Source organism: Podarcis muralis, chromosome 6 (genome assembly GCF_964188315.1).
Source record: "Podarcis muralis chromosome 6, rPodMur119.hap1.1, whole genome shotgun sequence".
NCBI lineage: Eukaryota > Metazoa > Chordata > Lepidosauria > Squamata > Lacertidae > Podarcis > Podarcis muralis.
In genome coordinates, this window is record NC_135660.1 from 87,717,551 (window position 1) to 87,860,478 (window position 142,928).

General features: G+C 45.5%; 3 protein-coding genes across 6 annotated transcripts; 2 read left to right on the forward strand and 1 right to left on the reverse strand.

The window, feature by feature from the left end:
* Nucleotides 1-13,542: 13,542 nt before the first annotated feature.
* On the forward strand, nucleotides 13,543-48,895 carry LOC114596996 (broad substrate specificity ATP-binding cassette transporter ABCG2-like). The gene is made up of 16 exons (XM_077930692.1): nucleotides 13,543-13,690; nucleotides 17,036-17,335; nucleotides 21,145-21,204; nucleotides 23,351-23,465; nucleotides 24,814-24,966; nucleotides 26,009-26,166; nucleotides 28,886-29,037; nucleotides 35,145-35,273; nucleotides 35,883-36,148; nucleotides 37,383-37,465; nucleotides 38,282-38,371; nucleotides 43,102-43,226; nucleotides 44,034-44,188; nucleotides 44,734-44,823; nucleotides 47,069-47,172; nucleotides 48,305-48,895. Exons 2-16 carry the CDS (start codon nucleotides 17,046-17,048, stop codon nucleotides 48,450-48,452), a joined length of 2,118 nt encoding a protein of 705 aa, XP_077786818.1. The 5' UTR covers nucleotides 13,543-13,690; nucleotides 17,036-17,045; the 3' UTR covers nucleotides 48,453-48,895.
* Nucleotides 48,896-59,765: 10,870 nt separating this feature from the next.
* Nucleotides 59,766-67,728, forward strand: BLOC1S2 (biogenesis of lysosomal organelles complex 1 subunit 2). Its single transcript, XM_028728952.2, has 5 exons — nucleotides 59,766-59,900; nucleotides 60,920-61,036; nucleotides 63,276-63,395; nucleotides 66,105-66,209; nucleotides 67,240-67,728. The coding sequence occupies exons 1-5, from the start codon at nucleotides 59,825-59,827 to the stop codon at nucleotides 67,269-67,271; spliced, it is 450 nt and encodes a 149-aa protein (XP_028584785.2). The 5' UTR covers nucleotides 59,766-59,824; the 3' UTR covers nucleotides 67,272-67,728.
* A 2,060-nt stretch (nucleotides 67,729-69,788) lies between these two features.
* On the reverse strand, nucleotides 69,789-100,798 carry LOC114596993 (uncharacterized). Of its 4 annotated transcripts, XM_028728948.2 has the most exons (9): nucleotides 99,826-100,794; nucleotides 93,110-93,894; nucleotides 88,270-88,431; nucleotides 81,076-81,259; nucleotides 79,307-79,458; nucleotides 78,918-78,944; nucleotides 77,474-77,592; nucleotides 72,691-72,797; nucleotides 69,789-72,211 (listed from the first exon to the last, which is right to left on the reverse strand). In XM_028728948.2, exons 1-8 carry the CDS (start codon nucleotides 99,938-99,940, stop codon nucleotides 72,701-72,703), a joined length of 1,641 nt encoding a protein of 546 aa, XP_028584781.2. In that variant the 5' UTR covers nucleotides 99,941-100,794; the 3' UTR covers nucleotides 69,789-72,211; nucleotides 72,691-72,700. The 4 variants fall into 4 exon arrangements, with proteins under 4 accessions (XP_028584781.2, XP_028584782.2, XP_028584783.2 ...); XM_028728949.2 differs by lacking the exon at nucleotides 78,918-78,944 and having other exon boundaries at nucleotides 99,826-100,797; XM_028728950.2 differs by lacking the exon at nucleotides 77,474-77,592 and having other exon boundaries at nucleotides 99,826-100,797.
* Between the last annotated feature and the right edge of the window lie 42,130 nt (nucleotides 100,799-142,928).

A 142,928-nucleotide genomic window follows, 5' to 3' on the forward strand; every position in this document is an offset into this window, starting at 1 on the left:
GTATTGGCTTAGGCATTGATTGGACCCGACTATTTCTGATTCCTGCCCTCTGCGCAGGAAGTCCAGTAAGGGTAAACCACTGATAGGGGGAGCCCTGTCGATGTGTACCAACTCAAGCTCCCCCTGGTGTTCCCATCAACGTCGTGTCAAGGCCCTAGCCCCCAACCGGGCTTCGAACAAGATCAAGACCCCCGGATTCCTTTAACGGAATACCCTTAAGCTTGGAGGGGCAGGTGATGGCCACACCTCCCCTCCCCCAAACAGGGTCAAACAATGCCTAACCGCAACCCTAACAAAGTTGTGACGATTGCTACGAGGTAGGCGAAAAACCATTTAAACTGCCCCGGCCAGACACCCCCCCCGGCCAGCGGATTGGCTGGCCGGGCTCTGACATGGCCGGCATCCCCCGGGCAATGGGGGACAAAGTCGCCCGCCCCCGGTGAGCAATGGGTGGCCACGCAGTCCACCGCAACTCCTCCCCACTGAGAAGTGGAGCAGATTTTGAGCTACAGCTTGTTTAATGTTAGGCTTGGATGCCATGAACCCAGTTGAAATCCTTGCTCAGCCACAAAGCTCCCCCCATGGCTTTGGGCAAGTCATTTTCTCTCAGCACAACCTACCCCACAAATATCTAAAACAATGCAATGGCCTTTGGGTGTTTTTTAACTTAGAGCCCACCTTCCCACTAAATGGCGCCAACAGAAATAACACAGTAAAATACAATAAATCGCAAAAATACAGCAATGAAATAATAAGAAAGCAGATAAAACATCCATCAAAACAACCAATTAAACTCTGGGCGGCTTCCAACAGAATATTAAAAACACAATAAAACATCAAACATTAAAAACTTCCCTAAACAGGGCTGCCTTCAGATGTCTTCTCAAAGTCAGATAGTTGTTTGTTTCATTGACATCTGATAGGAGGGCATTCCACAGGGCAGGTGCCACTACTGAGAAGGCCCTCTGCCTGGTTCCCTGTAACCTCACTTCTCGCAGTGAAGGAACTGCCAGAAGGCCCTTGGTGCTGGATATCAGTGTGCGGGCTGAAGGATGGGGGTGGAGACGCTCCTTCAGGTATACAGGGGTGAGGCCGTTTAGGACTTTAAAGGTCAGCACCAAGACTTTGAATTGTCACTTGAGCAACATTGATGAACTTTGAGGGAATAATCTGCTTTTAAGAATTTTGACCCAGCTGTAAGATAAAGGACCCCTGACCATTAGGTCCAGTCGTGACCGACTCTGGGGTTGCGGCACTCATCTCACTTTATTGGCCGAGGGAACCGGCGGTTTAACCCACAGCGCCACCCACGTCCCTGGGCCAGTCGCAAATCAGCCCACCAAGAGGTCAACAAGCTTTTGCAATCAAATGGGCCCTTCAAAGACAGAGAGCGCCTGCTTATGTAGGGCAGCCTTTCTCAACCTCGGGTCCCCCTAGATGTGGTTGGGCTACAACTCCCATCATCCCTGACTGCTGGCCCCCCTTTTTCACTAGGGACGATGGGAGTTGTAGTCCAACCACATCGGGGGACCCAAAGTTGGGAAAGGCTGGTGCAGAGGCTGGCTGGGACCATCAACGAACCCATGAATGGTTGAAGAAAACAACATTTCAGCCAGCAAAACATGGTGACTTTCCTTTGGTACGTCAACAATCCATTTGCCTACATAACCATTGGTCCCCAGTGGGCCTCTAGCCATTCTATGATAAGGGTTAAAGAAGTTCATCAGTGGCTACCATCACGTCCTTAGCAGGAGAAAACTGCAGGAGCTTCCTGCAGCTATTTCCTCAGGAAGGAAGGGGTGGCAGAGGTCGCTCCCGGCCTCCTTACACGTTACAGAGCAAGTGAGCTTGTTTACCGCACCTTTGAAAATAATCTTTGCTCCTTGATCTCAAAGGGTTTCTCCTCCATTGTTAGAGAGCTCGGGTGGGGTGGAAATGGTCACTGATCTCCACAGGCTACAGAGACATGCTGGCCCAAGATCAGCAAGGATATTCTTGCCCCCGCCGTCACTAGCCACACCACGGAAAGTCACTGCTTTCCTCCCCACCTCCAAGAATCCCAGCCTCCTCACTGAAAAATCCCTTATTATTCCACCTACTTTCAATTGTCCGTTGCCCCTTTTCTGACTCTCTTGCAAGGCTGGATTAAGGGAGTGAATTACGCAACACGTGAAATAAGATACCACAAAATGAGCCATGCCACATGTTTAAGACTAACCCATTTATTATGGCTGAAATATACTCGGAGTCAAGAGTGGATTTCATGCTCTTTATTCAGCTCATAGTGGTGAGGAGAAATGGAAGTTCCCCCACAATATCTGCTTTATATACAGTGGTGCCTTGCAAGACGAAATTAATTCGTTCCGCGAGTTTTTTCGTCTAGCGAATTTTTCGTCTTGCGAAGCACAGTTTCCCATAGGAATGCATTGAAAATCAATTAATGCGTTCCTATGGTCAAAAAAAGTCCAAACAAAGCCAAATTTGGTACAACAAGAGTTTATTAAGTGCTCTTTAAAGTCACACATACTGTAAAGAGCATTTCAAAATTCAAACCCAGAATTTTTTAAAAAAAACAGCAGAGTGGCCCAATGGTCACAGAAAATCATAAAAATGCAGAAAAAAACCACACAAGCTTCCAGATTCTTGCAAACCCCTCCCCAACTGTTCCCCCAGCCACCCACAACACAGAAATTCAAACCCAGAATTTTTTTCGTCTTGCGAAGCAAGCCCATAGGGAAATTGGTCTTGCGAAGCAGCTCGAAAAACGGAAAACCCTTTCGTCTAGCGAGTTTTTCGTCTTGCGAGGCATTCGTCTTGCGGGGCACCACTGTACATTATTTACACAATGGGCTGCACGTGATTGGCTAATTCCGGGATTCTCCTGTAGGCCAATCAGGTTGTGGATTCACTTCCATCTGGAGCTGGATTGGGTGGCTCCTGTGGACCAATCATACTGCTGCATTGTTCTAGGACCAATCAGACTGCTGCATTCTGGACCCTATTGTTCTAGGACCAATCAGACTGCTGCATTTTGGATCCTATTCAACTCAGTACATAATAATGGCGTAATCTGTCATGGGCTACAAAAACATACTCTGAGCACATTCTGTTTCAGGTTTTGAACTCACTTAGCTCATCATATTTGCTCACTTCCTGCTTTTAAGCCAGTCACCAACTCTCATCCTAATCTATCTCAGAGATGGGGCAAGGCCACCTCAGATACAGAAGGATGTGCAATATGGCTGCAAAGAGGAAGATTTCTTTTAGGGCTCCCATATTTCAATTTCAAAGTTGTTGAGCTTTTTTTAAAAAAAGTAAATTATTGTTAAGTAAATTATATTTTTTAGCTAATTTGTGGGGAATTCGCCAAAATCAACACGTCCAAGATGGGCTGCCATACGTCCAGGCTCTCCCAGGCAATTTGCCCGATTTTTGAAAATTCTGCCCGGACGCCATTTTCAACAGAATCCTGGCTATTTTCGGGAAATATCCGGACGTATGGCAGCCCTAACTTCCTTTAACTTATAAATAACCAGTTTTTTGCCCCCAGCCAAATTAGTACAGCTCCGAGGGGGCGACCAATCTTAATCTTGCTTTCTGGTTGCGTGCTTTTGGCTCCCGCGCAACACACATGCCGAAGATCCATCGGTTTTCACATTTTGTATGTGCCATTTGTGGGAGAGGGGAGATTCTTTAACATCCACCCATACCTGTTGGAGTAGTTGTAGAAAATAACGCTTAAGGAATCTCAGCTGAGTGATCCTGGTTGCTAGGAATAAAGGAAGGGCTGGGATAACTCCGTCAGTGGAGCATAAGACTCTTAAATTCAGGCTCGTGGGTTCAAGTAAAAAGTAAAGGGAAATGTGTGTGCATCTTATGGAGTGAATGCAGGCTGCGCAGCTATCCCAGAAGCCAGAACAGCAAGAGGGATTGCTGCTTTCACTGTGCAGCGATCCCTGTTGGTGTTCTGGCTTCTGAGATTCAGAATATTTTTTTTCTTGTTTTCCTCCTCCAAAAACTAGGTGCGTCTTGTGGTCTGGTGCGTCTTATAGAACAAAAAAATATGGTAAATAAATTTTTTTTTAATGCAGAATTACAACAAAAATTACAAACATTGAATCCAAAATAATACTATACAAACAAGAAAGAAAAACAGAACACACAAAAAAGAAAAGAAAAAAGAAGAAACAAAAGGAAAAGCACACATCTACAAATAAAACCGTATCTTCATTCTAATCTAGTCATTACATACATATACACATATTGACTTCCTTCCTTTGTTCTAAGACCTCGAAAATTTTACTCTTTCTCAATTGTTGTGTCTAATGTAGATTACTTCTATCTTTATACTTTTTTTACGCCAGAAAATAGCAGTTCTTTAGGATCTGAGGAATCTGACTTCACTAAGACCACTGAAAGGCGGGAATAGCCAGGCTGACTCATCTCATCACAGAAATCAATTAGAAGGATACCCACACATTTTGCCTCATACCTTTCTTTCTGAGGGGCATAAACACACACACACACACACATACACACACACAATGAAAGGTCAAGCTGGGGCCCGATGAAAGCATGGGCACTAATGGAATTGCTCTAATGGCACCGTTATAATGCGGCCAGTGCCGGATTTACGTGTAAGCTAAACAAGCTATAGCTTAGGGCCCCATTCTCTTGGGGGCCTCCCCCCAAACATACAGTGGTGCCTCGCAAGACGAAAAGAATCCGTTCCGCGATTCTCTTCGTCTTGCGGTTTTTTCGTCTTGCGAAGCAAGCCCATTAGCGGCTTAGCAGATTAGCGCTATTAGCGGCTTAGCAGGCTTAGCATTAGCGGCTTAGCAGATTAGCGCTATTAGCGGCTTAACCCTGCAGGAACTCGCAAGACATTTTCGTCTTGCGAAGCAAGCCCATAGGAAATTCATTTTGCGAAGCACCTCCAAAACGGAAAACCCTTTCGTCTAGCGGGTTTTCCGTCTTGCAAGGCATTCATCTTGTGGGGCACCACTGTAGTTGGTGGGGCGCAACTGGCAGGCATGCAGCGAAAGGGGAGGCTGCCGGCAAAGCCGTGCAGTTCCCCCACTTGCTAGGGCACCCCTGAGAGGCCGGCGCCCTGGCACAGCGAACCACTAAGACCAATGGGAAAGATGGCGCTGGCTACAGTCTCAGTGAACTGAAGGACCAGAACTCTCTTTAAACATGGCCACATTCAGGGCCGGATATAGGTTTGATCAGGCCCTAAGCTACTGAAGGTAATGGGGCCTTTTATATATCCGGCTGCCTTTGTCAACAACAAATTGGCGCTGTTGTTTTTTGTTGTTGTTGTTGAATATATGCTATATGGTAATTTATGGACCTAATAGGTATCTAAAGCCATCTGCACATGTTGCTATGCAACCAATCCGTGCAGAATGTAGGCACCCTATATATAGAAATGAGCAAACCAGTGATATTTTAGGGAGCAGGCTAGCAGGCGGGGCCCATAACTTACACCATAGGAGCCTACACAACACAAAACACTGTTGCTGTATGTAGGTTTTATATTATTTGTTTTTTTATCTTATATTTTGGAAATGTACATCCAGTTTCCCCCCCCTTTAATTTTTTTGGGAGCCCCAAGAGAGTGGGGCCCTAAGCTATAGCTTGTTTAGCTTATACGTAAATCCGGCACAGGTGGTATGCAATACGCGAAGCAGCTGACTATGTTAAGATTGCAATCTCACCTTTGCAGAAATTATATGTGTTTCTCGACTAATTAGCAGGCGACAAGAGAAAATGCCTTGCCCCAATAGTCTTCCTTCCAAAATGCACTTCTACCTAATGAACCTTATATTTTTATCTTATACCATATTTTTCGCCCTATAGGACGCACTTTTTCCCCCTCCAAAAATGAAGGGGAAATGTGTGTGCGTCCTATGGGGCGAATGCAGGCTTTCGCTGAAGCCTGGAGAGCAAGAGGGGTCGGTGCGCACTGACCCCTCTCGCTCTCCAGGCTTCAGGAAGATATCCGCAAGCCTTGCAAGCCCGGCGGGAGTTGCAGCCGGGCTCGCAAGGCTTGCGGATAGCAACCTGTTCTGGGGTTGGGGGAAGCTCGGGCTTCACCCGCCCCAGCCCCGCGGCTGGGGGGGGGAATAATTTTTTTTTATTCATTTCCCCCCAAAAAAGGAGGTGCGTCCTAAGGGCCAGTGCACCCTATAGGGCGAAAAATACGGTATTTTGGAAATGTACATCCAGTTTTTCCCCCTTTAATTTTTTGGGGGGCCATCAAGCGAGTGGGGTCCTAAACTATAACTTGTTTAGCTTATATGTATATGCAGCACTATTGGGACGCGGGTGGCGCTGTGGGTAAAAGCCTCAGCGCCTAGGGCTTGCCGATCGAAAGGTCGGCGGTTTGAATCCCCGCAGCGGGGTGCGCTCCCGTTGTTCGGTCCCAGCGCCTGCCAACCTAGCAGTTCGAAAGCACTCCCGGGTGCAAGTAGATAAATAGGGACCGCTTACTAGCGGGAAGGTAAACGGCGTTTCCGTGTGCGGCTCTGGCTCGCCAGATGCAGCTTTGTCACGCTGGCCACGTGACCCGGAAGTGTCTCCGGACAGCGCTGGCCCTCGGCCTCTTGAGTGAGATGGGCGCACAACCCTAGAGTCTGTCAAGACTGGCCCGTACGGGCAGGGGTACCTTTACCTTTACTTATATGCAGCACTGTCCAGCAATGACATACTGGAGGGTTCTGCAGGACGTTTCACCATGTGTCTGCTTTTGGTGGTTTTGCTCCAGTCCTGTGCGGCTCATGAGAGTGCTGACAAGGTTTCAATGTGGTTGAGTCATGTTGTTATAAAAGGGTGCAGGCAGGAGTGGCTAGAAACATCCAGGAGGTCGCTCTGACTGTTCCTTCGAAGACATCGGAGCAACGAACTCCGGAGCGAACCAGTTTCGGTGAAACGAGAATGTTAAGATGTAGATAGATGGAAAACCTGGTCTCTGCAACATCAGCACCCTTGCTCAGTACTTCTCCAAAGTCTGTGCATTTCCTGGCTTGTGTAACAGCATTAAATATCTGCAGTTACAGACTTCCACTTTTGCTGAGTCACACAAGTCAGCAAAAAAAAAAAAGTGCCATGTTCTTTCTTTTACTGGTCACACATTCTGTTTGTTAGTATTTTCGACAGGGGTGGGGAACTGTAAGTTAAAGGGTTGAATTAGAATTGTAGAGTAAAATAGCTGTTTTACCATGAAATATTAAAATGCAAGATTTAAATCTGTAGATACTAGAATGTTTGCTATCAGTGTTAGGAATGAGGGTTTTTTACAAAAATAAATAAATACATTTACTGGTCACACATTCCGTTTGTTAGTATTTTCGACAGGGCTGGGGAACTGTAAGTCAAAGGGTTGAATTGCAATTGTAGAGTAAAATAGCTGTTTTACCATGAAATATTAAAATGCAAAATTTAAATCCATAGATACTAGAATGTTTGCTATCAGTGTTATGAATGAGGGGTTTTTTACAGTAAAAAATACATTTACCCATCATGTTTTTTAATATAACTTCTGTATTTGGAGGTAACTTTCCGGAGTAGACTGTATTTGAGATTTGAGTGTTTGGCTATTTTTCGTTATGGAAAAAAAAAATAATTTTTCACCCTGTGAAATAACAACAGATTACACTTTTCCATCCTCATGCTTCTGATGTTGGAAAGTTTGATAAAGCAACTTCCCTAAAAGGGTTTTAAGAAGCTGCCCAAATGTAAAATGGCAAACACAGGCACAGAAGTTGTTCCTGGTCGCAGAAACCAACATCCCGAACATCTCAGTTTTCCTTTTTGCAAAGCCAAGTTTATAGCTTTTAGATTTGTTAAGACAGAGTGGAAATTGTAAAATCTAGGGAGTAGATGGAGTAGATAGAGAATGGACAGCTCAGTTGCTTAGAGGGTGGTGTTGATAATGCAAAGCTCACAGGTTTGATCCCCGTATGGGGGACATTTCAGCTTTTCTTGGCACAGAATTTGGATTGCCAAGAGACAGCACATGTCTTCTGCTCTTCTGAGAAAGTTGGACTGCTAGCTAAGAAAAGGCAGAAGAGCCACAAGGAAAATACAGAATGATGACGACTGCAAGATGGCATCGTCTGAGCATCCTGTGAAAAGTTAGTAAACAAAGCAATGAAGGATCTCTGGAGAGCAAAGACTTGGCTCAAAGTCAGGAAGCCAAATCACCCACTACAGCTGTGTTGTCTACAGGAAATTGTCTTGTCAGTCTGGGTGGGAATTGAAGAGTTCAGCTACAGTTGTGTTGCGTTACGAGCAAGGGGAGTTGTGAAGGCTTCAGGGATACCTATCCCACCCACGGTGGGATGCCAAGAAGCAGATAAAGAAGAAGAGTTCTTACCAAGTAGTTTGTTCAATATACACACAGAGAGACGAAGGAATGCGGTCTGTCTCAGATAATGGCGTTGCTCCAAGTGAAGTCCCACCCCCTCCGTCCCTCCTATTCTACGATATACCTGCGCTGGCTGATCTGTGCCTTCTGCCTCCGAGCTTTCTGTTCTACTACTCTCAAGGCACTCCTGTTCCTGGGGGAGGTGGGGTCAGGAAGGCTTTCTAGGGACACAGAGTCTGTTAGCTGTCTCTCCCCTGGTGGTGCTTCTTCTTCTTCCTGCTGCTCTCCCAATATTTCCCAGCTTCTCCCCTCTGCAGCCTCTGAACTATGCCCTTCTGCAAACCAGGGTTCTAAATATATACTGTCCTCCTCTTCTCAGGAAGGTGCAAAAAGGGTGGGGCGGTTCCCACCATTCATCTTCAGTCCAGCCCCTGACAGCAGTAGAGTTTTCTCATAATAATAAGTAATGACACATTTACTGCCGCATGTTTAGTGCATTACGGAACGGAGGGGGGGGGATAACTTTTGTCAGTTGGAGGGTTTCATACTCCTTCCAAACCACCAATCTTAGCCGCGTTGTGCAAAAATGTGGACCTTGAAAGTACATCAGATATATGACAAAGGGGCATGTTGAAATTTCCTTGCCCTCTTGCAACACACACCATAAATTCGAGTCCATAGTGTCGTCCCATCTTTTCCATTTTTGCAAACACACAGGGAAGCAATTTCTGCTCCGTCTCCTGTTTTTTTATCTGTTTGCGCGGAGTTGACTTTACAGTGCAAAAGCCATCTGCCAAAGGGAGGGGGGAGCCTGTTTGGGGGAGACGATCGGCTGTTTACTGACGCTGTGGCTCCTTCCAGATGGAAGAAGACAACATCTGCTACAGTTCCGATTAGTCCTTGTGCCACATCACCAAAAAAAAGGTTGAATCCTTACCATATGTGAAGAATAAAGCTAAAATATGTGGTGGGCCTATAGCGGACACACAGTTTTGTGGGAAATCACAATTTCAATAAATGTTACCGCTAGGGGAAGTGACCTATGCAATGAGCTTTCGTCCTATTCTGTTTGAACAATGCTCACATGGAGGTCAGACAATGTCCAGTCTTTACTGAGCTTTCATTCTGATTTGTTGATAGGGTGGTTATAGGACATTGAGGAATTCCCCCTAATTTACTCTGCTCGTCTCCCTGTTAATCATTTGTTCACCCAACACTTTTCAGTGAATTGCCCACTGCAAGAAGGCCAGCTGTTTTAAAAGAGGACTCGTTGCGCTGGAGCAGGGGTAGGCAACCTAAGGCCCATGGGCCACAAGCAGCCCACAGGGGTCATTTATTAAAAAAAAAAAAGATATTTATTAAGATTTTCAAAATATTACAAAAATGAAAAATGAAAAAAGAAAAAAGAAAAATACAAAATAAAAATAGTTAAAAACAATTCCATCTTTCCATTACTTATCTTTCATTTGCTTGTTTCCCGGACCTCCTCACACCTCCCTTTTTTGTATTCCAGTTCAATTTGTTAGTTCAGCAAATCCTTTCCCTCTTTGTTTGTCCTAGTCTTTAATCTTAAAGTATTATAACATTAAATTTTTACCTGTTAATAATCCATTTTTTCATATTCCTTTATAGCATTACAGCTAAAAACCACTTAACTTCTTTTCCAACATCATTCTAACATTCATTAATTTTACAGTATTTCTGTAAGTAGACTTTAAACTTTTTCCAATCTTCTTCCACTGACTCTTCTCCCTGGTCTCGGATTCTGCCAGTCATTTCCGCCAGTTCCATATAGTCCATCACCTTCATCTGCCATTCTTCCCGGGTGGGTAGATCTTGTGTCTTCCAATACTTTGCAATAAGTATTCTTGCTGCTGTTGTGGCGTACAAAAAGAAGGTTCTGTCCTTCTTTGGCACCAATTGGCCGACCATGCCCAGGAGAAAGGCCTCTGGTTTCTTCAGGAAGGTATATTTAAATACCTTTTTCATTTCATTATATATCATCTCCCAGAAAGCCTTAATCCTTGGGCACGTCCACCAAAGGTGAAAGAATGTACCTTCCGTTTCTTTACACTTCCAACATTTATTATCGGGCAAATGATAGATTTTTGCAAGCTTGACTGGTGTCATGTACCACCTGTATATCATTTTCATAATATTCTCTCTTACCACAGGGGTCATTTAACCAGCCGACAAGCTGCCCCCAAACTGAGCCACCCGCTTAGCAAGCCCCCATGCGCTGCACTAAACCGGCACGGCGCAGGGACTCACTTCTGCGGTGCCAGAAATCGGATCTGTGCAGACGTAGGCACTGTAAATAGCATCTGCGCAGATGCAGACGGCAGAAAGCGCAGGCTCGCACGCTCACACACATGTGCAATTCGGCCCATGGAGAGATCTTCGCCAGAGTGAACCAGCCCAGGCAAGGCAAACCTTGCTGACCCCTGCACTAGAGGGCAACAGAGCTGCTTAGTCCATTTCATAGCTTACCCTCCCAGGGCCCCTATTTTCCAGCGACAGTCCTGGAATGACAGAAGCCGTCCCAGTTTCTGATTTGATCCTGAAATATCCTGGTTTTCATTTTTCCTCCTCTCCACGTCTCAGAGAACAATTTAAAGTGGTGTGGGTGGGTGCAAAAACAGAGTCCTGTTTATCCTAAAATAAAATCCCTGCACCAAATACAGTGGTACCTCGGGTTACATACACTTGAGGTTACATACGCTTCAGGTTACAGACTCCGCTAACCCAGAAATAGTACCTCGGGTTAAGAACTTTGCTTCAGGATGAGAACAGAAATTGTGTGGCGGCAATGCGGCAGCAGGAGGCCCCATTATCTAAAGTGGTGCTTCAGGTTAAGAACAGTTTCAGGTTAAGAACAGACCTCCGGAATGAATTAAGTACTTAACCTGAGGTACCACTGTAAAGGAAATGGTGAAGCTGGCATACAAAGCACTTCCTATATTTTCAAAGGAAAAGGTCACCAATGCGCTTTAAATTTTTCATTGCAATGCTTCCACAGTCAGCCATTTCATAGGAAACATATGGAGTGTTTATTCCTTTATTGTAAATGGCGCTTGACACTGCCTACTCAGAAGTAAGACGTTTCCAGGCTCTGTTGTATAGCCGTACCTCAGAAGTCGAACACCTTGCGAGTCGAATGTTTTGGCTCCTGAACGCCGCAAACCTGGAAGTGAGTGTCCCAGTTTGCGAACGTTCTTTGGAACCCACACATCTGATGCTGCTTTTGTGGCTTCTGATTGGCTGCAGGAGCTTCCTGCAGCCAATGAGAAGCTGCACTTTGGTTTCCAAAAGTTTTGGAAGTCGAACGGACTTCCGGAACAGATTCCATTCGACTTCCGAGGTACGACTGTACTTAAACTGCAAGACAGTATTCTGGAACTACATGCACAACAGCAAATAAAGGACAGTGGGATACATATGGGCTAGGTGTTCATCACTATGCAGATGACACCCAGCTCTCCCTCTCCTTTAAATCAGAACCAGCGAAAGCGGTGAAGGTCCTGTGTAGGTGCCTGGAGGCAGTTGGAGGATGGATGGCAGCTAACAGATTGAGGTTGAATCCTGACAAGACAGAAGTACTGTTTTTGAGGGATAGGGTTAGGATTAGGGGTAGGGTGTGGGGGATTCCCTGGTCCTGAATGGGGTAACTGTGCCCCTGATGGACCAGGTGTGCAGCCTGGGAGTGATTCTGGACTCACAGCTGTCCATGGAGGCGCAAGTTAATTCTGTGTCCAGGGCGGCTGTCGACCAGCTCCACCTGGTAAGCAGGCTGAGACCCTACCTACCCGCAGACTGTCTTGCCAGAGTGGTGCATGCTCTAGTTATCTCCCGCTTGGACTACTGCAGCACACTCTACGTGGGGCTACCTTTGAAGGTGACCCGGAAACTGGAATTAATCCAGAATGTGGCAGCCAGACTGGTGACTGGGAGTGGCCGCCGGGACCACATACCACCAGTCCTGAAAGACCTGCATTGGCTCCCAGTATGTTTCTGAGCACAATTCAAAGTGTTGGTGCTGACCTTTAAAGCCCTAAACGGCCTCGGTCCTGTATACCTGAAGGAGCATCTCCACCCCCATTGTTCTGCCTGGACACTGAGGTCCAGCGCCGAAGGCCTTCTGGCGGTTCCCTCATTGCGAGAAGTGAGGTTACAGGGAACCAGGCAGAGGGACTTCTCGGTAGTGGCGCCTGACCTGTGGAACTCCCTCCCTGCAGATGTGAAGGAAATAATCAGCTATCCTGTCTTTAAAAGACATCTGAAGGCAGCCCTGTTCAGGGAAGTTTTTAATATTTGATGCTGTACTGTTTTTAACATTTGATTGAGAGCCGCCCAGAGTGGCTGGGGAAACTCAGCCGGATGGGTGGGGTATAAATAAATTATTATTATTATTATTATTATTATTATTATTATTATTATTATTATTAAATACATTTAGGGTGGGAAACTTTTGTTTCTTTGATTGTTTGATGTCCCTATTATAAGGTTACCAGACGTCCCCGTTTTCTGGGGACAGCCCCCGGATTTACAAATCAGTCCCCATACAAAATCCATTGAAGTGTCCCCGGATTCATTGAAAAAAATCTGGTAACCTTACGGCCTATTATGGAATAGGACATCCAGAGAGGAGGGTATGTTATTCTAGGGAGAGTGTGTAAAAACCTACTTGTACTTCACCACTGGTTGCGAAGCAACACAAAAAGAGATTGCAAGGGGAAAGGATTTTTTATTTCTGTCCAATTTATAAATTGAGGCAAGAACAGGGCACAGGTTCAAACAGCAACCTGGAAAAACAGGAGGAATTCCGGCAGTCATGTTTGCAACCTGCATGCAGTTTCTTACACGGCTTTTCAGGAATAAGGCTTTTCAGGGATAAACGTGGAATCATCAGTGGGAGAAAGGGGACGTCTCCAAATTCAAAACCGGAAGATTCTTTTTCCTACATCTCCGACGATCTTCCGAAACCCCCCTATCTGCCAAAAGAAAAAGACAAAAAACCAACCACAAGAAAAATACAGTTAAAATTCTCTTTACAAAGGCACTCTGACTCTCTGCTTGTGACTTCTCCTCCAGTGACCTCAGGGGAGATTGCGTGACAGCAGTAATTTGACACTCCCATCAGCATCAGAAGCTGCTAATGAGTGAGAGTTCCTCAAACAAAAGTTTATGTAAGTTGCCTTGAACTGAGTCAGCAGCAACCAGGGAATAGCGGTTTTCACCTTCAGTTCTGCTGGGGAGAGACCTGTAGGCAGCTGAGCTGAATCGGACCGGGAGCTTTTGGGCAGCAACAGAACCAAAGAGGTACTGAATCGCTTGGGCAGTGGAAGTAGAGAGGATGCTGTGTAATGGCTAGTTTGCCTGTCACTCTTTTCGCCTCACTGCTATCTGCAATTTGTGTTACTTACTTGGGGCTAAGTTTTCAGAGGGCTGGGAGTCTGCCGGGCTGCTCTGCAGAGAAGGCAGTTTGTTGTTGTTGTTTAGTCGTTTCCGACTCTTCGTAACCCCATGGACCTGAGCACGCCAGGCACTCCTGTCTTCCACTGCCTCCCGCAGATTGGTCAAACTCAAAGCTGGTAGCTTTGAGAACACTATCCAACCATCTCGTCCTCTGTCGCCCCCTTCTCCTTGTGCCCTCCATCTTTCCCAACATCAGGGTCTTTTCCAGGGAGTCTTCTCTTCTCATGAGGTGGCCAAAGTATTGGAGCCTCAGCTTCAGGATCTGTCCTTCCAGTGAGCACTCAGGGCTAATTTCCTTAAGAATGGATAGGTTTGATCTTGCAAAAGCAGTACTCAACACTAATGTCTCACAACAAATGTAGCCGATTTGTAAGAAAGACTGTACAGCCTGAAAAAAGAGAAAAGGCATGTGGTTTTGCAAACCAAGAAAATCTTTAATGATTTTTTAAAAGCCCTTTTTGCCACCCCCCTTGGAATGGGCTAATGCAGAAGACATGGCTGATCATGAGTTCTTTGTAACTTGAATTTGCACTCGCATCAGTTCGCAGAGGATGATCCAGTTAAAGGTCTCCTTTTACTCCAGCATCTTGGCTTCTGAAAGCCTGTCTGTGCTCCTCTCTGCTCTCTGAGTTTTCTTCATAAGTAAAGAAACAGAACGAGGGCAAAATAATATTCAGAATTAATAACAATTTGCAGATTTGTTGTTCCGTTAGCTCAGTCAGTAGAGCAGGAGACACTTAATCTCAAGGTTGTGGGTTTGAGCAAAAGATTCCTGGTTCGGACGAGATAATCTTTTTGGTCCCTTCCAACTCTACAATTCTATAATTCCCCAAAGAGTTGCATCGGGCACCTTCATTGTCCAGCTTCCAGAAAATACTTAAGATGCTCCTTATTACCCTGGCTTTTGTTTTAAGACTCACCTTAATTTTTTGATTGTAAGTTTTCAGTATTGTGTTTTAATGCTGTAACCTGCCCTGGGAACTCAGGGTGAAAGGCAGGTAATAATAAGAATGTAGTTCACCTGTATTTTAGGGCAAGGGCCATGGCTCAGTGCTAGAGCATCTTCTTTCTATACGTGAGGGTCCAGGTTCGATCCCTGCTGTTTCCAGGTAGAGCCAGGACAGAAAGAACTCCTGCCTAAAATTCTGGAGAGCTCCGGCCAGTTATAGTGTGTAGTGTGCCTTTGGTCCCCAGGTGTTGTTGTACTACGACTCCCATCGTTCCAAGCCAGCATGCCTAGTGGTCAGGGGTGGTGGGAGTTTTAGTTCAAGAACATGGGATGGGGCAAGGTTGAGAAAGGCAATATTCAGCTAGGTGGACCAATGAGCCAACTCAATATAAGGCAGCTTCCAGTAAAGTAGGCTGATATTATCGCTAGACTGCGGTGTGGGATTGTGGCCACAGTGGCAGGATCTGAGGCGGATAGTGGCTTGTGTGAATTCGTATTGGAAGAATGAGTTGATCTGGGGACCTTCTGGCTTGCAGTAAAATTCTATACATGTCTGCTGAAAGGAAAGTCTCATTGAGTTCCGCAAACCTTATTATGAATTCAGTGGGGCTTCTGGATAGACATATATGGTTTTTATTATTATTATTATTATTATTATTATTATTATTATTATATAACAAATCCATTGAGCATTAAAACATCCCTAGTTAATTAGACAATTAAAAATGTGTAACAATTAAAAGAGTGAAAAAACAGCTGAAACAGCAAAAGTTCAGTTCAGGGGAATCCGTGCTTTAACAGGTATGTCTACAGGAGCCCGCAGAATGCCAATACTGATGGGACTCTTGTATCTATCTTATAGGATTGCACTGTCAGAAATGTAAACACTGACCACCGTTGTATTTCTTCCATTGTCTATCGTGCGATGAATGGGAACTGCACAGAAGACTGTGCCCGTTGTTTCATTCCTGTTTCAGTGCTTATAACAAGCTCTTGAATTGCTAAATGAACACCTAGCTCCTATTAGAATACTGCATACTGAGCAAAAATGAGATCAGCTGGTTTGCTTATACAGTGGAATGAAGCTTGATTAGAATTATTCATAAATTTATATCTATACAACCATATCATAAAATATAGATGGCTCAGGTCCAGTTGTCTAGGGCAAAGAATTAGCTCTTATCTTCATGATCCCTGGTCTGTGAAACAGGAAGTGTAATCTCAGTTACAAAACTGCTGTAAGAGAGTACAGGTAACGCAAGCACATCTAACTTGAGCACATTCAGCTTTCCGCCATGCTCAACGCTCATGGGGCATGGCAGCTGCCACTTGGGTAGGTCGCAGAGCTATTGCCCCTTCATTCCAGCCTATCCAGGCAGGTGGTACTAAGGATACATGCCTTGCCCTGGGCACTGGCAACCCACGCTATGCCACTGGTTTTACGTGCTTAGCAAAAAACAAAACAAAACAAATTTAAAAAAGGAAGGCATCTGGGAAAAAAGACTTTGGCAATCGCACCCAAAATTGAACCCAATGTATTTTGACTATACAGTGGTACCTCAGGTTAAGTACTTAATTTGTTCCGGAGGTCCGTTCTTCACCTGAAACTGTTCTCAACCTGAAGCACCACTTTAGCTAATGGGGCCTCCTGCTGCTGCCACACAGCCAGAGCACGATTTCTGTTCTTATCCTGAAGCAAAGTTCTTAACCTGAAGCACTATTTCTGGGTTAGCAGAGTCTGTAACCTGAAGCGTATGCAACCCGAGGTACCACTGTACACAATTTTGGCTTTACACGCTTTCTCCAGAGCGTAACCCCTTCGTAGGTCGAGAGCTGCCTGTATCTCAGTGGGATAACGGGGCCCAATCAACCAGCAGAGAAAGAACCCAGCTGCCATTGGACTCCTCTCCTCCCTGAATGGTCTCCATCCAAGCGATAATTATAATAACTATGTCACCTTAAGAAATTGTGCCTGTGCTTGTTTATTTTCTTCTTCCCTCCCACTCCCTTTTCCCTTTTGTGCTGTGTCTGTTATATTTGCAGAAAACCCTTAAGTAATCTTTCCGTAAAGCCTAGTAGATTTTAGGCATGTTATTTTGGGGGTGACGATAATATGTGCCTTGAAAGTGCTGTAGAAATGACGGGATTCTTAACATTTTTCAGAATCCTCAAAGGGAGTGCTTCAAATCCGCTGCAAGAGTTCCGTTCAAAAGCGAATTCAATGCATTTTAATATTTCAGGCAGTGACAGATGGGCACCTTGGAGAAAATCGAAGACTCTGTCAGCGTTGGGCCGATAGAGTTCGACGCATGCAGCAACGGTTCAGGAACAACCGCTGTGTCCAACCCTAGGCATGTATCTGCTGGGAATGAACCAGAACGAGGGGGTCCGTTCCTACGTTCAGTCCCAACCAGAGAATCTCTCCGATCCCCTCGGGGGTCAGTGGTGAGCTTCCACGGCATCCAGTATTCCATCAAGCAGTCCCGGGGACCCCCGTGCAAACGGAAAGTGGTGGAAAAGAAAATCCTTCATAACGTCTAGTAAGTGCATGCAATATGCGTCTTAACAGAAAATTTTGGGGGAAGTAATAATAATAATAATAATAATAATAATAATAATAATAATAATAATATTTTTTATGTATACCCCACCCATCTGGCTGGGTTTCCCCAGCCACTCTGGGCGGCTTCCAACACAATATTAAAATACAGTAATGTATCAAGGAGGAAGGCTTCAGGTTTTTTAACAAAGGTGTATTTAAGTATCTTTTTCAATTCATTGCATATGGCTTCCCAAATTTTTTTTATTTCTTCACACTTCCACCACATATGATAGGTATGATCGGAGACGAGATTAAAAAAGAAGACTACATAATGTTTCAATATGCAACTGTAGCTGCTAGGATTCTACTAGCACAAAATTGGAAAACCCCTAATATCCTGACCGTTAAAGATTGGCAAATTAAACTATTTGAATACTTAGAACTGGCAAACATGACGCAGAATATCAGACAGCAAAAAGATACAAAGTTTAATGACGATTGGACCAAATTTATAACATATATGGAAACAAATTCTAGGAATCTAAAAATCACAGTAGGTTTAACATAATTCTTGCGATGCATAGATGATATAAAATGAAAACTGCAGAATGGAATTACAATCTTATATAATCCAAAACCGAGATGGAGGGAAGTCAATTTGTGTGTTTCTTTTTTGGTCCGTTTAGGTTTTCTGTTGTTTGTTCTTGTTTTTGTTTTGTTTTTTTTCCTCTTTTTTATGTACGGTTGTTTTGTTTTTCTGTTTGCTTATGAAAATTAATAAAAAGAATTAAAAAAAATACAGTAATGTATCAAACATTACCGTACTTTTTGCTCTATAAGGCTCACTTTTTCCCTCCTAAAAAGTAAGCGGAAATGCGTGTGCGTCTTATGGAGCGAATGCAGACTGCGCAGCTATCCCAGAAGCCAGAACAGCAAGAGGGATTGCTGCTTTCGCTGCGCAGCGATCCCTCTTGCTGTTCTGGCTTCTGGAATTCAGAATATTTTTTTTCTTGTTTTCCTCCTCCAAAAACTAGGTGCATCTTATGGTCTGGTGCGTCTTATAGAGCGAAAAATACGGTACTTAAGGAGCTCATCTTCCTGATTCATTGAGAGCTCAAGACAATAAATGTTTTCAGATAGTAAATGGAATGGGTGAGCTGATGTTTTAGGTGTCATTTTTCTTTGGGGGTGGGGAGTTCCCAATATCAATTGCTTAGCTAATGGCAGAATTCTGAAAGGATCACTGCGAATATCTTTACCGAGATTTTGTGTGTGGAGAGAAAAGCCCAGCCTTAAAGTGCTGGATGTGCCTTTGGGAGGCCCAGGTCTACAGCTGGGAAGCAGGGCGAAGAGGCAGTATGACATAAAGATGGGGAGAATACGTTATTGAAGCAGGACCCTCATGTGTGACAGAAACAGGCACCTTGAATAGGTCAAAAAGGAGCATCCAAACCCATTCTTCAGCTCGGCCTCAGTATGAGACACAAGCCCATCCTCCTCTGCCTATAAACCTGCTGTGATTTAATTCTGTTGTTTTATTTGCTGGAGGAATGTGTACCACATGTTAGATGTGACATTTCCCTTGGGGAGACTTGAGCTTCCCATCAAGAGAATGGGTTTCTCCCTTCAGGATGCTTGTGCTGGTCCTGGGGGCTAACCGAGAGGCGAAGTCCGAGTCTAGTCCGAGGTCAATGGTGCGGTATGGAGGCTGTCCATCAAAGCTGAAGCGGGGTCCAAGGCAGGGAGTCGGGTGGGGTCAGGAACTCTGGCAGGAGAGCAGGGCAGGAGAGCAGGCAGGAACTGGCTACCAACAACGTTGCTCCCGCAACCAGCGACTGGGCTGACTGGCTTTTATCTGCCCTGAGGCATAGGGCAGCCCTGGTCCACAGGTGATTCGCCTCGCCTGGCCTGGAGGTGAGCACTCCTCCTGCAGGAACTTAGTTCCCTCTGCCTCTCTGCCCTAAGCTTTTGCAGCTCAGGAGAAGCTGGAGGGTTACCGGACCCAGAGGCAACCTCAGCTTCCCCTGACGGGGCTGAGAGTGGAGCACCTGCAGGCAATGGGTCCTCCATCACCTCAGGGGCCAGAGCAGACTCAGCTGGTGCCTGCACCTGAGGATCCAGCACAGATGAGGACCCTTCAGGCTCAGACCCCAGCTCCGGCTCAGCTGGTTCTGGAGGCGGGGACTGTGCAGGCTGGGATTCCTCAGGTTCAGCCTCTGAGTCTGAATCCCAAGCCATCACAATGCTGCTGCTGCTACTGCTGCTGCTCAGAGCCACTAAATTACTCTGCAAGGTCCACATTATGCAAGTGCCAATCTGATAGCTCAAACAATTACATGGGCAGGCACATGAAAGAGCATCCAAATTTGGAAAACAATAGAGTGTTATGTGCACAAACTTCCTCAAGCCTTGAGAAATTCTAGGGGGATAGCTTTCCTTTCATTTGACTTCCTTTTTAAAGTGAGAAGATTGGAAACCAATAATAATAATAATAATTTATTACTTATACCCCACCCATCTGGCCAGGTTTCCCCAGCCACTCTGGGCGGCTCCCAACAGAGTATTAAAAACACAATAAAACATCAAACATTAAAAACTTCCCTAAACAGGGCTGCCTTCAGATATCTTCTAAAAGTCAGATACCGTATTTTTCACTCCATAAGACGCACTTTTTTCCTCCTAAAAAGTAAGGGGAAATGTCTGTATGTCTTATGGAGCGAATGCGTGGTCCCTGGAGCCGAATTGCCCAGGGGCGAAAATCAGCTCGTGCTTTTTTCTTTTTCTTTTTAGAAAGAGGTGAGGGGGTGTTGAAACGAAGCCACTGAGCAGCTGATCAGCAAGCGATTGGGAGGGAGATAAGGCTGCTGGTAAAGGAGGCTGCCTGGGAGGGGGGAGGTAAAGACAGCAAACTTGCAAGGAGAGGAGACAGGAAGAGTAAAGCAATGAGGAGAGAAATTAGAAGAAGAAGAGGAGCAAAAAACTGCTCCAGCTAAGGAAAAGACACTAAGGTAAACAAGAGGAAAGGGGATGTTGAAAGGAAGCAGCTGAGCAGCTGATCATCAAGCGATCAGGAGGGAGATAAGGGACGCTAGCGATAAAGGAGGCTGCCTGGGAGGGGGGAGGTAAAAGCACATGGATCCTCAGGATTTTTGCATTGAGTCACCCCAAATTCACAATCAGATCACATAGCATGTCCATGGCTACAGCCTGCACCAAAAAAATCACGTATCCATTGTTTTGTGGGGCTGCAACAGCGCAAAAACGTGGTTACAAAGCACGGATCCACATTGATCCTCGGGATTTTTGCATTGGGCTACCCCAACTCACCGTCAAATCACATATCATGTCTGTGGCCACAGCATGAACCACAAAAATCATACACCCACTGTTTCGTTCAGAATATTTTTTTTCTTGTTTTCCTCCTCAAAAAACTAGGGTGCATCTTATGGAGTGAAAAATATGGTAAATCCGGCCATGGGCAGGGCATAGGTTTCTTTGTATATTTCCATACATACGGGCCAGAAACTTGGTATTTTAAAATGGAAGAGGAGGTATTGAAGAATCCAGATTCAACACCAAATATAGGATTTCACAAACACCTGTGGGCAGGTGGAGGAATAAAATTATGAGCAGAATAATAGCAGGTGAACCATTTATATCACCAACAATTCCAGAACGGAAATTTATGTAACAAAATGTTGGTGTGGCAGAAGACATGGGGAAAGGATCTGATGTCATTATGCCACATAGATCACGCAGAAAACAATTGATAAACTGAACCTCCTTTTTATTCATTTTTACTTCTAGTGGCATCATGAGGCCAGGCATGAATGCTATCCTGGGACCAACAGGAAGCGGCAAATCTTCGTGAGTATATCTTAAGGCCAAATTCCAAGTGGTGTGGGAAATCTATTATCAGAAAGTTTTGATTTTTGGAATTATAGTTATTTAATCAGAAGCTACTGGCACATGCTTTGAAGATGGGTGAGGATTTTCCTTTCTCTGTCGAAACCGCTTGCCCAGAAGCCTGTCCCCACCCCCTGCTTATGGAACGGAGAGCAGTTTTGGGGAAGAGGATTAAGAAAGAAGAAAGGTCCAGGAAAGAAAGGATTACAAATCTCCCTTCCAGATACACTTCCTCAGGTTTCAAAGCAAGCCTGTGAAGTTGTGAATTGGCTTTAAAATCCTAATTGCATATAAATTGTGCTTGAAGAATGCTATTTGAAGTTGCATGTAATGGTGGGTGCTATTTGAAAGGGGGATCAGGGTGCCTGTTCTTTAAACCACTCCAACATTTCTCCAATGAAAAAAGAGATGCCCTATTCCATCATCATCATCATCATCATCATCATCATCATCATCATCATTACTCCCCGCCCATCTGACTGGGTTGCCCCAACCTCTCTGGGCAGCTTCCAATATATATAAAAAATTAATAAAACATTTAACATTAAAAAAAAGCTTCCCTATACAACGCTGCCTTCAAATGGCTTGGGGGTTGGATAACCCCATACCCTCCAACATTTCTCTGATGAAAATAGGGGTGTCCACAGCCTAGGACTTGCCGATCAGAAGGTCGGTGGTTTGAATCCCTGTGACGGGGTGAGCTCCCGTTGCTCGGTCCCTGCTCCTGTCAACCTAGCAGTTCGAAAGCACACCAGTGCAAGTAGATAAATAGGTACCACTCCGGCGGGAAGGTAAATGGCATTTCCGTGCACTGCTCTGGTTCGCCAGAAGCGGCTTCATCATGCTGGCCACATGACCCGGAAGCTGTACGCCGGCTCCCTCGGCCAATAAAGCGAGATGAGCGCCACAACCCCAGAGTCGGCCACGACTGGACCTAATGGTCAGGGGTCCCTTTACCTTAAGGAAAAGTGGGACATTTCAGGATCAAATCAGAAACTGGGACGGCTTCTGTAAATCCAGAACTGTCCCTGAAAAATAGGGACAGCGGACAAAAAAGAAAATGAGGCTTTTCTCAGCCTGCAGATACAGTGATGGCAGCACCAACACAGCTGCTGAATTTCTTCTTGTCGTGCAGTAATGGCGCAAAAGGAGCCCTGCCAGACCAAAGTATTGGCACCACTACTTATTCATAGCAACAATCCACTACAGTGGTACCTTGGTTTACAACCATAATCCATTCCAGAGGTCCATTTGTAAACCAAAACAAGTTGTAACCCAAGGCGCGCTTTCTCCAGTGGGGCCTCCAAAAAAATTGTTCGTAATCAGAAAAAATAGGTTGGAATGCAAAAAAAGGTTGCAAACCGGGGCATGCACTTCCGGGTTTGACGTGTTTGTAATCCAAAACGTATGCAAACCAAGACGTATGCAAACCAAGGTACCACTGTAATAACCTGTTTCTCCAATGTTCCATTTAAGAGCATCATTTGCTTGCTTTCCAGTGGGCTTCCTTAGCACAAGATTTGAATTCCTCTTTGGTTCGTTTTATAAGAATTTTTTATTTTATTTTATTTTGCTTATCAGTGTTTTTAGAGTGAGAATGTCTCTTCCAGAGCTGGTTAGGAATAACAGTCCTCAGAGTTTGGGTCCAGAAAAAGACCTCGCTGTGTTGTTCATTATTATCCCTGTTGGAAATCGTAGTCTCAAAAGCAGGAGGACTTGACAGAACATTTTACCATCTCTAGCCTCCTAGAGACACGGGTGGCGCTGTGGTCTAAACCACTGAGCCTTGGGCTTCCCGATCAGAAGGTTGGCGGTTCGAATCCCCGCGACGGGGTGAGCTCCCGTTGCTCAGTCCCAGCTCCTGCCAACCTAGCAGTTCGAAAGCACGCCAGTGCAAGTAGATAAATAGGTACCGCTGTGGCGGGAAGGTAAATGGCGTTTCCGTGCATTGCTCTGGTTCGCCAGAAGCGGCTTAGTCATGCTGGCCACATGACCTGGAAAAACAGTCTGTGGACAAACGCCGGCTCCCTTGGCCTGTAAAGTGAGATGAGCGTCGCAACCCCAGAGTCGTCTGCAACTGAACAACTGTTGCATCCTTTACTTTTAGCCTCCTAGATGTTTTGGCTGCTCGAAAAGATCCTGCCGGCTTGTCAGGGGATGTTCTCATAGATGGTGTCCCACAACCTCCCAATTTCAAGTGCATCTCAGGATATGTAGTTCAGGTGAGTGTCTCAGCTGTTTGGATTTTGATTCTGCTATATCTATTTCCCCTGCCACCCCAGTTCTTGGGGCGATAAGCACCCATCTGCACGACACAGTCAAAGCACTATCATACCACTTCAGATAGCCGTGGCTTCCCCCCAAAGAATCCTGGGAACTAGAGTTGCCGAGAGCTGTGAGACTCCTCTTCCCCCTCACAGAACTACAATTCCCAGAGTTCCCTTGGAAGAAGGACTGACTGTTAAACCACTTTGAGAACTGTTGCTCTGTGAGGGGAATAAGGGCCTCCTAACTGTCATGACTAAAGTCTTTGTGGGCAGAAACTGGAAAGTGCTAGAAAATTCTGGAAGATTCTAGAAGGTTCATTTCCGATGCAAATATTGTTTTGACTATCTCAAGGTCACACTGAGCCGGGAGAGAGAAATTCCTGCACTCAGCGAGCTGCTCTCTATCACTCTCTCTTACTTTCATTTGTACCTTGTGTGTCTGAAGTTTTTTGTAACAAACCTTTGGCTTTTAGGACAGTGGTACCTTGGTTCTCAAGCTTAATCTGTTCTGGAAGTCCGTTCCAAAACCAAAGCGTTCCAAAACCAAGGCATGCTTTCCCATAGAAAGTAATGCAAAATGGATTAATCCGTTCCAGACTTTTAAAAAGCACCCCTAAAACAGCAATTTAAGATGGATTTTACTATCTAACGAGACCATTGATCCATAAAATGAAAGCAATAAACAATGTACTGCAGTCACACACACAATCAATCAATCAATCAGTAGCTGAACTGGGTCCCACACAGTCACCAAAACAAAACAAAATGAGTCGCAAAAACGCAAAATAAATAGCAAAAACAGACAGACCTCGCGTAACACTGAAAACGGAAGTGTGGCACTCAAAACCGAGCATGTTCGGCTTTCAAAAAAAGTTTGCAAACCAGAACACTTACTTCCGGGTTTGCAGTGTTTGGGTTCCAAGTTGTTTGAGTACCAAGGCGTTTGAGAGCCAAGGTACCACTGTAAAAGTTTTTTCTTTTGGACCTTCGACTCTGCGTGGTCTTTTTTAATTTACTGCAAGACTCTGTCCACCAATAACACCTCTCAGCATCCTTAACAAACAACAGCTTCCAGGATTCTTAGGGGGGAAGCCATGACTGTTTAAAATGGTATGATGATGCTTTGAATTTATAGGGCAGATGGGGCCTAAACAGAGAGTAGACCCATTAAAATTAATGGGCTTTCTTCAAGTAAGAGTCAGCTGCTAGTCCATTCAGTTTCTGCACCTGGAATGGCAGGGCGGAGGGAAGAAGGATATTCCTTTGCATGTGCTTTCTTACAGTCAAAATATTCTGCTTTCAGGATGATGTTGTCATGGGAACAATGACAGTGAGGGAGAATCTGCTCTTCTCAGCAGCCTTGCGGCTTCCAAACACTATCAGCTTTCAGGAGAAGGAAGAGCGGGTAGTCCAGATTATCAATGAGCTGGGGCTGAGCAAAGTGGCTGATACTAAGGTGAGCACATCTTGGGGGTAATTTAAAAGGCTTTGCTGATGTTCCCATAGCTGTTAGCACAAGCTTAGTGTTAATAGTGTGACCCTACCCACCCCATGGGACGTGGGTGGCGCTGTGGGTTAAACCACAGAGCCTAGGACTTGCCAATCAGAAGGTTGGTGATTCGAATCCCCATGACGGGGTGAGCTCCCGTTGCTCGGTCCCTGCTCCTGCCAACCTAGTAGTTCGAAAGCACATCAAAGTGCAAGTAGATAAATAGGTACCGCTCCGGAGGGAAGGTAAACGGTGTTTCTGTGCGCTGCTCTGGTTCGCCAGAAGCGGCTTAGTCATGCTGGCCACATGACCCGGAAGCTGTACACTGGCTCCCTCGGCCAATAAAGCGAGATGAGCGCCGCAACCCCAGAGTCGGTCACGACTGGACCTAATGGTCAGGCGTCCCTTTACCTTTACCTTTACCCACCCCATGTTAGAAAGAGAGGTTTGGAAGAAATATCTTTACTCCCTTGTAGCAGATTGCTCAATGCACCTTAAAACTTGGTTAGATTTACTTATGCCTTCATCCACCTTTAAACAACTGTTACCCACAAAATACTTAGGTTAGAATAAATCACAGACACTTAGCTTTCCATATAAGTGAAGCTATCTATTCACAGAGTTTTTGCAGAAGTTACATCCAACAAGTCTCTTATCTGCTGTTAGCAAAACAAAGATGAACAAATAACTTGAAAAGAAAATGATTTGGTTTCCTTACAGAAAGGATCATGCAATCTTTGGGTTGGAAAAGATGCAGGCTGTAAAATCTCCCTTTTAGAGAGATTTTATACGCTTGAGCTGGGAGCCATTCCACAGGGCTTCTTGCTTGTTCCAGGAAACACAAAGAAAAAGGGGTTGGGACAGAGGCTGCTTTCATGCACACAGGTGTCTGTCAGTCAGTAACTGTATAGCTTTCTAACTTCCCAGCTTGAATACCATAAGAACCACTTAGAGGTGTTTTTCCAGTGTCTGATACACGCTTGGTATGCCTAAATTAAATTTTTTGCAGGTAGGAACTGAACTGATCCGAGGCGTGTCTGGGGGAGAACGGAAGAGAACTAATATAGCAATGGAACTGATCACTGAACCACCAGTGCTGTTCCTAGATGAACCCACCACAGGCCTCGATGCCAGCACTGCCAACGCTGTTCTCCTCCTGCTGAAGAGGTAAGACACCCTATCCCTTCTGGAAACCCTTGAAAGTGCTTAAGGATAATAATAATAATACAGTGGTACCTCGGGTTAAGTACTTAATGCGTTCCGGAGGTCCGTACTTAACCTGAAACTGTTCTTAACCTGAAGCACCACTTTAGCTAATGGGGCCTCCTGCTGCTGCCGCGCTGCTGTAGCATGATTTCTGTTCTCATCCTGAAGCAAAGTTCTTAACCTGAAGCACTATTTCTGGGTTAGCGGAGTCTGTAACCTGAAGCGTATGTAACCTGAAGCGTATGTAACCCGAGGTACCACTGTAATAATTCTACAGTCATACCTCAGGTTACAGATGCTTCAGGTTGTGCTTTTTCGGGTTACAGACCCGCCGAAACCCGGAAGTACCAGAACGGGTTACTTCCGGGTTTGGGCGGTCGCACATGTGCAGAATTGCTAAATCGTGCTTTGCGCATGCGCAAAAGCACAACCCGTGTGTGCACGGACGTGGTGCTGCAGGTTGTGAACATGCCTCCCGCACAGATCACGTTTGCAACCCGAGCGTCCACCGTAGTTTTGATTATGAAACAATTTTTCAAAATTGTTTTTGCGGGTCTTTGGGCAATAATAAAGAATGTGTGTGTGATAATAATAATAATAATAATAATAATAATAATAATAGCAATGCCATATATATATATATGTGTGTGTGTGTGTGTGTGTGTGTGTGTGTGTGTGTGTGTGTCCTACCATACCCTACAAAATTTTTCCAATGAAAATAGGGACTCCCAGTGCTGTTTTTCTAGAAAAAGAGGTGCCGGAACTGTTCTCTTAGAGTGTTCTCTTAGAGTGGCAATGGCGCTCACCTGAGAGGTGCCGGAACTGTGTTCCGGTGACTCCCAGCTGGGGAAAAAATCCCTGGGGAATCATACTCCATACCCTCCGACATTTCTCCAATGAAAATAGGAACATCCTAAGGAAAAGAGGGCATTCCGGGATCAAATCGGACACCAGGACGGCTTCTGCAAATCTGTGACTGTCTCTGGGAAATAGGGACACCTGGAGGGTCTGCAATGATGGACCAATATATAGATATATTGTTTCCTGCTTGGCAGATATATTGTTTCCTGCTTGGCAGGGGGTTGGACTCGATGGCCCTTGTGGTCTATTCCAACTCTATGATTCTATGATTCTATGATATATTTATTTCTACCCTGCCTTTCTGCCATCATTGTCCTCAGATTCACAGAGGATAAAGGCCATCTGTGGCTACTAGCCATGATGCATATTTTCTACCTCCACTGTCAGAATACCAGCTGCTGGAGAAGAGAAAGCGATTGTGCTCAGGTCCTGGTCATGGACTCCCCATAGACACCTGGTTGCCCACAGTAAGAACAGGATTCTGGACCAGATGGGTGTCTTGTCTCATGCAGCAGGGATTTCCTTGTGATCTTAAGGGGCTGTACATAGGGTCCTCTAGGTTAGGCATCCCTGAACTCGGCCTTCAAAATGTTTTGGGACAACAATTCCCACCATCCCTGACCACTGGCCCTGTTATCATAATAATAATAATAATTTATTTTTTATACCCCGCACATCTGGCTGAGTTTCCCCAGCCACTCTGGGCGGCTTCCAATCAAGTGTTAAAAACAATACAGCATCAAATATTAAAAACTTCCCTAAACAGGGCTGCCTTCAGATGTCTTTTAAAAAGAAGATAGCTGCTTATTTCCTTCACATCTGAAGGGAGGGCGTTCCACAGGGCGGGCACCACTATGGAGAAGGCCTTCTGTCTGGTTCCTGTAACCTCACTTCTCGCAATGAGGGAACCACCAGAAGGCCCTCGGTGCTGGATCTCAGTGTCCGGGCTGAACAATGGGGGTGGAGACGCTCCTTCAGGTATACAGGACCAAGGCCGTTTAGGGCTTTAAAGGTCAGCACCAACACTTTGAATTGTGCTCAGAAACGTACTGGGAGCCAATGCAGATCTCTCAGGACCGGTGTTATGTGGTCCCGGCAGCCGCTCCCAGTCACCAGTCTAGCTGCCGCATTCTGGATTAATTGCAATTTCCGGGTCACCTTCAAAGGTAGCCCCACGTAGAGCGCATTGCAGTAGTCCAAGCGGGAGATAACTAGAGCATGCACCACTCTGGCAAGACAGTCCGCAGGCAGGTAGGGTCTCAGCCTGCGTACCAGATGGAGCTGGTAGGCAGCCGCCCTGGACACAGAATTAACCTGTGCCTCCATGGACAGCTGTGAGTCCAAAATGACTCCCAGGCTGCGCACCTGGTCCTTCAGGGGCACAGTTACCCCATTCAAGAACCAGGGAGTCCCCCACACCCACCCGCCTCCTGTCCCCCAAAAACAGTACTTCTGTCTTGTCAGGATTCAACCTCAATCTGTTAGCCGCCATCCATCCTCCAACCCGCCTCCAGGCACTCACACAGGACCTTCACCGCCTTCACTGGTTCTGATTTAAAAGAGAGGTAGAGCTGGGTATCTAGGGATGATGGGAGTTGTAGTCCCAAAACAGCTGGAGGGTCGAGTGTGGGGATGCTGCCCTAGGTGGTTGGCCATCCAGGCATTGAGAAACCCAACCTTGCTTAGCTTCAGAAAGGCGGCAGCATCCTGTTTGTAAATTTAAGGCCTGGGGGCAGACTTGTGTGGTTTTTTGCATTTTTGCCATCGTCCTTCCTCACTGAGAGGGCTAAAACTTAAAAGGTGCGGCTTTTCATCCTAGGCTCTCCAGAAGAGGCAGAACCATCATTTTCTCCATCCACCAACCTCGCTATTCCATCTTCAAGCTGTTCGATAGCTTGACGTTGCTGGCTTTGGGGAAGGTACTCTATCATGGACCCGCAAAGGAAGCCCTGGGGTATTTCCAGTCTATTGGTAAGTTTGCTCTTGTTATTGTTAGTTTCTGTTTCTCACTGGGCAGCTGCTGGGAGTCACAGGACTCTGTTTACATTCCAGAGACCTTGCAGTCTCACGGGAAAGGGAGACGGGATGTGACGTTAGTGGTTTCCTGGTTCCTTTGTTCCTTTGCTCAATTGCTCTCTGCTTTCGAAGAGAGAGGATGTACAGTGGTGCCTCGCAAGACGAAATTAATCCGTTCCGCGAGTCTCTTCGTCTTGCGGTTTTTTCGTCTTGCGAAGCACGGCTATTAGCGGCTTAGCGGCTATTAGCGGCTTAGCGGCTTAGCAGCTATTAACGGCTTAGCGGCTTTAAGAAAAAGGAAACAAACTCGCAAGAACTCACAAGACGTTTCGTCTTGTGAAGCAAGCCCATAGGGAAATTTGTCTTGCGGAACGACTCAAAAAACGGAAAACTCTTTCGTCTAGCGAGTTTTTCGTCTTGCTAGACATTCATCTTGCGGGGCACCACTGTATATTTCTTAGCTGTCTGCATAGTAAGAAATAAAACTCTATACAATGTAGCCAAAGCTCTCGTCTCTTCCCTGTGCTGCGAACCCTGCTGGATAGAATGTCCTTGAGGCCTTATCAAAGGCTCAGGCCATTAAACGTGTCGGAGGCGATTTCAAAGGCTCAGCTCGGAGGAAGATGAGGCCTTATCGGCTTGGCCGAGTGGCGATTCCGACAGTTATTATAAGAGTTTGTAGGCGCGGGAATGTCAGCAAAACTCACCATAGCAGGGATTAGAAAACTCAAGGGGTTCACTGAAGCTTTTGAAGACAACCGAGAGCTGCCAATGGCACGCAGATTTCATGTCAAGATCAAGATTCACCTCGGAGACCCTAGCAGAGAGACTTCTAAGACTGTCTCTGTCTCTCTCTTTTCTTTTCTTTTTAAATAATTTTTATTGATTTTAACATATAAATTATAAAATGTACCACAAAACTTATCACTAATACAATCTTTTTAGACTTCCATCAGCACCTCTGATGATCCACCATTTTAACCACTTCTTATGCATTTCTTAACTTTATATTGCCTTTACATCTCTTAACAAATCATCCTTCCCCTTCTCCATTTTTGCAATACTCCCCATAATACTCCTCACAAAACTCCTTGCAAACCTACAAACGTCGTCTGATCTTCACAAATACTTTTCAAATAGTCCGTAAATTTACTCCAGTCTTCCGTGAATTTCTGGTCCCGCCGGTTTCGAATCCTTCCTGTTAGTTTATCTAGTTCTGCATAGTCCATTAACTTCATCCTCCATTCTTCAATCGTCGGTAATACTTCTTGCTTCCATTTTTGGGCCAGTAATATTCTTGCTGCTGTTATTGCATATAAAAAGAGCTTACATTCCTTTCTATTTATATCACTCCCCACAATGCCCAGTAAAAATGCTTCTGGTTTCTTTATAAATGTATATTTCAACATTTTCTTCATCTCATTATATACTAGGAACTGTGGGCACTTCCAGACAAGCCTTTTAATGGCCAATTGCCATGTCTCCTTTACATAATTGTATGGGGATTCCAGGAAATAGCACGAGCCAATTGGAATTCTTCCATTCTCTCCCTTCCCGCCACTGCTTCCTCCGTCTTTCTTCTTGCTACGAAAAAACCCTGAAGGAGGGAAAGAGCATGATAGCTGTTCCATCTCTTTGCAGGTGTGAACAGGATAAATTATGATGAAGGCATAGTGAGAGTTGCCCCCAGGGAAGGAGGCTGTTGTGTTGGGGATTGCCGTCTCTGTTGTTAGTACAGTGGTACCTCAGGTTAAGTACTTAATTCGTTCTGGAGGTCTGTTCTTAACCTGAAACTGTTCTTAACCTGAAGCACCAGTTTAGCTAATGGGGCCTCCTGCTGCTGATGCACCGCCACTGCACGATTTCTGTTCTTATCCTGAAGCAAAGTTCTTAACCTGAAGCACTATTTCTGGGTTAGCGGAGTCTGTAACCTGAAGCGTATGTAACCTGAGGTACCATTGTACAGTCATACCTCGGGTTACAGATGCTTCAGGTTGCGCTTTTTTGAGTTACGGACCGCCGAAAACCGGAAGTACTGGAATGGGTTACTGTGGCTGCGCATGTGCAGAAGCGCTAAATCACGCTTTGTGCATGCGCAGACATGCTGAATCACAACCCACATGTGCGCAGACGCGCGGCTCTGGGTTGCGAACACTGTGGGTTGCGAACGTGCATCCCACACGGATCACGTTCACAACCCAAGCATCCACTGTAGCGCTGAACACACACACACAAAATTTGAATCCAAATGTACAGGATTGTTTCACCTTGCTTTTGTTCCTCTGGTGTCAAAATTAAGCATAGAATCATAGAGTTGTAGCATTGGAAGGGACCCCTAGGGCATTGATGGCGAACCTTTTAGAGACTGAGTGCCCAAGTTGCAACCCAAAACCCACTTATTTATTGCAAAGTGCCAATTTCACCTGAATTGGGGCATAATCTGCAGTAGCTTCCACTTCTCTGACTCCTATTTAGCTCTTAAGAAAGAAGGACCTGGTTAACATATTGCATTGTATCTGGGGAATTTGTGTGAAGTCTAGGCAAGCTCTCTGCATTGAAAGAGAAGATGCATATAGATCTTTTTGCCGTTCATTAACCCAACAATTAGAGGGACGCGAGTGGTGCTGTGGTCTAAACCACAGAGCCTAGGACTTGCCGATCAGAAGGTCGCCGGTTTGAATCCCCGCGACGGGGTGAGCTCCCGTTGCTCGGTCCCTGCTCCTGCCAAAGTATTGGAGTCTCAGCTTCAGGATCTGTCCTTCCAGTGAGCACTCAGGGCTGATTTCCATCAGAATGGATTGGTTTGATCTTCTTGCAGTCCATGGGACTCTCAAGAGCCTCCTCCATCAACCCTTATATAGACATTTTTAATTCCCTGCCCTGGAGCTCAAGACCACCCCTCCATACATCATACCTACATCACAGAAAGAAAGTTGTTTATCTACAGCAGAAATCTGTTTATCTCGTCTGACAGGTTACCTGTTTAATGGTCACTTGATTGGATTGCCTGGGGAGCCTGGCCAGTCTTTTGTAATGATAAATACTTAGTTCCTGAGCCAGGTCACAGGTTCACACCCTATTCATATCTTAAATGTGCCCTTGAGACAGGATTTGTGGGGAGACAAATGGAGAGGCTTTTCCATTTTCCTTTGACCTTGCATAGAAAACATTTGGTCAGTTTGGGAATCAAAAATGGTTTCAGGTCGGTCTTCCTGTGCTGATCTATGTACGTGCTTGGTTGGTACACTTATGAACATTTAACATATATCTAAGACCTCAAAAATCCTATCACAGGATAAATAATCATGGGAAAAGAGGCATACACACGCCAGCTTCCATAGCACACTTAGATATCGAGCCTCACTTGTGTGTTAAGGTGTGGTTTATATGGGTTGAAGACAACTCCCTATTCCAGTCTTAAGTAAAGAAGTTGTGTTTCCAGGATACAGGTCTGGGGCTTAAGAGTTGTGGCATTGTTTCTCAGCTCTGAGTAACAGTTTTTATTTATTCATTCATTATTAGAACTACAATTTATTACCTGTCGTTTACTCCAAGGTTCCGGGGCAGGTAACAAGGGAAACATTTGGTGTTAGTCTCGTTCATACCTGTGTTTAAAACCAATTTGCTTAGACATCTCATTTGTTACATAAATGTGCTCTGGAACGCAGCTGTGGTGACTCACGTCGTCACCTGTGTTGTTGGGGAAAGACCACTCCCATCGAGGTAAAACACCATATTTTTTGCTCTATAAGACGCACCAGACCACAAGACGGACCTAGTTTTTGGAGGAGGAAAACAAGAAAAAAAATATTCTGAATCTCAGAAGCCAGAACAGCAAGAGGGATCACTGCGCAGTGAAAGCAGCAATCCCTCTTGCTGTTCTGGCTTCTGGGATAGCTGCGCAACCTGCATTCGCTCCATAAGACGCACACACATTTCCCCTTACTTTTTAGGAGGGAAAAAGTGAGTCTTATAGAGCAAAAATATGGTAGGTGCTAGCAGTGGGGAAGTACAAATTCCACAAAAGGTTTTATTTGACATAACTGACTTGATTGATTGATTGATTGATTGATTGATTGATTGATTTCTTGTTTTCCACTGCTGCTTTTCCTTCAAATGAATCTCAAAGCAGCTTATCCACAATAAATAACAACATAATAGGTAGAGCATGAGACTCTTAATCTCAGGATTGTGGGTTCCATGTCCCATGTTGGGTGAAGGATTCCTTCATTGCAGAGGGTTGGACTAGATCAGGGGTCAGCAAACTTTCCCTGTCCCTCAGACCTTGGGGGGGGGGGCGGACTGTATTTTGAAGAAGAAGAAAATGAACGAAGTCCTATGCCCCACGAATAACCCAGAGAGCATTTTAAATAAAAGCACACCTTCTACTCATGTAAAAACACCAGGCAGGCCCCACAAATAACCCAGAGATGCATTTTAAATAAAAGGACACATTCTACTCATGTAAAAACACGCTGATTCCCGGACCGTCCACAGGACTGATTTAGAAGGCGATTGGGTCAGATCCAGCCCCTGGGCCTTAGTTTGCCTACCAATGGACTAGATGATCCTCGTGGTCCCATCCAACTCTATCATTCTATGATTCCATGATCACAAATGCAGGATAAATCATATAAAATAATTAGCAAATCATCAATAAAACCATCTATCAGACACTATTAACAAAACAGCAACTGAAAAAAATAAGCTAAACATCACAACTACAGCAAAACAAATCAACATGGCATTTATAATCTGTAAAACAATAACAACAACATTAACAAAATAGCAACTAAAAGAAAATAAGCTAAGTACTGCTAAGTTCATACAAACAATCTCCATGCCTCCCTCCCATGACTCATAAACTTAAAATTTAAAAGTTAATTAAAAATGTTCAGCCATTTGGATGTCCACTTTGCGTATGTTCGGATTTTGTCACTGAAGTTTAAATATTGCCATACATTACGCCCAATCAAAGGAAGATTTTTTTTTTAACCCACTACCACCCCTAAAAATTAAAATTTGATTACTACTCCAAAGAGACAAAATACCCTCTGGAAATGCCTGGGGATGAGCAGCAATTAATAAACTATGATATTTTTAGAACATTTAACTATTTGAGCTAGTTAGACATCTTAAAACAGTTCTCTCCCTGCCTCGCTCTCTTTTTTGAGTCTAATTTTTAAATTAAATTTCTGTTTTACATTTTAGAATGTTCACTTAAACAACCTTAAAATATCAATGACTTGCCTCCCTCTCTTTCCATGGTTCATTTTGCACAACATAAATCCATGCATATTTAACATAAACTAAAACATCCAGTATTCCATTATTACATCCATCAAAACTTATTTACACTGTTGAATTCATCTTAATGCTGCCTACGTTTTCAGATAAACACAATTTTCCTCCCTATATTCAATAAACATTTTCCTTTAAACGTATGTTGTTCTTGTTCTCTTATTCTATATGTTAGGTCCGCAAGCTGCGCATATTCCACCAGTTTAAGTTGCCAATCTTCCTTAGTTGGGACTTCACTCGTTTTCCATTTTAGGGCTAACAAAACACGAGCCGTGATAGTGGCATACATAAACTACCTTTTCTGACACATGGGAATTTCCATCTGAGTTATTCCCAACAAAAAGAACTCTGGTTTGTTTGTTTTTTAAAGTACTTTAAATCATTTCCCCCCATTCATTATGAATTATTTCCCAATATAGTCTTACCTTGGTTTTCAAACAGCTTAGCTCTCGAACGTTCTGGCTCCCAATCGCCGCAAACCCGGAAGTCACTGTCCCGGTTTGCAAACCGTTTTTGGAAGCCGAACGTCCAAAGGGCCTTCCGCGGCTTCCGATTGGCTGCAGGAGCTTCCTGCAGCCAATCAGAAGCTGCGCTTTGGTTTCCAGATGTTTTGGAAGTCGAACGGACTTCCAGAACGGATTCTGTTCGACTTCCGAGGTACGACTGTACTCCTTTAACCTTTTACAGGTCCACCACATATGAAGGAACGTACCCTCAGTCTCATTACATCTCCAACACTTACTCTCTTTCTCTCTTTACAGGATATGAGTGTGAGCCTTTTAATAACCCAGCTGACTTCTTCCTGGACGTGATCAATGGTGACTCCACAGCTGTAGCTGCAAGCAAATGCGGTCAGAAAGTGAAGAAGACCGACGATCAGGAGCACATGGGTAAGAAGCTGACATCGGGGAAGGTTCTTGATCACCACTGGGGATCTAGTACAGTGGTACCTCCGGTTGTGAACGAGATCTGTTCTGGTGGGTTTGCTGCTTTCGCAACCCGAAGTTTACATTACCCGAGACTAAAGTAAACAGAGGGTCCACTGTACTATATTTCTGAAAAGCATTCTATTATATAGTCCTAAAAAACGAGGGAGACGCAGGTGGCGCTGTGGTTTAAACCACAGAGCCTAGGGCTTGCCGATCAGAAGGTCAGTGGCTCAAATTCCCATGACGGAGTGAGCTCCCGTTGTTTGGTCCCTGCTCCTGCCTACCTAGCAGTTCGAAAGCACATCAAAGTGCAAGTAGATAAATAGGTACCACTGTGGCGGGAAGGTAAACAGCGTTTCCTTGCGCTGCTCTGGTTCACCAGAAACGGCTTAGTCATGCAGGCCACATGACCCGGAAGCTGTTTGCGGACAAACACTGGCTCCCTCGGCCTATAGAGCGAGATGAGCGCGCAGCCCCAGAGTCGTCCGCAACTGGACCTAACGGTCATGGGTCCCTTTACCTTTACCTTTAAAAAACGGGTCGTGGGGTCCCTTTTTGGTTTTCCCCCAGAAACCAGTAATGAAAATGGCATGGAAGAGGAAGGCGTGGAGAAGACACTGGTGGATTCCTTGCACGAGAAATACCTCAGCTCCTCCCAGTACGAGAGCATGATGGAGCAGCTGAAGAAATATGAAAATCTCCACGGAATCCCTCAGAAGAAGCCGAGGCTCATGAATCAAGTGACCTATGCCAACGGCTTCCTCACTCAGCTCTACTGGGTATCTCAGCGCTCCCTCAAAAACCTCATCCGAAACCCCCAAGCTTCTGTGGCGCAAGTAAGGAGCAGAACCGTCTGCTATTGTGGACCCTCAAGTGAGAATGTCTGGTGCATCCAGAAGCATATCGTAGCAGGGTGCTTTTGGCTGGAGGTCCTAGTCTAAAAACCATAAACCTTCACTGGGCTCAGCTGGCTTCACAGTCCCTCCAAGTGTCCCTATTTTCCAGGGATAGTCCCGGATTTGCAGAAGCCCTCACGGTTTCTGATTTGATCCCGGAATGTCCCGCTTTTCCTTAGGACGTCCCTATTTTCACCAGAGGAATGTTGGAGGGTATGGTAGGACGTTCTTATTTTTATTGGAGAGTATGGAGTTATGCGACCCCCAAGCCAAGGAGATAAGTAACTCTACAGCCTTCAGAAGACATCTGAAGGCAGCCCTGTAGAGAGAAGTTTTTAAATGTTTAATGTTTTATTATATATATAAAAAATCCTTCCAGTAGCACCTTAGAGACCAACTACAGTGGTGCCCCGCAAGACGAATGCCTCGCAAGACGAAAAACTCGCTAGACGAAAGGGTTTTCCGTTTTTTTGAGTCGTTCCGCAAGAAGAATTTCCCTATGGGCTTGCTTCGCAAGACGAAACGTCTTGCGAGTTCTTGCAAGTTTGTTTCGTTTTTCTTAAAGCCGCTAAGCCGTTAATAGCCGCTAAGCCACTAAGCCGTTAATAGCCGCTAAGCCGCTAATAGCCGCTAAGCCGCTAATAGCCGTGCTTCGCAAGACGAAAAAACCGCAAGACGAAGAGATTCGCGGAACGGATTAATTTCGTCTTGTGAGGCACTACTGTAAGTTTGTTATTGGTATGAGCTTTCGTGTGCATGCACACTTCTTCACATATATAAAAACACTATTATGTTTTTATATACAGTATGTTGGAAGCTGCTCAGAGTCGCTGGGGCAAGCCAGCCAGATAGGCAGGGTAAATAATAATAATAATAATAATAATAATAATAATAATAATAATAATAATAATGATGATGCATGCGTCGTACGTAGCAACGCCTCACATGCTCCCTACGTAGCGACGCCTCGCCCCCAGTGTCACGACGCCTTCGTTCACCCCTGTAAATGTGTTATCTGAAAGCACCCTGAACTAATTCCGAGCCTGTGGATATCTTTGCCTTCCTTGTTTGTTTGTTCAGGATGGTCAGATACCCTTTGACCATTGCATTCTGTTGCTGTGCCAGTGGACGGGTACAGAATTAATCTCTTTCTTTTTCCTTTCCCACATTCCAGGTCCTTGTGACAGTTGTCCTGGCACTGATCGTGGGGGCCATTTTCTTTGGTGTAAAACTTGATCAAAGCGGCATTCAAAACCGGTAATCCCTGATGCTTTTCTCGAGGTTTATTTTCCATCATATCATTATTATTTTTTAAATAACTTTTGTTAGTTTTACATATAATCGCATTGGCTCATATATAACGTATTTTTTGCTCTGTAGGACTCACTTTTTCCCTCCTAAAAAGTAAGGGGAAATGTGTGTGCATCTTATGGAGCGAATGCAGGCTGCGCAGCTATCCCAGAAGCCAGAACAGCAAGAGGGATTGTTGCTTTCACTGCGCAGTGATCCCTCTTGCTGTTCTGGCTTCTGAGATTCAGAATATTTTTTTTCTTGTTTTCCTCCTCCAAAAACTAGGTGCGTCTTGTGGTCTGGTGCATCTTATAGAGAGAAAAATACGGTAATTGGCTCATATATAATTGGCTCATATATAATCACTTTGGCTCAACTGAGCCATTTTAGGTAATGGCATAACAAGAATATGAAAGGAAGTAAAATGCAAAGATGCAAAAATTAATTTTGTAAACCTTTAGCCAGGAGAAAGGGAAGTCGTTCCCTCCCTCCCGGCTAATGGTTTGCAAAATTAATTTCCTTTTTTAAATTATTTTTGGAGTTGAAACAAACACAGCCATATGACCTATGAGCAGTTCTTGAAAAGATGCTCTAACGTACCCTAATCTAAGGTCAAGAGCCATGTCAGTTTAACAGCAGAAAACCATGGTGTCTTGCCTGCATAAGAAACAATATGTGTTCCTACCATAGACAGGGTACAGTGATCCTGAAAGAAAGATCCGGAAGAAAGCTTCCGAAGCGGTTAATGAAGGTAGTTGCTTGACTTTTGGTTCCTTCTTTCAGAGTTGGATCTTTGTTTTTCGTAACCACAAACCAGTGCTTCTCCAGTGTGTCGGCCATCGAGCTGTTTATCAGGGATAAGAAGTTGTTTGTGTAAGTATCAAACCTCCTCTAAGGAAATGGGGAGGTACGGAAGGGCAGATGGATTTGTTAGTGGAAAAGAGGGGCTGGTTGATACGATACGATAATCTTTATTGTCGTTGTCCCATACAGAACAACGAAATGGAAAAAAATCTACATCAGACATTCAAAAACCCACAAGCCTGCTATCCCAACTATCCCAGCCTGGTTAACCCCATAATTAAAAACTCTGATACCCCATAATGAAATACAATATACTCCCACAGAGACTACCTTACACTGCGTTTAAAACCAAAATCACATTTGGATAAAAACTTTCTCAGACGGCTAGTCCTAGTCTTTATAACCCTGTACCTTCTTCCAGAAGGCAGAAGCTGAAATAGATCATTTCCAGGGTGCCTACTATCCTGCACTATTTCTGCAGCTTTCTTATGACACCTGGAAGCATAGATTTGATAGAATTGTAACGTTGGAAGGGACCCTGGGGATCGTCTAGTCTGACCCCCTGAATCCAGCTGTCCCATATGGGGATTGAACCTGCAGCTTTGGCACTATCAGCACCGTGCTCTAACCAACTGAGCTATCCCGTTTCCTTGAAATAAGTTCCTTTTTTATTATTTCTAGTGCCTGGGATAATGCAAAACCCTAGGCCAGGGATCGGCAAAGTTTTTGTGGCTTGGGGTAGCTCATGGTCCCGCAGACGCCGCTGTGGGCAGTAGTGTGTGTGTGAGTGCGCAAACGCTATTTCTGGCGCTCCTTCCAGCACAGAGGAGGCGTGCGCAGCTTCCCATTGGCTGCAGGAGCTTCCTGCAGCCAATGGGAAGCCAGCCAGCATTGCGGAAGGCGGTCCCTGCTCTGCTCCGGGCCGGTTTAGCACGATGCACGGGAGCCGGCCAAGCGGGCCGCGGGGGTCCATGGGCCGGTTAAACGACCCCATGGGTTGCTGACTCCTGCCCTAGGCCTAGTTCGCAATGAGGTGGTAAATCTGTGGGCTGTATCCCTTCAGAGTGTGCTCCTTCCCAGTGCTTTTTTTCCTTTAAAAAATGTTTAGGGGTACAGGGGACGCTCGGGTTGCGAACGTGATCTGTGCGGGATGCGTGTTTGCAACCCAGAGCGTCCACAACCCCCAGTGGCACATCTGCACATGTGCAGGTTGCGATTTGGCGCTTCTGCGCATGCGCAAAGCACAACTTAGCACTTCTGCGTATGCGTGACCCCCGAAACCCGGAAGTAACCCATTCTGGTACTTCCAGGTTTTGGCGGTCCATAACCCAAAAAAACGCAACCTGAAGCAGCTGTAACCCAAGGTATGACTGTACAGTGGTACCTCGGGTTACATACACTTCAGGTTGCATACGCTTCAGGTTACAGACTCCGCTAACCCAGAAATAGTGCTTCAGGTTAGGAACTTTGCTTCAGGATGAGAACAGAAATTGTGCTCCGGCGGTGCGGCAGCAGGAGGAGGCCCCATTAGCTAAAGTGGTGCTTCAGGTTAAGAACAGTTTCAGGTTAAGTACGGACCTCCGGAACGAATTAAGTACTTAACCCGAGGTACCACTGTACTACACTCTGTATTCATTCAATACAGCATGTTGTTTGCCCTGTATTTCCGCTCTGCCGTGTGCCTCCGACGTGACTTTTGGTGTTTCACGAGGCACCAGAAGTTGCGTTGGGGGCCATGCGGCATGGGTGCTGGGCACCCTGGGAGGGCAGGGGAGAAGATGAGGGTGAAGGAGACTGAGCGGAGATATGATAGACATCTTCAAGTATCTGAAGGGCTGTCACATGGAGAAGGGAACAAGCTTGTTTTCTCCTGCCCTGGAGAGTGGGACCAGAACCCATGGCTTCAAGTTACAAGAAAGGAGATCCCAACTAAACATCAGGAAGAACTTCCTGACAATAAGAGTTGTTCAATAGTGGAATGGTCTCTCTCCCTCGGGAGGTTGTGAACTCTCCTTCCTTGGAGGTTTAGAAGCAGAGGCTGGATAGCCATCTATCACAGATGCATGCGTGACCCCCGAAACCCGGAAGTAACCCATTCCGGTACTTCCAGGTTTCAGCGCTCCATAGCCCAAAAAAACGCAACCTGAAGCAGCTGTAACCCGAGGTATGACTGTACTCTCATTTCGCCTGAGACTCAGGAAACACCAGGACAGGAAACAAGGCTTCTGTTGGGGGTAGCAACGGAAGTGACAATTCACCATGCTATTCAACAGAACTGGTGATTCACCCCTTTCCCTGACATCTAATGCTTTATGTTGAGATGCCTGCATTTGCAGGGGCTTGGATGAGATGACCCTCAGGGTCCCTTTCAACTCTCTTTTACTCTCACAAGATTGAATGTAATAATAATATAATAATAATAATTTATTATTTATACCCCGCCCATCTCGCTGGGCTTCCCCAGCCACTTTGTATTGCCCTCGGCTGTATTTGAGGGATGATTCCAACAGATTCCACACGAAAAACGCTTATGTCCCTGTGGAGATGGCAGCACCGAATCGGTGGCGCATGCCCTTCCGGCTTGCCCTCTTTATAAAGACTTGAGGAATGAGATTATCACCCTTCTTTTATTGTCCATTCCGGGTCGCCCAACCACTGCCACAGTGTCCTTTCTCTTGGCACATCAAGATGAGGAGGTAACAGCAAAGGTTGCAAGGTTTTTAGCTGGGGCAATCAGAGTACGATCCGCTATTTGACTTGATTCAAAACCCTAACATGTATTTTATATAATTGACTTTTTATTTCTATTCTTTGTATATTGTATTGTTGTTTTTTTGCTATGGCCGATGGCTGACGCAAATAAAGATTCATTCGTTCATTCATTCATTTCCTTCCAACTCTATACTCTATGATTCTATGCTTTAGTAGGAAGTTTCAAAGCACAGGAGTGGCTAACCTTATTTCGGCTGAGGGCTGCACTCACCCATGGCCAATCCTCCAGAAATTGCATATCAAAATGGGTGTGGTTGAAGTTTATAAGCAGGCATGACCATTTTTTTATATAAAAAAGGGGGTGTAAAAAAACCAACCTTTTGGGAGTACAGTATAGTGGTACCTCGGGTTAAGAACTTAATTCGTTCCGGAGGTCCGTTCTTAACCTGAAACTGTTCTTAACCTGAGGTACCACTTTAGCTAATGGGGCCTCCCGCTGCCGCCACACCGCTGCCACGCGATTTCTGTTCTCATCCTGAAGTAAAGTTCTTAACCCGAGGTGATATTTCTGGGTTAGTGGAGTCTGTAACCTGAAGCGTCTGTAACCCGAGGTACCACTGTACAGTGGTACCTTGGTTGTCAAACCTAATCCATTCCAGGAGTCGTTCAACTCCCAGAACAGTTCGAAAACCAAGGCGCGGCTTCCGATTGGCTGCAGGAGCTTCCTGCACTCAATCAGAAGCCGCGTCAGACGTTCGGCTTCCAAAAAACGTTCGCAAACTGGAACACTCACTTTCAGGTTTGTGGCGTTCAGGAACCGATTTGTTCGGGAGCCAAGCCGTTCAACAACCGAGGTACCACTGTATTGCAGCTGGAGACATATGGGAGCAGTGAACAGTTCTAAGTATGTGAACTACATACTCTCAGTTCACATCCCATGTGGACCACTGCAGTGTGAGAACAGTGCAAGTAGAATACCCTTCACTGATAAAGCATGGAAATCCGTCAAAGAGCCGAGCCGCATCTGGTAAAGCCTGATGTGATAATTGGCCCTTGACTTCTTGGAAGCAAATCCCATTAGCTCATGAAAATGGAATTTCTGTAGCTCTGGGCAGTATTTCAACACTAGCGTGAGTTTGAGAAAACTATCTGGAAGATCAGAACGCAAACTTACCAAAGCTGAGCAGGTCTAGTGGTGAGGTTTCCATGAGGGAGATTGCTTGGGAATGCTGAGAATGTCTCCTTGAGCTCCAAGTCAGGAATGAAACCTTAGAAGTGATCGAGTCCTGACCGTGTATTTATAAACACGCACATTTTGTAATTAATATTGCTAGAGGGATTGCAACTCCAGCTGAAGAGAAGAGAATCATTTTTTTCTTAGAAGTGAGCTGGAGATATATTTCATTAATATTTCATTAATAATGTTTTTATTATTGCTTGTTAGCTGCCCTGAACCCGGCCTTGGCTGGGGAGGGCGGGGTTAAATAAAAAATTATTATTATTATTATTATTAAGCAAGAGAGAGCATCAGTGGCAGATGTGAAACTCTGAGTCTGATAAAATTTTGACAGTGGAACAGACTCCCTTCACTGGAGGTTTTTAAGTAGATGTTGGATGTCCATCTTTAGTTTAGGCTTTAGTTGAGATTCCTGCATTGCAGGCGGTTGGACTCAATGACCCTTGGTCGGATTCAATGATCCAACTCTGTTGGACCTCCGTTCCAACTTCTATGATTCTATGAAATGGTTCCTTTCTCTTCTCCTAATTTTGCTGTTGTTTAGTCGTTTAGTCGTGTCCGACTCTTCGTGAACCCCTGGGCCAGAGCACGCCAGGCCCTCCTGTCTTTCACTGCCTCCCGCAGTTTGGTCAAACTCATGCTGGTAGCTTCAAGAACACTGTCCAACCACCTCGTCCTCTGTCGTCCCCTTCTCCTTGTGCCCTCCATCTTTCCCAACATCAGGGTCTTTTCCAGGCAGTCTTCTCTTCTCATGAGGTGGCCAAAGTATTTTCCTAATTAGCAAGTCCTTAAATTTCTCTTATCATGTGTGTGCCTTTCCAGTAAGCCATATTCTTTCCTGTCCTCACAGCCACCAGTATACCAGCGGTTATTACAGAGTCTCTGCATATTTCCTTGCCCTGATGCTTGGAGACCTGCTACCCATGAGGACCATGCCTGCAATCATATTTTCATGTATAAGCTACTGGATGATTGGTAAATAATAATCTGTATTTTTGTACGCTGTCATACCAACGAACATGTCAACCTCATCCTTCCTTGGTGGGACTCTTCATATGCCTCAGAGGCCTTACCCCAGGCCTGCGCTGTTAACCAGTTCCATTCTTTTATAAAAAGTTTGTTATCTTAATTTCTTATTTTTCCAGTAACTTTCGCCATTTCCCCATATTCCATCAGTTTTTGTATCCATTCTTCTTTTGCTGGGACTTCTTCTTCTTCTTTCCATTTTTGGACAAGTAACATTCTTGCCGCTGTAGTAAAAAAGGTAAAGGGACCCCTGACCATTAGGTCCAGTCGTGACCGACTCTGGGGTTGCGGCACTCATCTCGCTTTATTGGCCGAGGGAGCCGGCGTACAGCTTCCGGGTCATGTGGCCAGCATGACTAAGCCGCTTCTGGTGAACCAGAGCAGTGCACGGAAATGCTGTTTACCTTCCCACCGGAGCGTACCTATTTATCTACTTGCACTTTGAGGTGCTTTTGAACTGCTAGGTTGGCAGGAGCAGGGACCGAGCAATGGGTGCTCACCCCGTCGCCGGGATTCGAACCGCCGATCTTCTGATCGGCAAGTCCGAGGCTCTGTGGTTTAACCCACAGCGCCACCCACATCCCACTGGCCGCTGTAGTAGCATACATTAATAAGTTTCTGTACAGTTTGGGTAGTTCTGTCCCTATAATTCCCAAAATGAAAGCTTCTGGGTTTGTTTGTTTTTAGAAATGTCCTTTCCAGTTTTCTACTTCGTGATTTGATTGTTCATTGCACCTATCCTCTTCCTGTTTTCAGGCTACCAGGCTGATGCGGGCCGATTCTTCTTCTTCATGCTGACTCTTGTGCTGTTGTGCTACACATCCACCTCAATGGCCCTCGCAATCTCCGCAGGGATGGATGTAGTAGCCATTGCCAACTTACTTATCACCATCTGCTTTGTCTTCATGCTGGTGAGTCTTGCATGTGTCATGCTGCAGGAATGGGTTTCCCAAACCCAAAACTGACTGTGCAGGTAGTTTGAAACTGCACCAAAATCCCTATTTTTCCTTAGCTAAAATGCTTTAACTTGAGCTCTTGAGCCAAAACCCAGCTGTATAAACAAGTGCTCAGAGCCCTCTCCTTTATCAGTTTGTGACAGCAAGGATGGCCTTGACTGTACCAGTAGAACAGGGAAGACACGTCTGTGCCTTATCTTATATCCTGACCACAAACACGCACAGACCTAGTCCGGGAACAGCGCCAGAGTGTGTTCCTGGAGTTGGTGACCTCTTGCTCCAATTAGATCAGCTCTACTACAACCATGGCTGCCTTTTTTGCAGTTCCATATTTTGGAAAGTTCAATCCCAAATCCTGACCTCCCGCAATCCCGCCGCAGTTCATGCAATAAAAGGAGTTGTTGCTGAATGGGCGGGAGTGTTACGATGGGTAGTTGCCTCGGGCCTAATTCTTTAAATAGTGAATTTATCTGCACTGTTTCTCTCTCTCCACATTCCAGATATTTTCTGGCTTACTGGTGAACCTTCCCACCGTCATGGGTTGGCTGAACTGGTTGAAATATTTCAGCATTCCCAGATACGGCCTCACGGTGAGTATGCTACAGTTAACATAGATCCTTGTGGTACATTTTATAATTTATGTGTTAAAATCAATAAAAATTATTTTTTTTAAAAAAGACAAAGTTGCACAGATTGACCATGGCTGTATTAAAATCAGCAAATATTCTGTTGATACATAGATTGGGGAGGACCCCTCTAAACCCTAGAAATTAATAAATGGTAAGATTTTGATTGGTTGGGATATTGATGGAAGTACAAGCTGCAGGACTGCGCCAGACAAGGAATCCTTGGGCTGGCTTCTGCAAACCAGCCTGGCTTGTCTTCTGTTAACATGACAAAAGGGGTTGATGGGGAGACAGATGTTGGCAAGGTGATGGGGTATGCGTTTGAAGTGACAGGAAGAGAGAGTTTTTAGCAGGGGGTTCTGGGAAGAAGAAGGAAGAAGAAAGACTGGGCTCCATCTTGGGCAGGCTGGCTGAAGGCTGGCTGGGTGTGCTGGTCCCGTGGGCTAACCAAGAGGCGAGGTCCGAGTCCAGTCCAAGGTCGAAGGTGCAGTATGGAGACAGTCCGTAAAGGTTGAAGCTGGATGCAGGGCAAGTAGTCGGGTGAGGTCAGGAGCTCTGGCAGGAGAGCAGGACAGGGTTCAGGCAGGAACTGACAACCAACAATGTTTCTCCCGCAACCTGGGACTGAGGCTGGCTGGCTTTTATCTGCCCCGAGGCACAGGGCGGCCCCAATCCTCAGGTGACTCACCTCTCCTGGCCTGGAGGCGAGCACTCCTCCTGCAGGAACTTAGTTCCCTCCGCCTCTCTGCCCTGAGCCTCTGCAGCTCAGGAGAAGCTGGAGGGTTACCGGACCCAGAGGCAACCTCAGCTTCCCCTGACGGGGCTGAGAGTGGAGCACCTGCAGGGAATGGGTCCTCCATCACCTCAGGAGCCAGAGCAGACTCAGCTGGTGCCTGCACCTGAGGATCCAGCACAGGTGAGGACCCTTCAGGCTCAAGCCCCAGCCCCGGCTCAGCTGGTTCTGGAGGTGGGGACTCCTGTGCAGGCTGGGATTCCTCAGGTTCAGCCTCTGAGTCCGAATCCCAGGCTATCACACTGGGAGAGATGCCTTAGATTCTAGGGATGCATGGCTACATTGGGCAGCTTCTATGCATCAGATGAGCCTCAAGTTAAATATCAGATGCACTTAAATATAAACAGTTGTTGAGAAAGCCACTCCTTCTCAAGCAGGATTTTCAGAAGAGAATCGCGATTGTTACGGCCCTTGATTAAAAGCGTGTTTTTCCCCACAAAATAAGGGCACGTCTGTTTTTAAAGCTGTTTCCAATGGAGCAACCTGAACAATAAATAAAATGTTGATACTTGTAAGCTGTGAAGTCATGAAACTCTGTGTAGGCATATTTGCTGTTGACAAAGTTGCACAGATTATGAAGTTAACGGACTATGCAGAACTAGATAAACTCACAGGAAGGATTCAAAACCAGAGGGACCAGAAATTCACGGAAGACTGGAGTAAATTTACTGTCTATTTGAAAAGTATTTGTGAAGATCAGACGGCGTTTGTAGGTTTGCAAGAAGTTTTGTGAGGAGTATTATTGGGAGTATTGCAAAAATGGAGAAGGGGAAGGATGATTTGTTAAGAGATGTAAAGGCAATATAAAGTTAAGAAATGCATAAGAAGTGGATAAAACGGTGGATCATCAGAGGTGCTGATGGAAGTCTAAAAAGATTGTATAAGTCAGTGTTTTTCAACCACTGTTCCGCTGCACACTAGTGTGCCGCGAGATGTTGCCTGGTGTGCCGTGGGAAAAATTGAAAAATTCGAAAGATTTTAAAATAAAGTATTTTATAATTTTTCATATTTCTGTTTACTTACTATTTCATAATAAAGTAATTATAAAATACTTTCTTTGTGTTTATTTTATTCCTATTCAAGAGAATTACTTTATATATAGTCAATATAGGCACAGAGTTAATTTTTTTAACATTTTCTAATGGTGGTGTGCCGCGTGATTTTTTTCATGAAACAAGTGTGCCTTTGCCCAAAAAAGGATGAAAAACACTGGTATAAGTGATAAGTTCTGTGGTACATTTTATAATTTATATGTTAAAACCAATAAAAATTATTTTTTAAAAAAAGACAAAGTTGCACAGATTGACCATGGCTGTATTAAAATCAGCAAATATTCTGTTGGTACAACAGGCTGGTTTGGAGATTCTCTTTTTGGTATTATTGTGGCTCTATTTTGCTCTCTGGCTTCCTACACAGGCCCTTGAAGTCAACGAGTTTAGAGACCTGCGATTCTGTGCAAACGCCACAGAACCCTTTCCATTGCAAAGCTGTCCCCCAAGTTCTCCTCAGACCAGAGAAATGTGAGTATCCCAGCTGGAGGTGGGTGGAGCACATACATTCTCTTCCAGAAGAATTACTATCCTCGTCAGTTTGAGGATATGCATGTCATGGTGTGTTCTTCACAATTCTGTTGAAAACTAGTCATTTATTTCCAGTAACGGAAGAACAGTCCCTCTCATCAAGGTCCCATATAAAGAACCCAGAAACCAAACTCACAAAGACTATTGATAAAGACTGTCTCCTGATTTAAAGAAAGAGTACCTGATTGAAACTGCAGCCCTATATTACTTACCAGGGAGTAAGATCCATTGTGTTGAACTGGACTTATTTTTGAGAAGACATTAAATTGTTTAAAACTCATAGGATTAATGGGTTGGCTAAACCTTTGGGTCAAAAGCCTTGGGTTTCTGGGAAATACTTATCCATATCTACCCCCTGGACTGTGCCCCACTCAAGAATTTCCCTCCTAAAGCCATTGTGTTCTTGTACAAAATATTTCAGTTCCCCTAAGCCACATCCTTGTGTGTTGATTACTACATTTTGGCTACAGAAGGCTCCTCAACATTCAACATGCGGGTGGCGAAGTGGTCTAAACCACAGAGCCTAGGACTTGCTGATCAGAAGGTCGGCGGTTCGAATCCCCGCAACGGGGTGAGCTCCCGTTGCTCAGTCCCTGCTCCTGCCAACCTAGCAGTTCGAAAGCACGTCAGAGTGCAAGTAGATAAATAGGTATCGCTCTGGCAGGAAGGTAAACGGCGTTTCTGTGCGCTGCTCTGGTTCGCCAGAAGCAGTTAATCTTAATACATAACAATACAGAACTGCAGCTAATCTTAATACATAACACCATGATTCTATGAATTCAATGAAAAAGGGTCTAACTCTTCTCCCGGTGCTCATTTCCCACAAATTATTTGCAGAGGGCATTGTCAGAGCTGCATAAAGGGGTAGGAAAATACCCAGTAAAAATGAAATGAAGAATGCAGCAAGAGTTGGCCTTTGGGGGAAATTGTGTGTATTCACAATGGCAACCTTGGATCAGCAAACATTTGTTTTCCGTGCTTGGGAATAGTGAAAGGGTTGTATTCCTAGCGCTGCAGCATTGCTTCAGTTAATGAATAACATTCTGAATGTGTGTACTATCCTTTTTGACAGGTGCTATGGCGAACAATACCTCTGCGGACAGGGAATAGAGGCTACCAACTGGGCAATGTGGGAGAACATTGTGGCTCTTAGCTGTATGACAGTCATCTTCCTCCTGATAGCATATGCCAAACTGCGGTTCATGAAGAAGTTCACCTAATGCGGAAAAGATGACCTACAAGACGGACATTTAAATCTTCCTAGGTCCAACCAGAAAAAGTCATTGTTTCAATTAACTGGGAGGACCATACTGCACTAACCACATTTTTTTACATTGCTGATATTTAATCTTTTTTGTAAAGGAAGCGATTTGTTTTAACTGATTCGGTTTTTTTATATGGAATTCTGTCATTCACTTTGACGTTGAGATTAACCTTGTATATTTCTCAGGAAATTTGTTTAGATCTGTAATTAGTTTTCTTTGGGGAAGGGGGAGCACTTTGTAAACTGAGTCTGGGGACTCAGCTGCAATGAAAACGTTTTAAGTGTGTGGTAAAGTGCATTATGCAAAGGTGACACTAGATGGCATCGTGAGCTATGGCAAAATCTGTATATTTTTCAAAATGTGTGGGTTTTTTAAAAGCATTTTCGCAGCGTTTTTTTTAATATGTTTCTAGATTCCACCTGGGTAAAAAGGGCAGCAGCGGTTAAATCTAAAGAATATATATGTTATAAATATAACATAAAGAATAAATATGTTAAGATATAAAGTCAAGGCAAATGAAAGAGGTTAAGGATTTGCTGAACTGATTATGTAAATGGGAATACAAAAATGGGAGGCGGGTGGAAGTCAAGGAAATTAGCAAACGAACCAAAAGATATAAAAATTGGATTTGTTTTTTTAATTTTTCTTTTTTTCTTTTTCTTTTTTTCTTTTTCTTTTAACTATGTGCTTTTATCTTTTTTTAGATTTTTGTATTACTGTATTCTTTGTTTATGTATTATTCTTTTTACTTTTCTTTGTAAATCTTTGTTTATTTTTTGCCTTTTGTAAAATCTTAATAAATATCTTATAAAAAATAATAAATCTAAAGAAAACAGAGGGCAAGGGGAAATCAATAAAGGAGGTGAACCTAAAACGGTGCTTAAGAAAATGTATGTTTTTATTTGAGAAAGCACTCCCGGTTGAAAGTCCTAGTGCGTTCCAAGCGTAAGCTAGCTGCCTTCCTCAGGAGCGCTATGGGAAGTGACCTCCCAAAAGGTGAAGGGCAAGATTCAAGCACCCAGATCTGCTCGTGGGAAGACTCCTGCTTGTGCAATGGGGCTTCCTCGCTCCCCTCATGCACCCCATCAATCTGCTTTGGAGGGTCAGGAGGAAACCCCCCACCCCTGCCCCAAACAGAACACAGACGGAGCAGAGGGAAGGCTGTTCCATCAGGCCAGCAGAAATCCCGTATTTTTCGCTCTATAAGACGCACCAGACCACAAGACGCGCCTAGTTTTTGGAGGAGGAAAACAAGAAAAACAATATTCTGAATCCCAGAAGCCAGAACAGCAAGAGGGATCGCTGCGCAGCGAAAGCAGCAATCCCTCTTTCTGTTCTGGCTTCTGGGATAGCTGCGCAGCCTGCATTCACTCCATAAGACGCACACACATTTCCCCTTACTTTTAAGGAGGGGAAAAGTGAGTCTTATAGAGCAAAAAAGACGGTACTTATGCTGACAGAATGATCTCCTTAGCGCTGTGCTGAATTCCCCCTAAATAAACTTATCGTTCAAAAATTATTGTACGTCCAACTGGCAAGTGGATAGCTGGAAGTAACTTTTATCTGTTCTTGAGCTATCCCTTTTTCTTCTCTTTATCTTTTTCTTCTATGATTATTTCCTTTAATATTCTCTCTTACTGTATTATGGTAAGATTGGAGGCAGGTGAAGATATTGCAGAGTAGGTGAAAGACGCTGTGTGCTAGGCAGGGAAAGGAGGAGGTCGGCTTGCGAAAGAAAGAGATGGGAGGGTGCATCCTTCTCCGTACGGGATAAAAGTTAGGATATATCGTTGAGAGAGGATTCTTCCACAGTGGTACCTTGGTTCTCAAATGCCTTGGTACTTGAACAACTTGGAAGTAAGTGTTCAGGTTTGCAAATTTTTATTGGAAGCTGAACATGCTCCATTTTGAGTGTTACACTTCCGATTTGAGTGTGACGCTGAGGTCTGTCTGTTTTTGCTATTTATTTTGCGTTTTTGTGGCTTTTTCATTTTGTTTTGGTGACTGTGTGGAACCCAGTTCAGCTACTGATTGATTGATTGATTGATTGATTGTGGGACTGCAGTACATTGTTTATTGCTTTCATTTTATGGATCAATGGTCTTGTTAGATAGTAAAATTAATGTTAAATGGCTGTTTTAGGGGTTGTTTTTAAAAGTCTAGAACAGATTAATCCGTTTTGCATTACTTTCTATGGGAAAACGTGTCTTGGTTTTGGAATGCTTTGGTTTTGGAATGGACTTCTGGAACAGATTAAGTTTGAGAACCAAGGTACCACTGTAGTTCTTTTCTCTTTCTTTCTTTCTTTCTTTCTTTCTCTCTCTCTTTTAATTATTCTTTATTTAGATTGGTTTTTTTATTTTTACTGTATTGTGAAAAATAAAATTTTATTTTAAAAAAAGAAATGTATCATTCAGTGAATAAATTGGGGACTATATTGTCTCAGAGGCCCTAAACTTGAGGCCCTAAACTACTGAAGGTAATGGGGCACTTTATATGTCCAGCTGTCCTTTGTCAACAACAAATTGTCGCTGTTTTGTGTGTTGAATATATGCTATATGGTAATTTATGGGCCTAATAGGTATCTAAAGCCATTTGCACATGCAGAATATAGGCACCCTATATAGAGAAATGAGCAAACCAGTGATATTTTAGGGAGCAGGCTAGCAGGCAGGGCCCATTACCTACACAACACAAAACACTGTTGCTGAATGTAGGTTTTATTTTAATTGTTTTTTTATCTTATATTTTGGAAATGTACATCCAGGTTTTTTTTCCTTTAAATTCCCCCCCCCCCCCAGAGAGTGGAGCCCTAAGTTATAGCTTGTTTAGCTTATACGTAAATCCGGCGCTGCTAGCACCCACTATAATTCCACAGAACAATGGAAATTCTTAATGGCTCCAGTTGTACTGGGTTACATTTCTGCAAGCTGGCAACCCCAAACCACCCAGCACCTAGGAATTCTCACCCCCCCCCCCTTTCTAAATAACTTTGCCAGCCGAATCTCACAGCTGCCTTCCTGACACCAGTGTTGCCGTAGCTTTCCTGGATTGGCTCCCCTGCAGCCCAAACCAGGTAAGCTACGGTAATACTAGTGTTGGAAGGACTGCTCCACCAAACCACACCAGCCACTTGTGCCAGAGATGGGTTAGGAAAAGACTCCTGTAAAAAATCCTGGAGAAGCTGTGATAGGAATTTTGAGGTCTTAGATATATGGTAATGTTCATAACTGCACGTACATAGATCAGCACAGGAAGACCGACCTGAAGCCATTTTGATTCCTAAACTGAGCAAATGTTTCTCTGCAAGGTCAAAGTGGGAAAGCCTCCCCATTGTCTTTTCCTTCACAAATCCTGTCTTAAGGTATGTCTGTGTTTGAATAAGGTGTGAGCCTGTGACCTGACCCAGGAACTAAGTATTTATCACTACAAAAGAATGGCCGGGCTCCCCAGGCAATCCAATCAAGTAACCTGCCAGACAGGAGATAAACAACAACAGGAGAAAAACAACATTAAAATTTCTGTTTTAGACTGCCTTTTCTGTGATGTAGGTGTGATGTATCTGAGGGGTGGTCTTAGGTTACACCCCTTCTGTGATGTATGTATGATGTTTCTGGGGGTGGTCTTGATCTACAGGGGGGGCAATTTCAAAAGTCTTTATAAGGCCTTGCACACCATTTTTTTTTTTATTCCTCCTCCTCTCCTGCGGTTGAGGGGAGCACCCTGTTGCAATAGATCAATAAAGATCAAGCTTACTAGCTGCTTTGCTTCTCAGTATTCTCTGGTTGGCCTCTGTTATTCTCTCCTACCAATAGGGAACCTATGTAAGGACTCTATATGGGCTCTTGGATACCCCATAAGGGAAAAGGGCAATTTTGTTTACAACAAAGCCCTACCAGTCAGTGAGAGCAACACCAACCTAAACCAGCCAGTGATCTGACTCTCTGTAGGCCAGCTTCCCGTGTGCCTATTGACAAAGGCATTGGTGTCTGTGTGAGATAAGCCCAGGAGATCATTAACCTGTGTGTTTACTGAAGGCTTATCCACACTTAACCTTTCCTACACTCCTCCCAGACACCATCTCATGCCCTTCAAGATTTCTCTAATGAAAACAGAAACGTTCTACTCCATCCCCTCCAACATTTCTCCCATGGAAATAGGGACGTCCTAAGGGAAAACAGAGCATTCCGGGATCAAATCAGAAACTGAGATAGCTTCTGTAAATCCAGAATCGTCCCTGGTAAATAGGGACGCTTGGAGGGTCTAAAAGCTTCATATTCGAGCACCCTCCCACCCTCCCCGTTCCTAAGCTTTCCCCTCAAAAATTCACTCTTTAAAACTCATTTGGAGCAAATGTCAACACACGTAAAACCCAAATTGACATTTGCTCCAATTCAGCTTTAAAGAGCAGCTTTCTTTGGGGGAAGCTTGGGACAAAACAACAACAACAATGCTTGGACAGGGAGTGTTAAGGTGCAGATTTCTGTCTGGAAAGAGTGGGGCAAAATTTAAGTGTGGATAATCCCTTTATGCGTGTGGTTAATATAAGTTTACTTAACCCAAAGGTTAGGTTTTATTATTTAAAACACACAGGTGAGAGACAGTTGTCATAAAAAAACAACAACTGAGATATACTCAGAGTCCTGTAGTGATTTCATGCTCTTTATTGCAGCTTGTAAAACAGTGATTGAATTGCCCCCCAAACCTCAGGCTTTTATATACATTATTTACACAATGAGTCCTGTTTGATTGGCTGATTCTGCTTCCCTCCTGGAGCATGATTGGTCTTCTCCTGCAAACCAATCAGTTGTTGCATTCTATGATCCTACCAGCCTAATAGGCTGATTAACTTCCTCCTGGAGCCTGACTGGTCTTTTCCTGCCAGCCAATCAGTTGTTACATTCTAGGATCCTGACGGTGGTTAAGAAGGTGAAATATTTAGGGGTTCATATGACATCTAAGAATTTGAATTTATTTAAAGATAATTATGAGAAATGTTGGTCGGAAATTAAAAAGGATTTGGAAATATGGTCGAATTTGAAGCTTTCAATGTTAGGCCGAATTGCAGCTATAAAGATGAATGTATTGCCTAGAATGTTATTTTTGTTTCAAACATTGCAAATTCTTGACAAGATGGACTGTTTCAAGAGGTGGCAGAAGGATATTTCGAAATTTGTCTGGCAGGGCAAAAAGCCCAGAATAAAATTTAAGATATTAACGGATGCAAAGGAAAGAGGGGGATTTGCCCTGCCAGACTTAAAACTGTACTATGAATCAGCAGCGTTCTGCTGGATGAAAGAGTGGATGCTCCTCGAGAATACAGATATCTTGGATTTAGAAGGTTTTAATAACGTACTCGGTTGGCATGCATATCTATGGTATGATAAGGTTAAAGCGCATAAGGCCTTTAAAAACCATATTGTCAGAAAAGCATTGTATAATGTTTGGACTAGATATAAAGATCTGTTGGAAAATAAAACTCCAAGGTGGTTGTCACCTTTGGAGGCTAAAGCGGTGAAAAAACTTAATATGGAGGCCAGGTGGCCAAAGTATTGGGAAATTTTGGAACAAGAAGGGGATAAATTGAAATTACAGAGCCATGAGAAACTAAAAACAAAAGTACGAGATTGGCTCCATTATTATCAAATAATGGAGGTTTATAAACAAGACAGGAAAATTGGCTTCCAGGTGGAGAAATCAAAATTAGAAACAGAACTGCTAGAACCCAATGTTAAGAATATGTCAAGAATGTATAACTTATTGCTGAAATGGAATACACAAGATGAAACAGTTAAATCAGTTATGATTAAGTGGGCACAGGATATTGGTCATAATATTATGTTTGCTGACTGGGAATGGTTGTGGACCACCGGTATAAAATTTACGGCATGCAATGCCTTAAAGGAAAATATTATGAAAATGATTTATAGGTGGTACATGACCCCAGTCAAGCTAGCAAAAATATATCACTTGCCTGACAATAAGTGTTGGAAGTGTAAAGAAACTGAAGGTACTTTCTACCACCTTTGGTGGACGTGCCCGAAGATTAAGGCTTTCTGGGAAATGATATATAATGAAATAAAAAAGGTACTCAAATGTGACCTTTCTTAAGAAACCAGAGGCCTTTCTTTTGGGCATCGTTGGCCAATTGGTGTCGAGGAAAGACAGAACTTTTTTTATGTACGCTACTACAGCAGCAAGAATACTCATCGCAAAGTATTGGAAGACCCAAGATTTACCCACTCTGGAAGAATGGCAGATGAAAGTGATAGACTATATGACACTGGCTGAAATGACCGACAGAATCCGTGAACAGGGGAAAGAGACGGCGGAGGAGGATTGGAAGAAATTTAAAGCTTATCTCAAGAAATACTACAAATTGGATGAATGTTAAAATGTTGAGGTTTTTGTAAGAAAAGGAGATTACAGCGACAAAAGATTAAGTAAAAGAAAAGAACAATAAGAGATAAATTTGTTAAAATTAAATTTAGGGTTTGCTGAAACAAGTTTGGAAATTGGGATGTAGAAAGGGGAGGTTTGGGGAAGTCAGAGAAGTGAGGTCTATGAAAAAAAGGAGAGGAAATTATACATGTTTGTTTGTTTCTTTATTTGTTTGTATTGTCTATAAAAATGTTGTAAAACTAATAAAAAATATTTTAAAAAAAATACATTCTAGGATCCTACTTGCCTATTGTTATAGGATCCTAGCTTAGTACAGTGGTACCTCGGGTTACATACGTTTCAGGTTACAGACTCTGCTAACCCAGAAATAGTACCTCGGCTTAAGAACTTTGCTTCAGGATGAGAACAGAAATCGTGCTCTGGCGGTGCAGCAGCAGCAGCAGGAGGCGCCATTAGCTAAAGTGGTGCTTCAGGTTAAGAACAGCTTCAGGTTAAGAGGTACTGTACATAACAGCAACAGATTACCAAACCGGGTGTGCACCCTAGATGACATTATAGGTAAGTAGTTGCTTAGTTCAGAGAATCATAGAGATGGAAGGGACCCTGAGGTTTCCTCTAGTCCAGTGACGTCCAACTCCCAAGAGACTGCGATCTACTCCTGGGGGGCGGGGGGTTGGCAGTGATCAGGGGTGGGTGGCAGGGGGCAGACCAAAGTTGTTGATCTTTCTTTAGGGGAGCAGGTCTTTATAGGTTCAGCTAAAACTCCTGAAGTAGAAATCAAATCAAAGGCCCTCTCCTTGGTTGGAAGTGCAGTGTGAAAATCATTTTACTACCTGCCAAGTGAGGACAACATACAACAGCCTAAGTATCCTTGCAAGAGAACCTTATATAAAAACTAGCCCCAGGGCACAACATTGCTCAGGAAGACAAACTCGCACGCTATTCTACGTAAGGACCTCCCATAATACCTTACATTAATATGGGTTATGGTTTAAACCAAAAGAAAGGATGAAACAACTCATTCTAAAGCCGAGCAGTTCTCCTAAGGAATATATAACACCTATAACATAGTCTCCACTTGTTCTAGCATGCTGAGACACACGTGAGATGAATCTGAGGAATCTGAGCAACCATGCAGTAAGAGAGGACTAGAGGAAGCCTGAGAGACACATCCACAACCCGAACTGAGGATCATATTTAGCTCTGATAACGGAATGCAGTGTATTCCTGACTTTTATGGGACACCATTGCACAGCCAACTTTCACAAATCCAAACCATATGAGGTTCCTAGCGCCGTGCTGAAATCTTCAGTTACTCAAAGGTTTTCTTCCCTTCCAAATGAGCCTTCCATTTTTTCTACCTCGTTCTCAGGGGCACTCGAGAATATCCTCGATCATTTTCTGGTGCGTTTTCTTTCTTGTGAATTCGCGAACAACGATCAGAAATAATGTGGGATCCATTTTAAGCCACAGCACTAGCAGAATATCGCCATAGAAGATCGCTGAGAAAGAGGGGAGGCCGGAAGGATTTTAGAGAGCATGTAATATGAAACCCTACAGTCAACCTCTGGTTACAGGAGCTCAGGTAGCAATTAGGTTTCAAAGGACGAAACCAGGCTTCTCCAACCTTGGCCCTCCAGATGTTTTTGGTCTACAACTCCCATGATCCCTAGCTAGCAGGAGCAGTGGTCAGGGATGATGGGAATTGTAATCTCAAAACATCTGGAGGGCCGAGCTTGAGGAAGCCTGGACTAAACAGACCATTTGTCTATCTGTATTAGGTTCACTGAGAGATGTGCATAAAAGGAGCCTTCTGGGGCACATGGGAAATAGATACAGATGTGCATCTAGACACACATCTGCCATCATGATGCTCCTCCAACCTCCACTGAGCTGGCTGGCTGGAATTAAACACCCTCATCTGAGACCACTAGTCTCAGGACTAGGTATAGGCATATAGGGTTGGATCATAGTCTTCAAACCAACATTTAATTAATGTTGGATTGCGATCCAGGGTTCAATATTTTAGTGGGTTAAAAATTAAGTCTTTTTCCGATTGGTGGAACGTAAATAATCATATTCATTCCAGGGTTAAACCCACATGCACATTTGTGTTGCCGGTGTAAATATTCTTTCATTACGTTGTTGTGTTTCAAAACTCGGGAAAGTATCTATTGTTTCATAATGTGCAATGTTTGTCTATTGTTTTGACGTTGAAAAATATATATCGCCTTAAAGAATAAAGGCTGCTGAATATAATACATCTACACTGCTTATTTATTGGTGACGGCGAAGGAGAGGTTGACTTTGGGATAACAGACACAAATATAGGGCACTGGAAATAAGCAGTCAGTTTGGAAACAGACAGTAAACCAAAAGAGAGCCAACACACACACAAACTCCATCGCAGGCTGTAATCTAGTTAAATTTCTGCCACCATTCTCCCCTCATTCCAGAACTCATCTAAATGCAGACATGTTATAATCTATTATTGCATGCTGCTTTGCAAAGATGAGAGGTCAGGTCTGTGCTGTGAGGAGGGAACTACAGGGGAAGGTCAAACAGGGGAAGAGCGGGCAACTGTTGCAGGTATTTGTACTTAGTTGCTAAAGGATTGCGCAATGTGGCTAAAAAGGCTATTGGCGGGGGGGGGGGGGGAAGCCCCGTGCATCGTTTCTGACAGCCAAGTGGTCGCTGCTTGGCAATGCTGGTCTGCATGGCACATGTTTTTTAGTATGTGTTTGTGTGTGTGTGTGTGTGTGTGTGTGTGTGTGTGTGTGTGTATACACACACACATATAATATTTTTATATATATAAAGTTTTACATAACAAATTTAAATTCAAACATTAAACATCAGCATAATCATTTAGGATTCTCTGAATCCTTTGACTTCCCTCTGCCCTCCCTTCCGAACTTAAAAATGGAAAGTGTAATGCTGGTGGTCAACAAAAGAGGTTTAAAGACTGTCTCAAGGCAAATCTAAACACTGACAACTGGGAAACACTGGGCTGCGAGAGCTCCAGTTGGAGAACAGCCTTTACCAAAGGTGTCATGGGCTTTGAAGACACTCAAACTCAGGACGCAAGGGAGAAACGTGCCAAGAGGAAGGCATGCTTGGCAAATCCACACCGTGATCAACTCCCGCCCAGAAACCAATGTCCCCACTGTGGAAGGACGTGTGGATCCAGAATTGTCCTCCACCGTCACTTATGGACTCATTGTTAAAACCGTGTTTATGGAAGACAATCTTACTCGGCTACGAGTGATCGCCAAAGAAGAAGAAGAAGACCATTATTAATCTATTTTCAACTGCTTCCCTTATTTTCTCTATTATTATTTTTAAAAATCCATTTTTACCATTGTTTTTTGTGCATTACAAGCATTACTCAAACCTGCCAAAGTTTTTAGTTGTTTACAATGTTCTCTTAAATACATTGTAAATTTCCCCCATTCCTTCTTAAAGTTCTTCGCTTCCTGGTTTCTGATTTTCCCGGTCCATTTCGCCATAGTCCATCATCTTCATCAGCCATTCGTCTCTGGTCAGAACTTTGTCTTCTTTCCGTCTCTAGGCCAGTAGCATTTGTGCTGCTGTCACTTCGGAATCTCTGCATCTCAAATGCCTAGTAAAAAAAGCCTCTGGTTTTTTCACAAACAAACCACATGTGGTGGACATGCAAAATAACAAAAGCATTCTGGGAAATGATTTGCAATGAGTTGAAAAAAATGTTTAAAATAATGTTTGTGAAAAAGGTCTGCCTGGCACTTGTAGTCATCTCTGACATGGCTTAATGACTGAGCTAATCCTGCCTGGACCTCATGCAAGGATGGTAGCTGAAAGGGGTTCCGAGCCGGATTTAGGTTTTATGAGGCCCTAAGCTATTTAAGGTAATGGGGCCCCTTATATGTCCAGCTGTCCTTTGTCAACAACAATTTGTCACTGTTTTTTTGTGTTGAATATATGCTATATGGTGATTTATGGACGTAATAGGTATCTAAAGCCATTTGCCCATAACAAAATATGTATTTTATCAAAGTAATTGTTGAACTGAAATACAATTAAGAAGTTTAGTAATAGTGAAATAGTTAAGCTCTAACTTAAAATGATTTTTTCTTCATAATAAACTTAATGCAAACACGTTGGCATTTGGCAATAACAAAGTTCCTTTAGAAATACAATTTACAAAGATTCTTAATTTGGTCTCTAGAAACTTGCTATAACATGAAATTATAATAGCAAACCAGTGATATTTTAGGGAGCAGGCTAGCAGGCGGGGCCCATGACTTACATCACAGGAGCCTACAAAACACAAAACACACTTGCTGTATGTAGGTTTTATTTATTTTATTTGTTTTTTATTTTGGAAATGTACATCCAGTTGTTTTTTTCCCTTTACATTTTTTGGGGGCCCCAAGAGAGTGGGGCCCTAAGCTAGAGTGTGTTTAGCTCATATGTAAATGCGGCACTGGTTCCGAGGGTCATGTAGTCCAACCCCAACTTTTTTGCCTAAGGTAGGACTCGAACCCACGACCCTTAGGTTAAGAGTCTCTCCCTCAAGGGCTGGCGGGAGATTCGTGAGATGACGTCCCTCATTTGAGAACTTCTTCAACCCGCTTCAGGTGATGGGGAGTGAAATGGCACCAAGCATACCCGGAAGCCCGCTCCGAAGATAAAGGAGCTCCCTCTACCCAAATAACCATTATGTCGTCTGCGGACGAAACCTCACCCAATCCGTGGACAGGGAAGAGACCACATGACGCACGCACGCGCACACACTAACCTCTTTCCCGAACCGCCCGACGCGATTGCTCCTGACGCATGCGCAGCGAGCGGCGGAAGCGGTGCATAAGGCGGAAACCGGAAGTAACCTGTGGTGTGTTTTTTTCCCAAGCGGCGGAAGTGGGGGAGGGGGAGGTGGGTTTGGGATGGCTGCCGCCGCCGCCGCCGCCGCCGCTGTCCCGCCTGAGGAGGCCTCGGAGGCCCGGCGACAAGGCCCCAAGCGTAAGATGGAGTGGGTGGGGCCTCTGGTCACGTGGTTCCAAGGAGGAGGGGCTTTCCCAACTGTCACCCCAGCAAGGGGTGTGTGAGGGGACTCCATGTACCGAGACGGACCCATTGGGCCCACCTACCTCAGTACTGCCTACACGGGCTGGCAGCAGCGGTGCTGATAACGCCCAGGTCGCGGGTTCAGTCCTGTGACCTATTAAAATGTGTGGTTTTTTTTTTGGGGGGGGGCTATTGGGTTGTTTTTATTTATATTATTATTGATTTTATTCTGTCAACTGCCTTGAGACCCCCTGGTATAGGGCGGTATATAAATTCAATTAATAATAATAATCCCTGCAAATTCCTGCGTTGTAAGGAGTTGGACTAGATGATCCTTAGCGGGCTATTGGGTTGTTTTTGTTTTTATTATGAGTTTTGTGGTTTTATATACAACAAAATCTTGATTTTATTCTGTCAACCGCGCTGAGACCCCGGGTATAGGGCAGTATATAAATTCAATTAATAATAATAATCCCTGCAAATTCCTGCATAGCAAGGAGTTGGACTAGATGATCCTTAGGGTCCCTTCCAATGCCACAACACACACACACACACACACATATACACATATATATATACACACACACAGAGAGAGAGAATCTCTCCCAGCCTTGCCTGGATCATGCAATATGTTTTTTAAAAAATGCCACCTTTCCCCCCCCTCCACAGGACACAAAGTGGTGTTTGTTGTTCTCTCGTCTCTTCATTTAACCCCCCCCCCCCACACAACAACCACCCTGTGAGGGGTAGGGCAGTGTATTGATACATCACTTATACCAGTATGAGTGCCTCCCCGCAGTGATATATCCTGTGCAGCTTTCAGGCTGTTGCCCAGATGGAGGCTGCAAACTAAACAAGTCTGCTGTTGTTGGTATTGTGCTACATGTCAAAGATTTTGCGTCAGCGGATACAGCTGGTAAGCAGCTAAACTCTTGTTTCCCTGTTTTCTTTTATATATAAAAAAATCTGAACAGAGGATCCTGCTGTTGAAACAGCAGAAGAAGCAACAGAACCAGCCGAAGCAGATATCAATGAACTTTGCAAGGATATGTTCAACAAAATGGCCATTTACCTAACAGGTGAACTGACAGGTAAGTTTATATTAAATATAACACATTGCAGTATCATTGGGGAGTTTCCATGCCAGAGAGGCCTGCTGAGTCCTGTGGGGCTTGCTTCCAAGTGAGAACGCCCAGAACATGGGTAGGCAAACGAAGGCCTGGGGCTGGATGCGGCCCAATCGCCTTCTAAATCCTGCCCGCAGATGATCTGGGAATCAGCATGTTTTTACACGAGTAGAATGTGTCCTTTTATTTAAAATGCACCTCTGGGTTATTTGTGGGGCCTGCCTGGTGTTTTTACATGAGCAGAATGTGTGCTTTTATTTAAAATGCATCTCTGGGTTATTTGTGGGGCATAGGAATTCGTTCATTTCCTCCTCAAAAAAATATAGTCCGGTCCCCCACAAGGTCTGAGGGACTGTGGACCAGCCCCCTGCTGAAAAAGTTTGCTGACCCCTGCTCCAGAGTCTTGTGTCTTCTACCTCCCCCAAGTAGAATTAGCATTTCATAAAAAAATTCTCAAACCAGCCACATATATCAGCTCAGCTCTAAGATTCCCATGTTTTCCAGGAATGTCACTATATCACACAAAGGAGTAGAGTTGATCCATGTAGCATGGCTTTGCTAGGAAACTCCCAGAAAGTTGCTGTTCTGCTTGTGCAACAGACTTCTGCTTGCACAATGGAACTTTCCCCTCCTCTCCCCTAAGGCCCCTCATACCCTCAAAATACGTTCCAGAGGTTGAGTGTCCTTTCCTTGAGCAGATTGGGGATGTGCAGAGAGAGGAGCAAAGGGTGAAGTCCCATTGCATGAGCAGAGTACAGTACTACTTGCACAGTGCTGGATGCAACACACTTTTAATTTTCTTCTGGCTCCCCATGATTCATGAATGCATGTCTGGGGGATTGCAGTGAAAAAAGAGGCCTTTACTATCGTTCCTAAATCATAAATGTGCTGAAATATGCATGGGTGCCAGGCATCCATATAGAGTTCTTTTGCTCATACCTTTGCTTGTGCGGTGAAACAAGGTAGGCAGCCACGGTTTACATATCTGGTTACATTTCAGCTGAGACCCTTTACTCAATGGCTTCCAAACTGAAAATAAAACCAATTAGTTTCTGGATTTTGTCTTGTTTGGAAGCCATTCACTATAAGCGGAAGTTGTAATTAACTGTGGCTTCCTGACTTGTTCTCTCAATTGCACAAAGGGAGGGATGAAGCAGAAGCAAAGGGTGTATAAAGCTTGTTATCATCGTGGTTTATTAAGCTGAAATTTGATTGAGCATGGTCGTAGAGTAGGAATCCAGCTCCCTGCTGATGCTACTCTTGCGCTGTACAGTTCCCTGATAGAGGCAGAGGTTAGATAACCACCAGACAAAGGAGCCTTCACCTTCTTTTGAGGCAGTCTGTTAACAGCTGGTGCCACCAAGAAGCTCTTCTTGGTGTTTAATCTAAACTCCCCCCCCCCCTTCTTATAACTTGAATCCACTGGTTTAGGTCCTACTTTTGTCCTTTAAAGCCCTTCACGGCCTAGGACCCTCGTACCTATGGGACCGCCTCTCCCGGTATGCCCCACGGAGAGCCTCAAGGTCCATAAATAGCAACACCCTAGTGGTCCCGGGCCCTAAGGAAGTTAGATTAGCTTCAACCAGAGCCAGGGTCTTTTCAACACTGGCTCCGGCCTGGTGGAACGCTCTGCCTCATGAGACCAGGGCCCTGCAGGATCTGATTTCTTTCCGCAGGGCCTGTAAGACAGAGTTGTTCCACCTGGCCTTTGGCTTGGAGCCAATTTGATTCCCTCCCTCTCTTTCTTTTTTCCTTTCCTTCTCCTCCTGCGATGAGGCTACATTTTAATATTTTAATGTTTCAGTATTTTAATGTTGTATTTTAATCTTGTTTTTAAGTTGTATTAATTCAACTTGTTTTTATTATTGCTTGTAAGCCGCTCTGAGCCTGACCTTGGCTGGCTGGGGAGGGTGGGGTATAAATAAAAATTATTATTATTATTATTATTATTATTATTATTATTACTACTACTACTACTACTGTCCCAAGCAGCAGACAACTAATTTGCTCAATCAAATTTGATCTGGCGTTTAAATTCCATGTTTAAAATAGTAAGAGGAGTGGTCAACTTGAGAGAGGGGTGAGCCTATTGTGCTATTCCATTGAATTTTAACTGAGGTTAAAATGGCATCTTGTAAATAATTTATATTTTTAAAGCTGTCTCTCCCCCCCCTCCTTTCTTTTTTTCTCTTTCATTTTAAAGCCACTAGTGAAGATTACAAACTCCTGGAAAACATGAACAAACTGACTAGTTTGAAGTACCTGGAAATGAAAGATATTGCAATAAACATAAGTCGAAACCTGAAAGATTTGAATCAGAAATGTAAGTAGAGAGATACTTTCATTTGTGTCTTGTAATATGTTTGGATTATAGGTTGGATCTATGTCCAGTCACAGGGCGTGGTATAAAAATACGATAAAAAATAATAATTCAGATAAGACCGTGCGCCACCAGAGAACTTTTGCAGAGGGGAAACTTGCAGCAGTTAATTAGTGAAATGTTTGCACAGGCAGTCCTCTCTGAATGCAAAATGTGCAGTGTGAAGTTGCTAAGTATTGTCCTGAATGGGTGGGCACGATGGATGTTGGAGTCATATTGGGGTGGGAAGCAGGTAAGAATTTATTTAAAAGTCTTTCGGCAGAAGCAAAAGTTAAGAGTGGGCTTAGGTATTAGTGGCATGTAAGGGTTATGGGGGAGGGGACTGTACTTGGCAATAACATCCCAATAATCCCAATGTTATTAGGATGGTTGGCGAGTCTAGGAAGCTGGAGCAATATCAGAAAGGGTCTGTTGAGAAGGGGAGGTATTTGGGGATTAAACTTCCTTTCTTGAACTTGTGCTTTCCAAAAAAAAATCCTTTTTTTATTTTAAACCCAACATGTTTGGGTTAGATTTTTGTTGCCTTGTGTGATGTACTTGTAATGTATGATATGCTTTTAATTTGAAATACAGTGGTACCTCAGCTTAAGTACCGTATTTTTCGCCCTATAGGACACACTTTCCCCCCTCCAAAAATGAAGGGGAAATGTGTGTGCGTCCTATGGGGCGAATGCAGGCTTTTGCTGAAGCCTGGAGAGCAAGAGGCGTCGGTGCACACCGACCCCTCTCGCTCTCCAGGCTTCAGGAAGCTATCCGCAAGCCTTACGAGCCCGGCGGGAGTGCCCGCCGGGCTCACAAGGCTTGCAGGCAGCAGCCTGCAGCCCGAAGCACGGAGCGTGCCCCGTGCTTCGCGCAGATGCGAGCAGCAGCCTGCAGCCCGAAGCAGGATAGCAGCCTTGCGAATAGCAGCCTGTTCTGAGGGCTGGGGTCGGGGGAAGCTCGGGCTTCCCCCGCCCCAGCCCCGCGGCTGGGGGGGGGAATAATTTTTTTTAACTCCCCCCCCCAAAAAAACGAGGTGCGCCCTATGGGCCAGTGCACCCTATAGGGCGAAAAATACGGTACTTAATTCGTTCCGGAGGTCCCTTCTTAACCTGAAACTTAACCTGAAGCACCACTTTAGCTAATGGGGCCTCCTGCTGCTGCCGTGCCGCCAGAGCACAATTTCTGTTCTCATCCTGAAGCAAAATTCTTACCCTGAGGTACTATTTCTGGGTTAGCAGAGTCTGTAACCTGAAGCATATATAACCTGAAGCGTATGTAACCCGAGGTACCACTGTATACTAGACGGCAGTGGCTTGCAAGGGCAATGTGGGGGGCGTCCTTGGCTTTGGGAAGGAGGTGGCTGGCCCTGTTGCCTCCTTCCCAAAGCCTGCCTGCCTGGCTTTGGGAAGGTGGCAGAAGGGCTCTTGGACCCGTCTGAGCATCCTCCCTCCCTAAGCCAGCCAGCTCCTTCCCAAAGCCTGGCAGACTTTGGTTAGTTTATGGTGGTTTAAGTAAGGCATTTTAAAGTGTTATCTACTTCAGACTCTTACAGTGGCACTTAAAATCTAAACAAATTTTGTAGTGGGATCATTGAGTGACAGGTTGTGTAGACCTGTATTATGTGTTGTTGTGCTGTAAAATTATATGTAATATGAAGGAAAGGGGGTACAGGGAAAATTGTCTGCGGAGTGGAAGGAAAGGAGGACCTTTCTCTGCCTTCCCACTTCCAGCAACTCTCTGAAGACTGGAGAATTGGCCCACAGAAGAATATTAGGAGGGCGGGCAGGGGAAGTGTGGCTTAATTTTTTTCAGTCTTCAGATGAGGATGAGACCATGTGAAAAATGAACATAAGATTTTAGCTTCAGTTCGTTCATTTTCAGCTTTGTAATCTTGTTATAAAGAGTCCAAATTGTTGTAATGAGTGCACTTTTTGCCGATGAGCATTGCATTCAGCGCCAGTGAATCCTTTTTTCTTTTGTTTCAAGGTTTTGAAAATTGAGGTGCGCATTAGATTTGATGGCGCATTAGGTAAAGGTAAAGGTACCCCTGCCCGTACGGGCCAGTCTTGACAGACTCTAGGGTTGTGCGCCCATCTCACTCAAGAGTCCGGGGGCCAGCGCTGTCCGGAGACACTTCCAGGTCACATGGCCAGCGTGACATCGCTGCTCTGGCAAGCCAGAGCCGCACACGGAAACGCTGTTTACCTTCCCGCCAGTAAGCGGTCCCTATTTATCTACTTGCACCCGGGGGTGCTTTCGAACTGCTAGGTTGGCAGGCGCTGGGACCAAGCAGCGGGAGCGCACCCTGCTGCGGGGATTCGAACCGCCGACCTTTCGATTGGCAAGCCCTAGGCGCTGAGGCTTTTACCCACAGCGCCACCCGCGTCCCTTTGATGGCGCATTAGACTCGAGTAAATACAGCATTGAAAAGGATTTTGGATGACTATACTGGGGAGGCCTGGAGAGCCTTTTCCCGTCAGAGTAGACAATACTCGGCTACCTGGGCTCAGCTGCGTAATCATTCCATTCTTATTTTTATTTTGCAGTTTGACAGTTTTGCAAATATACAAATCTAGTGACCGAAGAGGTGACACAAGTGGTACGCCTTCAGTGAGTCAGCAACTAATCCTTATTGTTTTTTCCCTGCCCTCACCTCTCACTTCCTCCAAGATGCCGGACTTCAGCCGTATCTGGAGCAAATCAATCTGATTGAAGAGCAGGTGGCAGCATTGGAACAGGCCGCATACAAGCTAGATGCATATTCAAAGAAACTTGGTAAGTACTTGTGACATTGCTCGAAAGTATACAGAAACGGTGCCTATTTTACCCCTTTTCCACAAGGAGGGGGGTTGCATCGCCTCCATGAACCCTGACAAGTTTTTTTTACCCTTTTGGAACGTGATATACCGTATTTTTCACCCTATAGGGCGCACCCGAGCAAAGGACGCACCTAGTTTTTAGAGGAGGAAGACAAGTAAAAAATATTCTGAATCAAATCAGTGTCGGGGCTGAAGGGGGAAGCCCAGGGTTTCCCCATAAAGCCCCGGCATCCTCAAGCTAGAACAGCGAGACGCTGCACAGCGCTCCGTCTCTCTGTTCTGGCTTCGGGGACAGCCTTTCAAGCCTCCACAGGGCAGCAGGGTGCCTTCACCCCGCTGCCCTGCGGAGGCTTTGCGCAGCTAACCCCGAAGCCTTTGGAGCGCAGCGCAAGGTCCCGCTGCGCTCCAAAGGCTTCAGGCGGCTATCCCTGAAGCCTGAAGAGTGAGAGGGGTGCACCGACCCCTCTCGCTCTCCAGGCTTCAGTGAAAGCAACGCGTAGCCTCCAGAGCGCGGAGGGATTGCTCCCTCTGCGCTTTGGAGGTTTCATGTTGCTTTCGCTGAAGCCAAGGAGCCTGCATTCGTTCCATAGGACGCACAAATATTTCCCCTTCATTTTTGGAGGAGAAAAGGTGCGTCCTATAGAGCGAAAAAGGCGGTATCTGTGGAGGTTGCTGTTGTGCACTAATGGATTTCCAGAGCGTCCCACTCAGGTTTCTTAAATAGTACAGGGCATGACTGACACTACAAAGTGGTAAAATGTACCCTGAATCATATTATCGCAATAGCCAGAATACTCCATCTGTGGAGAACTTTTTGAAATTGAAAGAGGTGAGCGGAACCCGGGCAATGTGCTAGCCACTGAAAACAGCTTCTGGATGTTCAGTCTCTGTCGAAGTGTCACTACACGAGGCTGTGACATAGGTCCTGGGTTCATAACTGAAAGGGAGTTTGCTCTCCCTAATGGCTGTGTGTTTGTCTTCCGCAGAAGCAAAGTACAAAAAGCTGGAGAAACGGTGAAAGAAGTGTGTTGCGTGAAAGGACTTTTCTTCGAGAATACATGACTTTCTTCTCTGAAGAAAACTGGACTTTACAAAATACTACAAAACTACCATTGGAGAGAGTCATGTGGGCACTCTAAGGAACAGTGGTCCCTCCCCCCCCCTTTGTTTGAGGCTGAGACATCTTCCCCTTCTTGTAGAATCTGTTGCTCTTTACTATTTTTGTCCCTCGTTTTACAGAAAACTATCAGTAGAAGCTGCTGTTAATGGCTTCAGCCAGGGCCCTGCAGTTGCTTAACTGGGCAGTTCTGTACCTCCTTCCCTATTGAGCAAGTCCCTTCTGTGCTCTGAAAATTGCTTCATTTGTGAACGTGGAAGTTTCCAATATGCCGTGTTGGCAGGTGACGTGGTGTGGCCTTGCAGCAAAGCATCTTCTCTCGCCGTGCTTTTTTGAGAAATAAACACCTGGAAATTAAGGCGGCCCTTTTCTTACTCTTTCTCGGGGGGACAGAATTCTCTTCCGCTTCATCCAGTGTGGCCTGAGGGCTGACTCTCAGAACTACGCATGGGGCTCCTCCAGACTGCTGTTTCTTTGGAGCCTGGTTAGATACAGTTTGCATGGAGAGAACTGGCTGTAGCTTGAGTCTGCCTGACTCAACAATTTTTCGACATGGACAACTGGGACAGGAGTAGGTTGCAATCCGTAGCTTCCGCATGTGGGTACCAGCTTGATACAGAAGTGGAGAATATGTTATGAAGAACTGGATGGGAAGATGGGGCAATGGGTCAGTAGGGGTCATGTGATCAGGAGAGGAAAGAGTGATGACATGAATTAATTAAATTAACACTATGCTTTCATTGTGCCAAGGCTATATATGTCTAGAATTTTGTGTTTGAAATCTACATTGGTACACTCAACATAATTCTGAGTTTAGAAGAACTCTAGATTTTGTCATACATCAAGACTAGTATCCTAGCATGATTTCTCAGGTCTGGATACCATCTAGTAATATGAGCCCCTCTCCTCGTTCACAGTCCCACGCTTGCTTTGGAAAATTGGTGTAGTTTTTTTCTAATCATGTCTCGTAGCTTCCTCTGTGGTTGTCACAGCTATGTTTATTGGCAGAAGTGGCACTGTGGCATCAATGAATGCTGATTATATAGGAATGCACTGGCAAATACCTTCCCTGGAATCTCAATTGCCAGTTCTTCTACAAAGGCTGGAGTCTAGAAGTCTAACTCAAGGTCTTCCCCTATATCAGGGATGTCCAACAGGTCGATCGTGATCTACTGGTAGATCCCCACGAGGTTTTGGTAGATCGCAGTCGATCTCCAGCTCCCTTTCCTTAGCGTCACTAAAACTGACTCCTACCATGCCCCCCGGCCCGCCCTCTATTGTTGGATGAGTCTCAGTTATGGCACATGTCTCCTGAGAATACGCCAAGCCTGTGCAACAAATATTTTTGGGAGAGACATGGTTGATAACTCTCTAGTTTGAGAGGGCCTCTTACTATGAAGAGGCAGCTATACATAACTTACATAACTACTCATAAGTAGCCTCATTACCTTAATGAGGGCTGTGAGGGTTTTTCAGCTGGTCTACAAATTTCCAGTGGTTAAAGATTTCTATCTGCAACATGCAGCTAAAAGATTTTGAGACCCTCCTGCTAAGCTCCTGCATTAACAATCTCAACACTTTGGGAGTGGACGGCTCTTAAGAACAGTTTGGGGGGAGGATTTGCTGCCTCGACTAGTTTCCAACCCAGTTGTTGTTGTTTAGTTGTGTCCGACTCTTCGTGACCCCATGGACCAGAGCACGCCAGGCACTCCTGTCTTCCACTGCTTCCCCGCAGTTTGGTCAAACTCATGCTGGTAGCTTCAAGAACACTGTCCAACCATCTCCTCCTCTTCGTCCCCTTCTCCTTGTGCCCTCCATCTTTCCCAACATCAGGGTCTTTTCCAGGGAGTCTTCTCTTCTCATGAGGTGGCCAAAGTATTGGAGCCTCAGCTTCACAATCTGTCCTTCCAGTGAGCACTCGGGGCTGATTTCCTTAAGAATTGAGAGGTTTGATCTTCTTGCAGTCCATGGGACTCTCAAGAGTCTCCTCCAGCACCATAATTCAAAGGCATCAATTCTTCGGCGATCAGCCTTCTTTATGGTCCAGCTCTCACTTCCATACATCACTACTTGGAAAACCATAGCTTTAACTATACAGACTTTTGTCCGACCCAGTTAGCATAAAGCAATTTCCTGTTTTCCTAATGATTGGTCCACCTGGCTCTGCAATGCTGACGTTCCATGGCACCAGCTTTCCATTGTTTCAGACAGGATTCACCCACCCACTCACAAGGTACCAGGAACTGAATGCAAAAGAAAGGTTCTCCCTACTTCATGCCAGTCTGCCTCAGGGTAGCATCCGACTTCTCCATTTTTTGTATTAATTTTGCTTAACAACAACGTAACAATTTGGTATAATGTGAAAATTCTGGTGATAACAGTAATTTCCCATAGTAAGTGAAATAACGCACAAGGATCTTTAATTTTTAAACAACTCTTTATATAAAAAGCCAAAACTTGATATTTCCAGTATTACAGTCATTGTTCCACAAGATACAAAAATGTTAAATGGAGGAACACTCCCAGAAATGTTATTTTGTAAAAAAACAAGTCCTAATTTTTAAATGGTGGTGACTCAAATGTACACTGGTGAATTTCAGCTTAGCCCCTTAGCAATACTGAATAGTGATGTGATCCAGACTGAGCTTTCCTTTGAAGTGTACTTCCAATTGTCCCCCAATTCTTATAGACATTTTCTTATACCCACCTAGGGCTGTCTGGGTGGCTTTCTGATATAGGAGCCCCACAGAATTTCAGCTTTGTGAGTTATTTATATCGACAACCTATCGATGCTATGGGTGGTAATATTCGTCACTAGCTAGGACCACTTGTAGAAATAATTCAATTTGCCCTGCTCTGTGGTAACCAGTTACTACCAGGTAACATTCATGGATCACAGAGATTGCTGACCAAGTGCCTGTGATTCGGACGTTCCTCGCAATCAGGATGTCATGTTTTATTTGTACACCGATTTTCAACTTTCTGGACAATATCTTAACAGCCATTTCCCTAATTCAAATACCTGTCTTTTTATCCCTTAGAGGTTAATCTCAACTTTTTCCAGGGAGTGAAGATTCAGTTAGAAGAAATGGTGCAAATGGAAAACAGTAATCCTTCTCCTCTGAGCACCATTCCGAACTGCTGTGGCTCCTTTAAAGCAGAGTAAAAGATGTCGGAATCTTAATGTGAATGTGCAGTCTGCATATGTGAGAGCACGTCTTGTGCCTCCCAAGGAATGGCGAACCTCGAATGCAGAACTTGGGTCAAGAAAGGTTAGCTGCCCCCTGATATATAGTTTGGCCAACTGCACATTATATAGTCTAGCTTAGCAATTTCTCTGCAGGCTTTTCTGTACATGTAGTCAACGTCAATCTTTTACAGGGAAATCTTTCCCTGATTTTTTTGGTGAAGCACCTTGTATTACAGGGTGTGGAATACAGGCTAGGCACCTTTTCACTCCTCAAGTCGCATCTAGTTTGATCCTCAAAATTAAACATACTATATATCATTCTTTAAATATATTTATGAAAATGTATAATCTTCCATGCAATATACAGTGGTGCCTCGCAAGACGAAAAACTCGCTAGACGAAAGGGTTTTCCGTTTTTTGAGTCGTTCCGCAAGACAAATTTCCCTATGGGCTTGCGAGTTCTTGCGAGTTTGTTTCCTTTTTCTTAAAGCCGCTAAGCCGTTAATAGCCGCTAAGCTGCTAATAGCCGTGCTTCGCAAGACGAAAAAACGGCAAGGCGAAGAGACTCACGGAACGGATTAATTTCGTCTTGCGAGGCACCACTGTAAAAAGAAGAGGAGGCTGGCTTGTTTTATAAAAAAAAATTGTGCATATAAAAGCTAAGGACTGTTTTACCATCTAAGGACATTTTTACAAGTCAAATGGTGATGCCCAACATGCCATCTTAATCGTTCCAAGTTGTGCTACCAATGCTGAAACCCCCGTCCCATCCTGGCCACTGGTGCAATGGGATTCTCTGTTTGCTGTAAGCCTCTGCGCTGTTGAGCTCTTGCATGTAAATGGTTTCATGGACTCTCAATGGGCACCACCTAGATACTGCTTTTCATTTCACCCTGCTGTCAAATGCCCATGCAGGTTTTGGCCTTTAAGGGGGGTGGGGGACCTTCCCAGAACACTTCTCCGTTCTCCTGCTTAACCACTAACTTCTCATTTAAGTTGGTTTGTCTTTTAGCGGCGATATCGGGCAAAGCCACATTTTCTCCTGTAACAATGCCCACCGTTTCACGACATTCTCTTGCCACTTTCTCTCCTCTCTTAATCACAGCCAAAAAAACCGAGCACAGTTTTGCTTAAAGGAATAAACCGGCTCCTGTTTCCTTGCAAAATTCCTTTCCCCACCATTACTTTTAAACTACTCTTACGCTGTTGCTGCGTGATCTGGCCAATGCGAAATTAGAACTAAGATGGAGCCCACTTTCCTTGCTCCTAAAAAAACAAACGAGTCTGAAGAAGTTAACGCCAGAGAACTGGCAGCCATTGGCTGCTTAGAACAAAGGATATACCAAGTCCAGGTATTAAGAGTACGTATGTAGGATGAAATTGGCTCTGTTCCACAGCGCGTAGTACATTTGTTTTCTTTGTTTGATTTTGGTACAACAGTAATGTAGGCTACCCCTCTGGAATTCCCCAGAAAGTAACTTAATACAGTTACTGCGGCCAACTGTATCTGGATACGTAAGTTTAAATTACACAGGAACCAACTTGCTTCTCAGAAAGAATCTGTTTACCCAGTCATTCTGGAGGGTTATAAACCAAGCAATTTCTGACAAGTCTCAGCATCGCAACCTTCGGAGCTCAAACGCTTTTCTTTCTGAAACAAAGACGCAGTAAGCAAAAGTAAGTGTAATTGGTCGGTAGAATCAAATGTTCTCACCTCCAGCATTTTTACCAGATCGCAGAAGGCAATGCTATGCCTGCATAACCAACCATGCTACTTATTATCTGACAAATAACTACAAAATAACTTGTCTTTAAAGTTGGGGGCCTGCGGCAGAGGTAATAACCTTTTGAGAAGCAATTGCTTCCTTCCTTTTTCCTCAGTGCTCTCTCCCTCCTTCACCCGATCATTTAGATTGGTTTCCCCAACTTCTCCAACACCTTGTTCCGTACATCTGAACAAGGAGTCCTTGAAAGATCAGGTCTTGCACTTGAACAACGACAGCAGGGTCTGCTAGCGCCAGCTCCCTTCCTTCATTTTGGACGTTGAAAATGACCACAAAGGCTTAGTTATATATCATCACTGTGTCATGGTGGGGAGAAGTCTTCTCAGCCACTTTCTGGCTCTCTTACCTCTGTCCAGTCAGAAAGGCCAAAGGCTTTCATTCCTTGAACTTTGTCCCAAGGCAATCATCGAGTTCCTCTCTGTTTTCCTCAAATCCAAACACGCAGAATCTGGCCTGAACAGACAGGTAAAAGTTACCGTTAATACAGAGCACTGGGAATAACGGCTGTAATTTTCCGCATGTTGTGGGATGATAAAACAGACACACCTGGCACCAGATATTTTCCACCCATACTCCAAAACAGCTGCTCTTCAAAACATTTGTGTAAGCTTTCAAAAATAGTTATTGAGGGTAAAAGCAACCTACTGCCCAATCCCTCGCTGCACTGAGAAACAAGCAAACCGGCATGGGGAAAACAGATAAACACGAACGTTACATCCATCCTGCTATAAGGAGGTACTGTCACTCTTCAAGGACCAAGAACCAGTTCAGGATAGGAGCTGGGCCAAGATGCCTTCAAATTCAAATGTGGCTCAAAATGTGATTCATCCCACCTTTGCTGCTGGCCAACTCTCCTTGCCAATCTCTCCCCACCACCACCCCATTTTACAAGTGAAACACTTGGAGAAAGCAAAGGGCTTCTTGACATCTCTTTGGAAACGATGTTCCAGAGTCTGTCAAGAGGTACATAAAAAGAATAAATATTTTCTACAGTGGATCATGGGATTTCTAGGGGTTTTTTTATCAGGGCTACGAGGGAGTTAAGGCAGGCTATTTAAACGTACAAATCCAACCCGGCAGTCTAATATTATTTTAGTTTTAAGACTTTTGTAACTAAGCTCTTAAGGCAGCTTATACATGATGAGATCCAGCGCCAAGGGCCTTCTGGCAGTTCCCTCCCTGCAGGAAGCGAGGTTACAGGGAACCAGGCAGAGGGCCTTCTTGGTAGTGGCGCCCGCCCTGTGGAACGCCCTCCCATTAGATATCAAGGAAACAAACAACTATCTGACTTTTAGAAGACATCTGAAGGCAGCCCTGTTTAGGGAGGTTTTTAATGTTTAATGCTGTATTGTGTTTTTAATATTCGATTGGTAGCTGCCCAGAGTGGCTGGGGAAACTCAGCCAGATGGGCAGGGTATAAATAATAAATTATGATTATTATGAAAGCAAACGAATGATGTCAAAATTACAAATCTCAGCATGGGAGAGCTAAGGATTTTTGCCACTCAGTTCTGCTGAACGTATAATATGGTTCTTCCACTGAGGTGAAGGGATAATGTATAGCAGCAGATGTTTAGGCACTCTGCTCTTCTTTTGCTGAAGATCAACAATATTTTCTGTTGCATGTAGTACACAAGTGAGAGCAGTTTGGGGCGCAGAAGGTGAAACTGCTGCTCATAAATGAAATTAGGAGCTGCTCTTTCTCAAAAGGAAGGTAAGCTGGGCTTCCAGTCCATATTTCAAGAAATGTCCACATCTGCTCGTTTGATCCCCAGCTGTTTTTACTCACAGCACCCATTTTGATCTCTTCCACCTCTGTATTTGTTTCAGCTGCTCAAACAATAGCAGGACGCCTGTCTGTCCCAACCCAGTTTTCTGTTCCAGCTGTGAAGCTGCTCTGGGGTTGGGGGGGCTAATAAAGGACTACACAGCTGCAACTGGAGTGTAAATACCAGGTGCATTTGATATTCAAGTGCACACGACAGGAGAATCCCAGGCGGAATGATTAAACAGCTGCTCATCCCACTGGAAATCAAAAGACACCGACAGTCATTTCAGGAAAGACCCTGGGCTCTGGCAGAATCCCCAGCTAAAGGGACATGGGGGGTTCGCAGCGTTGCATAACACATCTGCGTACGCAAACAAGATAATCCGTTTCCTCTGTCCATGGCCAAAAAACCCCAAGAAAAGGAAAAACAAACAAGAACTTGGAAAATTTGGGTGGTTGCAGCTCCCAGCCTATATGGACTAGCATAAACTCAGATGTATGCTACAGGCAAAAGTATTGTCAACCTCATCATTGCCATTTCTATGGTTCATATTTTACATATTGATTTAAAGTATTCCTAGGACACCATTCCGGGCTGTGCCTTTGCAAAATGGAGGAGATACATAGCTTAATAGACACCTCAAACAACAGCAGAAAGCCTGTCAAGATAGATAACAGCAAATCAATGTAAGTTATTAGAAGAAATCAGTGCATGGATAGCTCAGCTGGTTAGAGCGTGGTGCTGATAATGGCAAGGTAGCAGGTTCAATGCTCATATGGGATAAAGGTAAAGGTAAAGGGACCCCTGACCATTAGGTCCAGTCGTGACCGACTCTGGGGTCATGGCGCTTATCTCGCTTTATTGGCCGAGGGAGCCAGCGTACAGCTTCCAGGTCATGTGGCCAGCATGACTAAGCCGTTTCTGGTGAACCAGAGCAGCGCACGGAAACGCCGTTTACCTTCCCACCGGAGTGGTACCTATTTATCTACTTGCACTTGGACGTGCTTTCGAACTGCTAGGTGGGCAGGAGCAGGGACCAAGCAACAGGAGCTCACCCCGTGGCGGGGAATCGAACCGCCGACCTTCTGATCGACAAGTCCTAGGCTCTGTGGTTTAACCCACAGCGCCACAGCTGCATGTTATTGCATTGCAGCGATTGGGCCAGATGAGGTCCCTTCCGGTTCTGTAATTCTATGAAAACACTTATGCATTGTAAACTTAGGCGAAACCACAAGATTTCAGTATTGGAGGGAGGGAAGAAGTAGTTCACAGTCACGTAGTCTATAACACATTAAGGAAGTCGGCCTGGAAGAGGTAACATTTAAGGCCCATTTGAAACCCTGCACTGAAGCAGACAAATGCAATTCCTCTGGAGAAGACTTCAGTGGCCTCTCCCTCATCTCAGCCAGCCTGATGAGAATGGCAAAGAGGATTCCAAACCTGACCTTCATGTTCAGGAAGAATGCTTAATAACCCTCCACTTTTATTGGTGAGCTGCCCAATGCAGAATTAGCAGCTTGTCCAGGCTCTGCCCCGTTGTATATCGGGGGGGGGGGGGCTGTGTGGAGAGAGTCTCCTCCTTTAAATTCCTGGGAGTTTAGTGAGGACCTCACTTGGAAAGTCAACACAACTCAGGTGGTCAGAAAGGCCCAACAGAGACTCCATTTCCTCCGGGTCTTGCAAAAGAATAATGTTAAACAACAACTGATGAACCCCTTTTACCAGTCCACAGTAGAAAGTGTCCTTTCATATTGTATCACAGTGTGGTATGCTGGCCTGACAGCCACGGACAGAAAGTCTCTACAGAGGGTAGATGATATCATGGGCTGTCCCTTGAGTCCGCTAGATGACACCGCAAGGGATCACTGCCTTAGGGGAGTGAGAAAAATTCTCAGGGATGACTCACACCCCGGCCATCACCTCTTTAATCTTCTACCCTCGGGCAGGAGATATAGAAGTATAATCAGCCGTACCAACAGGCTAAAAAATAGCTTCTATCCGTGGGCTGTTAGGCTGTTGAACGGGAAATAACATAGCAAAATTGACTTGCGAGGTGGTGTGTTGTTCGGTAAGAGATTGAGTGTTGGGGGAAAGGCTTGTTTAATTTCATTGTACACAGGTTGTACAATGACAATAAAGTTGTTGTTGTTGTTGTTGTTGTTGTTATCATCTCTGATTTCATAGAACCATAGAGTTGTAGAGTTGGAAGGGTCCCCAAGGGCTATCTCATCCAACCCCCTGCAATGCAGAAATCTCAACTAATCCATGACAGGTGGCCACCCAGCCTCTGCTTAAAAATGTCCAAAGGAGAGTCCACAACTCACAGTGGAGACCAGTCCACTGTCGAACAGCTCTTACTGTCAGAAAGTTCTTCCTGATGTTTAGTTGGAATCTCCTCTCTCGTAATTTAAAGCCATTGGTCCCACCCTCCAGAGCAGAACAGAACAAGCTCGCTCCATCATATACAGACAGGACTTGGAAGCCAACTCTCCTGAATCGGTCCAAGTTTAGGAGTCCAGTTACTAAACCACAGTAGTTCTACAATGTGCCGTAAATAGCATGCGGTCCAGAACAGGACCGGCCTCCCAGAATCTTTGCCGCCCCCCATCAGCCTTGCATCCTCAAATGAATGCTCAGATCCTAGGTCTCAGCCACACCGGAGTTTACTGCAGACGTGAAGCTGTTCTGTATCGACAGAAGATCTACCCACCATGGAAGAATGGCAGATGAAGGTTATAGACTATATGGGACTGGCAGAAATGACCGGCAGAATCCGAGACCAGGGAAGAGAGATGGCGGAAGAAGATTGGAAGAAATTTAAGGACTATCTTAAGAAACATTGTAAAATTATTGAATGTTAGAACGATGTTGGTTTAGAAATTAAGTGGTTTCTAGCTGTAATGATTATGCAATTAAGAAAAGAATGGTTAAACATTAAATAGAAATTAGGGGAGGGATTTGCTGAATTAAATAATTAGAAATTGGAATACAGAAAGGGGAGTTATGAGGAGGTCAGGAAAGTTAGTTATAAGAAAATAAGGGATTGAAATTATACTTGTTGTTGTATGTGTTTTGTTTGTATTTTTGTTTTTTATTTTATATAACTTTTTGGAAACTTTAATAAATATCTTTTTTTTAAAAAAGAAGCTGTTCTGTATCTCTATTTTTTATCTTTTTCACAATATTCAACAGCCTCCCTTATCCTAGTGGCAACCACACTTTCTCAAGCGCAGGAAACACCGAGACAGGTATCGGAGGCCTCAAACTGAGAGCGTTCATGAGAGTATGGATGAAAGTTGACAAACATGGAAACAGTGACCCGTTAACACCTGAGTGTAGCCACAAACCTAGGAAGCTTACCTATAGAGCTGAGGGCATGACCTTTTCAAGGCAGCTGACGACAAGCCCAGCCTGCTCTGGTTCCTTCCCCTACTCTTTCTCAGGAGGTCTCTCATTCTTCCCCAGGCCAGATTGTCACCCTGCGGAATATGCGAAGCCGTTTTAGCACAAGGCGAGTGGACATGAAAACGGTTCCTAAGCTCACACATGGTCCCCACGAAACTGGTAAACACAAGGCGCATGCTTGAAAGGTGAAATCTCTTTCTCAAAAAAGGTTCAGAGTAGCCTCTTTACAGTCAGTTATTTTGAGACGTAGGATATAATTTGCAACGACAGCAGCTTCCGGTATACTGTAAAAGGATGATCCGTGATAATATGCTGGCGTCGTGAGAAAAACAGCCCAGGAAAAAAGCCTGCAATAGCCGCAGGTGCCTCTGGGTTGTCAGCATTTAACAGGTTGGCTCACATAGTGGAACTTTAGGTTTGTGCGATTAAAACACAATGTCACCCTAGCGCAGCAGTCACACCTTCTTTTTTTAAAGCAGGCTTTTGTGGTTTTTGTGGTAGGGATGTGGGTGGCGCTGTGGGTTAAATCACAGAGCCTAGGACTTGCCGATCAGAAGGTCAGCAGTTCGAATCCCCGCGACGGGGTGAGCTCCCGTTGCTCGGTCCCTGCTCCTGCCAACCTAGCAGTTCAAAAGCACGTCAAAGTGCAAGTAGATAAATAGGTACTGCTCCAGCGGGAAGGTAAACGGCATTTCTGTGCACTGCTCTGGTTTGCCAGAAGTGGCTTAGTCATGCTGGCCACATGACCTGGAAGCTGTATGCTGGCTCCCTCGGCCAGTAAAGCGAGATGAGCACTGCAACCCCAGAGTCGTTTGCGACTACACCTAATGGTCAGGGGTCCCTTTACCCTTTACCTATTTTATATTGTATTATGCTGTTTTTAAGTTGCATTTTTAATCATCGTTTTATATTTGCTGTTAGCTGCCCTGAGCCCAGTTTTTAAACCGGGAAGGGTGGGGTATAAATAAAAAATTATAATAATTATTATTATTCTTCCCTATCTGAGAAATGGAGTGGTGTCATACATGAGTTCCATTCTGCCTTCAGAAGCAAGAGCCACTTGCCAGATGGCATAATCCCCATGACAGCACCACCACCACACAGCAGGAATATGCCGTGTTTTTTGTGTGATACACAAGGAATTTGCCCTCCTAGTCTACTTAACAGGATATTCATTATGCTATTAGCGCTTAATGAATATCGGTGCATCATTGCATGTCACTCTCTAAAGTAATATATATATATATATATATATATATGACAAAGGAACGCTCCTGCTCTGAGCCAGGCGCAATCTTCATTTCAGTAGAGGGAGGAGAAAGTAGGGAAACAATGAATGGTAGCAGCAGCATCCAAGGGGAAATTTGGTATGAATTGCTTTCCCAAAGTGATTACTTACCGAGGCATTTCTGCTAATGTCAAAGCCCTAGAAATAAAAAGAAGAAAGCATAGAATTAATATTGGGAGTACGCCTTAGAATCAGCTCTAAAGCCTTCCAGCCACCGTATGAACAGCGCAAAGCTGTTTAAGGGAAGCAGGTCGAGGGTGCAGTATAACCCCCGCTCTGCCCACCCCACCCAGCGCAAAGTATTGCATTGTCCTGTTAGGATGCAATCAAAATTTATCTTGATATCATCCAGTATTATGATGAGAGCTGCTCCTCTGCAGACAGGTTGAGAAGATGTGCAGGAATGTGCAATAGCAGCTGCTGCAGAACCAGCTTCCACTGTAAAAGTGCGTCCGACAAAGTCCACAAAAACCTATGCCACATGAACATATATCGCTCACCCTTTTCATGGCTGACTCCTTTAGGAGATGAGCTTGGCCGGCCGTCGCACAGTATCCATCCCCGCACTCATTCTCTCCACTTTTCTTTCCATTCGACAGCTGTAAGTCCATTATCAGCTGGTTATTTTCCGGATCCAGGCGAACATCTCTCCCTGCAGTCAGAAAATTGACCGATATAAACAGGTAGCTGTTACACCCGTTCAGAGTTAGAAAAGCGAGCGCCTAGTGTACGTTTTCTGCCGTTGTCTTCTTGTGTAGTGGCGAAGGGAGATTTGGAATGGTTCAAGACATCTCGCCGCCTGAGGCAAAGGATAAGATGATGTCTCCCCCCCTTTCCACTCCATGTGCAAATGCCAACCGGACTTGAAGTATTGAATCTTACTTCAATCCTTGTGATGAAAAAGCACTCTCCACTGCAACTGAGAGCCGCAGGATAGTTTAGGGCAGTGATGGCCAAACTTGGGCCTCCAGCTGTTTTTGGACTACAACTCCCATCATCCCTCGCTAGCAAGACCAGTGGTTAAGGATGATGGGAATTGTAGTCCAAAAACAGCTGGAGGCCCAAGGTTGGGGAACACTGGTTTAGGGCAGTGATGGCCAAACTTGGTCCTCCAGCTGTTTTGGGACTACAACTCCCATCACCCCTAGCTAACAGGTCAGGGATGATGGGAATTGTAGTCCCAAAACAGCTGGAGGGCCAAATTTGGCCATCACTGGTTTAGGGAGCACAGGGCAGGCCTCCTGGCACATTCAGCACTGTGCTGTTAACACCTTGCTGCCACTTCCTAGCCAACTCATTCTGTCTAACGGCAGGGCCGGCCCTGAAGGAGATACACAGCATATGCAAAGACTAAGCTAGAGAATGCCATGATGTGTTGGTCACTCAGAGATCCAAGCCAAAGTTACTGCCTCCCCTCTGACCTTTCTCTGATGAAAACAGGGACATGAATAAGAATAATAGTTATCATTTATACCCTGTCCATCTGACTGGGTTGCTCCAACCACTCTGGGCAGCTTCCAACATATATAAAATATAATGAAAGAGTAATCATTTTTTAAAAAACCTTCCCTATACAGGGTTGCCTTCAGATGACTTCTAAAGGTTGTACAGTTAGAGTGGTACCTCGTGTTACATACACTTCAGGTTACAGACTCCGCTAACCCAGAAATAGTGCTTCAGGTTAAGAACTTTGCTTCAGGATGAGAACAGAAATCGTGCTCCGGCGGAGCGGCAGCATCAGGAGTCCCCATTAGCTAAAGCGGTGCTTCAGGTTAAGAACAGTTTCAGGTTAAGTACAGACCTCCGGAATGAATTAAATACTTAACCCGTGGTACCACTGTAATTATCTCCTTGGCTCGGGGGTTGCAGAACTCCATACCCTCCAACATTTCGCCAATAAAAATCGAGACATCCCTACCATACCCTCCAACATTTCTCCGATAAAAATAGGGACATCCTAAGGAAAAGCGGGACATTCTGGGATCAAACCAGAAACTGAGACAGCGTCTGTAAATCTGGGACTGTCCCTGGAGAACAGGGACACTTGGAGGGTCTGTTACTGCCCCTGTTAAAGTGATGGCTGTGTTAGAAAGGAATTATCTGGGAGCAGATCTGGTGAAAAGCATGTGCTTTGTGTAATGTTGCCCATGTCTACTCAGAAATGTCCTATTGCATTCACCCACTGAGAGACTGTGGCCGCCGATTAAGACCTATTCCATAATAAGTGCATTATACTTTAAGGTCAGTGGGCCAGAAGACAGAAACCTACCTTTGCTTGTTTTGTCACTGCTTCCTCCTCCTCCTTCTGGAATGATTGAGAGGTCGGACATGTTTCCGTTCTGCACCAATAGGCTGTGCGGTCTGCTCTTCGGAGGAAAAAAAATCTTCCCTTCTTGGTGTGAGCTCAACAAAATGCTGGCAGCTCCGCAGGAGCAATGCTGTAGAAAACACTCCTACGCCAGGTGAAAGAGGAGATATGCCTGAGTTTAATTTGCAGCTAGTCAGGAGTATGCAACGTGGCGCCACAAGATAGCACGAACAAATTGCTGGAATTCCATGAGAGAGATGGCCAGCTTCTCCCCTAGGAACTGTTTGGCCAAATAAACGTGCCTAACATAATCTAGGAATACTGTATAGTGAAACTTCACCCCAGAACACCAAGACCCTTTGGAGACCCTACTTGCAGTTCTTCAGGTGTATGTTCCATTCTACAAACATAAAATACGATTTTGACATTCCTAAGTATCTAAATTCTGCTCCAGATACCAGTTTCTTTGTGAAGTTATCCCTAGTAAGCATTTCAGAGAGGTAAAATCCCTTCAATATTTTCATATGCACCGTTATGCATATGTTATATTACCACTTACAATACGGAACATTATACAGTGGTACCTCGGGTTACATACGCTTCAGGTTACAGAGTCTGATAACCCAGAAATAGTGCTTCAGGTTAAGAACTTTGCTTCAGGATAAGAACAGAAATCGTGTGGCAGTGGCGTGGTGGCCCCATTAGCTAAAGTGATGCTTCAGGTTAAGAACAGTTTCAGGTTAAGAACGGACCTCCAGAACGAATTACGTACGTAACCAGAGGTACCACTGTATGTCTGGTTTAATAAGAAGCTCAACAAATGGAAAGTAAGATGACAATAAACCGATTAATATCACATTTAAAATTAATAACAATCTATCTTCGTATGTGTGGGACGCGGGTGGCGCTGTGGGTAAAACCTCAGCGCCTAGGACTTGCCAATCGTATGGTCGGCGGTTCGAATCCCCGCGGCGGGGTGCGCTCCCGTTGTTCGGTCCCAGCGCCTGCCAACCTAGCAGTTCGAAAGCACCCCCGGGTGCAAGTAGATAAATAGGGACCGCTTACCAGCGGGAAGGTAAACGGCGTTCCGTGTGCTGCGCTGGCTCACCAGATGCAGCTTGTCACGCTGGCCACGTGACCTGGAAGTGTCTCCGGACAGCGCTGGCCCCTGGCCTATAGAGTGAGATGGGCGCACAACCCTAGAGTCTGGCAAGACTGGCCCGTACGGGCAGGGGTACCTTTACCTTTACCTTATCTTCGTATGTAATGTCTGGATACTGATGGAATATAGAATTCTAGTTGCTGTCAGCATATAAGAAACCAATCCTTTATGCTCCCACCTCACTGAACCTTCCACATAACTTAAAATACTTTTTCGGTTGACTTTTTATCCCCCCCCCCCCCAATATTTATTTAGCATATGACATTCCCATCACATGTGGAAAAAAGTCCCTGCTCTATTTCCGACACTTCCAACAAGTGGCCGGGTTGTTTTTATTGACTGTGTGTATCTTTACTGGGGCAATACAGTGGTACCTCGGGTTAAGTATTTAATTCATTCCGGAGGTCTGTTCTTAACCTGAAACTGTTCTTAACCTGAAGCACCACTTTAGCTAATGGGGCCTCCTGCTGCTGCTGCGCCACCACTGCACGATTTCTGTTCTCATCCTGAAGCAAAGTTCTTAACCTGAGGCAATATTTCTGGGTTAGTGGAGTCTGTAACCTGAAGCATATGTAACCTGAAGCGTATGTAACCCGAGGTACGACTGTACAGTGGTACCTCTGGTTACGTACTTAATTCGTTCCAGAGGTCCGATCTTAACCTGAAACTGTTCTTAACCTGAAGCACCACTTTAGCTAATGGGGCCACCACGCCACCACCGCGCGATTTCTGTTCTTATCCTTAAGCAAAGTCCTTAACCCGAGGTAATATTTCTGGGTTAGTGGAGTCTGCAACCTGAAGCGTATGTAACCCGAGGTACCACTGTATACTATTTGCTCATTGTTTTAAAACAATTTTCTCTTGTTGCCATGTTTAAACAAAATCTGTATGTGCTTTTACAAATATATATATATATATATATATATATCCCCAGATAGCCACTGGGACATTGTCCTGAGCCCTTTCTCACCATGTATTACATTCCTTAACTTGTTCTGACTGTATCATATTTACAAATTAGTGCGTAGATTTTATTTTTCTTTATTTACGGCTAATACATGCCTGTTGGTCTTGGCTTTTGCCTCTCTTATCTCACACACAAAGAGAGATACCCTGATGACAACAGAGAGAGGTGCAGCTGATTCTCAAATGGCTCTCACATTCCAGGAGAGCCCTTCCACAGAGAGGCATCTCCTTCAGAGAAGCAAAGTCCTTGGCCACTCAGCCAGAGCCATCAAGATAATCTCCAGATGCCCTGCTTCTTTCATTAACCTTCTCCTGGCCAAACTTCAGGCTTACAACCAAGAATTGCAGGGCTGCAATTGGCAATTGTTAGCAATTGCTAAAAATTGGAAAAAAGAAATTGTGCCAACAAAAAAGGAATGGCAAGACAAACTGTCAGAGTATATTGAACTGGCTAGATTAACAGGCAATTAGACAAGAGTTTCAAAAAGCAAGGGGGAAAAGCAGAGAATACTTCACAAAACAGTGCCCTAAAATACAGACCTGGACTTGTTTTGATTAATATCTGCAGGAGACTTTGTGGATACCGTATTTTTCGCTCTATAACACGCACCTGACCATAACACGGACATTGTTTTTAGAGGAGGAAAACAAGGGGGAAAACATTCTGAATGAAACAGTGGATGTATCATTTTTGTGCTTCATGCTGTGGCCACAGACATGTGATCTGATGGTGAATTTGGGGTGACCCAATGCAAAGATCCTGAGAATTCCTGTGGATCCATGCTTTGTAACCACGTTTTTGCACCATTGCAGCCCCAGGCAACAGTGGGTGCGTGATTTTTTTGGTGCAGGCTGTAGCCATGGACATGCTATGTGATCTGATGGTGAATTTGGGGTGACCCAATGCAAAGATCCTGAGGATCCATGTGGATCCATGCTTTTTAACCACGTTTTTGCACCATTGCAGCCCCAGGCAACAGTGGGTGCGTGATTTTTTTGGTGCAGGCTGTAGCCATGGACATGCTATGTGATCTGATGGTGAATTTGGGGTGACCCAATGCAAAGATCCTGAGGATCCATGTTGATCTATGCTTTGTAACCACATTTTAAGTGGGGAGCGAAGGAAAAATAAAGAAGGGACATGAGAGGGGTGTGCAGAGAAGCAGCTGGCTAAGAATGCTGGAGAGGGATAACGGGTGGGAGGAAAGAAAGGCAAAAGTTCCCCCCCAAGCCAGCCATCTCTCTCTCTCTCCCTCCCCCCTCCCTCCCCCCCTCTCTCCCTCCCCCCCTCTCTCTCCCTCTCCCTCCCCCCCTCTCCCTCTCCCTCCCCCACTCTCTCTCCCTCTCCCCCAGCAGCACCGGAGCACAGAGAGGAATTAGAAAGAACGACACTCTGCTTGCCTGGAGGGGAGGGGTTTTCCCTGCTCTTTGTTCTGTTTGAGCAATCACAGCAACGAAACAGAGGAGGGTGGGCAGTAAGACCCTGAGGCAGAATGCAGGAAAGCAGCCACTTCCTCTTTTCAGGTTTCCCTTCTCCGTGACTCGCGATTTGACTTTTGCTTGATTTTTTGGCTCCAGGGACCACACATTCGCTCTATAACACGCACAGACATTTCCCCTTCCTTTTTAGGAGAAAAAATCTGCGTGTTATAGAGGGGAAAATACGGTATTTAAGTTATAATTAGGAAAATCTATAAGAAGTAAATAAGGAGGCCAGATACAGGATAAAGGAAGTCTTTTATTTGGTTGTTTGTATTGTTGCATGCTATGCTCATTATGGGACACGGGTGGCGCTGTGGGTAAAACCTCAGTGCCTAGGGCTTGCCGATCGCATGGTCGGCGGTTCGAATCCCCGCGGCGGAGTGAGCTCCCGTCTTTCGGTCCCAGCTCCTGCCCACCTAGCAGTTCGAAAGCACCCCCAAGGGCAAGTAGATAAATAGGTACCGCTTTAGAGCGGGAAGGTAAACGGCGTTTCCGTGTGCTGCGCTGGTGCTGGCTCGCCAGCTGCAGCTTCGTCACGCTGGCCACGTGACCCGGAAGTGTCTCCGGACAGCACTGGCCCCCGGCCTCTTAAGTGAGATGGGCGCACAACCCTAGAGTCGGACACGACTGGCCCGTTGTATGTTATGTTCACGTTTAATGAGGGTGGATTTCTGTATTGGGGGGGTGGGGGTTTTTGTTATGTTGAAAATAAAATTTCCAATAGATAAAAAAATAAAATAAATAAGAATTGCAGGGCTGTAAGGGAGCCATACTTATAACAATAAGCAGTGCTATTTTCCAAGAAAAATAGGTGCCAGAGCTCGCCATGAACTTCTCCCTTGTTCTCTTAGAATGGCAATGGCACCCACCTGAAAGATGCTGAAAAAAACACCTGACAAGAAGATATCTGGAACTAACAAGTATAGCCTGTTATGTACTGAAGTTCTCATCCTGGGCCAGCAGGGGGATACTGTAGATAGTTATGCAAATAAGGGATCGAAAGTGACGTTCAGTGATTGGATAGTTTTAGAAAGTTGTTACAGTAACGTTGTATTGGAGCTCTATATAAGCAGGCTGATTGAACCCTTCAGTTCAGTTCTGTCCTGGCCTGTGAATAAACAAGAGCTGTTTGAAGAATCGCTGTGTCATCTGATATGTTCACCCACAACTTAACATAGCCTTGACTTTTGGAAGAGAGGTCCTATCTTTTAAGCCTAAGCAAAAGAGGCTAGTGTGTACAGCCATGAGATGAAAGTCAAAACCTGTCCATTTCAGTTTCTCTCCTGTTTCCATCCTTATGTTCAGATTGCCCATCAGTTGTGCATTAATTTGCAAATTTTTATTTAAAAAAATCAGCAGGTAAAAATCTGCATGCGTTTTCATGTGCGTTTCTCCTCATACATGGAATTTTTTTCATGCAATATCTCATCATCTAATGCATACGTTATTTTAATCAGTATGTGCATTTTTCTGCACATGTTTGGGTCAAAGAACTGCATCATAAAGCTGAGAGAAGTGATCACGTCAAAACTCTGTTACATTCAGTTACTGGTTAGGTAGGTTTGCCCTTTGTGAACAATATAGAGGTAAAAGGTACCTTTTTACCTTTACAATATAGATCATTCAGGTCATGCACTTGGTCAGTGGCGTAGCGTGGGGGGTGCAGGGGGGCCGGCCGCACCGGGCGCAACATCTGGGGGGGGGCGCTCGCACTCGCAGCTCTCTGCCCCTACCACGGGTTAAGGGACGCAAATTACTTGCCTTGCCCCGGGTGCTGACAACCCACGCTACACCACTGCACTTGGTCAGAGAAGTTCAAGAACTACGCAACTCTTTTGTACCTCTGCCCTCCCCACTTTTGGCTCCAGAGATTCCCTGGGCTTGCCCCATAGCTTGCAGGGGCATTTAAATCAGTGCTTAAAGATGTTTGCTTAACTCAGTCTGAGCTGTGATTAGTGTATTGCGCAAAAAGTACTTCAGCTAAGAGCACGTTCTGTTCATTTTGCATTTTTCTAAGTGGAAAAGAACTTCTGTATGATTCATAATGCATGCATGCATTATGAGCTGGACAAAATCATATTCTAAACCAGGTAATTATGGACTTTGGCAATGCCACTCAAATTAATCAACATAGTGCTACACTCTCTGCAGAACAAAATCGCTATAGGCACTATGCACAATATCATGCCATCTGAAAACTTGTGAGAATAGACGTGACCGTAAAACCAGGTCCCATGTGGGGAGCACAGGTAAAAATCGCTGGATTTTGCAGCTGAAGATGACATCAGAAGGATGAGAAAAAGAATAGATTAGATACAGAGCTGTCCAAATTTGATGAAGTGAACATGCGTGAGGGCCGACCAAAGTTGTTGGCCTTTTTATAGGATTTTAACCCAGAAAATAAACTGCCACAGAGGCCGGATTAAACCGACTGGCGGGCCGGATTGAGGTCCCTGGCTGGACTTTGGACGTGCCTGGGTTAGAAGAATACAAAAGAGATGATTTGGGAGATGGCAGGAGACAATCTAAGCACAAAACCAGCTGCATGGACATCAAAAGGACAAAACTGAGGAAGGAGATAATGATATGACTAATCAAGAGGAAGCTGAGAGATTACATTCTTTTCTCAGCTCCAACACTGTCCTGATCTGTGACCTTGACAGAGACGCATAATCTCGCTTGTGTAGACTGAGCCGGTGAACTGCGGGATGACTCTTCCTGACAGCAGGAACCTTCCAACTTGATTCTATGGTAACTTTCCAATACTACAAAGCAGCAACAGGCTCATCACAGCTATCTGCCAATCACCCATTCCCCACCACCCTTCCCACCACCCATTCCCACCACCCTTCTGAGTAATACCCCTCCCCACCTTCTCACTATGTAGAAGGATCTGGCAACTTCTGTTTCAGTGTATCTGAAGAAGTGTGCATGCACACGAAAGCTCATACCAAGAACTAACTTAGTTGGTCTTTAAGGTGCTACTGGAAGGATTTTTTTTTGTTTGTACAAAGCAGAAGAAAGCAGCAAACTGATTTGATGCTCAGATTAAATTTGGGAGTCTAGCCTGCAGAGATTTTCTGGCTAAGGGACATTTAGAAAGCGATGGAAGGCCACCCATGCCAGAGGTTCTTGAAATCCATCCCAGGCGTAATAGAGCTGTTCTGCTGGCAGAATTATCGCGGCAGAACAGGATGAAAAAGGGTTGAATCGTGGCTGGGATTTGGGCATACACTGACATCAAATCCTGAACTCACTCAGGCAAAGACCCGGTGGATGACAGAAGTTTACATCACTCCCAAACGTGGAGTAAAGGAACTTCTCTCCCGTTGAGGGGAAAAACCACACCCAAACACTAGTACCATCTCTGATTTATGGTCTGTGGTGGGGCCATCTGTCTTTCTTTTCTGCCATGTCTGCTTTTGAGCAGAGAGTTTATCCCCTCTGCCTGGGTGGGCACAGGTAGAAGCAGGGCTTCAGCTGGCATAACAGGGGAGCCATATCTACAACCTGGCGAAAAGGAGTCGTGGGCCCTTTCTTCTTACCTCTGTTAGCTGGTTTGCTTTCTGCTCCTTCTGCAAGCTGCTGACTTGCTTCTGTAATCTCAGGTTGTGCTCCTGTAGCTGCCCAATTTTTTCAATGAGTTGGCAGATGTGTTCCAGGTAACCCAGGCCTGAGCCGTGGGCCTTGGCATTTCCTTGATTCACCTACAATGAGGAAGAAAGCACCCCACAAATGTTAGGTATTTTTGGTTCAAACACATGATGTTTCCAGAAAAAGTTGCAACCTACCTACTGCTCCTATACTGACATCCGCAAGGAATCCTCAACCCTAACCAGCTTGACTGTGGCTCAGTTAAGTCTAGGGGAAACCCAGCCAGATGGGCGGGGTATAAATAATAAATTATTATAATAAAATATTATATAGTCCTTGGGAGATGCTCCACTGAAACAGAAATTTACTGCTCCCGTTGATGCAGTTAAGTCCATGGAAAAGATGTTGCCCATGTAGGCAAAGAGGTTCAACAACTAGATAATATCTAGACTTGGAACAGCAAGAGACTGGCTTGGGTGCAGAGAAGACGCAAGCCCAGCATATTTCCCCATCATTCTCTGAATTTGATACTGTGCTTCACTTACTCAAAATAGGCAAGGTAATACGTAAGGTAAAGGTAAAGGGACCCCTGAACATTAGGTCCAGTCGCGGACGACTCTGGGGTTGCGGCACTCATCTCACTTTATTGGCCGAGGGAGCCGGCATACAGCTTCCGGGTCATGTGGCCAGCATGACTAAGCCGCTCCTGGCGAACCAGAGCAGCACACAGAAACGCCGTTTACCTTTCCCACTGGAGTGGTACCTATTTATCTACTTGCACTTTGACATGCTTCCAAACTACTAGGTTGGCAGGAGCAGGGACCGAACAACGGGAGCTCACCCTGTCGCGGGGATTCAAACCACTGACCTTCTGATCGGCAAGTCCTAGGCTCTGTGGTTTAACCCACAGCGCCACCCGCGTCCCTTTTAAGGTAATACGTAGGGCTTTTCAAAAGAAAAAAATGGAAATTGCACCATGGTAGGTGACTGTAATTTGCATGTGTAGCCTGTGCTGCTACAACCAGGGGCAGACTTTGGTAATCTGTGGTAATATGCCACCCTGAGCAAGGCAAAAATTTGGCACCCCCAAATGGGTCTTCTCAATTTTGCGCCGCCTCGGATCAGCGCCCTAAATCCAGCACTGGCTACAGTCAGGGGACTTTAAAGACTCAAGGCACAGGCTCACAACACAAATGTGTATATGGTAATTTATGTGTATGGATGCAAATTAAAAAGGCTAGTTTGCTGTGGTCTCTCCAGCACTGTGATTTGCAGCATGCCCAGCAGGGCTGCAAGCAAATTTATAGGGGGGGGGGAAGGTTAAAAATGAGGGAAGGGGCAGGAGATCTGAAGGCCCCCAGGGCCACCCTAAAACATTGGCCTGACTATCACACAGCTATGCATTTTGTGTGTGTGTGTGTGTGTGTGTGTGTGCAGCTTTGAGTCACTTTTCTTTTTACATCAAGAAATGTGTTTAGAACTGGAAATTTGCCAGCACTGATACACTGAAACTTCACAGCCCTGTGAATTCAAACTGGGAAGCTGGAAGTGCCAGAACGGAAAAGCAACGGCCCCTTTATAAATAAAACTTGTTTCAAAAACAGCGAGCTGGGTTGTGCCACAGAGCACGCCTGCAGGAAATCACAAAGATCACTCAAAATCGGAGTCAATTCTTTCTAAGTAAGAACGCGATCGTCACAGGCTGGGCTGAGCATCAGGCCTCATGAGTACCAGCGGCTGTATCCGCAGTAGCTCTTGCCCCATGGATCAGTTGCTGAGACTGAAAGTCCCCGCTTCCCCATGGCTGTCTGAGCTCCCTCCTGTCCAGTGCTTTATCCAAGCAATTTGAGACTGTGCCTGCATGAAGCCCAACTCTCCTCCACCCCTTTTCATGCCCCTCCTGGTTCTGGGAGACCAGCAGGAATTTGTTGCAGCAGGAAGGGGAGTAACCCGTGACTCTTCAGCAGCCTGACTCATCTCTGCCTCTGAGTCTGGCTTCTCTTTGCCACAGACTCTCCCAACTGAGCCCTGTTATCTCTTCAGCTTCCAACACCTCCTTCTCCCAAGTCCTCTCCCTCTTCTCCCTCTGACCACTCATCGTTGTCCCACCACCACTCCCCTTGATCTGAGCCTTCTTCCCATATGGACACAATATTTTACACCCGAAACCATTCTGGTATTATACTTTTATGAACCACTTCACACCCAGAACCAAACAGCCCAGAGTTTGGCCAACTTCTCAGCTAGAGAAACCAACCAGATTCATGCCATACCTGAGTAGCTGAAACTGACTTCCATGGAAATAAAACGTCCGTGGAAATCAAATCTAGCCAACTTAAGTTTTATTCAGAGCAGACCCACTGAAATTCACGAGCCAAACTCTATTGTGGTCACGAATTTCAACGGGTCTACTCTGAGTAAACGTTGCCTGAATGTTGCCACCCAATGTTCCAAAAACCCATTCTATGCAGTAGACAGTCTTCCAGAAAAATGGCCTGGGACAACCAATTTCTGTGCTAAATGAACCAACCAAATCCACTAGTTACGCATAATTAGCTGAGATTCATGCTGTAAGCCACGAAACGCCCACAAATCCTGTTCTGATACCCATTCTATGCAATAAACCCATATTCAGGGGTGGGGAAATCGTCCAGGAGAGCTACTTAACTTGATGGGATTGATGCATGAATCTATAAAACTTCCATAGAAACTACATTACGATACCAATTCTGGGCAATAAGCAAGTATTGCAGAAAAGTTAAGCAAGAGCCAACTTTGTGGTAACGTGCACATTACATTAGAGCCACATGTTAAAGGACCCCTGGACAGTTAAGTCCAGTCAAAGGCGACTATGGGGTTGTAGCGCTCATCTTGCTTTCAAGCCAAGGGAGCTGGTGTTTGTCCACAGACAGCTTTCCGGGACATATGGCCAGCATGACTAAACTGCTTCTGGCGCAACAGAACACCTTGACGGAAACCAGAGCGCACAGAAACACCATTTACCTTCCCGCCACAGCGGTACCTATTTATCTACTTGTACTGGCATGCTTTCGGACTGCTAGGTTGGCAGGAGCAGGGACAGAGCAACGGGAGCTCACTCCATCACAGGGATTAAAAACGGCCGACCTTCAGATCGGCAAGCCCAAGAGGCTCAGTGGTTTAGACCACAGCGCCACCTGCATCCCAGAAGCCACGTGTAATAAAATGCCGACACCCTTTTCTTTCACAGAGTGCTTTCTGCCTGAGTGAAATGGCCCTACCTGGAGAGTTTAGATTAGCTCAGTTGGTTAGAGCATAGTGCTGATAATGCCAAGGTTGCAGGTTCAATTCCCGCAAGGGTCACCTGCATATTCCTGCATTCCAGGGAGCTGGACCAGACTATCCTCAGGTCCCTTCAAATGCTACAATGCTATGATGCTATGATTTCCTGTTCCAATGCACAAGTCCTTTCCCTTGACGTTTCCTTCCTTTTAATCCTCATATTCAACTTAATCAAACACTTCAACACTGTAAACCGCCACACAAATCAAATTTCTATTTTCTTGGCTCTCCATCCCAGCAGCCCCTTAATTAATTGCTTCCTAAACTGCTTGTTGGATGTGGGTGGCGCTGTGGGTTAAACCACAGAGCCTAGGGCTTGCCGGTCGGCGGTTTGAATCCCCGCAACAGGGTGAGCTCCCGTTGCTTGGTCCCTGCTCCTGCTGGGTGTGTGCCCACACTGGGAAACACTGCTCTAGAACATAAGCTTCATGCAAGCAGATATTATTATTATTGTTATTGTTATTATTATTATTATTATTCCCTGCCCATCTGGCTGGGTTGCTCCCAGTTCAGGATGAATGCTCAATAAACAGGTGTTCTAGAAGAATGCTTAGTGTGGAAAGCCGATTGCAATTGCACTGGTATCTTTCAGTAGATTACAGTGGCACCTCGGGTTAAGTACATAATTTGTTCTGGAGGTCCATTCTTAACCTGAAACTGTTCTTAACCTGAAGCACCACTTTAGCCAATGGGGCCTCCTGCTGCTGCCGCGCCACCGGAGCACAATTTCTGTTCTCATCCTGAAGCAAAGTTCTTAACCTGAGCTACTATTTCTGGGTTAGCGGAGTCTGTAACCTGAAGCGTCTGTAACCTGAAGTGTATGTAACCTGAGGTACCACTGTATTCTGCAGTTATTCTGGAGAACTTCCAGCCCTCCATTCAGAAACAGCTGTCTGGAAATCACATAAACAGTTCACGACAAAACACACTCGTACAGCCTCTCTATTAGGCAACCAACACAGTGTGTGGAAACTGGAGCAGAGAACAGACAACTCAGAACAATCAACCACCGGAGCTGCAATTCTAACACCACAACTGGGAGTAAACCCCATTTAATTCAATAGGACTTACTTCTGAGTAGAGTTGGTTAAGATTGTGCAGTTACCATATTTTTCACTCTATAAGACACACCAGACCATAAGACGCACCTAGTTTTTGGAGGAGGAAAACAAGAAAAAAAAACATTCTGAATCTCAGAATCCAGGAGAACAAGAGGGATCGCTGCGCAGTGAAAGCAGTGATCCCTCTTGCTGTTCTGGCTTCTGGGATAGCTGCACAGCCTGCATTCACTCCATAAGATGCACACACATTTCCCCTTACTTTTTAGGAGGGAAAAAGTGAGTCTTATAGAGCAAAAAATACTGTAAGTGAAAGAACACCGTCCAAGGAAATGGGCCAAAAAGGTGCCTTTTGTTCCGCAATAACTAATTGAAGAAGAGTCTGGGCATTTCATCCGAAGAGGAATCTTACCTGGCTCAGCCTACAGCATTCGTCCATGTACTCATCCAAACTGTCACTTGTGGGGTATTTTCTCAAGGGGTGTCCCTGCAGGAGCATCTCTTCAAAGTTGTCTTTTCCGTAACCATCACCAGGTCTTTTCTCTTCTTCTGGAGGTTGAGTGGGGAGCAGGGATCCGCTGGTTTTCTCTTCCACGCGCTCCCCTTGGCTGCCACCCAAAAAAGACGGTTCAGGATTTCCCCCCTCTGGGCAATCAGTGCCACCCTCCAAGCAAACTTCAGGAGACTGCCCTGCGCGGTGTCCCGCTGCCGGTTTGCCATCCGACATGCACAGACAAGCATCTACAGCGTCTTTGCACACTCTCGCGATTGCGTGGTCAGCTGCTGGAGAGGAAGAGGCGCTCAGCACCCCAGAGTCACAAGAAGGATCTCTGCTGTGGAGCACAAAGCTTTTCTCGGAGCCCTTGGGTGTCGAGGGAGAGTTGGCCCCACTCGGCAACTCCACACCAGAGTCTTCCGATTCAAACTTGGCTAATCTCAGCACCTGGTGTTTCGGCGTTAATGTGTCAAGGCCAGGGAGCGTAGTCATACACTCGGCTTTCACTGGCGCCTCACATATGATGGCTGAACTTGCTGGGCGCTCTGGGGCAACGCTTGATTCAGGAGGACCAGGTTCTGCTGCAGAGTCATAGGTGGTTGGAGGGTCTGGTCTTAGCCTTTCGCTTTGATTTTTATCATTGCTTATTATCTTCATATTGGTCAGAACCACCCTGCTGTCAGCTAGCGGGGTCCTTTTGCCTAAAAGAGAGAGAGAGGACAGCCATAAAGTATCAGTGGCATACCGTGGGTTGCCGGCGCCTGGGGCGGGGCAAAGGTTGCGCTGGCTTGGTGGGCTGGGTAGCTGGGGTTGAGGCAGGTGCATGGGGGGGGCTTCCTCCTTTGGGCCCTTTCCTGCCTCCCTCCCTCCTTGGTGGGTGGTTGCAGCCCCCTCCCATAGCTGTCAACTTACAGATTTGAAAATAAAGGACCAGCAGCCAAAATAAGGCATTTTAGTCAACCAGCTGAAACACGAAGTTAAAAGGGACCAGATAATTTTGGAGAGCAGCGCCGCTTTTTAGCCCTTCGTTTCCAGAGGTTGCTGCTCAAGACACCAGCTAATGAAACACTGCAATTAAATAACTACAAGCAGCAACCACTTGTCGCACAAAACAAAGTCCAAGCTACAAAGATGCTGCTGCAGTTCTGTATTTTTTCTCTCCTGCTCCATCTGCAGCTCTCAGTTCCATCAGGCGGGGAGGAGGGGGGGAAATAGCACTCGAAGTAAACCCACAGATCAGACCATCTATGCTAGTCTACCACTACAGATCTATGGGAGAAGCGCTTGCAGTCCTTCCCCCACTTTCCCCCTCTTTGATTAGCCCTTGGAACACCTGCCCGCACCTCCGCCTCCACCTCCTTTCTCTGAACTGCTTTCTCTATGGTTGCCCTCGCTCTCCTCTCAAGGCTCCACAGTCCCGGCGGGGAGGGGCCCCCAGGGGCCGAGGCTGGTGAGAGGAGGCCGGAGGGGGCCAGGACGGGCAGCCAAGCAACACAGTTGGAGCCTCCCTCCTCCCTGGCCAGCAGGGAGGGAGGGAGAGGAGCTGCTTCCTTTGAAACCCGGGAAATTTAAGGGACATCATCAATAAGGGACAGCAGTGGGACACGGCGCTGTGATAAGGGAGTTTCCCGCCAAATAAGGGACGGTTGACAGCTATGCCCCCTCCCCCTCAACCAGGCTGGAAACCTTGTGGGTAGCGGGGTGTGGGAGTGGCATTCTGGCGGGCATTGGTGTAGGAGAGCTCAGGGCTGCCCTTGCATGCCCTAACATTGCCTGCCAGTCATGGCCGCATCAGGAACGCAGAGTTGCTGCACTGCCTGCAGTTACCATGGCTTGGCCTCGGCCTCCATCTCTGAAGAAGCAGCCTCCTTCTCCTTGGCCTGGGCCTTGGCCACCGCTCCCACCGGTGCCCTCAGTCTCCGGTCCCTGCCTGCTGCATCCTTGCCACTTCACAGGCCAGAAGAACCAGTGCCTCTCAGCCAGCCCAGGGGCAAGATGCTTGCAGGCACTGGGAAAGAAGGCACACATCAGCCCCATAGGTTGATGGCCCAGCCTCAGTATGGCTTGTCCCCCCATCCCCCGCAGCTATGGAATAATAATAATAATAATAATAATAATAATAATAATAATAATAATAATATATTTATACACCGCCCATCTGGCTGAGTTTCCCTAGCCACTCTGAGTGGCTCCCAATCAAGTGTTAAAAACAGTACAGCGTTAAATATTAAAAACTTCCCTGAACAGGGCTGCCTTCAGATGTCTTTTAAAGATAGGTTAGCTGCTTATTTCCTTCACATCTGAAGGGAGGGTGTTCCATAGGGTGGGCGCCACTACTGAGAAGGCCCTCTGTCTGGTTCCCTGCAACCTCATTTCTCGTAATGAGGGAACCGCCAGAAAGCCCTCAGCGCTGGACCTCAGTGTCCAGGCAGAACGATGGGGGTGGAGACGCTCCTTCAAGTATACAGGACTGAGGCGTTTAGGGCTTTAACGATCAGCACCAACACTTTGAATTGTGCTCGGAAACGTACTGGGAGCCAATCCAGATCTCTCTGGAAGGTGGAAAGGAGCTCAGCAGGGAGCCTGTCATGGGGGGTGTCTGGTTGTGCCCCCTCATAATTTTGTGCCCAGGGCCATGCACCCTGGTTCCCCACAAGCTACACCACTGCAGAGTATTTCCATCCTTAAGGTCATCTCATAGCTATCTCATAGCTATGTAATACAATCCAATTATAGGGAGATTCATGACTTCCTTGACCTCCTGTAATGTTTAATTTGTAAGATTATCTGCCCACAGGCTGACATATTATGCACAGACCGGCTGTAAATATTCAGAGAGCAGGGCAATGATCTTGACACATGCTAACAGCCAACCTTCTCACTAGCCAGTCAAGACAAAGGTGGAGGAAAAAAACTGGCCCAGGTTATGCGTGGAATTTGTGCATCGCTTATCTTGGAATTGCATCACAGAAGTCACAAGTATTGAATATTCTCCCGTATCTCAAACTCCCTGTCTGTGGAAAGGTAGCACATTAGGGAACGGAGTTCTAACTTAGACATCTAGATTGAATCTCTGCACCAGTGGATGGATAAGAATCAACAGAAGAAAAACTGCTATAAGGAGCAGTGTGGATCCAAAGAACATTTTCTATGGCTGTGGGGTGGTTTTTTTTGGGGGGGGGGATTCAATCAGGGAGCTCTGTGACTGATATTAAACAGGAAGGCAATCTTGTTTTTTCGTTGATAATATTGACTGTTTTTAATTTACTTTGAAATCAAGGTCTTTTTGTTTTGGACCACAATGGATCCTACAATTATCTCCAAAACCTCCTAACATTAGATAAAGACTTGCGAGAAAGACAACAGGTTGGGTATTTATAAATGTGGATTTGAGGATTAGGGTTAATTCCTGGGTTCTTTGTTCCCCGCCTTCTCCTTCCCAGGGCACCATAGGTGGTCCTTCCCTCAGCACACAACACAAACTTTTCACCTCATGAGTCTTATTTTAAACACATGGTGACATCTGCATTTTCCGCCATCTCCAAGAAAATAGCCATTTCCTTTCTGAAACAATGGACATTTTCCACTTCTCTGATGGCTCCTGTCTCGTGGGGTGGGAAAGGGAACTAAGTAATCAGACACCCCTGAGAACGCTGGTCTAAGAGGCCCATGGCTCAGTTCCTCATATAGACCGCTGGTCAACCTTATCCAACAGTAGAGCTGGCTCCATCCAGCAAGCAACTATCATGCACAAACATTGCATTTTTAGGCATACACCTTGCTAAGCATGCCATGTGTGAAGTGGTCCTCCGTTGTAGACACACTGAGCAAGTGATCCCCCATGTTTCACACTTTGATCTCCCAACAGTAAAACAGAAATGTTAATGATGCTTCCATACCCTCCAACATTTCTCTGGTGAAAATAGGGACATCCTATCCCATCCATCCTATCCTATCCCATAGTGGGACGCGGGTGACGCTGTGGGTTAAACCGCAGAGCCTAGGACTTGCCGATCAGAAGGTTGGCGGTTTGAATCCCCGCAACGGGGTGAGCTCCCGTTGCTCGGTCCCTGCTCCTGCCAACCTAGCAGTTCAAAAGCACGTCAAAGTGCAAGTAGATAAATAGGTACCGCTCCGGCGGGAAGGTAAACGGCATTTCCGTGCGCTGCTCTGGTTTGCCAGGAGTGGCTTAGTCATGCTGGCCACATGACCCGGAAGCTGTACACCGGCTCCCTCGGCCAATAAAGCGAGATGAGCGCTGCAACCCCAGAGTCAGTCACGACCTAATGATCAGGGGTCCCTTTACCTTTACTATCCCATCAGCATCATCAATGTATTATTTATACCCCCACCCATCTTACAGGGTTGCCCAGCCACTCTGGGTGGCTTCCAACATATATAAAAACATAACAAAACATTAAACATGAAAAAGCTTCCCTAGACAGGGCTGCCTTCAGATGTCTTCTTAAGGTTGTAGAGTCCCTTATCTCCTTGGCTCGGGGGTCGCATAACTCCACACCCTCCAACATTTCTCTGATGAAAATAGGGACGTCCTGAGGAAAAGCGGGACATTCTGGGATCGAATCAAAAACCGGGACGGCTTCTGTAAATATGGGACCAGTCCCTGGAAAATAGGGACACTTGGAGGCTCTGTGTTTCATTCATGGAAGACAAATACGCTAAATCTGGATGACAAAACTGGTATAGAAAATATTATCCACTTATTTATAAAGCGCCGTCAATATGCATGGTATTTTACACGGCAAAAGAAGCCAGGTCCCTGTCAAAATTGAAGAACTGGAAGGGATCTCATACAATGGGTTCCAGGTGCTGTCTGAACAAAGCAGAATAGAGGGGTACGATTTATTCAGTCCAGGGAGACGTCAGGAAAAGGAGAAGGAAGGAGGCAGAGGCCATGCCTTCTTCTTGGTCTCAGTACAGCCCCACATTTGGGTTTCTGTCCCTGTGTAAAACAACCTCCAGAACTTCTCAGAGCTGGACATCATCGCTTCAGTCTGGCATGCCCTTATTACATGAAGGAAGTTTAGAATGCTAACTTTTGCCAACAGCCTTCTACACTGTGGATTACTTCCCCTCCACAGCCTTGGAGGAGACTTTATTTTCAAATAGTTATCTGGCGCTTGCATTGCTGCTTCCAGTTCAGATTCTTCCTCTCTGGACTGGCCATGGCCCCAGAGTATTTACGAAATGCACAGCTATGGTTGTGGAACCCTTCACAGAATCATAACATTGTGGGCTTGGAAAGGACAACAAGGGTCATGTAGTCTAACCCTCAGCAATCCAGGAAACTTTCTACCCAGAATTTGCCTCCCCATGCATAGATGACTCAACACATCCATGTACCACCAACTGGCCGACCGAATTGTATCTACACATTTATGCTGGACCTCCTCAATGCTCTGGGACTCAGTGTAGGTTTTTTTTCCCATTTGGAAAAAATGATTTGTGCCCCAGACCCAGGCTGATGAGAAGGCCGAAGTTGTACCTTCACTTACTCTGGTCCCTGCTAAATTCTTAAAAGTTCATTGAGTTGAGTTAACTCGTATCCTGTAGTCAGTTGGAAATGTACCATTTTTTCTAGCCGTGGCCCATGTCGTCACCACGGGATTTCAGAATTGCACCGTAAACTAGGGGAAAAAACATTCTGGTACTGAGACCATTCACAAGCAGAAAGAGCTGCTGTCCTATAAGAAACTAAAATAAACTGAACAACTGATGCCAGTTTATTGTGGGGTTCCTGCCCACTGATTCTCCTTTGCAGAATTCTCCTTCACACTGCATTGTTGCTATCAGAAGAAGGGATTGGGAATCTCACATTTCCCTCTAAACTATAATATTCTCCTTATATATACTATGAAGTATATCTGTTTGTGTGTTTTTCCTTTTCCAATTATTTTGTTTTTTCTAACCCACTCTCTATTCTAAAATAAAACCTGATCCCAGTTCACTAGCTCAGTTATCTGCTTTCATGTATATTCATGGTTTTATGACCAAGTTATAAGCCCAGAACACAAGTTTGAAATGTCCCAGCAGGCAGCCTTGGGCTGTGGAAAAGTCAGAGTAATTAGTGGTGACTAGAAAAGCAACGAGGGAACAATCCGGGAATTTCACTTTCCTCAGCATTCGAAAATCCAGGTGAAACATTTTTAAAGGGGAGATCACGATCTGAAATCGGGGATCTTGAATCCCAAAGATGAGACCCAACGTGCTTCAGACCACACCTTTTATTGGGTAAACCATTTAAGTAGAGTTGGGTAGCGAGCTTTTACGTTCAGATCTGGGCAAACGTGACTGACCCACATCCTTGTTCCAGGGATCTTCTCCAAAATTGAGGGTTTTAGCTCTGCCACCTAAGATAGTGCTTGCAATTCTATGTTTCTATGTTCTTCTGTTTTCCTGCATTCAGATTTAGCATTCAGAACAGGTGGTGTTTGCCCAACATCTGGAATCCCATGAAACCCACCCAAGGGGAGATGGTCTCCACAAGTCCAAGTACACTCTGCCCCAAATCCTGCCTCTTACATTTCCGCTGCCGTCCTAACTTGCTGGCCCAAATTCTCCCCGGTCTCCAAAAGCCCACAAAAGCCCTCCCGTCGGTTCCAGCCGCTTACCTTTCTTCCACGGAGCGCTGATGGAGAACGACTGGTGCCAGCTGAACATCTTGGAGGGGCTAAACATCTGGCCGATGGAAGCGCTGGCCCATGAGCTGAACCCCTTCAGTGACATGTGGGAGCGCTGGCGGCTGAAAGAATCATGCTTCCAGGAGGAGGATATTCCAAAGTCCCCAGAGGGTGTAGCAGCAGAGTGCAGGGTGGGCTTCGCAAGCCCAGCCTGTCATCTTTGGGCTCCCAGGAAGAACAGGGAGGGAGGGAGAGAGACTCACATGTTTTGTTTTCTCACCCTAGTCCCAAAGGAATGGAGGCAGGAGTTCTTGCTCAGGGGAGAAGGAATTCTCTCATTCCAGCAGCTGCGGCAGCGGCCAAAGGGGCTGTTCTTTTGCAAGCTGCGGAATTGCAAGCGCAGGCATTCAGCCAGCTGTGACATAAAAAGGGAGCAGCTCTCTGGAATGCATCTCCCTTGGTTGATAAGCCAAGACGACTGGAGGGGTTCGGACTACCTTCGCTATCAAGAATGCCCTCCTGAAAAAACAAAGATACCCGTCTGTTTGCACAACGTCAGGTTTTGCTGTTTCTCATTTTTAAAATCTCAGCAGGGAGAGGAAACAGCATAGAGTATTATATTTTTCCTGCTCTCCTGGACAACGCTGTTTCGGACCTTTGCTTTAACTTTAAGATCCTACCGAGCTGTGGAAAAGATTGGGGACATTTAGACAATTCCTCCCACCCTCAAGGACCCAGATCTACAGTGAGGAAGACTACAGCGTTTGTTTGTTTATTTCTTTCGCTTTCTCAAAGTCAATCCCGTAATGTTTTCTTTTTTTAAAAAAAAGAAGAGCTCAGGGTAGCCAGCAGCAGCGCACAAAATTAGGGAAAATATATAATTACAGCAAGCCACATATAAACACATGTTTGTTAAGTCCAGCTTTCCTTTCTTTGCCTGGGCTCAATGGCAGGAAGGAACTGCGGCAGGCAACCCACCCATCCTCTTCCCTTCTGAATCCACATCAGGATGAGGGCGATGGGAAAGTAGGGATCTGAAAAAGAGAATCTCAAAGGTACTAGGGGCCCACTAGCTTGTGTGCCCCCCCCTCCCTGGGGGCCTTCAAGATCCTAGCCTATGGAATTCAATTCAAAAATAGGTTAAACAAACACACCACCACAACACAGAAACGTATTCCGGTTATATTCCGCTGCGTTGCAATTTTCACTGCTACCACAATGACTGGAAACGGAACAGCAGGAAGACTGGGGGAATCAAATGCACAGCTAGCCCTATCTCTAAAAGAACAATTCCTTATTTATTTTCAGCCCAGTTCTAACAGAAGTCCTATTGAATTCAGCCTAAAATTCTATTGGCTGCTATTATGCTTTAACAGAGGGATGCTGGTGGCGCTGTGGGTTAAACCACTGTGCCATTTGGGCTTGCCGATCGAAAGGTTGGCGGTTTGAATCCCCACGACAGGGTGAGCTGCTGTTGCTTGGTCCCGGCTCCTGCCAACCTAGCAGTTCGAAAGCACAAAGTGCAAGTAGATAAATAGGTACCGCTAAGGCAGGAAGGTAAGTGGCGTTTCCGTGCGCTGCTCTGGTTTCGCCAGAAGCGGCTGTTGGGAAACTGCCAGGGAGATATTGTCCATCATGGCCCCAAGCCGGCTGTCGGACATCCATCGATCTCCCGTAGCCAGGCAGATCCAGCAGTTAGCGACACGAAGCCTCAGAAATAGATTGCCACATTCCAGGCTTGTGCACACTGTTCTTTATCAGCAGAAAACACAGCCAGAAAGCTTGCACCGAGGAAAGAGCATAATTTACAGACTTTATTTAGCGTTGAACAGAACAAAGAGAAAACATGATCGTTCTGTGTCAGTGTCTCTGACCGACTGAAATCGAAAGGAAACAGCAAGCATAAACATCCTGTGACTAGGACATGCGCAGACTCTGTGACTCTCAAAGCCTGCTCTCTCTTAAGGTGGAACGGAAATATCCTAACATCCTCCCCCTTTCCGTGTAACCTGTAGTACCTGTGGTTCACTCAATTGCAACCTTTGTACATAAACCTTAAGTTGTTCTTTGTTAACAACCTTAGACAACAGATCAGCAGGAATTTCATTTCCTGCCATGTAGGACACCCGAATCAGTCCTTTCTGAATACACTCTCTTGCACGATGTAGCTTAATCTGCAAGTACTTGGTTCTTTGCTTGCAACTCTCGGAGTTCAGCAAAGCCAAACACGATCTATTGTCTTGATACACTTGTATAGGACATTTCACAGAAACCCCGATGTCCTTAAACAGTTGCATCAACCATTCACAATCCATGAGTGAAAATGACAGAGCATTGAGTTCTGCTTCACAGGAACTTAGGCTCACTGTTGTTTGCTTCTTGCACAACCAGTCAAACAGGCAGTGGTTGTACATGTAGCATACTCCAGAAGTGCTTGTACCATCTGTGGTGTCACTTCCAAAACTTGCATCTGCAAAGATTTCAAGACCTCCAGTCTTCTGACTGGTGAACCTCAGCCTGTAGTGCATAGTCCCTTTCAAATAGCGGGCTATGCGCTTCAGAGCTTTCCAATCCTGAACCGTAGGATTGTTGGCATGTCTGCTAAGCAGATTACAGCTTACAGCTATGTCAGGTCTTGAACATCTGGCAATGAAATTCAGCTTGCCTAGAACGCATCTGTATAGCGTTGTGTCAGAAAACGCTTCAGCAGTACTGTCTACCTGGTAACCTGTCACCATCGGTGTGTCTGCTGGGTTTGCATCAACCAAATTCAACCTGGTTAATACATCAGCAATTTTCTGTGTTTGGTGTACCAGAAAATTACCTGCTTGGTCCTTCTCCACCTGCAGAGAAAGATAGTTGGATACCTCACCAAGATCCTTCATGTCAAAGTGCTCCTTCAGCTGAGCTAGGGTGCTTTGATAGAAAGCCTGATTCTTCCAAAACATCAGAAGATCATCAACAAAACATAAACAATACAGTTTGTTTTGCCCCTCCTCCTTGACAAACACACATGGATCAGCTTTGCCCTGGTGAAAACCTAGAGAAAGCAACGTTTCAGTGAGTTTTGTGTTCCAACACCTAGCACTCTGCTTGAGACCATATAAGGATTTCCGCAGTTTACAGACCATTCCCTTCTGTATCTGCATCCCGTCAGGTGGAAGCATGAACAGCTCTTCGTTCAAAATCCCGTACAAAAAAACTGTATTAATGTCGTGGTGGGAAACATGCAGTTTCTCCTCCGCAGCGATCTTGAGCATCAGCCGAATGCTCTCATATTTGACGGTGGGTGAGTAGGTCTCGTGGTAATCCTGTCCTGGTACCTGTGAAAAACCTCTGGCAACCAATCTGGCTTTGTGTCTGACAACCTTGCCATTTTGGTCTGTCTTGGCCTTGAAGACCCATTTGCTGCCAACCAGTCTCATACCTGGGACTACCGGTACCAGCTCCCAAGTTTGGTTCCTGTTCAAGGAATCAACTTCAGCCTTCATGGCATTAAGCCAAGGCTCAGCATCTTTAGAGGTTAACTCCTGAACTTCTTTGAAGCTTGAAGGTTCCCATACCTTCTCTGAGCTACTAAGAACAGCAGTTGCTGTTTTAGCAAACTCATCAGCATACCTCTTTGGAGGTCTGCCTTTGGTCGCCCTTTCAGACCTACGTACTAGACGCAAGTCTTCTGGACTCATCTCCTCTTTCTTAGGAGAAAAATGACCAATGGTGAACAGTGGTTCTTCCAGTTCATTGTCAGACGCATCAGATGGTCTGACTGAGGCCTTTGCACTCTTGTAGTCTGCTGTGTCATCACTCTCACTGACATCAGCAGCAGCGCCGCCCACTGAACTGGAATCCGAACTCTGATCATCATCATCATCATCATCCTCATCATCATCATCCTCAGCAGCTTCCTCAGCTTTAGCTGCTTGCTTGACATCACCTTCATCCTCCTCTGGGTAACTCTGGAAAATTCCCACATTTTCCCCCCACTTAGGATTGTACTCAACACTCCTTGTGAACTTTATGGATTTAGAGTCAGTCATCCATACCCTGTATGCACCTTTTTCGTACCCCATGAACAAACCATGTGCCCCACGCTTCCCAAGCTTGTTGGTTTGTGGGGTGCGTACCCACATGTCAGAACCAAAAATTCTCATGTGTTTGGTGTTGGGTTTCTTGCCAAACATCTTCTCATAGGGGGTACAACCAATGGGTGATGACAATCTGCGATTAACGGAGTAAACCAGATTCCCTAAAGCCTCCCCCCAAAACTTATCAGGGAGATTGGCATCATGCAACAAGGTTTTCATTCCTTGCAGCAATGTTTGATTTGCTCTCTCCGCAAGCCCATTCATCCATGGCGATCTGGGGGTTGACATGTCATGCTGGATTCCCTTCTCAGTCAGGAAAGCTTCAAACTGCTGAGAAGTGAATTCCCCGCCCCGGTCGGTAAAAAGACAGGAAATACGTTTACCGTGAGCATTCTCCAACCAAGCACAGAATGCTTTGAACCTAGGAAACGCTTGCGACTTCTGTTCGAGCAAAAACACATGAATGTACCTAGAAAAAGAATCAATTAGAACCATGAAGAACCTTGCTCCTCCTAAAGAGGGCGTAAGTGGCCCAACCAGGTCTGCGTGCACTAGCTGGTAGGGCTTGGAAGCCTGCCTGCTAGACACTTTGCCTTTTGGAGCAACCTTCACCTTGTTCTCTGCACAAGATACACATTTCATGTGAAATTTACAGGGTTTGATGTTCAAACCCTCAACCACCTCTGGCATCTTGGCCAGTGCCTTCCAAGAGAGGTGACCAAACCTTCGATGCGCTTCATGAATGCAACCTGCATGAAGAACTTTGTTAGTTTGTGCAACACAACAAGAATCAGCATTAGATACAACAGCAGTGTCCTCATAAGTTATATGGAACAAACCATCCATAAACTTTGCATGCAAATAGTCCTCTTTGCCTTTACTGATGACACAGACGCTCCTCTTGAAGGAAATCTGAAAACCACGTCCAGTAAGCTGCGGGACGCTCAACAAATTGCTTGCAGCTCCAGGAACATACAGAACATTACTGATGGTTGTATGCAAACTTGCAAGTTTCACAGTCCCTTCTCCTGCAATTTGCAACGTCCTTCCATCAGCCAGGTGGATCTCACCTTCCTGAGGCTTGAAGGAGATAAAGAGGTGCCGATCCTTCGAGATGTGGCGGGTACAGCCCGAATCAACAACAAAGCTGCCTTTGGCTGTTGGAGCAGCCTTCACAGCAAGCAAACCCTTGTTTTCCACTGGCTTGGGCTTTTGCAGCTTGCCCCCCTGCTGCTCCTGGCCAGCAGACGTGCCTTTAGCCTTTGGTGAAGCTGTGCCAGCAGACATAGCCTTGTCTTCCACTGGCGTGGGCTTTTGCAGCTTGCCCCCCTGCTTCTGGTCAGCAGACGTGCCTTTAGCCTTTGGTGAAGCAGTGCCAGCTAACAAAGCCTTGTTTTCCACTGGCGTGGGCTCTTCACCCCCCTTCTGCTTCGGGCCATCTGCAGACGCCTGTTTACCTTTGCCTTTCCGGCCTCTGCAAAGGCGATGACCTTGGTTCTCACGAGAAACAGAGCTCTCAGCTGCCGACTCCTTGGCTCCCTCTGGAGGCTGGAATGCTGCCTGGGATGACATCACAGTCTGCTCCCCCTGCAGCTTGCAACCGGTTCCCTCAGCATCCCTGCATTCACTCGCATTCTGGGAAACAGCCAGGACCTCCGATGCAGTCAAACTCTGGGCTGGGACGACTGACTTGTGTGCTTTCATCAAAGCATACCACATTCCACGTGCAGTGGTGTTGCCAGCCAGCGTCTTAATTTCCTCAAGAGATACGGATAAGACTATTACGTCAATCGCCTTCGAATCATCGGCTTTCCATCTCTCTGTCAGAGGAACTGGGGGGGCCTCACTCACGGTATGCCACACCCTAAACTGACGCAGCAAACTCTCACACCATTTTGCCCAGGTTTCATAATTGTGGCCATTTAGCTTCGGTGGACACGGAGCTACTTCTGAGGATTGTAAAAGATCCATCTCAGGTCTTTACGTGAGCCCAAGTCTTTATGCCTTCAAAGACTTATTATCTCGGCAGCCCATTAATCACGAACTCCCTGGCTTGGCTCCCAGGCCAATTAAGCCTTGCCGGAGTTCAAAGGCTCCTTGTTGAGGTAAACAGAAAAGCCTCCGCTCTCGCTGCTTTCGCTTTTCACATACCTCTCAAACGCAGTCTGTTGCAGCTTTACTCTCCTGTAGGTGCTGTGAATCTGGGCCCGAAACCTTGTTGTTGGGAAACTGCCAGGGAGATATTGTCCATCATGGCCCCAAGCCGGCTGTCGGACATCCATCGATCTCCCGTAGCCAGGCAGATCCAGCAGTTAGCGACACGAAGCCTCAGAAATAGATTGCCACATTCCAGGCTTGTGCACACTGTTCTTTATCAGCAGAAAACACAGCCAGAAAGCTTGCACCGAGGAAAGAGCATAATTTACAGACTTTATTTAGCGTTGAACAGAACAAAGAGAAAACATGATCGTTCTGTGTCAGTGTCTCTGACCGACTGAAATCGAAAGGAAACAGCAAGCATAAACATCCTGTGACTAGGACATGCGCAGACTCTGTGACTCTCAAAGCCTGCTCTCTCTTAAGGTGGAACGGAAATATCCTAACAGCGGCTTAGTCATGCTGGCCACATGACCTGGAAAAACTGTCTGCGGAAGAGGACAAACGCCAGGTCCCTCGGCCAATAAAGCGAGATGAGCGCCACAACCCCAGAGTCGTTCACGACTGGACTTAATTGTCAGGGGTCCCTTTACCCTTTATGCTTTAACATTAGTGTAAATTTGTACGGTCAGTACTGGTAAAGCAATCTGGTGGACCAAAAGCTGTATCTGAAATAAAAATGCTCAAAGCCTTGAAAAAGAAAAAAAAGAAGTCCTATTGAATTTAGTGGGGCTTACTCCCAGGAAAGTGGACCAACGATAGCAGCCTTACCAATTTCACGTGCAATATAATAAAGGAGTAAAGAAAACGTCATTTCATTAGTGGCGGAGATGGCTGAATGTTCATTCTAAATCAACCCCTTCGTGTTGGTCACTACTGCGTCCATTTTACAGAGAGATGAGAAAAAGAATTGCTTGTGTTGACCCAATAAGCTAATACCTCAGCAGAGATTCAGGCCCTTTACCATTCAAGATGTACTGAACTGCCATACATCCAGGTATCACTCATAAAAATAGCGTTCAGGTGGGGTTTTTTTCTAAATCGGCAAAACGTCTAGGGAAAGCCCCCATCTAAAGCTTGTATACTTCCGTATCTATTTGGTTTGGGGGGCGGATAACTCCATACCTTTCAACGTTTCTCCGATGAAAATAGGGACATCCTAAGGAAAAGCGGGACATTCCGGGATCAAATCAGAAACCGGGATGGCTTCTGTAAGCCTGGGACTGTCCCTGGAAAATAGAGACACTTGAAGGGTCTGCAGAGATGATGGGAGTTGTAGGGCCCTTCATCTCAGTAGCAATCCCTTGAAATAAGGGACTCAGCCTGTAAGGGCTCAAGTCTACCCTTGGTCTCCTATCATCGTCTAAACCTCGAGTTCATCAGAAACAGCTCAAGCAGCTGGTGTCCAACTGCTAAGAATGACCGCTTGATTCACTGCCCGCACTCTGCCCTGGAGAAGAGCCTATTGCCTGAAAGAAGGGTTATAATGGCATTGGTAATATATTTACGACAAAGGTCCGTATAGTTAAAGCTATAGTTTTCCCAGTAGTGATGTATGGAAGTGAAAGCTGCACCATAAAAAAGGCTGATTGCCGAATAATAATAATAATTTATTATTTGTACCCCACCCATCTGGCTGGGTTTCCCCAGCCACTCTGGGCGGCTTCCATAGAAACAAAAAAATACACTAAAATCACACATTAAAAACTTCCCTGGACAGGGCTTCCTTAAGATGTCTTCTGAATGTCAGGTAATCGTTGATCGCTTTGACATCTGAAGGGAGGGCGTTCCACAGGGCGGGCGCCACTACTGAGAAGGCCCTCTGCCTGGTTCCCTTAGCTTTGCTTCTCGCAATGAGGGAACCGCCAGAAGGCCCTCGGCGCTGGACCTCAGGGTCCGGGTTGAACGATGGCGGTGGAGACGCTCCTTCAGGTATACTGGGCTGAGGCCGTTTAGGGCTTTAAAGGTCAGCACCAATACTTTGAATTGTGCTCGGAAACGTACTGGGAGCCAATATAGGTATTTTAAGACCAGTGTTATGTGGTCTCGGTGGCCGCTCCCAGTCACCAGTCTAGCTGCCGCGTTCTGAATTAGTTGTAGTTTCCAGGTCACCTTCAAAGGTAGCCCCACGTAGAGCACAGTGCAGTAGTCCAAGCGGGAGATAACCAGAGCATGCACCACTCTGGCGAGGTAGTCCGCAAGCAGGTAGGGTCTCAGCCTGCGTACCAGATGGAGCTGGTAAACAGCTGCCCTGGACACAGAATTGACCTGTGCCTCCATGGAGAGCTGCGAGTCCAAAATGACTCCCAGGCTGCGCACCTGGTCCCTCAGGGGGCACAGTTACCCCATTCAGGACCAGGTAATCCTCCACACCTGCCCGCCTCCTGTCCCCCAAGAACAGTACTTCTGTCTTGTCAGGATTCAACCTCAATCTGTTAGCCGCCATCCATCCTCCAACCGCCTCCAGACACTCACACAGGACCTTCACCGCCTTCACTGGTTCTGACTTAAAAGAGAGGTAGAGCTGGGAATCATCCGCATACTGATGAACACCCAGCCCAAACCTCCTGATGATCTCTCCCAGTGGCTGCATGTAAATGTTGAAAAGCATGGGGGAGAGGACAGAACCCTGAGGCACACCCACAAGTGAGAGCCCAGGGGTCTGAACACTCATCCCCCACCACCACTTTCTGAACACAGCCCAGGAGGAAGGAGCGGAACCACTGTATGACAGTGCCCCCAGCTCCCAGCCCCTCAAGACGGTCCAGAAGGATGTTATGGTCGATGGTATCAAACGCCGCTGAGAGATCCAGCAGAACTAGGAAACAGCTCTCACCTTTGTCCCTAGCCCGCCGGAGATCATCAACCAGTGCGACCAAGGCAGTTTCAGTCCCATGATGAGGCCTGAATCCCAACTGGAAGGGATCCAAATGGTCCGCTTCTTCCAGGCGTGCCTGGAGTTGTTCAGCAACCACTCGCTCAATCACCTTCCCCAAGAATGGAAGATTTGAGACTGGGCGATGGTTGGCCATCGTGGCCGCATCCAAAGATGGTTTTTTAAGAAGTGGTTTAATAACCACCTCTTTCAGCGGGTCTGGGAAGGCTCCCTCACGGAGGGAAGCATTCACCACCCCACGAAGCCCATTGCCCAGTCCTTCCCGGCTAGCTTTTATAAGCCAGGATGGGCAAGGATCAAGGAGACAAGTGGTTGGTTTCACTCGTCCAAGCAGCCTGTCCACATCCTCGGGGGTAACAGATTGGAATTGATCCCATACAACTTGACTAGACAGGACTCTAGCACTCTCCCACCCCGGCCCTGCTCCCATGGTGGAGTCTACCTCTTCTCGAATCTGAGCGACTTTATCTGCAAAAAACTGCAAAATCATTGCAGGAGATCATGTGGCCCGTACTGGGCCCTGTTGGAGCAGGTGGTTCCGCTAAATTGCGAACCACCTGAAAAAGTCTCCTGCTGCTGTTTTCCGCAGATGCAATAGAGGCGGTGAAGAATGTCTTCTTCACCGTCGCTATCGCCACTTGGTAGGGTCGACATTGAACTCTAACCCGTGTCCAATCAGCTTCAGAATGAGTTATCCGCCACTGGCACTCTAGCCATCTCAACGATTGTTTCATCGCCCTCAGCTCCGGGGAAAACCACGGGGCTGTCCGGGCTCCATGCAATTGGAGAGGGCGCTTCGGAGCCAAACAGTCAATAGCCCTGGTTAACTCCACATTCCAGCGGGCCACCAGGGAATGAACTGAAAGGCCATCAACATGGGATAAAGCATCCCCTACCACTCTCTGGAAACCATTTGGATCCATTAAGTGGTGGGGGCGGACCATCTGAATCGGTCCCACCTCCCTGCAGAGAGGAAGGGTCACGGAGAAGTCCAGTTGCACCAGGAAGTGATCTGACCACGGCACTTCTTTCATTTCTCTTTTACTTAGTGTCAGATCACCAACATCCATAGAGGTAAACACCAGGTCCAAGGCATGTCCGTGGCTATGGGTTGGGCCAGACTTGTCCAGGGACAGCCCCATGGAGGCCATGCTTTCCACGAAGTCCCGAGCGGCCACTTTTAGGTCGTGTTGGCATGGATGTTAAAATCTCCTAGGACAACCAAACTAGGTGTCTCCAGGAGAACATCCGACACAACCTGAAGCAGCTAGGGCAGGGAATCCTTGGTGCAGCGGGGAGGTCGGTACACCAATAGGAATCCTGTACTGCCCCTATTGCCGAACCTCCAGAACATGCACTCAGATAACTGGGTTTTCCCAATAGGACGCCTGGTGCAGACTAATGACTTCCTAAAAATCACTGCAACCCCCCCTCCCCACCCACAAGGCCTGGGTTGCTGTGCGTAAGAGAAACCTGGCGGACAAGCAGCGGCAAGGACAGGCCCATCTGCTTCATCCAACCAAGTCTCTGTTACACATGCCAGGTCAAATCCTCCATCCACGATCAAGTCATGGATCACAGTGGTTTTATGGATCATTGGCCTGGCATTGGACAGCAACACCTTCAGGTTGTGTGGGTATCCCTTGCTGATTCCAGTATCCATCGGGTCAGGACGAGACCTGGAGGCAGGGATAGTCCTCAAGCAACAACTAAACCTGCCTCCTCGGTAATGACATAGTCTGGTCGTAGCGTAACTCCTCCTCCTACACGTGATGACTGAGATCGGTTGTCCCAGTGCATCCCCCCCTGTGGAACCTGCCCCAGACATTTTGTTTGCTGGGACCCACTCCCAGGCAGCCCTGACCCCACCCCTTAAAATCAAAATAAAACTATACAAAAAACAAACCAACAGAACAATAAAACAAAAAAAGATTACAAACACAACATAAGAAACAGAATTAGCCCTCGGCACCATTTTTGAGTGAATGGCCAAAAGTCAGATTTTTTATGAAATTGTGACCCCGGGGCTTATGGATTTTTTCAAAAAAATCTTTTTCTGCCGGTTAAGTTGTAAAGGGCTGATTTCTTGTCCTGTGATATAAAGCCTTCTGTTTGCAACCGTTTGGCACCATTTTTGAGTGAATGGCCGAAAGTCAGATTTTTGATGAAATTGTGACCCCGGGGCTTAGGGATTTTTTTAAAAAAAATCTTTTTCTGCCGGTTAAGTTGTCGAGGGCTGATTTCTTTTGCTGTGATAAAAAGCCTTCTGTTTCGACCACCAAACCTCTCAGGGGAGCATTTGCAACCGTTTGGCACCATTTTTGAGTGAATGGCCGAAAGTCAGATTTTTGATGAAATTGTGCGCGAGGGCTGATTTCTTTTCCTGAGATAAAAAAGCCTTCTGTTCCGACCGCGAAACCTCTCAGGGGAGCATTTGCAACCGTTTGGCACCATTTTTGAGTGAATGGCCGAAAGTCAGATTTTTTATGAAATTGTGACCCCGGGGCTTAGGGATTTTTTCAAAAAAAATCTTTTTCTGCCGGTTAAGTTGTCGAGGGCTGATTTCTTTTCCTGTGATAAAAAGCCTTCTGTTTCCACCGCCAAACCTCTCAGGGGAGCATTTGCAACCGTTTGGCACCATTTTTGAGTGAATGGCCGAAAGTCAGATTTTTGATGAAATTGTGACCCCGGGGCTTAGGGATTTTCTCCCCCAAAAAATTCTGCCGATTAAGTTGTCGAGGGCTGATTTCTTTTCCTTTGATAAAAAGTCTTCTATATCGACTGCCAAACCTCTTTTTCTGCCGCTAAAGTTGTCGAAGGCTGATTTCTTTTCCTGAGATAAAAAGGCTTCTGTTGCGACCGCCAACCCTCTCAGGGGAGCATTTGCATCCGTTTGGCACCATTTTTAAGTGAATGGTTGAAAGTCAGATTTTTTTGTGAAATTGTGACCCCGGGGCTTAGGGATTTTTTTAAAAAAAACCTTTTCTGCCGTTTAAGTTGTCGAGGGCTGATTTCTTTTCCTGTGATAAAAAGCCTTCTGTTTCCACCGCCAAACCTCTCAGGGGAGCATTTGCAACCGTTTGGCACCATTTTTGAGTGAATGATCGAAAGTCAGATTTTTGATGAAATTGTGACCCCGGGGCTTAGGGATTTTTTGAAAAAAATCTTTTCATACCGGTTAAGTTGTCGAGGGCTGGTTTCTTTTCCTGAGATAAAAAGCCTTCTGTTTTGACCGCCAAACCTCTCAGGGGAGCCTTTGCAACCGTTTGGCACCATTTTTGAGTGAATGGCTGAAAGTCAGATTTTTGATGAAATTGTGACCCCGGGGCTTAGGGATTTTTTCAAAAAACAACAACATTCTGCAAGTTAAGTTGTCGAGGGCTGATTTCTTTTCCTGTGATAAAAAGCCTTCTGTTTCCACCGCCAAACCTCTCAGGGGAGCATTTGCATCCGTTTGGCACCATTTTTGAGTGGTGGAATAGTAGTAAAATAGCTTTAAAGTAGTAGTAAAGTAGTACTAAAATTGTAGTAAAGTAGTAGTAAAATGGTAGTAAAGTAGTAGTAAAGCGGTAGTAAAGCAGTAGTAAAGTAGTAAAGCAGTAGTAAAGTAGTAGTAAGGTAGTAGTAAAACTGTAGTAAAGCAGTAGTAAGAATGACCTCAGAAGTGTTCGTTGTACAAAAAGGTTCCATGTTGGTAGCCTCAATCACAGAGGTTTATCCAGTTGTTTCCATATAAAGTAGTGGGGCGGGGGGAATGGCTTCTTAGTGTTTGTATGTTGATCCCTGATTACACTATTATGTTAAAAAGTACACCAGAATTTAGTGGAGTTGGATATTTTGGGTCCCAAAATGTCCCCGCCAGCAGTGGCTGCAAAAAATCCTTTAGTCAGAACTGAGCGATGGGCAACACACTCTCGTGAGTCAGGACCTGTGTCAGGAGCCCATAGTCAAAACTGAGGTGAGGACAAAAGCATACCCTCCAACATTTCTCCGATGAAAATAGGGGTGCCCTGTTCTGTAACAACAATTCTACTACAGTGGTACCTCAGGTTAATTACTTAATTCGTTCCGGAGGTCCGTTCTTAAACTGAAACTGTTCTTAACCTGAAGCACCACTTTAGCTAATGTGGCCTCCTGCTGTTGCCGTGCCGCCGAATCACGATTTCTGTTCTAATCCTGAAGCAAATTTCTTAACCTGAAGCACTATTTCTATGTTAGCGGAGTCTGTAACCTGAAGCATCTGTAACCTGAAGCATCTGTAACCCGAGGTACCACTGTATTTATACCATCTGCCTGGCTTGCTCTAGCCACTCTGGGCGGCTTCCAAAACATATAAAAAGGTAATAAAACAGTAAACATTAAAAAACTTCCCTATGTTGTTGTTGTTTAGTCGTTTTGGCGTGTCCGACTCTTCGTGACCCCATGGACCATAGCACGCCAGGCACCTCTGTCCTCCACTACCTCCCGCAGTTTGGTCAAACTCATACTGGTAACCTCCAAAACACTATCCAACCATCTTGTCCTCTGTCGCCCCCTTCTCCTTGTGCCCTCCATCTTTCCCAGCATCAGTGTCTTCTCCAGGGAGTCTTCTCTTCTCATGAGGTGGCCAAAGTACAGGAGCCTCAGCTTCACGATCTGTCCTTCCAGTGAGCAATCAGGGCTGATTTCCTTAAGAATGGATGCGTTTGATCTTCTTGCAGTCCATGGGACTCTCAAGAGTCTCCTCCAGCACCATAATTCAAAAGCATCAATTCTTCGGCGATCAGCCTTCTTTATGGTCCAGCTCTCACTTCCATACATCACTACTGGGAAAGCCATGGCTTTAACTATGCAGACCTTTGTTGGCAAGGTGACGTCTCTACTTCTCAAGATGCTGTCTAGGCCTGTCATTGCCCTTCTCCCAAGAAGCAGGCGTCTTTTGATTTCGTGGCTGCTGTCACCATCTGCAGTGATCATGGAGCCCAAGAAAGTAAAATCTCTCACTGCCTCCATTTCTTCCCCTTCTATTTGCCAGGAGGTGATGGGACCAGTGGCCATGATCTTCTTTTTTTTGATGTTGAGCTTCAGACCATATTTTGCGCTCTCCTCTTTCACCCTCATTAAAAGGTTCTTTAATTCCTCCTCACTTTCTGCCATCAAGGTTGTGTCATCTGCATATCTGAGGTTGTTGATATTTCTTCCGGCAATCTTAATTCCAGCTTGGGATTCATCCAGCCCAGCCTTTCGCATGATGCATTCTGCATATAAATTAAATAAGCAGGGAGACAAAATACAGCCTTGTCGTACTCCTTTTCCAATTTTGAACCAATCAGTTGTTCGATATCCAGTTCTAACTGTAGCTTCTTGTCCCACATAGAGATTTCTCAGGAGACAGATGAGGTGATCAGGCACTCCCATTTCTTTAAGAACTTGCCATAGTTTGCTGTGGTCGACACAGTCAAAGGCTTTGGCATAGTCAATGAATCAGAAGTGGATGTTTTTCTGGAACTAGCTTTCTACATAATCTAGCGCATGTTTGCAATTTGGTCTCTGGTTCCTCTGCCCCTTCGAAATGCAGTTTGCACTTCTGGGAGTTCTCGATCCACATACTGCTTGAGCCTTCCTTGTAGAATTTTAAGCATAACCTTGCTAGCGTGTGAAATGAGTGCAATTGTGCGGTAGTTGGAGCATTCTTTGGCACTGCCCTTCTTTGGGATTGGGATGTAGACTGATCTTCTCCAATCTTCTGGCCACTGCTGAGTTTTCCAAATTTGCTGGCATATTGAGTGTAGCACCTTAACAGCATCATCTTTTAAAATTTCAAATAGTTCAGCTGGAATACCATCACTTCCACTGGCCTTGTTATTTGCAGTGCTTTCTAAGGCCCATTTGACTTCACTTTCCAGGGTGTCTGGCTCAAGGTCAGCAACCACACTACCTAGGGTGTACCAGACATCCATATCTTTCTGGTATAATTCCTCTGTGTATTCTTGCCACCTCTTCTTGATGTCTTCTGCTTCTGTTAGGTCCTTACCACTTTTGTCCTTTATTATGGTAATCTTTGTACGAAATGTTCCTTTCATATCTCCAATTTTCTTGAACAGATCTCTGGTTCTTCCCATTCTATTGTTTTCCTCTATTTCTTTGCATTGCTCGTTTAAGAAGGCTTTCTTGTCTCTCCTTGCTATTCTTTAGAAATCTGCTTTCAATTTCCTGTATCTTTCACTATCTCCCTCGCATTTTGCTTGCCTTCTCTCCTCCGCTATTTGTAAGGCCTCGTTGGACAGCCACTTTGCTTTCTTGCATTTCCTTTTCATTGGGATGGTTTTCGTTGTTGCCTCCTGTACAATGTTACGAGCCTCCATCCATAGTTCTTCAGGCACTCTGTCCACCAAATCTAAATCCTTAAACCTGTTCGTCACTTCCACTGTGTATTCATAAGGGATTTGACTTAGATTATATCTTACCGGCCCAGTGGTTTTCCCTACTTTCTTCAGTTTAAGCTTGAATTTTGCTATAAGAAGCTGATGATCTGAGCCACAGTCAGCTCCAGGTCTTGTTTTTGCTGACTGTATAGAGCTTCTCCATCTTTGGCTGCAGAGAATATAATCAATCTGATTTCGATGCTGCCCATCTGGTGATGTCCATGTGTAGAGTCGTCTCTTGTGTTGTTGGAAAAGCGTGTTTGTGATGACCAGCTTGTTCTCTTGACAGAACTCTATTAGCCTTTGCCCTGCTTCGTTTTGATCTCCAAGGCCAAACTTGCCAGTTGTTCCTTTTATCTCTTGCCTCCCTACTTTAGCATTCCAATCCCCTATAATGAGAAGAACATCCTTCTTTGGTGTTACTTCTATAAGGTGTTGTTAGTCTTCATAAAAAGGTAAAGGTAAAGGTACCCCTGCCCGTACGGGCCAGTCTTGACAGACTCTAGGGTTGTGCGCCCATCTCACTCTAGAGCCCGGGGGCCAGCGCTGTCCGGAGACACTTCCGGGTCACGTGGCCAGAGTGACAAAGCTGCATCTGGCGAGCCAGAGCTGCACACGGAAACGCCGTTTACCTTCCCGCTAGTAAGCGGTCCCTATTTATCTACTTGCACCCGAAGGTGCTTTCGAACTGCTAGGTTGGCAGGCGCTGGGACGGAACAACAGGAGCGCACCCCGCCACGGGGATTCGAACCGCCGACCTTTCGATCGGCAAGCCCTAGGCGCCGAGGCTTTTACCTACAGCGCCACCCGCGTCCCGTTAGTCTTCATAGAATTGGTCAATTTCAGTTTCTTCAGCACCAGTAGTTGGTGCATAAACTTGGATTACTGTGATGTTAAAAGGTCTGCCTTGGATTCGTATCGAGATCATTCTATCATTCTATTCTATGTATAACTCCATACCATCCAACATTTCTCCCATGAACATAGGGACGTCCTAAGGAAAAGCAGGATAACATCAGAAACCAGGACAGCTTCAATAAATCTGGGACTGTCCCGGGAAAATTAGAGACAACTGGAAGGTTTGCAAAAGTGGGGAAGTTAAGATCAAGGAACAAGAGAGAAGTCATGAGTGAGGAACAAGCCAAAGGAGAGGTTGAGGGAGGAGGCTTATTGGTTTGTTCTTGTTCTTGTTTTTATTGTGTATTTTGTGTTTTTTACCTTGCATTTTTAAGTTGTAAACCAACCTTAAATCTAGGGATGAAGGACAGTATATACAATTAATAAAATAGTCACAATACTATTTGTTACTATAGACAGGCATGCCATTGTTCAGGAAGGTCTACTGTATAAATAGGGGTATAAATAGTAAAGTAGTATAAGTAATAAAGTAGCAGTAGTAAAGTGGAAGTAAAGTGGTAGTAAAGCAATAGTAAACCAGAAGTGAAGTAGCAGTTAAGTAATGGTAAAACAATAGTAAAGTGGTGGAATAGTAGTAAAATAGCAGTAGTAAAGTAGTAGTAACGCAGTAGTAAACATTTTATAAAGTCGCACTATTTTGGTGTTGTTAGCCGCCCTGAGCCCGGCTTCGGCTGGGGAGGGCGGGATATAAATAAAATTTATTATTATTATTATTATTATTATTAAAATAGTAGTAAAATGGTGGTAAGGCAGTAGTGAAACAGAAGAAGGATAGTGGTAAAGTAGTAGTAAAGCGGTAGTAAATTGTCCAATAGTAAAGTGGTGGAATAGTAGTAAAATAGTTTTAAAGTAGTAGTAAAGTTGTAGTAAAATTGTAGAAAAATAGTAGTAGTAAAATGCTAGTAAGGTAGTAAAATGGAAGCAAAGTAGTAGCAAAGTAGTAGTAGTAAAGTGGTAGTAAAGTAGTAGTAAAGCAGTAGTAAAGTAGTGGTAAAGTAGTAGTAAAGTCGTAGTAAAGTGGTAGTAAAGTAGTAGTAAAATGGTAGTAAAGTAGTAGTAAAGTAATAGTAAAGTCGTAGTAAAGTCGTAGTAAAGTAGTAGTAAAGTAGTAGTAAAGTCGTAGTAAAGTCGTAGTAAAGTTGTAGTAAAGTTGTAGTAAAGTAGTAGTAAAATGGTAGTAAAGTAGTAGTAAAGCAGTAGTAAAGCAGTAGTAAAGCAGTAGTAAGAATGACCTCAGAAGTGTTCGTTGTACAAAAAGGCGCCATGTTGGTAGCCTCAATCACAGAGGCTTTTCCAGTTGTTTCCATATAAAGTAGTTGGGCCGGGGGAATGGCTTCTCAGTGTTTGTATGTTGATCCCTGTTTACACTATTATGTTAAAAAGTACACCAGAATTTAGTGGCGTTGGATATTTTGGGTCCCAAAATGTCCCCGCCAGCAGTGGCTGCAAAAAATCCTTTAGTCAGAACTGAGCGATGGGCAACACACTGTCGTGAGTCAGAAGCTGTGTGAGGAGCCAGTAGTCAAAATAAGGGATTTGACTTAGATTATATCTTACCGGCTCATTGGTTTTTCCTACTTTCTTCAGTAGGCACCATTTTTGAGTGAATGGTCGAAAGTCAGATTTTTGATGAAATTGTGACCCCGGGGCTTAGGGATATTTTTTTTGTAAAAAAAACCTTTTTATAAAAGTTAAGTTGTCGAGGGTTAATTTCTTTTCCTGCGATAAAAAGCCTTCTGTTTCGACCGCCAAACCTCTCAGGGGAGCATTTGCAACCGTTTGGCACCATTTTTGAGTGAATGGCCGAAAATCAGATTTTTTATGAAATTGTGACCCCGGGGCTTCGGGATTTTTTCAAAAAAATCTTTTTATACCGGTTAAGTTGTCAAGGGCTGTTTTCTTTTCCTGAGATAAAAAAAGCCTTCTGTTTCGACCGCCAAACCTCTCAGGGGAGCATTTGCATCCGTTTGGCACCATTTTTGAGTGGTGGAATAGTAGTAAAATAGCTTTAAAGTAGTAGTAAAGTAGTAGTAAAATTGTAGTAAAGTAGTAGTAAAATGATAGTAAAATTGTCGTAAAGTAGTAGTAAAATGATAGTAAAACAGTACTGAAGTAGTAGTAAAGCAGTAGTAAAGCAGCCTTCTCTCCTCCGCTATTTGTAAGGCCTCGTTGGACAGCCACTTTGCTTTCTTGCATTTCCTTTTCATTGGGATGGTTTTCGTTGTTGCCTCCTGTACAATGTTACGAGCCTCCATCCATAGTTCGTCAGGCACTCTGTCCACCAAATCTAAATCCTTAAACCTGTTTGTCACTTCCACTGTGTATTCATAAGGGATTTGACTTAGATTATATCTTACCGGCCCAGTGGTTTTCCCTACTTTCTTCAGTTTAAGCTTGAATTTTGCTATAAGAAGCTGATGATCTGAGCCACAGTCAGCTCCAGGTCTTGTTTTTGCTGACTGTATAGAGCTTCTCCATCTTTGGCTGCAGAGAATATAATCAATCTGATTTCGATGCTGCCCATCTGGTGATGTCCATGTGTAGAGTCGTCTCTTGTGTTGTTGGAAAAGCGTGTTTGTGATGACCAGCTTGTTCTCTTGACAGAACTCTATTAGCCTTTGCCCTGCTTCGTTTTGATCTCCAAGGCCAAACGTGCCAGTTGTTCCTTTTATCTCTTGCCTCCCTACTTTAGCATTCCAATCCCCTATAATGAGAAGAACATCCTTCTTTGGTGTTACTTCTATAAGGTGTTGTTAGTCTTCATAGAATTGGTCAATTTCAGTTTCTTCAGCACCAGTAGTTGGTGCATAAACTTGGATTACTGTGATGTTAAAAGGTCTGCCTTGGATTCGTATCGAGATCATTCTATCATTCTATTCTATGCATAACTCCATACCATCCAACACTTCTCCTATGAACATAGGGACGTCCTAAGGAAAAGCAGGATAACATCAGAAACCAGGACAGCTTCAATAAATCTGGGACTGTCCTGGGAAAATTAGGGACAACTGGAAGGTTTGCAAAAGTGGGGAAGTTAAGATCAAGGAACAAGAGAGAAGTCATGAGTGAGGAACAAGCCAAAGGAGAGGTTGAGGGAGGAGGCTTATTGGTTTGTTCTTGTTCTTGTTTTTATTGTGTATTTTGTGTTTTTTACCTTGCATTTTTAAGTTGTAAACCAACCTTAAATCTACGGATGAAGGACAGTATATACAATTAATAAAATAGTCACAATACTATTTGTTACTATAGACAGGCATGCCATTGTTCAGGAAGGTCTACTGTATAAATAGGGGTATAAATAGTAAAGTAGTATAAGTAATAAAGTAGCAGTAGTAAAGTGGAAGTAAAATGGTAGTAAAGCAATAGTAAACCAGAAGTGAAGTAGCAGTTAAGTAATGGTAAAACAATAGTAAAGTGGTGGAATAGTAGTAAAATAGCAGTAAAATAGTAGTAACGCAGTAGTAAAATAGTAGTAAAATGGTAGTAAGGCAGTAGTGAAACAGCAGTGGGATAGTAGTAAAGTAGTAGTAAAGCGGTAGTAAAATGGTCCAATAGTAAAGTGGTGGAATAGTAGTAAAATAGTTTTAAAGTAGTAGTAAAGTTGTAGTAAAGTTGTAGAAAAATAGTAGTAGTAAAATGATAGTAAGGTAGTAGTAAAGCAGTAGTAAAGCAGTAGTAAGGTAGTAGTAAAATGGTAGCAAAGTAGTAGTAAAGTGGTAGTAAAGTAGTAGTAAAGTAGTAGTAAGTAGTAGTAAAGTGGTAGTAAAGTAGTAGTAAAGCGGTAGTAAAGCGGTAGTAAAGTAGTAGTATAATGGTAGTAAAGCAGTAGTAAAGCAGCAGTAAAGCAGTAGTAAAACAGTAGTAAGAATGACCTCAGAAGTGTTGGTTGTAGAAAAAGGCACCATGTTGCTAGCCTCAATCACAGAGGCTTTTCCAGTTGTTTCCATATAAAGTAGTGGGGCCGGGGGAATGGCTTCTCAGTGTTTGTATGTTGATCCCTGTTTACACTGTTATGTTAAAAAGTACACCAGAATTTAGTGGCGTTGGATATTTTGGGTCCCAAAATGTCCCCGCCAGCAGTGGCTGCATAAAATCCTTTAGTCAGAACTGAGCGATGGGCAACACACTGTCGTGAGTCAGAAGCTGTGTGAGGAGCCAGTAGTCAAAATAAGGGATTTGACTTAGATTATATCTTACCGGCTCAGTGGTTTTTCCTACTTTCTTCAGTAGGCACCAATTTCAGTGAATGGTCGAAAGTCAGATTTTTGATGAAATTGTGACCCCGGGGCTTAGGGATTTTTTCAAAAAAATCTTTTTCTGCCGGTTAAGTTGTAAAGGGAAAATTTCTTTTCCTGAGATAAAAAGTCTTCTGTTTCGACCACCAAACTTCTCAGGGGATCCATTGCAACCGTTTGGCACCATTTTTGAGTGAATGGCCGAAAGTCAGATTTTTGATGAAATTGTGACCCCGGGCAAAAAAAATCTTTTTCTGCAGGTTAAGTTGTCGAGGGCTGATTTCTTTTCCTGAGAAAAAAAGCCTTCTGTTTCGACCGCCAAACCTCTCACGGGAGCATTTGCAACCGTATGGCACCATTTTTGAGTGAATGGCCGAAAGTCAGATTTATGATGAAATTGTGACCCCGGTTAAGTTGTCGAGGGCTGGTTTCTTTTCCTGAGATAAAAAGCCTTCTGTTTCGACCGCCATACCTCTCAGGGGAGCATTTGCAACCGTTTGGCACCATTTTTCAGTGAATGGTCGAAAGTCAGATTTTTGATGAAATTGTGACCCCGGGGCTTAGGGATTTTTACAAAAAAATCTTTGTTGTTGAAGGATGATTTCTTTACCTGATATAAAAAGCCTTCTGTTTCGACCGCCATACCTCTCAGGGGAGCATTTGCATCTGTTTGGCACCATTTTTGAGTGAATGATCGAAAGTCAGATTTTTGATGAAATTGTGTCCTTGGGGCTTAGGGATTTGTTCAAAAAAATCTTTTCATACCGGTTAAGTTGTCGAAGGCTGATTTCTTTTCCTGAGATAAAAAGCCTTCTGTTTCAACCGCCAAACCTCTAAGGGGAGCATTTGCAACCGTTTGGCACCATTTTTGAGTGGTGGAATAGTATTAAAATAGCTTTAAAGTAGTAATAAAGTAGTAGTAAAATTGTAGTAAAGTAGTAGTAAAATGGCAGTAAAGTAGTAGTAAAATGGTAGTAAAGTAGTAGTAAAGCGGTAGTAAAGCAGTAGTAAAGTAGTAGTATAGCAGTAATAAAGTAGTAGTAAAGTAGTAGTAAAACAGTATTAAAGTGGTAGTAAGTATGACCTCAGAAGTATTCGTTGTACAAAAAGGCGCCATGTTGGTAGCCTCAATCACAGAGGCTTTTCCAGTTGTTTCCATATAAAGTAGTTGGGCCGGGGGAATGGCTTCTCAGTGTTTGTATGTTGATCCCTGTTTACACTATTATGTTAAAAAGTACACCAGAATTTAGTGGCGTTGGATATTTTGGGTCCCAAAATGTCCCCGCCAGCAGTGGCTGCATAAAATCCTTTAGTCAGAACTGAGCGATGGGCAACACACTGTCGTGAGTCAGAAGCTGTGTGAGGAGCCAGTAGTCAAAATAAGGGATTTGACTTAGATTATATCTTACCGGCTCAGTGGTTTTTCCTACTTTCTTCAGTAGGCACCATTTTTCAGTGAATGGTCGAAAGTCAGATTTTTGATGAAATTGTAACCCCGGGGCTTAGGGATTTTTTCAAAAAAATCTTTTTCTGCCGGTTAAGTTGTAAAGGGAAAATTTCTTTTCCTGAGATAAAAAGTCTTCTGTTTCGACCACCAAACCTCTCAGGGGATCCTTTGCAACCGTTTGGCACCATTTTTGAGTGAATGGCCGAAAGTCAGATTTTTGATGAAATTGTGACCCCGGGCAAAAAAAATCTTTTTCTGCAGGTTAAGTTGTCGAGGGCTGATTTCTTTTCCTGAGAAAAAAAGCCTTCTGTTTCGACCGCCAAACCTCTCACGGGAGCATTTGCAACCGTATGGCACCATTTTTGAGTGAATGGCCGAAAGTCAGATTTATGATGAAATTGTGACCCCGGTTAAGTTGTCGAGGGCTGGTTTCTTTTCCTGAGATAAAAAGCCTTCTGTTTCGACCGCCATACCTCTCAGGGGAGCATTTGCAACCGTTTGGCACCATTTTTCAGTGAATGGTCGAAAGTCAGATTTTTGATGAAATTGTGACCCCGGGGCTTAGGGATTTTTACAAAAAAATCTTTGTTGTTGAAGGATGATTTCTTTACCTGATATAAAAAGCCTTCTGTTTCGACCGCCATACCTCTCAGGGGAGCATTTGCATCTGTTTGGCACCATTTTTGAGTGAATGATCGAAAGTCAGATTTTTGATGAAATTGTGTCCTTGGGGCTTAGGGATTTGTTCAAAAAAATCTTTTCATACCGGTTAAGTTGTCGAAGGCTGATTTCTTTTCCTGAGATAAAAAGCCTTCTGTTTCAACCGCCAAACCTCTAAGGGGAGCATTTGCAACCGTTTGGCACCATTTTTGAGTGGTGGAATAGTATTAAAATAGCTTTAAAGTAGTAATAAAGTAGTAGTAAAATTGTAGTAAAGTAGTAGCAAAATGGCAGTAAAGTAGTAGTAAAATGGTAGTAAAGTAGTAGTAAAGTAGTAGTAAAGCGGTAGTAAAGCAGTAGTAAAGTAGTAGTATAGCAGTAATAAAGTAGTAGTAAAGTAGTAGTAAAACAGTATTAAAGTGGTAGTAAGTATGACCTCAGAAGTATTCGTTGTACAAAAAGGCGCCATGTTGGTAGCCTCAATCACAGAGGCTTTTCCAGTTGTTTCCATATAAAGTAGTTGGGCCGGGGGAATGGCTTCTCAGTGTTTGTATGTTGATCCCTGTTTACACTATTATGTTAAAAAGTACACCAGAATTTAGTGGCGTTGGATATTTTGGGTCCCAAAATGTCCCCGCCAGCAGTGGCTGCATAAAATCCTTTAGTCAGAACTGAGCGATGGGCAACACACTGTCGTGAGTCAGGAGCTGTGTGAGGAGCCCATAGTCAAAACTGAGGTGAGGACAAAAGCATACCCTCCAACATTTCTCCGATGAAAATAGGGGTGCCCTGTTCTGTAACAACAATTCTACTACAGTGGTACCTCAGGTTAATTACTTAATTCGTTCCGGAGGTCCGTTCTTAAACTGAAACTGTTCTTAACGTGAAGCACCACTTTAGCTAATGGGGCCTCCTGCTGTTGCCGCACCGCCGGATCACGATTTCTGTTCTCATCCTGAAGCAAATTTCTTAACCTGAAGCACTATTTCTGGGTTAGCGGAGTCTGTAACCTGAAGCATCTGTAACCTGAAGCATCTGTAACCTGAAGCATATGTAACCCGAGGTACCACTGTATTTATACCGCATCCATCTGCCTGGCTTGCTCTAGCCACTCTGGGCGGCTTCCAAGACATATAAAAAGGTAATAAAACAGTAAACATTAAAAAACTTCCCTATGTTGTTGTTGTTTAGTTGTTTAGTCGTGTCCGACTCTTCGTGACCCCATGGACCAGAGCACGCCAGGCACCTCTGTCCTCCACTACCTCCCGCAGTTTGGTCAAACTCATGCTGGTAACCTTGAAAACACTATCCAACCATCTCGTCCTCTGTCGCCCCCTTCTCCTTGTGCCCTCCATCTTTCCCAGCATCAGTGTCTTCTCCAGGGAGTCTTCTCTTCTCATGAGGTGGCCAAAGTACAGGAGCCTCAGCTTCACGATCTGTCCTTCCAGTGAGCACTCAGGGCTGATTTCCTTAAGAATGGATGTGTTTGATCTTCTTGCAGTCCATGGGACTCTCAAGAGTCTCCTCCAGCACCATAATTCAAAAGCATCAATTCTTCGGCGATCAGCCTTCTTTATGGTCCAGCTCTCACTTCCATACATCACTACTGGGAAAACCATGGCTTTAACTATGCGGACCTTTGTTGGCAAGGTGACGTCTCTACTTCTCAAGATGCTGTCTAGGCCTGTCATTGCCCTTCTCCCAAGAAGCAGGCGTCTTTTGATTTCGTGGCTGCTGTCACCATCTGCAGTGATCATGGAGCCCAAGAAAGTAAAATCTCTCACTCCCTCCATTTCTTCCCCTTCTATTTGCCAGGAGGTGATGGGACCAGTGGCCATGATCTTCTTTTTTTTGATGTTGAGCTTCAGACCATATTTTGCGCTCTCCTCTTTCACCCTCATTAAAAGGTTCTTTAATTCCTCCTCACTTTCTGCCATCAAGGTTGTGTCATCTGCATATCCGAGGTTGTTGATATTTCTTCTGGCAATCTTAATTCCAGCTTGGGATTCATCCAGCCCAGCCTTTCGCATGATGCATTCTGCATATAAATTAAATAAGCAGGGAGACAAAATACAGCCTTGTCGTACTCCTTTTCCAATTTTGAACCAATCAGTTGTTCCATATTGTCAAGGCTGCCTCAGGTCCCAGCTCACAAGAGACCAACGCCAAGTCCAAGTCTTATTATAAGTTCTTTATTGCAGTTCATTGTACAGTTTACAGCCGAGGCGCGCAGCCCCACGTCTGTTACGCTTAGACCGCTGAAGTCCCCTCTGAGTCAGTCCCTCCCCTGCACCAGTTTAAGAGGCTTGTGCTGGTCCACCTCTTCCTGTCCTTCCTTTTCCGCAGGGTCTTTCTGCCCCCTGGGGTTTCGCTCCTCCTGGATTCCTCCGACGCTGAATCCCCAGACAACTGCTCCCCCCTCCTGCGTGCTTTGGGACCAGGCTCCTCCTCCGGGCTCTCTGCACTTCCGCGCGCCTCCACATTTGAACTTGGCGCGCGTCTCGCCGACGCTAAGTTGATCTTGACGTTCAGGATCCCAAGGAGTTTCCGCCAGAAACTAGAAACAAACTGGCGCCCCCGGTCGGACAAGATGGACCGTGGCAGACCATGCACTCTGAACACGTGGTCTATGAACAGTTTGGCGGTCTGTTCTGCTGTCGCCACCTTCGCGCAAGGAATGAAGTGTGCCATCTTGGTGAACAGGTCTACAACCACAAGTACCGCCGTCTTGCCTCGGGAGCTGGGCAGATCAGTAACGAAGTCCAGCGCCACCCGCTCCCAAGGCTGCAGTGGCGTCTCCAGCGGTTCCAGTAATCCCGCTGGCTTCTTGTGCACTGGCTTGGACCTCTGACAGGTGTCACACCTGGCGATGTAATCTGCGACCTCTCCTCGCATCTGAGGCGACCAAAAGTCCCTGGCTATCAATTCTGCTGTCTTCTCCTTGCCGAAATGGCCCGCGCTGGGTGCGTCGTGCAACTGCTGCAGAACCTTTGCGCGGAGATCATCCCCTGGTACGTAGAGGGCACCTTTGCGAGTCAGCAGACCGTCGTGTATCTGGAACTCGTCGTCCCTCGCCGTACCTCTGCGCAGCTCTTCCATCTTGGATTGTGCAAACTGATCCGTTTGCAGCGCAGGTCGACGACGGCTGAAGCGCACGCCCACGCTTCCGGCACGAAAATGTGTTTAGCCGCTACCGGTGCTGCTTCCTCGAGATACTGCGGTTTCCTGGATAGAGCATCTGCTATGATGTTGTTGTCTCCGGGGATGTATTCTATCTTGAAGTCGAAATCTGCAAAGAACTCTGCCCAGCGGATGTGCCTTTGGTTCAGGAACCTCGCCGTGCGCCAGTACTCCAGGTTCTTGTGGTCTGTGCGGACTTGCACGGTGTGCCTGGCTCCAATGAGGAAGTGCCGCCACGTTTTGAAAGCTGCGTGAATGGCCAACAACTCCCGGTCCCAGATGGTGTAGTTCTGTTCCGACTTGCTGAGCTTCCGGGAGTAGAAAGCGCAGGGCCTCCAGTTCCCTTGCGGATCCTCCTGCAAAAGGATGGCCCCCACCGCTCTGTCAGACGCATCAGTCTCGACCCGCATGGGCCTGCCGGGATTCACGTGCAGCAGCTGTTCCTCGGATGCGAAGAGGCTCTTAAGCTTCTGAAAGGACTGCTCCGCCTGGTCCGTCCAAATGAACTTCTTCTTCTTGGAACTGAGAGTGTCCGTGATTGCTGCTGTCTCCTTCGCGAAACCTCTGATGAACTTGCGGTAAAAGTTGGCGAAACCGACGAATCTCTGGACTTCCTTCCGATTGCGCGGGCTCTTCCAATCCAACACCACGCGGACCTTGGCGCCGTCCATGGCTAATCCCTCGTCGGATAGCCTGTAGCCCAGGAAATCCACCTCCGTCACGTCGAACTCCAGCTTGGCGTAGAGTCTGTGTTCCCGTAGTCTCTGCAGGACCTCCTTTACATCCCTCTCGTGAGCTTCCGGCGATTCCGAGAAGATCAGGATGTCGTCGAGGAAGCACACACACTTCTTGTAGAGTAGTCCCGCTAGCACGTGATGCATAAAAGCTTGGAAAGTGTGGGAGCCATTTTGGAGACCAAAAGGCATAACTCTGTATTCATACGTGCCCAGCGGCGTGAACATGGCCGTGTTCCACTCATCGCCCTCCCGCATGCGTATGAGATTGTAAGCTCCGCGCAGAACTGGTGCAGGGGAGGGACTGACTCAGAGGGGACTTCAGCGGTCTAAGCGTAACAGACGTGGGGCTGCACGCCTCGGCTGTGAACTGTACAATGAACTGCAATAAAGAACTTATAATAAGACTTGGACTTGGCGTTGGTCTCTTGTGAGCTGGAACCTGAGGCAGCCTTGACAGTAAGTCCCCTCTCACAAAAAACGCAAATTTTTTTTTGCAAAGCTCACGATGTTTGGCAGCCATGAGTGCGGAGGAACAGTTGACAGCGCTCCGGAACGCAGTCACCGAGCTCTCCGCTGCGGTACTAGCCTCTCAGAAGCAGAGTGACGAAGCAGAGAAGCGATGCCAAGATCTGCAAGCCAGGTGGGAACGTGCGTGTAAAGAGGGGTTCCCGGGGTCCAGATCGGAGGGAATCGGACTTGGAAGGCGGGGGGGGGGCAGTTTAGTACCCCACTTCGATGGGAACCTGAAGCACTATCCCAGTTTCAGAGCAGACGTCGTGTATGCGCTGCATTTGCTTCGAGATAACTTTAAAGATGAGGAGGAAAAAGTGGGTTTTATTGTGTCCCATTTGCATGGGGAAGCTAGAGCTTGGCTGCGCAATTTGTGGCGCGAAGATGGTCCTGCCCGCAGAGATTCTGACGAATTTATCAAAGCTATGGACGCTTGTTTCCAGTCTACAGTGGACGTGGATATTGCGCGGCGGGAGATGCATGGATTGCGCCAGGGGAAAGCCACAGTGCGTCAGTACCATTCTCGCTTTTTTGCATTGCTGACTGTCTTGGGCTGGGAAAAGGACTCCCGAGCAGTGAGAGATTTGTTTTTGGAGGGACTCCACGGCTCCGTAAAAGATGAATTGGCCAGAGGTGACAGACCTCAGACCCTAGCAGAAGTAGTACAGAGGGCTCTTGCGATTGGAGTACGACATGAGGAACGTTCTTGGCATAGTGAGGAAGGTCGCCAGGTGCGAGCGCCAGCGAGGGCACCTCCTCTTATTCCCAGGGATTTCGGCCATGCGCATCCTTCGCCTCCGCTGCGGCAGGGGGAAGAACCGATGGAGATTGGCGGTGCTAAGGCTCAGACAGCAGCCGGAGCCCCAGCGTCCGGTGCAGTCAAGGCGAAGCCTCCTAGAGGGAACAGGAAATGTTGCATCTGTGACAGTGCACAGCACATGGCTAAAGAGTGTCCCCAGAGGCTCCAGAAGCATACTGCAGCGTTAGCAACGGTAGCAGCAGACGTACTTCAAGAAGAGCAGTTTCAGGGAAACGACAGTGCCTGGCTGGCAGCGGAGAAGCTGGGGCTCAGCCAGGCAAGTCAGTAGAGCAGTCCCCAGCGATTTTGCAGCACACAGACCCCTTACCACCCAAGCCAGCGGTGCAGCTCACTGCAACACTCCAGCTGCCAGATGGAACCACCCTGGAGGTTCCCATTACAATCGACTCTGGTAGCAACGCGGACTTTGTTGGGGTGCAGTTCATCAAGCCGCATCGCATAGCGCTTCTGCCAGCCATGACGCCTCTGAACATAGTCACGGTCGATGGCAGGAAGTTGTTGTACAACAGACGCCACCCATGGTGATGCAGATTGGGAATCATCGCGAAGTCATTAGCTTTAACGTCACCCGCCTGTCGGACACGCCCATTGTATTAGGCATGAGCTGGCTGGAGAGACACAGTCCGGCAGTAGCGTGGTACCAGCGGCAGCTCACCTTTTGCTCTTCCTACTGTGCTCAACATTGCATCCAGTCCAGTCATGAGGAGGAAGCGGGGCAGCAGCTGCAGCTCGGCATGGTGCAGGCAGTACCTCGCAAGTACAAGGGTTTCTTGGAGGTCTTCTGCGAGAAGGAAGCTGACCAGTTGCCACCCCACCGTCCTTACGACTGTGCCATTGACCTGTTGCCAGGGGCGACGCTGCCAGCTGCAAAGCTGTATTCCATGTCTGAGGATGAGATGCAAGAGCTCCGGCAGTTCATAGAGCACAATTTGAAGCGGGGATTCATCCGGGAATCCAAAGCAGTGGGGGGCAGTCCTGTGTTCTTCGTGAAGAAGAAGGACACAACCCAAAAGAGGCTCATCGTGGACTACCGGGTCATAAACTCGATGACCAAGCCCAAGGCCTTCCCCATGCCCAAGATTGACGACCTGCTAGCGACAGTGAGGAAGGGGAGGATCTTCACCAAGAAACAATAGTAAAGTGGTGGAATAGTAGTAAAATAGCAGTAAAATAGTAGTAACCCAGTAGTAAAATAGTAGTAAAATGGTAGTAAGGCAGTAGTGAAACAGCAGTGGGATAGTAGTAAAGTAGTAGTAAAGCGGTAGTAAAATGGTCCAATAGTAAAGTGGTGGAATAGTAGTAAAATAGTTTTAAAGTAGTAGTAAAGTTGTAGTAAAATTGTAGAAAAATAGTAGTAGTAAAATGATAGTAAGGTAGTAGTAAAATGATAGTAAGGTAGTAGTAAAGCAGTAGTAGGGTAGTAGTAAAATGGTAGCAAAGTAGTAGTAAAGTAGTAGTAAAGTGGTAGTAAAGTAGTAGTAAAGTGGTAGTAAAGTGGTAGTAAAATGGTAGTAAAGTAGTAGTAAAGTAGCAGTAAAGTTGTAGTAAAGTAGTAGTAAAGTCGTAGTAAAGTAGTAGTAAAATGGTAGTAAAGTAGTAGTAAAGCAGTTGTAAAGCAGTAGTAAAACAGTAGTAAAGCAGTAGTAAGAATGACCTCAGAAGTGTTGGTTGTACAAAAAGGCGCCATGTTGCTAGCCTCAATCACAGAGTTTTTTCCAGTTGTTTCCATATAAAGTAGTGGGGCAGGGGGAATGGCTTCTCAGTGTTTGTATGTTGATCCCTGTTTACAGTATTATGTTAAAAAGTACACCAGAATTTAGTGGCGTTGGATATTTTGGGTCCCAAAATGTCCCCGCCAGCAGTGGCTGCATAAAATCCTTTAGTCAGAACTGAGCGATGGGCAACATACTGTCGTGAGTCAGAAGCTGTGTGAGGAGCCAGTAGTCAAAATAAGGGATTTGACTTAGATTATATCTTACCGGCTCAGTGGTTTTTCCTACTTTCTTCAGTAGGCACCATTTTTGAGTGAATGGTCGAAAGTAAGATTTTTGATGAAATTGTGACCCCGGGGCTTAGGGATTTTTTCAAAAAAATCTTGTTCTGCCGGTTAAGTTGTTGAGGGCTGATTTCTTTTCCTGAGATAAAAAGCCTTCTGTTTCGAACGCCAAACCTCTCAGGGGAGCATTTGCAACCATTTGGCACCATTTTTGAGTGAATGATCAGATTTTTGATCAAATTGTGACCCCAGAGCTTAGGGATTTTTTCAAAAAAACCTTTTCCTGCCGGTTAAGTTGTCGAGGGATGATTTCTTTTCCTGAGATAAACAGCCTTCTGTTTCGAGCGCCAAACCTCGCAGGGGACCATTTGCAACCGTTTGGCACCATTTTTGAGTGAATGGCCGAAAGTCAGATTTTTGATGAAATTGTGAACCCGGGTGGGGATATTTTCAAAAGAATCTTTTTCTGCCAGCTACGTTGTCGAGGGCTCTTTTCTCTTCCTGAGATGAAAAGCCTTCTGTTTCGACCGCCAAACATCTCAGGGGAGCATTTACAACCGTTTCGAAACATTTTTGAGTTAATGGCCGAAAGTCAGTTTTTTGATGAAATTGTGACCCCGGGGCTTAGGGATTTTTTCAAAGAAATCTTTTTCTGCCAGTTAAGTTGTCGAGGGCTGATTTCTTTTCCTGTGATAAAAAGCCTTCTGTTTCAACCGCCAAACCTCTCAGGGGAGCATTTGCAACCGTTTGGCACCATTTTTGACTGAATGGCCGAAAGTCAGATTTTTGATGAAATTCTGCAAGTTAAGTTGTCGAGGGCTGATTTCTTTTCCTGTGATAAAAACCCTTCTGTTTCGACCGCCAAACCTCTCAGGGGAGCATTTGCAACCGTTTCGAATCATTTTTGAGAGAGTGGCCGAAAGTCAGATTTTCGATCAAATTGTGACCCCGGGGCTTAGGGATTTTTCAAAAGAATCTTTTTCTGCCGGTTAAGTTGTCGAGGATTGATTTCTTTTCCTCTGATAAAACACCTTCTATTTCGACCGCCAAACCTCTCAGGGGAGCATTTGCAACCGTTTGGCACCATTTTTGAGTGAATGGCCGAAAGTCAGATTTTTGGTGAAACTGTGACCCCCGGTGTCACGGGAATAGGGGTTGCTTGTGTGTAACCTTCTAGCTGTTCCAAACTGCTTAGGATTGTGGTGTGTCTTCCCTGACTGAGCAGCTTGGGTGCTGCTGCTGCTCAGTCGCTCGACGAATCCGTGAGTGGGCGTTTTCTAAATTTCCTCCAGCATAGAAGCTCCTTGACTGTTACTCTCCGCCTCCCCTCTCTGCGCGAAACCCTTCTGCGCAGAGTGGGCGTGCCAAGGGGCGGCCCTCCACTCTCTTCACTGCCTTCAGTGCCAGAGTCTCGGAGCCTCTCCTCCAAGATGCTTTCCCTCTCTTCCTCCTTCCTGGTGTCCCCTGGACATTCTTCCCCAGATGACGTTCTCTCTCTACCCTTACTAGTTCCTTCTCCTGCAGAGTCGGGAAGCCCGCCCTCTCTCCTCTGCTCCGATGTCAGTTCCCTGACATCCACCTCCCTCCCAGGGCCCTCCCCTCCCCCCGACCTTCCCTCTGACGGAGATTCAGGGAACCCTCGGAAAGAACTCTCTTCTCCCTCTGACGGTTCAAACACCCTTCTCCACTTGCTGCTCTCTCTCTCCTCTTCCCAATCCTCCCACTCCGATTCTTCTTCGGGCCAACCCCCCCCCCCTTCCTCGTCAGAGACAGGAAAACCCTCAAACTCTTCCTCCTCATCGGTGGTTCCAAATTGCTCCCTCCATAATCTCTCTGGTGGTTGGGGCTTTCTCGGGTACCTCCTATGAAACTCCTCCTGCAGGTACTCATCCCTCATTTCTTCTGCTGGTACCCATGCATTTTCCTCAGTTGTTTCCCCCTCCCATGCCACCAAATACTCCACCCTCCCTCCTTTCCACCTGGAATCGAGAATCTCAGCTGCATGTCCACTGAGTTCTCTTTCCTCCATCGGTGGCTGTAAGGGTGTTCTATTTTGCTGGCCCAGACATTCCCTCCCTTCCCTGAATGGTGAAAGTAAGGACCTGTGAAACACCGGGTGCAGTTTCATGTGATATGGCAATTTGAGCCTAAAGGTCACCGGATTGACTTGCTGAGTTACTTCGAACGGTCCCAGCCTCTTTGGCCGTAGTTTCTTGCATCCTCCCTTGAACGGTAACCCTTTGGTGGACAACCACACCTGGTCCCCCACCCTTATGCTTTCTCCCTCCCTGCGGTGCCGATCGGCCTGCCTCTTATACACTTCCTTGGCTCTCTCCAGGTTTAACTTAAGCTGTTGGTGTAAAGCCGCCATTTCTTCCACAAACTGCTCCGCGGCGGGAACACTCCAACTTCCCTCCCCTTCCCCTGGAAAAGCCCTGGGATGACACCCGTAATTTGCCATAAACGGGCTCATCCCTGTGGACACATGTTCTGCGTTATTGTATGCAAACTCAGCCAACGCTAATTTGTCCACCCAGTCCTTCTCTCTCTCGTGGACGTAGCATCGTAGATATTGTTGCAGCACGCTGTTCGCTCTCTCTGCCTGTCCATTAGTCTGCGGATGCCTGGCCGTAGAGAACACAACCTCCACGTCCAGCAGACTCATAAGCTTTCTCCAGAAGTGTGACGTGAACTGCCGGCCTCTGTCAGATAAAATCCTCAAGGGGGCGCCATGCAACCTGAAAACATGCTCTACAAACAATTTGGCCGTTTCTTCTGCAGTCACTGCATGCGAACACGCGATAAAATGGCACATCTTTGTCATCAAATCAACAACCACCATTACTGCCGTCTTTCCCCTGGCCTTGGGTAAATCAGTCTTAAAGTCAATTGATACCACCTCCCATGGTCTCCCTGGTGTAGGTAATGGTTCCAGTAACCCCGCAGGAGCCGACCTCTCCCCCTTCGCTCTCTGGCAAACCTGGCACCCTCGTACATACTGCTTCACATCCTCCCTCACCCGTGGCCACCAAAATTCCCTGGTCACCCGTAACATGGTTTTATGTTGTCCAAAATGGCCCGCCGTGGGATTGTCATGCATCTGTTTGAGTATTCTGCTTCTCAATTCCCCCTCAGGTATGTACAAGGCCCCCCTATAGTACAATGCTCCGTCCTTGACTTCAAACTCCCCTTGAGTTTCCCCAGGGGTCCCAATCTCTCGCATCTTGGTTTGTGCATATTGATCATCCCTCGTCAACCCGGCTAGCTCTTGCCTCCCTACGAACACTCCCCCACAGACCCAATTTTCCTCTGGAATGACATGTCGTGCTACTTGTCCTCCCTCCCCCTCTTCATATTCAGGCTTGCGGGAGAGGGCGTCTGCTCTGACATTTTCCTTCCCGGGCACGTACCTAATCTCAAAATTAAACTTGGAGAACTCTTGAGCCCACCGCACCTGTCGTTGGTTGAGCACTCTGGCCGTTCTCCAATACTCCAGGTTCTTGTGGTCAGTACACACCTGGACCTTGTGCTGCGCCCCTATGAGAAAATGTCGCCACCGTCGAAACGCTTCGTGAATAGCCAGCAGTTCTCTATCGTAAACTGTGTAGTTTTGCTCTGACTTGTTAAGCTTTCTTGAGAAGAAGGCACACGGTTTCCACTCCCCATGTGCCTGCTGGAGCAATATTCCCCCCACCGCTCTGTCTGACGCGTCCGTCTCAAGCCTCATTGGCTTCCGCAGATCCACATGTAAGAGCTGCTCTTCCGACGCAAAAGCCCTCTTGAGCCTTTCAAAGGAACGCTGGGCCTCTTCCGTCCATTCGAACTTCTTCTTACTGCTGAGGCAATCCGTTATGGGTGCCGTTAGATGTGCAAAGTTCTTGATGAACTTCCTGTAGAAATTTGCAAACCCCAAGAACCTCTGCACGTCCTTCCTGTTCTTGGGAGGCTTCCATTCTAGCACTGCTTGCACCTTGCCCGGGTCCATCGCCAAGCCCTTGTCTGACAGCCGATAGCCAAGGAACTCCACCTCTCGCACGTGGAATTGGCACTTCTCCAGTTTGACCCACAGCTGGTGCTCCTGCAGTCTCTTCAGTACTTCCCTGACGTCTTTTACATGTTGCTCTTCGTTCTCTGAATAGATTAGGACGTCGTCCAGGAAGGCTACACAATTCTTGTAGAGCAATGACCCCAACACGTGGTGCATAAAACTTTGAAATGTCGATGAGCCTGATTGGAGTCCGAAGGGCATAACTAAGTACTCAAAGGCTCCCAGAGGGGTGAACATGGTGGTTTTCCATTCATCCCCCTCCCTCATCCTTATCAAGTTGTACGCCCCCCGAAGGTCCAGCTTAGTAAAGATCTTCCCCTCCCTCACCCGGGCCAAAATGTCATCAATCCTGGGCATGGGGAAGGTCACAGGCTCCGACACCCTGTTCATGGACCTGAAATCTACGACCAAGCGTAGTTCTTTGGAGTCTCTTTTGTCCACAAAGAACACTGGACTGCCCCCCACCGCCCTTGATTCATGTATAAAACCCCTCTTCAGATTCTTGTCAATGAACTTTCTCAACTCCTGCATCTCCCTATCAGACATGGCGTACAGCTTACCCACTGGTAACTGTGCCCCTGGGAGTAGATTTATCTGACAGTCAAAGGGCCGGTGAGGGGGGAGTCTATCCGCCTCTCTCTCGCTGAAGACTTCTTCCAGGTCTGCATACTGAGGTGGTACTCTCCCCTTTTCTCCCACCGCCATTCCTGCCACCCTGGCTACTGCCATCCTCGAGGTTTCCCCTCCGTGGCAGTGCTCTACGCAGTGAGCTGATCCAAACGTGACTGTCCTCTGGTGCCACCCTACTACTGGGTCGTGTAATGCCAACCAACTCATTCCCAGTATGATGGGTGGTCCTGCTAGGGTGGCTACGTGAAAGGCAATGGTTTCAGTGTGTCTGGAAACTGTCATTTTCATGGGAGGGGTTTGGTGGGTTACTTCCCCTCCCAAAAGTTCTCTCCCATCTATCGTGGTTACTTGCAGTGGATGTTCCAAAGGCACCACCTGGAGCTGGTGCTCTAGCGCAAAGTCCTTGCTAAAGAAGTTGCACGAGCTGCCTGAATCCAGCAGCGCCTTCACCTTGATGGGGTGTCCGTTTGGGAGTTCTAGTACCACCTCTATTGCAATGGCTGCTCGGGGGGGTTCTGGTTTGGGCACTTCTACTGATTGCTCGCCTGGCTGCTGTGCCCTCCTTCCTGCAGCCAAGCCTTGCCGTTTCCCGGCTCCTCCTTCTTCTCCTCCTCACTCCCCACTGCCCCCACCATTCCTTGCCACGCCTTCTTCTGAGGGCATGCTCTGGCAAAATGTCCTGGCTGCTGGCAGAGGAAACACCTCTTGCTGTTTTTCCCCTCCTTCTTGCGTACCTCGCTGGAGTTTGAAAGCCCGCGCGCGCTCACTCCTCCGATCTCCATTGGCTCCTCGGGCGGCACTGCTGACGTTGGCATGTCTGGAATCCGGTTCTCCTGCCAACGCTCTGGCCTCCCTTCCCGCCTTTCCAAAGCGCGCGTCTCTTGTCTAACTCCCACAGTGAGCGCCAACTTGGTCAGCTGATCCATCGATTGCGGGCGGGGTGAGCGGGAAAGTTCGTCTCTCACCCAAGGGGATAGCCCCTCCTCAAAAAGCATTTGAATCGGTTCCGAACTCAAATCCCACCCAAGTTTATGGATCAACATAGCAAATCTCGACCAGTACTCTCTCACTGACTGGTTTCCTTGTTTGCACCCCATCAGTTCTTTGCGCGTCACACTCAGTTCCACATCACTCGAGAACATGTGGTCCATCGCGGAAAAGAACTTTCTCAGGTCCTTCAAGGCAGCATTCTCCGCTGCCATCAAGGGGCGGACCCAATCCCTGGCTCGCCCCTCCAGGTGCCCCACCACGAAAGCAACTCTCCCCCCATCGTCGGTAAAATCATGGTACTGCAGATCCAACGCATACTGCACTTCAGTCTTAAAAGCGTTATAGTCTCTGGGGTTGCCCCCAAACTTCTGCACTAGTCCCGGTACCTTTCTTGCGATGGGGGTGATCTTTCCCTGGGCGTCATGTGTCCTCCTCTCATCCAGCCGCGCCGCTAGTAGTGCCAGTTGCTGCTCCAGGTCTCGATTTCTCTCCTCAAGACTCTGCCCGCCTCTGGCTCCCTCTCCGGCGCCTGCTCCTTCTGTTTGACTCATGACTGTTCCCCAGTGCTCTAGCACACAAGCAACGTAAAGGACTCACGGATTGCTGTCACGGGAATAGGGGTTGCTTGTGTGTAACCTTCTAGCTGTTCCAAACTGCTTAGGATTGTGGGGTGTCTTCCCTGACTGAGCAGCTTGGGTGCTGCTGCTGCTCAGTCGCTCGACGAATCCGTGAGTGGGCGTTTTCTAAATTTCCTCCAGCATAGAAGCTCCTTGACAGTTACTCTCCGCCTCCCCTCTCTGCGCGAAACCCTTCTGCGCAGAGTGGGCGTGCCAAGGGGCGGCCCTCCACTCTCTTCCCTGCCTTCAGTGCCAGAGTCTCGGAGCCTCTCCTCCAAGATGCTTTCCCTCTCTTCCTCCTTCCTGGTGTCCCCTGGACATTCTTCCCCAGATGACGTTCTCTCTCTACCCTTACTAGTTCCTTCTCCTGCAGAGTCGGGAAGCCCGCCCTCTCTCCTCTGCTCCGATGTCAGTTCCCTGACACCCGGGCTTAGGGATTTTTTCAAAAAAATCTTTTTCTGCCGGTTAAGTTGTCGAGGGCTGATTTCTTTTCCTGTGATAAAAAGCCTTCTGTTTCGACCGCCATACCTCTCAGGGGAGCATTTCCAACCGTTTGGCACCATTTTTGAGTGAATGTCCGAAAGTCAGATTTTTGATGAAATTGTGACCCCGGGGCTTAGGGATTTTTTCAAAAAAAAAAATATCTGCAGTTTAAGTTGTCAAAGGCTGATTTCTTTTCCTGTGATAAAAAGCCTTCTGTTTCGAGCGCCAAACCTCTCAGGGGAGCATTTGCATCCGTTTGGCAACATTTTTGAGTGAATGGCAAAAAGTCAGATTTTTTATGAAATTGTGACCCCGGGGCTTACGGATTTTTTCAAAAAAAATCTTTTTCTACCGGTAAAATTGTTGAGGGTTAATCTCTTTTCCTGTGATAAAAACCCTTCTGTTTCGACCACCATACCTCTCAGGGCAGCATATGCAACTGTTTGACACCATTTCTGAGTGAATGGCCGAAAGTCAGATTTTTTATGAAATTGTGACCCCGGGGCTTAGGGATTTTTACAAAAAAATCTTTTTCTGCCGGTTAAGTAGTCGAGGGATGATGTCTTTTCCTGAGATAAAAAGCCTTCTGTTTCGACCGCCAAACTTCTTAGGGGATCATTTGCTACCGCTTGGCACCATTTTTGAGTGAATGGCCGAAAGTCAGATTTTTGATGAAATTGTGACCCCGGGGCTTAGGGATTTTTTCAAAAAATCTTTTTCTACCGGTTAAGTTGTCGAGGGCTGATTTCTTTTCCTGTGATAGAAAGCCTTCTGTTTCGACCGCCAAACCTCTCAGGGGAGCATTTGCAACCGTTTCGCACCATTTTTGAGTGAATGGTCGAAAGTCAGATTTTTGATGAAATTGTGACCCCGGGGCTTAGGGATTTTTTCAAAAAAATCTTTTTCTGCCGGTTAAGTTGTTGAGGGCTGATTTCTTTTGCTGTGCTAAAAAGCCTTCTGTTTCGACCGCCAAACCTCTCAGGGGAGCATTTGCAACCGTTTGGACCCATTTTTGAGTGAATGGCCGAAAGTCAGATTTTTCATGAAATTGTGACTCCGGGGCTTAGGGATTTTTTTTAAAAAATACTTTTTCTGCCACTTAAGTTGTCGAGGGATGATTTCTTTTCCTGAGATAAAAAGCCTTCTGTTTCGACCCCCAAACCTCTAAGGGGAGCATTTACAACCGTTTGGCACCATTTTTGAGTGAATGGCCGAAAGTCAGATTTTTGATGAAATTGTGACCCCGGGGCTTAGGGATTTTTTCAAAAATATCTTTTTCTGCCGGTTAAGTTGTCGAGGGCTGATTTCTTTTCCTGAGATAAAAAGCCTTCTGTTTCGACCGCCAAACCTTTCAGGGGAGTATTTGCAACCGTTTGGCACCATTTTTGAGTGAATGGTCGAAAGTCAGATTTGTGATGAAATTGTGACCCCGGGGCTTAGGGATTTTTTCAAAGAAATCTTTTTCTGCCGGTTAAGTTGTCGAGGGCTGATTTCTTTCCCTGCGATAAAAGGCCTTCTGTTTCGACCACCAAACCTCTCAGGGGAGCATTTGCAACCGCTTGGCACCATTTTTGAGTGAATGGCCGAAAGTCAGATTTTTGATGAAATTGTGACCCCGGGGCTTAGGGATTTTTTCAAAAAATCTTTTTCTACCGGTTAAGTTGTCGAGGGCTGATTTCTTTTCCTGTGATAGAAAGCCTTCTGTTTCGACCGCCAAACCTCTCAGGGGAGCATTTGCAACCGTTTCGCACCATTTTTGAGTGAATGGTCGAAAGTCAGATTTTTGATGAAATTGTGACCCCGGGGCTTAGGGATTTTTTCAAAAAAATCTTTTTCTGCCGGTTAAGTTGTTGAGGGCTGATTTCTTTTGCTGTGCTAAAAAGCCTTCTGTTTCGACCGCCAAACCTCTCAGGGGAGCATTTGCAACCGTTTGGACCCATTTTTGAGTGAATGGCCGAAAGTCAGATTTTTCATGAAATTGTGACTCCGGGGCTTAGGGATTTTTTTTAAAAAATACTTTTTCTGCCACTTAAGTTGTCGAGGGATGATTTCTTTTCCTGAGATAAAAAGCCTTCTGTTTCGACCCCCAAACCTCTAAGGGGAGCATTTACAACCGTTTGGCACCATTTTTGAGTGAATGGCCGAAAGTCAGATTTTTGATGAAATTGTGACCCCGGGGCTTAGGGATTTTTTCAAAAATATCTTTTTCTGCCGGTTAAGTTGTCGAGGGCTGATTTCTTTTCCTGAGATAAAAAGCCTTCTGTTTCGACCGCCAAACCTTTCAGGGGAGTATTTGCAACCGTTTGGCACCATTTTTGAGTGAATGGTCGAAAGTCAGATTTGTGATGAAATTGTGACCCCGGGGCTTAGGGATTTTTTCAAAGAAATCTTTTTCTGCCGGTTAAGTTGTCGAGGGCTGATTTCTTTCCCTGCGATAAAAGGCCTTCTGTTTCGACCACCAAACCTCTCAGGGGAGCATTTGCAACCGTTTGGCACCATTTTTGAGTTAATGGACGAAAGTCAGATTTTTGATGAAATTGTGACCCCGGGGCTTAGGGATTTTTTCAAAAATATCTTTTTCTGCCGGTTAAGTTGTCGAGGGCTGATTTCTTTTCCTGAGATAAAAAGCCTTCTGTTTCGACCGCCAAACCTCTCAGGGGAGTATTTGCAACCGTTTGGCACCATTTTTGAGTGAATGGTCGAAAGTCAGATTTTTGATGAAATTGTGACCCCGGGGCTTAGGGATTTTGTCAAAGAAATCTTTTTCTGCCGGTTAAGTTGTCGAGGGCTGATTTCTTTCCCTGCGATAAAAGGCCTTCTGTTTCGACCGCCAAACCTCTCAGGGGAGCATTTGCAACCGTTTGGCACCATTTTTGAGTGAATGGCCGAAAGTCAGATTTTTGATGAAATTGTGACCCCGGGGTTAGGGATTTTTTTAAAAAAATTGTTTAGTGCCGTTTAAGTTGTCGAGGGCTGATTTCTTTTCCTGAGATAAAAAGCCTTCTATTTCGACCGCCAAACCTCTCAGGGGAGCATTTGCAACCGTTTGGCACCATTTTTGAGTGAATGGCCGAAAGCCGATTTTTTATGATATTGTGACCCCAGGGCTTAGGGATTTTTTTAAAAAAAAAACTTTTTCTGCCGGTTAAGTTATCGAGGGCTGATTTCTTTTCCTGAGATAAAAAGCCTTCTCTTTAGACCGCCAAACCTCTCAGGGGAGCATTTGAAACCGTTTGGCACCATTTTTGAGTGAATGGCCGAAAGTCAGATTTTTCATGAAATTGTGACCCCGGGGCTTAGGGATTTTTTCAAAAAAAATCTTTTTCTACCGGTTAAGTTGTGAGGGCTGATTTCTTTTCCTGTGATAAAAAGCCTTCTGTTTCGACCGCCAAACCTCTCAGGGGAGCATTTGCAACCGTTTGGCACCATTTTTGAGTGAATGGCCGAAAGTCAGATTTTTGAAGAAATTGTGGCCTCGGGGCTTAGAGGTTTTTTTTTTAAAAAAAAAACTTTTTCTGCCGGTTAAGTTATCGAGGGCTGATTTCTTTTCCTGAGATAAAAAGCCTTCTCTTTCGACCGCCAAACCTCTCAGGGGAGCATTTGAAACCGTTTGGCACCATTTTTGAGTGAATGGCCGAAAGTCAGATTTTTCATGAAATTGTGACCCCGGGGCTTAGGGATTTTTTCAAAAAAAATCTTTTTCTACCGGTTAAGTTGTGAGGGCTGATTTCTTTTCCTGTGATAAAAAGCCTTCTGTTTCGACCGCCAAACCTCTCAGGGGAGCATTTGAAACCGTTTGGCACCATTTTTGAGTGAATGGCCGAAAGTCAGGTTTTTGATGAAATTTTGACCCCGGGGCATAGGGATTTTTTTTTAAAAAAAAACTTTTTATAAAAGTTAAGTTGTCGAGGGTTAATTTCTTTTCCTGTGATAAAAAGCCTTCTGTTTCGACCGCCAAACCTCTCAGGGGAGCATTTGCAACCGTTGGGCACCATTTTTGAGTGAATGGCCGAAAGTCAGATTTTTGATGAAATTGTGACCCCGGGGCTTAGGGATTTTTTTAAAAAAAAACTTTTTCTGCCACTTAAGTTGTCGAGGGCTGATTTCTTTTCCTGAGATAAAAAGCCTTCTGTTTCGACCGCCAAACCTCTCAGGGGAGCATTTGCAACCGTTTGGCACCATTTTTGAGTGAATGGCCGAAAGTCAGATTTTTGATGAAATTGTGACCCCGGGGCTTAGGGATTTTTTTAAAAAAAAACTTTTTCTGCCACTTAAGTTGTCGAGGGTTGATTTCTTTTCCTGAGATAAAAAGCCTTCTGTTTCGACCGCCAAACCTCTCAGGGGAGCATTTGCAACCGTTTGGCACCATTTTTGAGTGAATGGCCGAAAGTAAGGTTTTTGATGAAATTGTGACCCGGGGGTTTGGGATTTTCTCAAAAAAAATCTTTTTCTGCCGGTTAAGTTGTCGAGGGCTGATTTCTTTTCCTGTGATCAAAAGCCTTCTGTTTCGACCACCAAACCTCTCAGGGGAGCATTTGCAACCGTTTGGCACCATTTTTGAGTGAATGGCCGAAAGTCAGATTTTTGATGAAATTGTGACCCCGGGGCTTAGGGATTTTTTCAAAAATATCTTTTTCTGCCGGTTAAGTTGTCGAGGGCTGATTTCTTTTCCTGAGATAAAAAGCCTTCTGTTTCGACCGCCAAACCTTTCAGGGGAGTATTTGCAACCGTTTGGCACCATTTTTGAGTGAATGGTCGAAAGTCAGATTTTTGATGAAATTGTGACCCCGGCCGGGGCTTAGGGATTTTTTCAAAGAAATCTTTTTCTGCCGGTTAAGTTGTCGAGGGCTGATTTCTTTCCCTGCGATAAAAGGCCTTCTGTTTCGACCACCAAACCTCTCAGGGGAGCATTTGCAACCGTTTGGCACCATTTTTGAGTGAATGGCCGAAAGTCAGATTTTTGATGAAATTGTGACCACGGGGCTTAGGGATTTTTTCAAAAATATCTTTTTCTGCCGGTTAAGTTGTCGAGGGCTGATTTCTTTTCCTGAGATAAAAAGCCTTCTGTTTCGACCGCCAAACCTCTCAGGGGAGTATTTGCAACCGTTTGGCACCATTTTTGAGTGAATGGTCGAAAGTCAGATTTTTGATGAAATTGTGACCCCGGGGCTTTGGGATTTTGTCAAAGAAATCTTTTTCTGCCGGTTAAGTTGTCGAGGGCTGATTTCTTTCCCTGCGATAAAAGGCCTTCTGTTTCGACCGCCAAACCTCTCAGGGGAGCATTTGAAACCGTTTGGCACCATTTTTGAGTGAATGGCCGAAAGTCAGATTTTTGATGAAATTGTGACCCCGGGGCTTAGGGGTTTTTTAAAAAAAAATCGTTTTCTACCGGTTAAGTTGTGAGGGCTGATTTCTTTTCCTGAGATAAAAAGCCTTCTGTTTCGACCGCCAAACCTCTCAGGGGAGCATTTGCAACCGTTTGGCACCATTTTTGAGTGAATGGCCGAAAGTCTGATTTTTGAAGAAATTGTGGCCTCGGGGCTTAGGGGTTTTTTTTTAAAAAAAAATATCAGCCGGTTAAGTTGTCAAGGGCTGATTTCTTTTCCTGTGATAAAAAGCCTTCTGTTTCGACCGCCAAACCTCTCAGGGGAGCATTTGCAACCGTTTGGCACCATTTTTGAGTGAATGGCCGAAAGTCAGATTTTTGATGAAATTGTGACCCCGGGGCTTAGGGATTTTTTTTAAAAAAAACTTTTTCTGCCACTTAAGTTGTCGAGGGTTAATTTCTTTTGCTGTGATAGAAAGCCTTCTATATCGACCGCCAAACCTCTCAGGGGAGCATTTGCAACCATTTGGCACCATTTTTGAGAGAATGGCCGAAAGTCAGATTTTTGATGAAATTGTGACCCTGGGGCTTAGGGATTTTTTTAAAAAAAATATATCAGCCGGTTAAGTTGTCGAGGGCTGATTTCTTTTCCTGTGATAAAAAGCCTTCTGTTTCGACCGCCAAACCTCTCAGGGGAGCATTTGACACCGTTTGGCACCATTTTTGAGTGAATGGCCGAAAGTCAGGTTTTTGATGAAATTGTGACCCCGGGGCTTAGGGATTTTTTTTAAAAAAACTTTTTATAAAAGTTAAGTTGTCGAGGGTTAATTTCTTTTGCTGTGATAGAAAGCCTTCTGTTTCGACCGCCAAACCTCTCAGGGGAGCATTTGCAACCATTTGGCACCATTTTTGAGAGAATGGCCGAAAGTCAGATTTTTGATGAAATTGTGACCCC

Coding starts and splice junctions, on each gene's coding strand:
- LOC114596996 (XM_077930692.1), top strand. CDS start 17,046: ATGGGCACCTTGGAGAAAATCGAAGACTCTGTCAGCGTTGGGCCGATA. Junction 26,167..28,885: donor GTTCTCCTCCTGCTGAAGAG/GTAAGACACCCT, acceptor TTTTCATCCTAG/GCTCTCCAGAAGAGGCAGAA. Junction 47,173..48,304: donor TCTCCTCAGACCAGAGAAAT/GTGAGTATCCCA, acceptor CCTTTTTGACAG/GTGCTATGGCGAACAATACC.
- BLOC1S2 (XM_028728952.2), top strand. CDS start 59,825: ATGGCTGCCGCCGCCGCCGCCGCCGCCGCTGTCCCGCCTGAGGAGGCC. Junction 59,901..60,919: donor CCGGCGACAAGGCCCCAAGC/GTAAGATGGAGT, acceptor AAATCTGAACAG/AGGATCCTGCTGTTGAAACA. Junction 66,210..67,239: donor TGCATATTCAAAGAAACTTG/GTAAGTACTTGT, acceptor TGTCTTCCGCAG/AAGCAAAGTACAAAAAGCTG.
- LOC114596993 (XM_028728948.2), bottom strand. CDS start 99,940: ATGTCACTGAAGGGGTTCAGCTCATGGGCCAGCGCTTCCATCGGCCAG. Junction 88,432..93,109: donor AATGCTGTAGGCTGAGCCAG/GTAAGATTCCTC, acceptor TCCTCATTGTAG/GTGAATCAAGGAAATGCCAA. Junction 77,593..78,917: donor ACATTAGCAGAAATGCCTCG/GTAAGTAATCAC, acceptor CATATTCCGCAG/GGTGACAATCTGGCCTGGGG.